The sequence below is a fragment of the Marmota flaviventris genome, chromosome 1, assembly GCF_047511675.1.
Source record: "Marmota flaviventris isolate mMarFla1 chromosome 1, mMarFla1.hap1, whole genome shotgun sequence".
In the NCBI taxonomy this organism is placed as follows: Eukaryota; Metazoa; Chordata; class Mammalia; order Rodentia; family Sciuridae; genus Marmota; species Marmota flaviventris.
The window spans coordinates 175,549,326-175,693,504 of NC_092498.1; the positions used below are offsets into that span (position 1 = coordinate 175,549,326).

The window sequence follows — 144,179 nt, forward strand, 5'->3', positions numbered from 1 at the left end:
ATTAAGGCAGGAAGAGAGGTTGAAGATTCTATCAGTAATTCAAGGTCAATTGACCCTACCATAATGAAAACACCAGATTTATAGGCCTTAAGAAAAGTTTAATATTTGTTTTAAAGTCCTAATCAAATATTTCCATTGTCTTACTTGCCATGCGAACTTGGAACAAATATGTAGCTCTGTGCGTCAGTTTTCTCAACTGTGAAATGTGGTAAATAACTACTTATTCTATGCCTGTCAATAGCATTATGCCATTTAGTCTGCAAGCTATTTTAAAAAATATCTGGTATGTATATTTCAATAAATATTATTTGTAATTTTTAATAACAGGTTTAGTTTGAAACGTGTCTTTTAATTTTCTCAAATTTTTAACAAAGATAGCCAAGTCATTTATTTATGGCAGTGTAGTTAATAACCACCTCCTCCCTTTTATTAACCTTTACACTTTATAACTTATTTTTCTATTCAGGGCTGCCCTAAACAGAAACTAATAGATGGTATGTTCTAGGCCTACACTCTGTACTGAAGGACCTGACCTGATTTCATCTGATCTCCACCAATATAAGTAGACTTAATGTCAGAAGTAAGAGAACAACTCTCTCAAAATAATAGCTTGTGTCTGTCTTTGTTTGAAAATCTTTCCTTCTGGGATGATATGGAATACAAGTAGACATCTGCTAGTGTTTTCATCTGATCAAAGAAATCAAGTTATGTTTAAAAAAATACTCAGATATTTACAATTAAAAAAATAACTTTTGTAGAGATGGCAATTAAAAACAGTTTGATTTCTAGTAGTGTATTCATTTCTACATTGAAGTAAAGACAATTCTGAATTTATTACACAGTTTTGGATTCATATTCTCTTGAAAAATTCACTAAGAACAAATGAGAAGAGAGAAATTGTTTTTTTAAAAAAAATTCTATGTACATTTAGAAAATTATCATATAGTATATCCAGAAAAATCTGCAAAAAAAAAAAAAAAAAACTCATATTTTTTTTTTTTCTTTTAAAGTCCACTAGTACTGAAAAAGAGCATTGTTTTTCATCATGGATGCCAATAAAGATGAGCGACCAAAGTTGAGAAGCCACAATTTTCACCTTTTTCATGCTTTGATGATGCTAAGCATGACTGTGTTATTTCTTCCAGTCATTGGAACTTATAAACAAAATATTCCACTACTCAAGCTAAGCTACAAAGGTAAATATGTAAATATTTTTACATTCTTCATTAATATTTTTGAATGCCCTCTGTAATTATTGTATTTCTTTTATTAAGAAATGCATATTGACTTCTGTTATGGTTCAGATGTGGTGTCCCCCAAAGCTCACTTATTAGACAATGCAAGAAGTTTTGGAGGAGAAATTATTGCATTATAGACTTAACTTAATCAGTGAATTAATCCCTGATGGCATTAACTGAGTGGTAACTGGGTGCAGGTGGGTTGTGGCTAGAGGAAGTGGTTCATTGGAGGTGTGGCTATGGAGTATTTATTTTGTATCTGGAGAGTGGAGTCTCTCTCTCTCTCTCTCTCTCTCTCTCTCTCTCTCTCTCTCTCTCTCTCCCCTTCCTGTTCATCATGTGAGCTGCTTCCTTCCACCACACTCTTCCACCATGTTCAGCTTCACCTCAAACCCTGAAGAATGGAGACTACCTTCAGTGGACTAAGACCTCTGAAACCGTGAGCCTTTAAATAAACTTTTCTTCCCTAAATCACAGCAGTGAAAAAGCTGACTAAAACAACTTCTAAGAAATGTTTATAGTGTTGGCTCAGTTAATAAGAGTATTAATATAAACACAAAGCCCAATTGTTCATTTTGTGAGGAAAAAGGATGCTAAAGTTTTCGCACACTTTTTAGCCCCATTTGTTCTACAAGTTGTAATCAGTTTTGCATTAAAACAACGTCTAAAAATAGAAAATGTTAACCAATTTCATGTAACTATTATACAAAACTTTTAAAATAGATTTCTTCAGGAAATATTTAATACTCTGTGATAAATTTAAGATCTCAAGCATACATACATATTTTGAAATTAAAAAAGCAGTGACATAGGCATAAAATATAAGGATATAAAAAACAAGTGAAATCTCAGCTAATTGTTTTTAAACATTTGACATAAACAAATAATTTATAAGTATGATAGTTAGTCATTGTGTGGATATGTACATTTGTATGTAGCTTTTCTCCAAGAACTACAACTGTAAAAGTTTTTTAAACTATATGTCAGCAAAATTAAGACAAAATTGTGCTTATCAAAGGCAAGCTATAAAATATTCACAAAATATATCTGAGAAAATGTCTTCTATCCAGAATATATGTACACAGAAACAAATCAATAACAAAATAACAAAAACTGAAACAAATGAATAATAACAAAATTATAAAGTCTAAAATAACTAAACAGACACCACTCACAAAGAAGATGCACAAGTGGCCAATAAACATTTGAAAAGTGCTGGACACCATCAGTCTTTAAGTAAATACCAATAAATATTACAACAAAATAGGACCATATGTAAGTTTTTAAAGAAGTATTGACAATATCATATAGCATCAGTATGTGGAAATATTTTTTGAATTTACAAACATTGTTATTAGGAGTATAAAACTGAAAAGTTTTGTTTCAGTGGTTCCCCTTACAACTAAACATAGACTTGCTATTTAGCTGAAGTTTTAGAACTGATAAAACTAATCAATAGCAAAAGAAAAAAAGGAATCGTGTTGGGGGGATAGCAGAAAAGAATGACCAGCAAAGAGGGGAGCATGAGAAAGAGAAATTTCTGTGATTATGAAAATACTCTATCTTGATAGAGATGTGGATCACTGAAGTATACAGATCTGTCACAACTCATCAATTTTTTCATATGAGAACTGCTTATTTGTATACAAATTTACCTTTTAAAAAATAATCAAAACCACATAGGAGATGCCACATGATAAAAAGTGGTACAGAAAATTTTAATATAAAGATATTAAAAGTAAAAAAGTAAACTACCTGTTTTCTGTAATATAGTGAATATTACAAAAACATCCTACCGATAAATGTGGGCAAATAAAAACAATTAGATTTGCAAATAAAATTTCAAGAATAGATAATATTCACTGAGTATTCATAATAAGCAAAGCATTGGTATAATGGCTGTTGGAGAATTATCTCATTTCATTGTCACCACCACCCTGTGAGGTGGACATTGTCATCCCATTCCAATCTGAGGATACCAGATACTGAGAGACTGACAATTTGCCAAAGCACTTTCTTTCCAACAAAGTTATTTCATGGCTAAAGTCCTGGGCCAGCTCCTGTCTGACCCCTAACCTGTCTCTTATACTGTAGAAATAAGTAATTCACCCATTAGGCTCTTACCTAAAAGATTGAGTAAAGTTACAGAAAATATCATGCTCATATTTAACTAAAACCAATTATGTGATTTTCAGTTGTCAAAATTAAACGGAGTTGAAGAAAACCATGTGCATTCTTTAAGATCACTGGGAGGGGTGAATTAAAAGAGCTTTACTGAGTGTCATAGGATTTTAAGCTCTTTGCTATATTTGTTGGGGAAAAAGAAAGTAAATTGTGACTGTGGTAATTTATCTTTATAATCAAAATTTCATAGAAGAGTGGATTCTAACTATTAACTCAAAGGTAACAAATTAGTAATTTCAAAATAATAACTTGTTTTAATGTATGATTTTGGCCTTCTAATCAATCCCATAAATACTAAGAATCTCAGCCAGGCAAGATGCTCATGCCTGTAATCCCAGTGGCTCTGGAGGCTGAGAGAGGAGAATCTCTAGTTCAAAGCCAGCCTCAACAACAGCAAGGTGCTAAGCAATTCAGTGAAACTCTGTCTCTAAATAGAATACAAAAGTAAGGCTGGGAATATGGTTCAGTGTTCGAGGGCCCCTGGGTTCAATCCCCCCACACACCCAAAAAAAGACTAAGAGTCTCATTTTATTCATCTGTCAAAAAATCTTACTTCTTCTAAGCACCTTTTTCTTCTACAGAAGTAGAACTAGTATACTTTTGGTTAGATTAAATGCAATGAAGTCTATGCTTTTATTGCTACTTATATGTAGTACACATGCCAAATTTATCTTTTTTCCAATGTTTTAGGCCATCTACATATCAAAGCCTGGTCACTAATACTAGACATTGGATACAAGGCAAGAATTCTAGTAATTTCCCAACCAGTACACACATACACAGCCATACTAGCTTCCCTAAGCTGCTACAATTCATTCATTTTTTGATTAAATGCTAATAACAACAGTAGTCTCTTTAGCTAGGAGAATTATTAATAATCCCACCAGCTTTGTGCACTTATCTTTCCAACCACTTTAAAGAACACAGTGTTTTACTTTTGAAAATCACCAATTGTTCAGCACTGTGAAACCCATCCATTTGTAAGAATTCCAAGTTTCTCTGTTCACCTTTCCTATATCCAGACTCTTTAGAAGGAAAATAGCTCAATTCGTGGCATATTACCTTTTAAAAGTATACTTTTCCTGACTGAAAAAAAAAGTTAGACCATAAAATTACTGTTAATTTTGTGTTATGATGAGGACAATTGCTTGTGTAATGTCTTCCCACTTCTGAGACAATAATCACAATTTTCCTTTGGCATTTTCTGCTTTTATCCTGATTATGACTAATGAATTGAGATCAGCAGGCACTACCCTTTTCTTGGGTAGCATTGAGAGTCTAGAAGTTCATGCTTGGGTGTGGTGAGCCGTTCCTATAGACCGTGGCCGCCATTAGAAGATGGCGCCGGCTTCCACTGTGGCCTGTGATAAACAACTCCTTTTTTGGAGAGTTGGCACGTAATCCCTTATCACCCTATGAGAAAGCTCCACATGGCAGCTTTGCATTGGGGCTTGAGATGCTTTATTAAGGCTGGGAGGGGCATCCGGGAGAGAGAAGAAGAAATATCAAGGGCCTGAATAAACTGCTGAAAGAAGATTCCTGAGTTGCGTCTTCCTTGCAGGCACTTGGGTATGTAAATGCTAGCGGGATGTGAAGAAACTCAGCCAAAACGAAAAATTAATTTGGGATTTAAAATAATTTTTTTAAGAGAGAGAGAGAGAGAGAGAGAGAAAGAGAGAGAGAATTTCAATGTTTATTTTTTAGTTTTCAGCAGACACAACATCTTTGTTTGTATGTGGTGTTGAGGATCCAACCTTGGCCGCACGCATGCTAGGTGAGCACGCTACCACTTGAGCCACATCCCCAGCCCAATTTAAACTAATTTTTATAGGTCCAGAAATCTGTATTGTTTTCTTTGGTTTCACCCCTTCTCAGGTGCCATCTACAGAGCAGAATGTAAGATATGAGCAGCCATAGGTACTTGGAACAGCTGCAAGATAATACTGAGGGATTTCTTAAAGGTCAACAGAGTTGCAATAAGCATTTTATCCAAAGAATGCTCTTTGATTAAAGACTTATCTTTGAACCTCTGAATCCACAGGAGCTCATTTGGTTCTATTGTTGTACAAAGAGATTTTCCTTCAGTTCATGTTTTGAATTCTTACATATTTATGCATACTGAGTCTCTTTCCTGAATAATAAGTATGGAATCAGAGGTCAGAATAAACTATATTTTAGATTTTTATATTAGATGATTATTACATATATTTTGCCCTACAAACTAGGATTCTCATAGTGACTTCTATAGAGTTACTACAATAGTAAAATAATTTTTGTGAAATGACCTACTTTAGTCTCATAATAATATAAACTTTATGACAATGATTACTAGGGACCTTAAATGTGTTAGGGATATTTATATACCTATATATCATTGCCCATGTAAAGTTGCTTATTTGGCTAAATGAATAAATAAATAAATAATGAATAAGTAAAAGGCAACTGCAAGAAAAGGAAAGTAACTTATTTAATGGTTTTATGCTCAACCATTCTACAAATTATAGGGATTCACCACTATATACCAGGCATTGTTCTAAGTTTGAGAAAAGTCACACTGTCTCCTTTGAACACACATATATATATATATATATATATTTGCTGGTTTGTTCTGTGAAGGAACAGAACAAACCAGCAAATATCATTTTTAACTGTGGTAAGTGCCATGAAGACTGCAAAGGTGAATGGCTGGATCTACTTATTTTACTCAGACTGTATCACATCTGTGGAGTTTCACAACACTGTGAAAACCTGTGTTTTCATACTCTGAGACATGAGAAATATAAGACTCAGATCCTGAATGATTTGCCCAATAGAGAAACTCTCTCAAAGAGCAGAACTATATCTAGTTCAAGGCACATGATCCTGTCACCTCATCATGCCTTTGAGGGAAATGTTATATACTGAGGAACATCAATTTCAAGACAGATACACACACAAAAAAGCCAAGATTCTACTATCTTTGGCAGCATGTTCTTTTCAAATAACTTCCACTAGTAAGTAATGGTGTTTTGTGTTATCACTGGAAGAAAAACTTGAAGACCCCTGTTAAATTTTTATCTGCTACCTTCTAACTAAGCATTAATTCATTTGATAGAATGGTTCTTTATTTTGTCAGAATTTTCCAAGAAATGAAAAGATAAATCTATATTTTTATAGTTAAAAAATTAATTTAACTGTGAAATGCAGCATGTGTCTCAGCTAGAGATTTCCTGTTTAATTCATCAAGTCTTTTTTAGTTCGACTCTCTAATATTGTGTCTGTTATCTCAACTCAATGATATAGCAGTGAAGTTTCTGAAATCCAACCATCTAGGTCTTAACTATCTTTTTATTAGTTGTGATATATTTGGAAGTTTATTTTCTGTGCTAAAGTTTTATTACTTGTAACATAGCAAATTGGCAATATGCTAGTCGCATACATTGATTTATTCAATTCTAATAAGTTTTTTATAGACTGAAGTCTTCCCTACACAAAAAAGTCTGAAAAATAGTATGTAATTCCTTCTTGGGAATTTACAGTACACATTACCATTACACCTGTTTACTCCTAAAGTACTTTCTATCATCATTAGTTTCCCTCAGGCAAGAACTGCTCATAGATTATGAATTTATTGAGGGTATTTCCCCCTATTTTTACTATTGTGATCTTTTAGTAGCCCTTATAATAAGATTATTGTTGTCCTTGATAAAAGTGGTTTTTTGAGTGGTGACAGCCCTCTTTATGGATTAAAATGAATCACTCAGAAATGATGCAATTCAAAGCAGGTATTTTTGTTGTCAAATCAATATGAAATGACAACCTATGCCAAACATGTCTCCATTAGTACTTAGTGAAGACACATTATCAATCTTAGAGTAAGAATTTATATATAGTGCATACAAAGCAATTCATTGATGGTTTGATTGAAGGGGGATATGCTATGGTTGAATGGACTCACATGGTTTCCCAGACATGTTTTCACTAAAGTGAAGTTCTTGAAGCTAGTCTTTCATGGGCATAAATGTTAAATAATAATTTTATTGTGTAGCAATATTCAACTGTCAATAGTTAATAACAATAGTTCATGTACGCCTACTATATTTCTTGTATTATTCTTGTAACTTGTGGATAGGCTAGCAAACAAAGGAGGCAAAAATCCTTGTCACTATGTAGTTTATATTCTGGTGAGGAAAACAGACCATATATAAGTATATTATTTAGTCAGATGGAAGGTGATAGGTACTATGGAGAAAAATAAATCAGGAAGGGGAGTAGTGAAGGTGGAGTAGTCAATATGGTAGTTAGGGAAAGACTCACTGAGAAAGAGGTGCCTTCACAAATACTTAAAAGATATGTCTGTAGCCAATCATGCAAATATCTGAAAAATTTTTAGCAGAAGCAAAACCAAGTGCAAAGGCTCTGAGGTAAGACAGTGTCTGGAAAGTGTAAGGATTTTAAAGAAGACAATATAGAAAATAGGGAAAGAAGATTGATTAAACAAGGATTTGGCACTTGGCTATTGTTAAAACGTTGACATTTAATGCTATGGGAATTCACTGGAGAATTTTCAAAGTCTGACATGATCTGACTGTCATTGCGATAAGATTATTTTGAATTCTGTGTTGATGATGGGAGGACTGAGAAGGAAAGAGCCAAGAAAGGCTTTGAAATAATCTAGGTGAGAAATGATAGTTTTATGTGTCTGAATGGCAACAGTAGAGGTAGAATATTCAGTAGAGCCAATAGAATATGCCAATGGACTGGAAACAAAGAAAAAGAGAGGGAAAGATGTCAAATATGACTCCATGGGTTTTGGTTTTTTTTTTTGTTTGTTTTATTTAGTTTTGTGTGTGTGTATGTGTGTGTGTGTGTGTGTGTGTGTGTGTGTGTGTAGTTTAAAGACAGAGTTACCAGTTAATTGAAATAGGGAAGAATGGGAAAGAAATAGGTTTGGGGATAGACCAAATGAACATATTTTATTTGGTAAGGATTAGATATCTAAGTGAAATACCACAAAGACATTAAATCTGGAATTCATAGAAATGTCAATGGATATATTAATTTGGTAATCATCGTGTAGAAAATTTTAAATCCATGAGACAATCAAAGGATAGATGAGATGAATTTAGAAGATTAAGTTCTGAGATACTATCAAATGAGAAAATTGGAGAAAGAAGGAAGAAGCAGAGAATTGAATTAAAAAATACTATCCAGGTATGTGGTAAAAAGAAAAGAGGAATCATAGGATAGGAGTTAAATGAAGGAAACAAAAGAAAAGAAATGTCATCATTGCCAAAGTCAGCTGAAATGTCAGGAGAGGTGACAATTGAAATTTACATTGACTTTAACAACGAAGGGATCATTGTTATCATACAAATGACATTGCAAGAAACTTTGCTGAAGTTAAGAAGATAGATAAAATATCTCATATCTATATAAGTCATCATTATCTTTTGGGCGGAATAAAGGAGAACTAGGTTATGAGATACTTTGGTTGTGTCTTTGTCCATGCAAAATTCTGGTAGGGACTTCAAAATGGGCAGAGGTTAAGTAAAGATAATTTGTACTAAGATCAAACTCAGTCAACTATTATTTAGTTGAAAAAGTTATTTTCAAATAGATCTTACATACGGTTGATTTACTATTCTATAAATTTATTTTAATAAGGTATAAGTATTTTGTACAATTTGTTTTATAACTTCACTTGGGTCTTATTAAAGAATGTTCACACTGAGACTCTTTCAGAATGTGTGGCTATTGGGGCTGAGGTTATGGCTCAGTTGGTAGAGTGCATGCACAAGTCCCTGGGTTCAATCCCCAGCACCAAAAAAAAAAAAAAAAAAAAAAAAATCAGAAGGTGTGGCTCTAAATTTAAGGGCAGTGTAAAATAGAATGACCTTCAGTCTTCTTTAACAGAAAATTTGACTAATGTCTGTCTGTATTTTAAAATGAGTAATGTGCAGTGCACATTTTTGTATGAGTCCTTTAAACATGCTACTTTAACTGTATTAATTCAAAAGAGGCATAAATTAGGACTAAAATGTGTTTTTACTTCTAAAGAGGCTTATTAAGGCCACAGTGACACATTCCAGAAAATATGGTACATAATGCAGTGATCCCAAAGGAACATGGAAGTAGAGGAAGCAGTAGACGAGAATTTACCTTGATATATTCAGTAATTAGTAGAGTTATTTGGGAAAAGAATATTGTTTATCTAAATATTAAAATATACAATATAGCTATAATAGGTGAAGGACACAGAATTAAGAGACCTGTATAAGTTTTAGCTACTTTTGGACATGTACTATCTATGCATCATTAGAACAATCACTCGCCCTCTCTAAGTCTAAATTTTCTCATCTGGATATTAGGTTTACCTGGAAATTAGATTCTCCTTGAGAATCAAATTAGGTAGCATATGGGCAAACCTGTCAGTTGTTGTAAAGCACAAAATCAGTATAGTGACAGCTAACTCAAGGATAGTTAAATGTAATGTATTATTAAAGAAAGACACATAATAAAAAATCCAAAGTCTTTGAAAATATGATTTTAATTATATCTAGGCTTCTTGGTCAGAAATTTTATTGCCACAGATAACAGGAAAAATACTTGAGATAAAAGCCTAAATTCCTCATCTTAGCATCTTCTTTCCAAGGTAATCCATATTAAATAAATGTACTTTGCTTCTTTGTATTAAAAAATTGAAGGGAAACTGTTTAAATATATTGTTGGTTTAAACTAAGCAGCTTGCTTATCACTTTAGCAATTTAGGAATAACATCTGTAGGGATGTACAGATTTGACCTATTTAGCATTGTACAGGAAAAACATAAATTGCATAAAAGAACACAACAGGAATTAAATGTTTAAAATAATTGTGATGAGGAAGATGGAACAAATCCCACTCTTGAATTCAAGCAAGTGGAGGAGGAACAGCCAGTTTTTTTTTTTTTATCCTTTCTACTCCATGTTTGGTTCAAGAATCAGAAGCATCAGCACAATCTGGGACCTTGTTAGAAATACAGAAGCTCAAGCCTGTCCTGTGACTTCTTAACTGACAATTTGTGTTTTTCAAAGAAGCCCATTTGACTTGAATGTATGTTAAATCCTGACAAGCACGTTTTGTATCCCTCCTTCCCCCAAGTATGGAGATGACAAGAATTCTTGGCAATGCAAAGCCTTAGAGCCACAGTTGAGTTTCCATGTGGTACATTAATGTCTCTAAATTATTAATAATAACTTTATAATAAATTCTGATTTAGATAGGAGGTAGATAAAACAAGCAAACAAAACACTAGCATGAAACAAAACATTTGTTAAATCCATTAGACTTCTTATGTGAAAGCAATAGTGCTGAGGTGCAGCAATGATTTTGATGTCCTTATCTACAAGGGCTTCTGATCTTTTTAAGGGAGAAAATGAGTTCACAAAATCACAGCAAAAAATGATTAGTGTCATAATGTAAATACAAGGAAATGTTTAAAAGATTTAGGAGGGAAATAGGTATGAAACTGACCTTTGCACATTGGAGGAAACAAAATTTTGAATGAAGTACATGTTGGCATGGGAGGATTTCAATTATGAACTTGACCAAATTGAGCTGAGATTATGGGAAAAATTGAATAGGCAGCATCATGTGATAGGAACCGGTGGGGAGAAGAACAGCAAAATAATTTATGAGTCTGTGACAGTAATTTAGAGAAGTAATTTTCATTTTAGCCTACCTAACAATGAGTAAATACTTGAGGAGGGAGAAGATAAATTTATATGATAGGATCTCTAAGGCTTTAAATTTGGTACAGTGGTGTGAAAGAAATGAATAGAATTGGAATTACTTGAGGGAAAGAAGAATAAGGGCACAAGGAAAAGGAACTAGCAATGATTCTGAGATGTTGAACCTAATGACTGGGTTGTATCACTGAAGTCATTAGAATCAGCAGGAGGAGATGGTTGAAGGGAGAACAATATCTAGCAGGCAACTAGAAATTCTGAACTGAGACTTATGAGAAAGAATGGAGTTTTAGGTATCTGTTTTGAAATAAACAATTTATGGAAAATAAAATGTAAGTGGGAATCATCATTTCGTTGCTTGTACTTTATAAATACTGCCTAAGGCAGAGAATGACATCTTAGGATGTTATTTTTAAAATATATCTCTTAGAGGTATATTTGCAAATTTTAGTGCAAATTCTCTGAGCATCTCTATCAGGATTATGCTTCTTGGACCAGTGATTAGAATAAAAATGTTGGAAAAAAACCCAGAGAAAATATGTACAAATGATTAACATCTTATTCTGAATGAAAAGTCAAACTAATATTTTCCTGAATGTGTGGAAATTAAATTTCAGATCATGTCACAATTTTCCCCAACATGATAAATAACATAGATGCCAAATGTTTTGAAATTGCATAATAATAAGAATGAAGACATGATTTGAACAACGTTTAAGAAAAATAGGAAGCATTTTCAAAGGCTTGGGGAAATAGATTACCTGAGACTTCTCAATCGTGACCAGTCTCACATATGCCTTTGATGGTTATTTTTGTATATATACATTTACCTTTGATTGATGTGAATCGATTTTTTAAATTATACTTGTTCCAAAATGTTATCTTTTGATTTAGTACTCATAACCTTTTGCTCTGCACGTTATTTTCCAGTAATCCTACCCTGAGGAATTACCTGTTCTTGTCACATTTGTCTAGCTCTTGCAGTCAATAGTAGATGTTGTGCTAAGCTATGATTTTCTGGGTTTTTAAAATTTTAAATTTGCATACTTGGCTAAAACAAATCCTCATTCACTTGTGGTATGGTGTTTTTATTTTAAAAATTTCTGAAATTTGAAAAGGGACAATTTCTAAATACATTGATGGGAGCCAAGAAACTAATTGTCAAATAAAAATCCATTTTCCTCATGACTATCTCTCAATCATTCCTGAGGATGTTTATTCTATCATGGCATTGCATTTTGGGAAAATTTTCAGTTATTTATAATACTAGTCTTTTTATATAGGTCAAAAGGAAAATTTATCAGTTATACCAAAGCTTTTGAAAAAATCAGAAATGACTTATTCTTTCTGAACATATTCATTTAAAAGAATTATATTATAAATTATTAATCTCACATGTGATAAATTATATAAAGCATCCACTTTGAAAGCTAGCCAAATAAGAATAAACCTGTGATTTAAAAAATGAAAATGTATAATTACAACTTCCCTACTTCACATCCTGTCCTGGCAGGAACATAGATCCAATGACATAATAGGCTTTATTTGGTTCTAATTTATGTTTCCCTATGTGATATCATCTGATTTATTATTGACACAGTAATGTTCTAGGACCTAATGAATAGAATGATCTCCAACATTCATTGTAGAAGAGTAGAGTTAATTTGATTTTGTTTTTGTTTTTGTTTTTCTTTCTGAATTTGAACTTGCATTTACAGGAACAAAACAAAGTTAAAAATTTTGCCTATGAAAGCATAATGATAATATAATATACACTTGTAATATTGAAGTAGTCTTTGTATGTATTGTAGGTTTAACTAATATTATTTTTGTGATTTGCATTGGTTGATTAGTTACATAGACTAAATATACAAACAGACCTTAATAGACATTTTTGTGTAGGTGGAAGTGAACTATCTTGATAACAAAATCTTTTCACATGACCTCAAGCCTCAGAAAACCTACTGAAGAAGCAAGGCCAATTTAAGATGAATTAATTTGCCCAAAGTAAAATTCAAGGAAGAATCCAAGGCCTTTCCTCAGACCAAAAGCTGAAGAATCAAACACATGTTAAGAGCCATAGAGAGAGATATTAGGGGCTAATTTTCAGTGAGAGATATTAGGGGCTAATTTTCATTTTCGAACAAACAAAGTTTATTCTTTACTCAATTCCTGACCCAAAGCCTGAGAGGCTTTTTATTTGAAATGATTTTGTAGCCAAACATTTCTGAAAATTATGAGAAGAAGCTTTGAAGAAACTCAGAAGGACACTAAGTCAGTATGAGAAGTCCCGGAATTCAGAAATAGAGTAGAAAAGCTGAACTCAGGGGGAAAGCAGGAATAGAAAGATTGAAAGAATTAGAGACAATCTACTTGGAAAACTTTGGAGAGAACATACTAAAGAACTAACTGTATTCAAGAGTCCTCAGATAGCCCTACTGATAAAACTGCTATTTCCTTGAGGAAAAAGACAAATGGGTGGGGCAACAATTTCTGTTGAATGTCCTGATATGTCAGAGAAAGGTGACTGAGTTATCATCTGGATCTATTCTATGTTGTGAACTTTCTCTGCTAAGGAATTCTACTCCTCAGTCTGTAGTAGACTAGAATTTGACATTTTCCAAAGCTGATTCTTTTTTTCTTTAACTTTGTGAATTTGTGCCTTCAACAATCTTGGTTTTCTTTTCTCTGTCTTTCTTTATAATCTCTCAAAGTTACATGTTCTTTGAGGATGAGGGAAGCCATTTTTTAGCTGAGAGAAACTGACAGCTCCACCCAGTTCAGGATTTCTGGCAATAAATGCAGGATTTCAAGGGTATGGGATCTTGTTCATTTAGCAATCAAAAACTGAGGAAGTCTGTGTTGCTTAATCCTAAATTTATTAGATTCAATATGACTAACCACTCCCTTACTTTCTGGGGTGAAGAGGAAGAATGCAGACCATCAGGTAAAATGGTTTTTTTCATAATGAATGAACGATTGTATTAAGGAGCACTGAAAAGGAAATACAAAGAATTCTTTTCACAGCAAATGTTTATTTCAAGTATGAACAGGGATTGCCTGGCCCATAGCCAAACCTTCACCTGGAGGAACACCAGGTCATGAGTGAATAAATTCTTGCCACTGGGCTCCACCACTGAGAGAAAATTGATCATGCAAAAGCTTTGGAACAAATTTGAAACTCACTGAATTAATAGCCTATTTGTTAAATAAGATTATAAATAAGATCTCCCTTTAGCTAGAATTTTTTTGTACTATATTTCTTTTCTTCCCCAAAGTACAGATTACCTGATTTTAGAAGTAAGAGTATCAATCAGTATTAGATAAACTATAGTTTGTTATTTGATATGTTGACATTTATTATTTGATATTGCCATAGAACTCATTTGGTTTATTTATCAACACTTAAAAGATCTGAGAAAGCTAAGGTAGCATTAATTAGTTTTGCCCAAGGAAATATAGATAAGAAGTACTATCCATTTTATTACTAAAGATACTTAATAGTCTACTAATTTAAATACTCTTGTTCTTTGTCACAAGAATATTTTCTTTTTTGTTGGGGATGAACATTTCATCTCCACTGAGCTCTAAGTTCCATGAAGGCAGAAATCTGTCAAACTTATTAGGGTCTTTCCCTCAGAGTACTTGGTGTTCTTAGGGGAATTAGTGTCTCAAAAGTCAAATTTTGTGACAGTAGTGACTCACTTTCTTGTGTTAGAAATGAGAAATTATTTAAAATGTTACTGACTGTACTTGAAAAACAGAAAATTTCTGGTCATTTTTGATAAGATATCAAGAGATGATGATGAAGATTATGGACATTCTCTTTAGAAAAAAAAATGCACATATACAATCATGAAAATGTCATGGTGTTTAAAGGCATTTTGATCCTCAGAATTATCCCTGTGCTCTTTAATGGTTATTGATAATGAATCATGGACATTTTCTGTCATTCTTCCACCAAAATTTATCTTAAACAGTGATTTCCAACTTTAAACAAACAAACAAAAAACCATGTGAACAATTGTATCTTTGATCTTTTTATTTTGGAAGTGATCAGATTGTAGATTTTCTAATAGTGTATTGCTAGAGCAAACATGGGAATTTGAGTAGTTGAGTGATGGAGGGAGATTACAAACTGGAACTGAGGTGATAGGAAAATGTACTGCTGGAAAGAGTAGTTAGAAGGAATGGTTATGGTGAATTAAAACAATTTTGGGTAGATTTAACAGAGAAATAACTCAGGACCTTAGGAGACCAGAACACACAGAGGTAAGTGCTGCTCACATCTCAAAAGGATGGGAATGGTTAACCAACCACCTAATAGGCCTTTTCTGAAAACAACACCTGTGAAGCAGTGTACTTATCCTCTACCCAAGGGGAAAGAAAAGAGTCCTTGTCCAAAAGTCTTGAAAACTATGAGCAATCTTCAAAATCACATGCCTAAGAATTTTTAATCTGGGAGAAAAATATAAAGCTCTGACATTGGCATCCAGCAGAGCCAGCCTCCATTTCTGATTCCTGGAATCCTAAAACACTTTAGGTGTTACAATATAGTCTGTAGAGTTAGCAAATTTTTTACTGGGTTTTGGTTGATGATCCTGTGGAAACAAAAATGACTTTGCTTGGCTTGGCAGGAGTGCAAAAGAGATAAGCTGCACGGGGAAGAGAGAACTTGTTCCAATCCCTGTCCCAAGGTCTTTTCATAATGTGTATGTCAGCCTGAGAAATTTTTATATGTAATGCCTAAGACTAATTATTTAATTTGGCTACAAAGAATTGGCGCAGCATGTTGTAATGGTTTTGATGGGAGCATTGTCACAAGGCAGCATTAAATCATTTGGAAATGATAACAGTCCTGGTAAGTCAATGTTTTTGCAGCTGTTTTTCCTTGTCAAGTTTGTTAGAAACTAAGTGAAATAGAATTGGTTATGGTGGAAAAAAATTAATCAAATGTCTATGTCAACTGCGTATTTGTTTTCCTCATGTATATGTAGAGGGGAAAAGTGAGGTACACATCCCTCTTCCCATTGACATTGCTGTAATTCAGGGACCCACTATGTTTTTGAAATTTCTGGGTAGCCTTCCTGACACTGCCATTTCCCCATCCATATCCATTACAAACACTGCAGCCAGACTTATCTTTCCAATAATCAATTATAGTCTTTGTTACTTGCTTACATAAAAAGATATAGTGGCTCCCACTTACACAGAAAATAAACTCCCCAGTTTGATGTCTTAGGCCCTGGTTATCTGCAAGTTGCCTTTATGTCTAGTCTCACTTCTCACCTCCCCCACATATTCTCCATGTTTCAACACACTGAATTTCTTCAGTTCCACAACTATTCATTAAGTGCTTAATTTGTCTGAAATTCTGAGTGAGGTGCTGGGAATTCAAAGATAACAAGACATGGTCTTCGCTTTGTACAAACACTCAAGAGTAGGAGATATGCAATCAACTCCCTTATCCATATGGAATACTTGACAAAAACCCCAAGTCCCTGAAATTGAGGAAAATACTGAATTCTCTATACTGGTATTTCATTCTAGAGATATACACCTATGATAAACTTTAATTCATAAAACAGGAAGAGTAAAAGATTAACAACAAGTAATAATAGAACAATTATAACAATGCATTGTAATAAAAGTTATGTGACTATGATCTCTTCAAATATCTTTGTACTATACTCCCCTTTCTATTGGTAACAGTGTGAGTTGATGGCCTTGCCCATGTGATGAAATACCATGAAGTGAATGACATAGACATGGGTAAAGATTTATGCTTGCTTCCATGTTGCCTTAGAAATAGAATTGCTTAGCTCTGAGGCTTTCAGTCAGCAAAAATTACATAGAAGGGAATTCCAAGTCCTGATGAAGGCGAGTCAGGGAGTTCCTTGGAATAACCCCACTGCCAATCAATAGAATGGGATTAGGCCATCCAGTGTGAGGGCTGGTGAGGACAGCAGCATATTCCTTTCTCCTGAGTCAGGTTCTCCTTGGTAGTTAAAACTGGCCTCGGTTTCCTGTGGGGAGTAGGCACTCTGCTGCCTCACTCCTCTTTAAGCCCCTTTGCACCTGAGCTGCTTCCTTATCCTTTACAAAGCAGTTTGATAAAGACCTGTCTGTAGGCATGTGTTTCTCTTCCTTGTAACTGTGATTTCTCCCTTCAGCACAGGTGGGTGGATTACTGGCAGGCAAGTATCTCTTTATCTTCTTTTTTGTCAGACCATTAAAGTTTGTAATTTGTAGTGATAAAGTTGTTTTGTCTTAAAATAAATAGTGAGTAGAAGATAATTAAGGTGTTCTTGATACTCATGGGCTTAAGACTCATTTTGATGATGAAGTAGATATTCCTAAGTGATCCCTGGCCATAGACATAAGAGTTGATCTGAATATACCATAAAAATCAGCCTACTTTTTGTGCCAGCTTTCAGTAAATCAAGGCAGAACATAAGAAAGCCAGCAACAAACCAAGATACCTGTGGCCTCTGTTCTTATCCTCCTGCTTAATTTTTGTGCAAAATTTTTTATATATATTTATATATATCTCAGGGAAGTTGGGGAGAGGTAAATAGAACTTCTGGAATCTTATAATGGAAGGAAGACCATGGAATAAAGGAAATACAGGAAAAAAAAGCAACTCCTTTAGATAACACCTTACCCAAATCCTTACAACCTTCTGGGTTTGGAATTCATTAAATAAAGAAAGCAACCTAAGTCCAGAGAGTTCTTCCCAGTTTTATTGCCAATAACTTACATCAGTGTTTTGTGTCCCCTGGCTACACAAATTATGATGCTGTCACTTTTTGAATATAATTGTGATGATTTTTGGTAACCTCAGAAGCCCCTCTCCTTTTTCCCTAATAATGACAATGGATTTTTACTGATCCATCCATTTTTACACATCTGGTCCCCATTTGGCTAAGAACATATTGTGAGATACGGGCTAGGGCAGAGATGGAGGGTAGGGCCTTTTCATGGCCAGCCTAAGAGAGTGCCCTGACTGTGCATGCAGGAAAAGGTTGCCAGGCAATTGCTAAAGGGCAGGAAGCATAGGGCAGCTGTCTCTAGGAACATGCCAGCCCTCATGCTACATACCACAGTCATTCATGATTGAGTCTCTAATCCATAAGATAAAAGCCAGGCTGTTGGAAACCTTCCAGAAGACTATTGCTAACTGAGCTCTTCTAAGCTGCATAGAAGGCAAGAGGCTTTCCAATGGACTAGTTCAAGCCCAAATTCAACAATTGTCCAGCATTACTTCACCAACTATCAGGGATGACCTAATGGAACAGTTAATGGAAGTAGACAGGGTGTGAATCTTAACTCAGGAGTTTGCTATCTATATGATTCTCAACAAGGTCTTAACTAGTCTAAACCTCAGTTATCCCACTTTGTAAATAAGCTAATAGTATATACTGGATAGGACTTAGGGTACTGCCCACTACACAACTCCAGGGGGTGCTGTATGCAAAGATGATAATGGAAATAGAAACAGTAAAAGTTGTGTTATACAAAAATGCTTGTTATAATTGATACATGTAAATAATTTAGCACGATATCTATAATAGTTTTACAAAAAGAATCCAATATCAGTCTCTCAAGAAATCGACTGTGATTTGTTATACTTTTTTGAACCTTGATTGTAAGAAGAAAAATGTTTAGAGGAAAGAACATAGTCTGCAAAGGCCAACAGGTAAAAAAGTGCCTTATTTAGGGAATCAAAAGAATTTCTGCATTCAGGAGCACAGAGATTAGATCATTAAGGATCTTGACCTTACTATTGAGGGGTTTGACCACAGGGCATGAGGCAAAAGAGAGCCAACAAAGAGTTTTAAGTAGAGTCATAGTGTCAGATCTGTTCCTTAGCAAGTTTATTTTGGCTGAAATGTGAAAAATAGAATGATGAATTTGGCAGTGAATTGAAGGAGTGATTAATTATATCAGGCTTGGAGACAGACACAGGTTTGAATCTTTCTTCAGGGTTTACTCTCTCTGTTCACTACTGTTATTTGTTGCAAATATTTAACCTTTTTTCATCCTTATCTGTCTCCAAGCCATTTTAAGTTGCAAGTCTACTAAAAGGATAACTACTCCTTTTTAAATGTTAGCTGTCTGCTCTTTCATTTTTGAATACCTGCTAAGCATTGGGATTGTTTAGAAATCAGATCTCAATATAGTAGGCATGAGCTGGTCTCCTTGTTTCCTCCCATCCCCTACAATCTCTCCACTGAACCAGGAGAGCGCCTGTTCTAAAAGGAAAACCAGATATTACTTTATGATCAGAACCCCCTGGGATTCCTGTCTCTCTCTCCTCATCAAAGCCAGTACCTCAGTGGACTCGGTGGCCCCATGATCCATTCCCTTTGCATTTCCACTCCTGCACAGCCCTTCCTCCACACTGGTTTCTCTGTCGTTCTGTGATGTGCCAAGCACCATTACCATCACCATTACCTTTGTCCTTTGTTGTAATACTCTTCCTGCAGTATCCACAAGGTTTGACCATTTGCTTCCTTCAGGACTTTGCTCCAATGTTTTCTTTATCAGAGAGGCCTTCCTTAACCATCTACTGTAAAATCATGCTGCTGTATGTGTGTATGCATTCACACAAACACACACACACACACACACACAGTCTGTCTTCCTTAGATTGATTCTGCCCTGCCCACACTGTAGCACTTTTTACCACCTGATATTTCATTTATTCCTTTGTTTTCTCCCCATTAGAATGTAAGCTCTAAGAAGACTGAGACTTTGTTTTATTCACTGGTGAATTCTTAGGTCTAGAAGAGAGCCTAGTGAGTCATTCTAAATTTCATATTAAGCACACATAAATTATGGAATAAATGGATGCAAAAGGGAGTTGGAACTGAATGTCCTCTATTTTTCTTGTAGGCCAGTTGAAGGTCATCTTGTTTTAAGCAGGGATCTCACAACCCATCCAAGCCCTGTAATGGCTGAACAAGCAGACACACATTGACCATGAACTCTTGCATGCTTTGTAAATGTGTTTCTTTCATTTGTCAGCCTTTTACCCTCTCCCGGTCTTCTTCAGTATGGGAGAAATACAAAAGAAGGTTATCTTCCAATAGTGATGAGCTACAAGGGGCTTGAGGCCATGGTGGGATCTCTGAGAATCTTCCAGAATGTGCTGACCATGGTGATTCTCCTGGGACCTTGGAGCAGTTTTCAGTGCAAGCCATCAGCAACAAACATAGACAAATGTGGGTGGCTCTCAGGCAGCATGGAGCTATGGGAGCGTCTCACCCAGCTCCTCTTTTACTTTTTCCAGGCCACAGGGCTATATTCTGACTCAGGATGCTTTTCCTATCCATGTGCTATGGATGTCATAACTGGCCTCCCATGAAGCCAGTTACCACCTGATATTTCATTTATTTCTTTGTTTCCTCCCCATAGAATATAAGCTCTGAGAAGACCAAGACTTTCTTTTATTCACTGGTGAATTCTTAGGTCTAGAAGAAAAGGTCCAGATGAGAGTTGTGGACCTTCCTGGACTTTAGCATCCATTCCCTACCCCTTTTACCCCAGTTGCCAAACCTCAGGTCCTGGAAGCTGAGGTGATATGAGATCGGAGCTGAGTTTTGCATGAGCTGGTGGTTGAATTTAGGGCTGTGGTCATTCTGTCCACTACTTTGCTTGCCATTCTCTGTATTCCTCAGTGAGTCTGTTGCCATATCCCTAATTGCCTATAGCCCTTCATATTATATATATATATATATATATATATATATATATATATATATATATATATATATATATATATATACACACACACACACACACACACACACACATATACACTTTGTGGTCACTGTTTCTTTGCCAAATAAGCTGGTTTAGATGGAATCATTGTTCTTGAGCCCACTATAGAACTAATGTATGTTTTGTATGACCATGGAAAGTGTGACACTGGCACACTTTATGGCTGGTAATACAGTTTTCAAAGCCTGCAAGGGTCTTACAGACAACTAGGCCTGGACCTGGTTATCTGTCCTTTCTGTTGGAGACAGCCTGCAGGTTGTAAAGCAGGCTATGTATACAAATAGAAAGGAGTGTTCTTGAAATACCAGGTGCCCAGTTGCTAATATATCTGGAGTTCTGGGTTGCTGAAAATTAGGAGAAAATGTGCTCTCATCAAAACATGCTTTTAAAACCTGTACTTAATGTGTGAAAATATTGCATTACAGTGGAATTTTTTTTTCCTCTTGAGAACAAATACCATTGAGCTTTGATTGCAGGAAAAATGTAGAGATTTCTCTGTTTCTAAGTTTAGAGCCGTAGGGTGTGATTTCTTGAAATACAGTGTAAGTGTACTTCAAAATTTAAGATCATCATCATAATGCCTGGTGTTGGTAGGAGTTTTTCAGAGTCTCAGTTTCAATGCATGAATCTTAATAAAGTGGTTTTCTCAATGAAAAATGTCCTTGAAGACAATGTACTAACCAAAATTTAAAAGAAAAATCTGCTTTAGCAATAAGGAGGTGATCTTTTAATGCTTCAAAAGTTTTGTTTTTCTTTCTTGTTGTCCATTAGTATGCATAAATGTGTGCTTAATAAGGCCAGGCTTAAAATTGAACTTTTCATTTCCAGGAAGTCAGTCATGGGTCTTGATCAGTGAATGGAACTACAAGTAGAAAATTCACAAAAAGAGAGACCAAACTGTAAATTTCACAAAAGATTGCCTAATCACTGATGGAGTCAGATTAATGATGATTCACCAGATATATTGTGATGGTCAAACATACAGAAATTTATTTAAAGGTATTAATCATGCTTTGGATTTGGGTCTAATGGTGTGATTTTTTTTCTACCTTCCCTGCTGCCATCTTCTTTTTACCAATAGGTCAGGACAGTTGGTCGTCTCCCTGTACAACATGCCTTGGTGAAGCCTCTCACCCATGATTCCAATGAGATTTCATCTGTTAGCTCTGATGTCTTTCTTATTTTCCCATATGGACCATATAACTGCTGAGACCAAAATGGAAGGAGGAGAAAATGATACCAGCAAGTGTACTGTCTCATATTACTGCAAGAAAAGGGTGATTTTTGCCTATTTGGGAGCCCCAAGATTATTCTTTCAGCGACAAGATTGCTAGAGCTACTGGGTATTTCGGGGCTATTGTCAGCATGTTTCTGGGAGTCTCTATCATTGTCGACCAGTTGGTGTCCTTTATGGAAGTCATCACATCCCAAGAAAAATAAATAACCATAAAGAAAAACAACAGAAAGACCACCAAGATGACTGTGAGGATCTGGAATGAGACTATGTTCAACCTGACTTTGGCCTTGGGATTTTCTGCTCCCAAGTTTCTGCTTTCAGTTATTGAATTATGTGGCCATAACTTCACTGCAGGAGACCTGGGGCCCAGCACCATCGTGGGAAGTGCTGCCTTCAGCATGTTCATCATCATTGCACTTTGTGTTTATGTGATCCCTGATGGAGAGACAAGGAAGATTCAGCATCTGCATGTGTTCTTTGTGATGGCAGCCTGGAGCATCTTCACCTACACTTGTCATTTCTCCTGGTATTGTGGAGGTCTGGGACGTTTTGCTAACTTTCTTCTTCTTTCCCTTCTCTGTTGTGTTTGCCTGGGTAGCAGATAGGAGGCTTTTGTTTTACAAGTATGTCTACAAGCTATATCAGGCTGGCAAGCAGAGGGAAATGATCACTGAACACCACCAGGGGGACCAGCTATCTTCCAAATTGAAAATTGAAATGGATAGGAAAGTAGTCAACTTTCAGGTTGACAATTTCTTAGATGGCGCTCTGGTTCTGGAGGTCAATGAGAGAGGGACCAAGATGATGAATAGGCTAAGGGAGAAATGGCGAGGATTCTGAAGGAACTGAAGCAGAAACATCCAGAGAACAAAATAGAGCAGTTAATAGAATTAGCCAAATACCAAATCCTAAGTCAGCAGCAAAAAAAGCCAAGCATTTTACCATATTCAAGCTACTTGCCTGATGACCGAACTGGCAACATTTTAAAGAGGCATGCAGTTGACCAAGCGAGGAAGACTGTCAGCATGCATGAGGTCAATATGGAAGTGGCCAAAAGTGACCCATTTAGCAAGGTCTTCTTTGAGCAAGGGACATATCAGTGTCTGGACAACTGTGGTACTGTGGTCCTGACCATTATTTGCAGAAGTGGGGATTTGACCAACTCTGTGTTCATTGACTTCAGAAACAGAGGAGACATGGCCAATGCTGGATCTGATTATGAATTCACTGAAGGAACTGTGGTCCCTGGCGAGACCCAGAAGGAAATCAGAGTTAGCATCATCGATGATGACAGCTTTGAGGATGGTAAAATTTTCCTTGCACACCTCAGCAATGTCAAAGTATCTTCTGAAGCTTCCAAAGATGGCATCGGCATCCTGGAAACCAATCAGTCTCCACTCTTGCTTGCCTTAGATCACCCTCCATGGCCATTGTAACCAGTTTTGATGACAACCATGCTGGCGTCTTTACTTTTGAGGAACCTGTGACTCGTGAATGAGGGCATTGGCATCATGGAGGTGAAGGTATTGAGAACATCTGGAGCTCAAGGAAATGTTGTTATTCCTTATAAAACCATCGAAGAGAGGGCCAGAGGTGGAGGGGAGCCTTTGAGGACACTTGTGGAGAGCTCGAATTCCAGAACAATGAAATCGTGTAAGTTCTTTTTATGTGTTTGTGTGTATGGTTGAGTGAGTGAGTGCATGACTGTGAGAGTATGTGCATAGTTTTAAACCAAATGGCATTAAAGGAACAGAATAATTATTATGGAAGACAACTGTCAAAAGTCCCAGTCTTGCTTGTGTGTCACCTATCAATATGTACTAGACACAGATCTTAATTTGACATTGAGATCTTTTTTACTTTTGTCCTTTTACATATTTGATACACTGTAGACCATGATAAAATGAAGCATATGATGTAAGTTATCAGATCATTTAAGATGGGTTGAAAATTCTGTATTCTATTTAGGATCATACAGTATATATACAGAAAACGAATATTTAACACATCACAAAAGGTTTCTAATTTCATTGCTGAGTACAAATTGGGAAAGCCCAAAAAAGAAACACCTTTAAAAAGAATTTCCTGGATGCTATGACTGAGTGGAACTATTTCTGTGGTTTTCATCTGACATTGTGGTTTTATGACAGTATAATATTTCTGCTTGTATGCTAGTGTTTAATTATGACTTAATGACCAACCCTGCTTCTTCAGTGTTATGCTATTATGAGAGGAACATATATCCATTATTTATTTCCAATTTAATTTTACTTTATGTGATTACATAAACCCTTTTACCCTACTCATATAGTGATGGGGAGAGAAATCAGATTCTGTCCAAGCATCCAAGTTCATGGGGAAGAGGTCAGAGAAAGAAGTAGGGAACAACTTCTCTTCCTATTGGCACTTTACAGTGGTAACTCTGGTATGAAGTGATTTTTCCACTGAGAGATGCCTTTGAGAGATCTATTCCTCCTTCCTTGCCTTAGAGAGGGCTTTGCACTTAATTCACCAGAAGAAGCCAGAGAATTTGACTCAATGACCAGTGTCCAAGAAGGGGTAGGCCTTAAATACAACTAAAATCATCTAGATCAATAATGGTTACTTGTTCTATAAAAATATCTGACTTTTTTATTCACTAAAATTAAATGCAAAAATTTTTAAATGGCAAAGAATTTTATTTATAACTGAGATAGAGTTGTAGCCCTTTTTCTTTCTGGAATTGTAATTTTTAAGATGTATCTTGACTTTAAATAGAATTTTATTATTGGTAAGCATTGTTAATGCTTAACAGGTCCATTGATTACATTCATGTCTTTGTGTGGCTTTAAGATAAGTACAATGTTTCTGTCAAAAGAAATTATCAAAGACATGTTGTTGTGCTGGCTTCTTAGCAGTTTAACCATTACTCTCATTTTTAATGGATCCTTTTTCCTTTGGTGATCATGTCCAGTGCCAGGTTAATATTGTCAGATCCAAGCAAAAAGGAGTTTTTCATGCTGCAATAAAGTTGGCTCTGTAGACTCAAACCAACTTATCTTCAAGGATGATTTTATATTTCTGCCACAGCACAGTTCATCTTAGGGTAGCTTTATTCAAAACCTATCATACATATAGATAAGGGCTCTTCACACAACTGAGCTATATTAACTACTTTGAACAATCTTCTTGTTTGATTGTTTAATACTGTACACACAATCAGAATTTGTGATTCTTTTCATGGTGCCATAAAAATATTTGTACAAAAGCATTGGATTTAAAATTTATCTAATTTTAAGAATCTATTAATCAAAGTAGACAGAAAGTCTAATCTGATCAAAGAGGGAGAGTAAGTGGCAGACCACCTTTATTGATTTCTTTGATTATAAGAATGAGAAAAATTCTCATTTAAAAAATTTCTTTTCAACATAGATCAATTTTTCTAACAAAAAATTAAATTCAAAATAACATTTTAAGTTAAGTGGAACCACAATCTTTATAAATGTATGACAAAACTAAAATAATAACTCTTTGTCTAAGTTAAATTATGTTGCTGTCCCAGCATCTAATAGCTTTTGTCTAAAGTGTATCAACATTTTAGTTTGTAGGTAAAGGTGTTAAGGATTCCTAAACATTTATCTTAATTTTAGGGTAGAAGATATCATTTAAATTTATTAGGATGTCTGTTTCCATTTATTCATATTCTTACATAAATTATTTGAATTATTTCGACCTGACCCTTTTATAATGAAAATATGTATTTCAGAAAGAACACTGATAAAACATATTCTCAGCAAAATATTTTAAAATTATAATGCAAAAGCCCATTTAAATATATAAAATTAACAGCTATCACAAGCTTTTGTGAAAGCACAATCAATGACAAATCCTAAATCCGTGCCAACTAATCTTAACTTTTCAACAACATTCAATTAGGGAATTCAACAAGGAATTCTGTATAAAGTTAACAGCTAATAAAAAACAAATCAGGAATATGTTAATTTGATTTGTGGTTTGGTAGGTGATATCTATAAATTTGAAATGCTGCTAATGATTGTTCTTTAATGGTACTATTTCAGTGGTACTAATTATTACAAAATATTGTTTGTTCTTCCAAACTCTAATATTAACTGTTCTGGAAAATGTTAAGGCCAATTAATTAATGCAGCTACAAATCAAATTTAATTGCTGCCCCCGCGCTGGCACGTGGGTCCCTGGGAGGGGCGCAACGACCTCAGCATCTCAGGCTGCTGGGCCAATGTCCTTGGCTGTGGTGCCTAGCCAGCAGGAGGGGCGCTGGGGGCAGACAAAGCAGCTAAAGAATGGGGGCCTAGCCATTAGAGGTCCCCAGCACACAGACCCGCACTGCCCAGATCCTTGGCTGGCCTAGAGTTTGCAGAGTGAGAACTGGGACATGGACCTCTGGTAGGTGTAGATGAATGTCTGCTTCTTCCTTCCTGTCCTGCCTGCCTTTGTCCCTTCTACTCACAGCTCTGAGCTCTGGAGGCAGTGTGACGCTAACCCAGGATGTGCTGACCAGGGGCCAGTGCGCCTGGTGGGAGGCCCCTTCCTGGCCCTGGAGGCTGCTGGCTGTGGCTGGCTGTGCCTGGCTGTGCCTTAGCAGGCTCACCTGCTTCTCCTGCTTCTCATTTGGCAGTGGTTCCTCTGTCCTGTGTTGAGCACCAAGACGTGCTTCTCAAAGGACACAGGAGGCGATGGGCCTGGATTGCTTCTGCTTTGCAGGGTGTCCCACTGCTGTGAGGTATCCTGTGTGCATCTGGGACATGCAGGAGGTGCTGTCGAGGTGGTGGGGACCCTGTCTTCAAGACCTGCAGCCAGTCTCCCCTATTCGTCCCCACGGCCAGGCACATGGCAGCAGAGCCCCAGGTGGAGCACTCACAGGAGCAGCCCGAGAGATGGAATGGCTGTGAAAAGGTGATGGTGATGCACGCTCACAGGGGCACTCAGACCAGCTCTCCATTGACCTGAGACACTAGCATGAGGAATGAGCTGGGGTAGTTATGGTCGGTGGTGGAAGACAACTAGGACACTAGTCCCAGAGGAGAAGGTGATTGTGTTTCTGATGACATAAGTTTCAAAATACAGGAGGAAGAAGATGATCCAGTTCCAAGCCACTGTTTGGAAGCGGTGGACTTTCAGAGTGAGCAGGAGGATGTGAGGAGCAGGTGGAGGGCCAGGCTGGTGGCGCCTCAGGGAGGATGGCTATGGGGCTCTGTTCCCCCAGTACAGCAGCAGGCAGCACAGCGTGGCCATGGAATCCCTAACCCAGAGCCTCCTCTCCAGTTGCCACATCAGCTCCAGGAAGATATCTCCAGCATGGAAGCATTTCTTCATCTCCCTCTGGGACAGGCTAAGGCAATATGTAGGCACTGCATGCAAGACTTCAGCAGGGACAAGAATGAGAAGGACCTGAGCACCAGCTGCCTCATGAGGCACATGAGGCCTGCGCACCCCACCAAGCTAGTGCAGGAGAACTGAAGTGTGTCCCTGGGCTCCTCCTTGCTGTCACCCTTGCTCCTGCTTCAACCACAGCCTGCAGAGATCGGGGACGTGGGCTCCACGCTCTCGCCCATCAGACTTGCCCAGAAGATGGCAGCTACAATCCCATTCCCTGACCACATGCAGGAAGAGCCCATGTCTGTGGTCTCTTCTGAGGTCTCTGATGTATTGGTCACTGGAAGTACAGCAGAGACGAGGCCCAGGCAGGGTCTTCCCCCACCTTGCCATGCTCCACTACTAGGGGACAACAGAGGGCATGGGGGAAAGAAGCCTTTGCCTTCCCAGGAGCACGGGGGCCAGAAGGAGGTTGGCCATCTGGAAACACTTCTACCTGTCCCCACTTGGTAGCTCCAAGGCCTTCTGCATGCACTGCATGAGTTCAGCAGGGGTAAGAATGGAAAGACCTGGGCACCAAGTGCTCATCCAGCACATGTGGAGAGCGCAAGTCTCCATCATGCTGCAGGAAAACGGGGGATGGCTTGGGTATCCCCCTTCGGTACCCCACACCTCCCCACCCTGCTGCCCACCCTGTTGCCTACAGAGGGGGAACCTGGATCGTCCTCTCCAGGAAAGCTGGTCCAACAGTGCCCCTCGACCTCCTCGTCCGCAGACAGTCTGGCTGAGGACCTGCCTAGGGATGCACTCTCAGGGATGTGTCTGTTCTGTCATCCTCCGAGGATGTGGGCGAGTCCTCTATTGGCGTCTCTCCTAAGAAGCAGCAGACCAGCAGGTAGAGCCCAAGGAGATGTGAGCCTGGTGCTGTCTTCCAGCAGAATAAAAAGGTCATGAAGAGGCTGAAGTCGGAGGTCTGGTACCACTTCTCATTGGCCCCCATGGACAGTCTGAAGGCCCTGTGCCTGTACTGTGACTGCATCATCAGTGGGGGGAAGAAGAGGGATATGGGCACCAGCTGTTTGATGCAACATCTGTACAGATGCCACCCTGAGGTGGTCGGGGCCAAGAAGAGCTTCCTGGGTGCCAGTTTGGCGAACTCTCTAGCTGCCACTTTGGCTTCTGCAGAAAGCTCCTCTAAGATGCCTGGCTTGCTAGCAGTGGTCAGGAGGAACCACCAAGCGGTGTTTCCCATCAGCAGCAAGAAGACCTCAAGCTGTGGAACCACTTCTCCATTTGCTCTGTGGACTCCACCAAGGTGGTGTGTCTGCACTGCAGCTGGACCATCAGCAGGGGCAAGAAGCCCACCAACCTGGGCTCCAGCTGCCTCCTGAGGTACCTGCAGAGGTTCCAGTATGTACTCAAGGCAGAGGTCCACCCCAAAACCACCCTATCCAGCTCTCCAGGTGTCCAGGGGCCACTAAACACAGAGTTGTTGGGCAGGGCCTCCTTCGATGACCCCAGTGAGAAGTTTTATGACTCTCACCCAATTGCCAAAAAAAAAATCACCAGTCTGATAGCAGACATGATCGCACTTGACCTCCAGCCATACTCCTTCGTGGGTAACAGTTGGTTTGTTCAGGCTGCTCAAATACTAGAAACCTCAGTAATCTTTGTACTCCCCTTCCTACTTCTTCAGGACAGCTATCCCGGGCATGTATGACAATGTGAAGCAGATGATTCTGACAGCAGCTCAAGGAGGCCGACAGCAGTGTGGTCCACTTCACATTGATGAGTACCCAGACCCGTGAGTACCTGACAGTCACTGCCCACGCGTTCTTGGCCTGCCCATACTGAGAGGACCACCACTGATCAGCACTTTTGGACGCATTGCAGATTGACTGTGTCTATGGCGGTGGCAGCATCCAGAAGCAGCTAGAGTGCTGGTGAGAAGCCTGGGTGTAGGTCCATCGGCCTGCAAACGGGCATCATGGTCACCGACAACCGGAGCATTGCAAGATTCTGACCGAGGCAGAGCACTCGAGCGTGCCCTGCTTCAGCCACACGGTGGACCTGATCATAAGTGAGGCCATCAAGAGCCAGAGGATGGTGCAGAGCCTGCTGAGCAACTCCCAGAAGCTGTGTGAGCGGCTCCAGCACTCCCCAAGCGCCAGGGAGAAGCTGGCCACACTGCAGCGGGAGTAAGAGCTGCAGCAGCACTGCCTCGTCCAGAATGTGCAGTCCAGGTGGAGCAAGTCCCTGCACATGCTGGAGTGGCTGCTGGAGCAGAAGAGGGCCATTAAGAAGATGTCCATCGAGTGCAACTTCAGAGAGCTGATCAGCTGCTACCAGTGGGAAGTCATGCAGTCCATGTGTCATGTGCTGAGGCCCTTAGAAGCCACCAGCCTGGAGATGAGTACCTACATGTCCACTCTAAGCCAGATCATCCCCATGATCCACATCCTCAGCAAGAAGGTTAAGATGCTCTTTGGGGAGAAGATAGGCATTGACATTATGATGATGTCGCTGAAGGAAGTCATGGTGAGCCACCTGTCCGCCACCCTCCATGACCCGCTGCTGGAACTGCGATACAAAGCCTCCCTGTTCACAGAGGAGGAGGTGGAGCAGTACAGGCAGGATCTAATCAGGGAGCTAGAAATATTGAATTCTACCTCAGAGGGCACAGCCGCCTCCAATGGCTGTGACTCAGGGCTGGGTCTAGAGACTGGTGGAGAAGAAAGCCTGTGGTCACTGGTGGCCAAGGTGGAGAGGAGAGACAGGTAGGAGAGGCTGCCCAAAGACATGGTGCTCCCCTACCTGGAGGAGGAGGTATTGGAGCACAGCTGCGACCTGCTTGCCTACTGGAACCTCAAGTGGTCGTCCTGGCCTGGACTGCCCACTTGGGCCACCAGATTTTGGGGTGGTCCCCCAAGTACCATCCCTTTGGAAAAGCTGTTCAGCACACTGAAGGAGAATGGCAGCTTTGGCCAGCCCCAGCTCACGATGAAGCATTTTGAAAATCTTATATTTTTGAAAGTGAATCTTCCCTTGATATACTTTCATTATTGAACTCACGACAGAGTTGCCAGACCAGAGATGCTCTCTGCAGTGCTGGCTGGCTGTTGTACCAGGGCTGTGACCCTCCCAATGGGGACATGTGAGACATCAGGCCAGATCTGGGGCCACTTGCCGGCCCACACTGCAAGGTAACCTCACAGATGTCTTACTCCTGTCGAGCCAGGTAGCAGGGGTTGAGGAGTCCACTGGAAGCAGCCTGTCTCCTCAGTTATGAAGTGGGTGATCAGGTTTTAATTTATAACTGCAACATCTTTTTAAAGTTAGGGGTCAGAAATTTGTTTTATTAGAATGGAGACAAGATGTAAACAACTCTATCCTGTTTATTCAGTTGTGTTAAAACCATGAATCAGGTATTGTATTTTAGTTAAATATTGCTTTAATTGCAACAAAACCACTTTTGTGGCTGTGAAATGAAACTTGTAAATAGGAGGTGGAGCTAAAGCCATCCTGACTAAGCAGTTTTAACTGCAGGTTCTAAAGTGTGTCTAGGAATGGAGAGAATATCCTGGAAGCAGACTGTTTATCACAGAGACGAAGTGTTTGAAAACAAAACTGTACTTGTCACAGAGCTTGCAGTTGTGGTTCACGGTTGCAGGCATGTTCCATTTCAAGTCTTTGCATTCAGGGTTGCACAGTCCATTCATTCACTCAGAGGTTCCAGACTGTCCTGAGTCCTTGAGATGGGAGTCCCTTGTGTCCCTGCTGAGGATTCAGCTGGTGCAGAGCAGGGCATTGCAACAGGGGGCCCATTGCCTGCATCTGGCGCCTCTGACCCAGTATTCTGAGCAGTGGAGCTCTGTGTGCACTGACCCAGGTTCTGGGACCACGGCCCTGGGCCCTGGGCCCTGGGCCCTGGAGGCAGTAGTGACCGATGGGGGTGTCTGGAAGGCTACAGTGGTAAGACTAGCCTTAGGCATTTAGAATTTTTTTTTTTTAAACAATAGGAAAGATTCAGCCATCACCTGGGTATTTTAGAATCCCAAGAACATCCCAATGAAATTCTCAGTTGTCAGATTCTTTTAACAATATCTTCAAAGTTTTTTCTTTAACATCTGAAAAAGGTTCATGTTTTAATTTCAGATCATTAAGTGTTGTGGGTGAGACAACTTGCCCATCTGCCATGTCCTCTTAGGAAGTTGTTGTTCTGTTCAAATACTGTACCTATGTTTACTCTAAATTCGAGTAGACTGTGCTTTAGTGAATTTATAAATGATGGATTCAGTTTCTGAAATTAAACTTTTTATTTGCAATCTCCAAAAAAATTAAATTACTTAGAGGTCAATAATGATATCATTTAGGAAGATAATTGGAAAAAAAATGAGCATTTACTATGATATATTTAAAACAGAGAGTTGAGAAAACTATGTAAGTTGGAAAATTTATATGACATATTGCTTAGCAAATCAGTTTACTACAGGCTTCCTGTAACAGAATAATGTATTAAACAACATGTCTGCCCAAAATTAATTTTAACAAGTGTTACATTTTCAGGTATGGTTTTTACTTCATTAACTCTAAGAGATGTAATATGCAAGGCATCTATCTCAACAAATAGAGCTTTCTTACACTGAATATTTATATACTTTTTTGAACAAAAGACTAAAAAGAAATAAAATTTCAGTGTAAATCCTATAAAATTATTATTATATTATTGCCATTATTATTATTATTACATTCCATGGGAAAGAAATACTGGTTTTGGCTGTTTATAACCAGGGTTCATCTCTTGCTGCACAGAATTCTAAGGAACAAATACCTAGCTATATGATATGGCATGTAGCTTTATAATATGGTACAATAAGACCACCAGATACAAATAAAGTAAAATTTGAAGTGATTAGAACAGAAGAACAATTGTGCATTGCGAAAAATCAGGAATAATGAAAAATACTATGGAAATTATCATTAGAAAAGAAAAGCTATTAGTACATAGTGTCTTGAATCTAGCATATTCAGGATTTATTCTATAGTAATAGAGTTTCTTTTAGACTATTAAAATGATTTATACTGGCATAGAACTTTCCTAAGTAATGTGCTAATGTAGGAAATTTGTTTGGAATAATTTTAGCATTTCAATGGATTTCTGCTTTAGTGAGTTATCTTTCAGACAAGAATATTTATCTCTTTTTGAGCCAAAACACATGTAGTATCATCTGAAAACCTAAATTATAACTACATGATGTTTTTGTAAATTCCTATGCTTTCTGAATGCATAACTATTATAAAAATAAGACAGGGTAGGAGCTAAAAACATTTATGAGTTATATAAAAATGTTATAATTTAGTATTGCCTGGAGACCAAGTTGATTATGTACAGAAAGGTTCTTTACCATGTCAACCAGATTTCCATTTATGCTGTTGTAATCTCACTTTTCTAGTGCTAATTACAGTTTGAGGTTATAATATAGTTACATAAAGGAATTCATCTTAGCCAATGAAGAAATTTCTTAGTGTAGGCACATTGAAGTGTTTAAATCCTGGTCTACTTTCTGAGTCATCATCCAAGGCCATCACACAGGGTTGATTGCTTCCCTTGTTCAGGACTTGAATTTAAAAATCAATATCAGTTCCTATTTAATCAGCTACTGATGAGTGACTAACACTGGGCTAATATTATGAGGGAAATCAAAAGAAATATGTTCCTCATACTTAAAGTGGGAGATATATTTTGTAAGTATAAACATCATTATGAAGACATTGTGCAGGGGATATAGGAAGCCTTAATATTGGACAAAACATTTGCATTTATTTTTGGAGGACAGACAGCATAACTGGAAAGAAAGATGGGATGTGCATTTTAAGAAGGTGTCCTATCTTGGAAAACATAGGAGCATGGACAATTTCAATAAAGAGGATCATTATAAAAATCAATGACTTAGCCACAATTCATTTCCTTTTGTGCAGTTTTAAATCATTATGAATGAGTTTAAATCAATCTGACATGTCCCTTAAAGGGTCTTTGTTTGTGGAACCCTTTGGGGGTATAATATGTAGAAACAAAATTTAGAACCACTACTATTAGATGACCAAGAACTTTCTCAAGTGCTCTCTTTTTAAATTTTTTTGGTGCTGGGGATTTAACCCCCAGCGTTTTTTAATATTTTATTTAGAGACAAGGTCTCACTAAGTTGCTTAGGGCCTTGTTAAAATGCTGAGGCTAGCTTTGAACTCACCATGCTCTTGCCTTAGCCTCCAGAGCCCCTGGTGAATGCCACCATACCTGCTGTCAAGTGCTCTTTTATACATTTAATATGGTGATAACCCAAGGAAGTAAGTAGCATTGAAGATGAAAAAAGTGATCTCAGAGATCTAAGAAGTTATGAATCCAGAATTTGAACACCTATTTGACTTCAAAGATGTGCATGTGCTTCTCTGTGCCACATTACTTCTTGAAGCTTCTAAAAAAATTGACAATTTTTCTAGTAAACTGCTGTCAGTATTTTGTTTTTTGTGTATTAGTCCTTGGCCTCTAGGAATGGTTTTTATTTACTTTAATCTAGTAGCCTCATGAATAGTCCTTCCATTCTGCCACCCACTCACCCTCTATTCTCAGAGTTACCAGTGTACTGCCACTGTCTTAAAAAAAACCTGAACAGATTTTACACTAAATTTTGATGTGGGAAGAGATTCTCTTTGCATTTTTTTTCCTGAGAACACCAGTAACCCAGGGCAGGTGATTTAAAGATACTGTATTTACTTCTTTTGAATGGAGCTACCTTAAGGATATAATACCTATGAGAGAGTTATTTAGTGTCATTTTGCTGCTGTGTCTTTATTAGCTGAGGTATGAAAAATTGCCTGTGGACAACATTGTAATATTGTAATCATGGGTACCTCCTATAAAATATTCATGTGACTTTCTGTTATGGCTACTGAAGTCCCATCATTTGAGATTCATTCTTTGAGGTAGGAAAGCTGTTTGTCCCTTAATAAAAGGTAAATGCCATGAGAATCTTAAGTTTCCTTGCAACAGTGGAGTAGAAGTTGTTCTGGGGCAGGAGCCAGGAAAGGATGAAAATTCAACCAATGTAAGGTGGGTCAGCTGCATAGGAGATAATCTTACAACTGCTTTGGGTAAACCAGGTAGGAGGCTGAAGTGACCTTCAGTGCAAGGTGCTAAGTAGGCAGAACTTTTGTTTTCTTTTTCCATACTTTTTATTAGTGCATTATAGTTGTACATAATAATAAAATTTGTTGTTGCATATCTGCACATGCACACAATATAACAATAAGTTGGGCAAATATCATTCCCCAGTATTTCCCCTTTCCCTCCCTCTGGTCCTTTTCGTCTACTGATCTCCCTTTGATTTTCATTAGAGTCTACCACTTTACCTTTTTCCACTCTAGCTTCCACATATAAGAGAAAATATACGACCCTTGACCTTCTGAGTTTGACTTATTTCACTTAACATTATGTTCCATCCATTTTCCCGCAAAAGATATCATTTCATTTTTCTTTATGGCTGAATAAAACTCCATTGTGGATATACATTCTGTTTTCTTTACTCACTCGTCCATTGATGGACACCTAAGCTGGTTTCATAGTTTGGCTGCTGTGAATTGTGCATGGGTAAGATAGGACTTTTTCTACTGACTTTTCATAGGGCCTCACAGATTCTGCCTTATAGTCAGGAAGTCCAGAAGGACCTGGGAGGAAAAGAAAGCAGTCAACAATATGGACAGGAGTACATGAAAGTTCCTTTCCTTTCTCTCCTGGTTCTACCTGCTGTCTGCATAATACCCATCTATTTGCCAAAGGTTGAGCCAGCCAGGCCTCTTTCTTCCCATGGGCCTATACAGGTGTCTTACTATAGAGCCAAGCAGAATAAACAATTCATTTTCATTTCCTCAGGGATCTAGATGACATTTTCTTTCCTTCTTACAGTCTCCACAGGGTTAGTTAAGGCAGTAGGCATTGGACTCTTTAGTGGCAGCTAAAGATATGGAGGCAAGTGGCAATAAACAGCCAAAAGCAGAATTTTGGTTCCTTGCTTATTAATATTGATAGAGTTTGCTGCTTTTTTTTTTTAGGTTTAAGAATGAGAGTTTGGAGGATTCTGGGTACCCTGAAACTAAGGTTGACACTCAAAAATCAGGCCACCCCATTTTCCAATCTTAGACTACCTGAAAATAGAGACTCTGCACCCAAGTTTGAACTCTGTCTCTGTGCTCTCCTGTCATTAAGTTACTTCATCTTGGAATCAGTTTTCTTATCTGCAAAATGAGGACAATATTGGTGATGGTGGAGGTGATGGTAGTGGAAGAGAAGATGGTGGTAGTGTTGATGATGAAGATGAAAGTGGTGGTGGTAATGATGATGGTAGTGATGGTTTGGGATATGTTGGTTGTAGTAGAAATGGTAGTAATGGTTATGAGATGGAGGTGGTATTGGTGATGGTGAAGTGAAGGTGGTGGTCATGGATTTTGATATGATTGTGGTGGGGGGAGTGAGGGAGTAATAGTGAGTGCTAGATAATGGTGAGGCAAAGATAATGGTGATCGTAGTTTTGGACATGATGATGTGAGTGAGTTCAAAGGGTGAGAAGATATGTATTATATTGTCATACATCGACAGTGATATGTGAGTGAGTTCAAAGGGTGAGAAGACATGTATTAAAATGCCATGTGGAATTATGATGATGACAATATTTGTATAGTAGGAAGATCTCACATTATTTTCTCATATCTGTATTTGGAAGTAAACATCTGCCAAATTTTCTTCCTTTCTGTAATGCATACATTAACTCTAGGTTGACTATATGGGCCTCTTGATAGTTCCAATGTAGAAAGTTTTTAATATAAAACAAGTCAGATTACTTTCAGTGTGATTATAGTACTGGATGTTGGCTTCAATCTATCTTGACCAATAACAATTCAAATTGAAATGTTTTGCTGGTATTTTCTAAGTCAAGATAATTTAATATTCTGATGGTCTGAATTTTTCATTATATCATGCATCTCATAGGAATACTATAAAAACATAACAAGTCATCTCTAATATTTTTTATTTGCATAAAGCTTTAGTGAGAAGAAGCACCTGTTCTACCCTTTGCCCCATGATTATTGGGAAGTTAAATTAGAAAGTTTTTATATATTAGGCATTCTCTGATATTTGCTTCCAGAGGTTACCTCCTTCTTTTTTCTCTGTTCTTTCTTTCCTTTGCCCTCCCCTTTCCTCCTCCCACTCTAAGTTAATGGTTGCTTTAATTAACCACACTATTTTTAAAATTTTATAATTATGTTATTATTATTTACCAGTGATTTAATCCAGGGTGCTTAACCACTGGACAACATCCCTGGCCCCTTTTATGTTTTATTTTGAGACAGGGTCTTGCTAAGTTGCTTAGGGCCTCTCTAAGTTGCTGAGGCTGTCTTTGTACTTGTGATCCTCCTGCCTCAGCCTCTCAAGCCATTGGATTACAGGCTTGTGCCTTTGCACCCAGCACACTATTTTTTAAGTAGTTCATGAAACTCCATTTTCAGTGGCATGGTCATGGGCCATATGGAATAACACCATTAATAAATAGGCAGTTATGAGATTGAAAGCAAAGCAGAAGCAAGATGACCATATACACATGAGTATACCCTCACTACTTCTTCCACCTTTTAGACTGATAATAGTGTATCCTTTAGTACTGGAATGCATAATTTTCACTGTATTTTGAACAATAAGACTTCTATAGTAATTATTTCCCCAAACTTGAGTATCCTATTTCTCTTATTCCTTTTACTCTCTAGCCTCATGATATGCCAGCATCTGCAACTTTTTTCTCTTCAGCAGACTGAAGAGTAGGTGGGATTTATGTGGTAAGAGTTTGGGTGACTATATACACTCTCTTGATAAACGGAAGCACAGGTGTGATGTTTTGTGTGCATGTTTCTAAAGATTTGTAAATTCAGAAACCTTTGGGGTTCAAATTTATTTCTGACCAGCAGCTTTATTTCAACAATTTTCAAGCATGAAATTTTTTTCTGGACAAAGGGCCTAAAATTCCATTATTTTTTTTACTATAAAGCAGGGCAGAAACTCTCCCAGTGTGTGTTTCTGAAACCCAAATCTGCATGTATTTTTCTTGTTTGAAAAAAATTCAAAATATATCCCTTTAGCAAAATATGTTGGGGTGGTATTTGAGACAACAAATAGACTTTCAACTAAATATAAGAAATGTAACAGAAATATGAGAAATTATATCCCATCTGATTCAAATGTATGATATGTCAAGGTCATTGTACTGTCATATGTAACTAATTAAAACAAATAAAAAAAATTTAAAAAAGTTCCAACACCAAAAAAAAAAAAAGAAGAAGAAGAAATGTACCAATACGACCATTGCAGGAAAATCTTTTCCCTCTGAGGAAAGTAACTTATATTCTCTTTTTTTTTTCCCCCCTGGGGATTGAACCCAGGGATGGTTAATCACTGAGCCCATCCAAGCCCTTTTCATTTTTTTATTTTGAGACACGGTCTCACTAAGTTGCTTAGGGCCTCATTAATTTGCTGAGGCTGGCCTTGAATTTGCTATTCTTCTGCCTCAGCCTCCCTAGTTGCTAGGTATGCATCACTGCACCCAGCAAGTACTTGTATTCTTGACTCAGGGTCTCAAAGATATAAATGACTATGAAAAAGCATAATTTTACAGGCCTTTCTTAAATTGATGTATTCATGATAATATCAAAATGATGCTTAAATGTAATCATTAACTCTGATTTCAAGCATATAATGTTTTCTTTCATTCTTGGGTAGTTGTAGATTAGTCATCAAGAAAATGTTTTCCTTTATGATTCTAAGACTATGAATTATTCCTTATATTAATATCTTTTAATTTAATGCTGCTGTTAAAATTTGCTCCAATATCAAATCTTTCAGCATAGCAGAATAAGTTGGTCATGTCCAAGAAATAATTTGTATGCTAAAACTTGTTCAAGCTCATGAATTTTAAATATCTACATTAGTGCCACTTCAAAATATAGGCCTTGGGTAGTAGCTCACACTTTTATGAGTGTGGAGGCATGCTTCAATGTGCAGTGGCTTGTTAAGTAAAAGCTGTCATTGTAGTTTTAGTTCCTTCAGCTGGGCCATGTAACTTCTTACTCCACTTCTTCCCAAAGTCATCCTGTTTTACCCAGATTCAGGCTATTGGACTGTTTTATTGTGTTCCTTGTGTCAGAACGTGTTCAGAGAAGGCTTTCATCCACTAATGATTGACAAGTGAGAAAGCTGTAGAGAAGCAGGTTAAAATTCATGAATTTACTTTATCTTCATAGTCTAAGGTTAATATTCCCTATTAAATGTCAGTGAATCTGCAAATATAGGATCATCTTAAACTTATGAAAAGTTATATTTTAAAATATATTTTAGAGTCCCCAGCCAGTGATGTTGCATTGAACCGAGCTCAGAGGAGACGAGGGGCACCCGCGCTGCTGTCCCCACCTCATGCACCCTGCACCTCCCTTCCAGGGCAGCCACTAGGAAACAGCCCTCCTGCCTCTCCCAGTGCTGTCCCAGGCTAGCTGGGAAGCGAGCCCACAAGTTTGGGCGCTCGCAGGCGGCAGGCTCCTGGCACTCTGCGTCCCTGGAGGGGCGGCCGCTCCAGGCTTGGCATCCTGGGCGCACTTGGCCATGGATTCTCAGGTGCAGCGGCGGCTGCGTGTTGGCCCCTGCCTCCTCCTGCTACTGTCTCTGGACTACTGCTGCCTCTGCAGTGCCTTCAACCTAGATGTGAACAGTTCTGCAGAGTACTCTGGCACAGAAGGAAGTTACTTGGCTTAAGTGGTGGATTTCTTCATGCCCAGCGCCTTCTTCCAGGATGTTTTTTTCTGGTGGAATCTCCCTAAGCAAATACTACCCAGCTCGTGGTTGTAGAAGGAAGGCAAGTCCTCAAATGTGACTGGTCTTCTAGCCACCAGTGCCAACCAACTGAATTTGATGCAACAGACAATAGAGATTATGCCAAGGATGATCCATAAGAGTTTAAATCCCACCAGTGGTTTGGAGCATCTGTGAGGTCAAAACAGGATAAATTTTTGGCCTGTTCTCCCTTGTACCACTGGAGGACTGAGCTGAAACAGGAGAGAGAGCCTGGGTTGGAATTTGCTTTCTTCAAGATGGAAGTAAGACTGTTGAGTATGCTCCATGCAAGTTAAAAAATATTGATGCTGATGGACAGGGATTTTTTTCAAGGAGGATTCAGCATTGATTTTATTAAAGCTGACAGAGTACATCTTGGTGGCCCTGGTAGTTTTTATTAACAATGTCAGCTCATCTTGGATCAAGTGGCAGAAATCTTATCTAAATATGACCCCAATGTTCATAGCATCAAGTATAATAATCAGCCACTCAGACTCCACAAGCAATTTTGATGACAGTTAGTTGGGTTACTCAGTGGTTGTCAGAGGTTTCAATGGTGATGGCATAAATGACTTTGTTTCAGGAGTTCCAAAAGCAGCAAGGACTCTGGGAGTGGTTTATTTTTATGATGGGAAAAACATGTCTTCCTTGCACAATTTTACTGGTGAGCAGATGGCTGCATATTTCAGATTTTCTGTAGCTGCCACTGACATTAATAGGGATGATTATGCAGATGTTTTTTGAGGCTCTGATGGCACACTCCAAATGGTGGGGTAGGTCTCTGTGTCTCTGAAGAAAGCATCAGGAAAATTCCATACTACAAAGCTGAATGGGTTTGAGGTCTTGGTACAGTTTGGTAGTGCCATAGCTCCTTTGGGAGATCTGGACCAGGATGGCGTCAATGATATTGCAATCGCTGCTCCAAATGGGGGTGAAGATAAAAAAGGAATTGTTTATATCTTCAATAGAAGATCAACAGGCTTGAACACGGTGCCATCTCATCCTTGAAGGGCAGTGGGCTGCACAGAGGATGCCGCCAAGCTTTGGCTATTCCATGAAGGAAGCCACAGACAGAGACAAGAATGCATATCCAGACTTCATTGTAAGAGCATTTTGTGTAGATGGAGCTGTCTTATACAGGACCAGACCTGTTATCACCACAAATGCTGGCCTTCAAGTATACCCTAGCATTTAAAAGCAAGACAATAAAACCTGCCCATTGCCTGGGACAACTCTCAAAGTTTCCTGTTTTAATGTCAGGTTCTGCTTAAAGGAAGATGGCAAAGGAGCATTTCCAAGAAAACTTAACTTCCAGATGGAGCTTCTTTTGTATATACTCAAGCAAAAAGGATTAATTCAGCAAGAACTGTTTCTCCATAACAGGCTTTTTAACTGGATAATTGACCTGAATACTCAACCAGTTGCATTTAATTCTGTGGTAATGATCCTGGAATCATGTTATACATGAAAGTTTAACAAGGATGTTTTAGTATTGGATTCCATGTTGAAAATAAAGCATATAAAATCCTTTAAAAGCTGAGCATGGTGATGCACACCTATAATCCCAGTGGCTTAGGAGGCTGAGGCAGGTGGATCATGAGTTTGATGCCAGTCTCAGCAAAAGCAAGGCACTAAGAAACTCAGTAAGACCCTGACTCTAAATAAAATACAAAATAGGGCTGGGGATATTGCTTAGTGGTTGAGTACCCCTGATTTCAATCCCCAGTACCCCTAAAAAGTAAATTTTCAAAATCCTTTAAAAACTATCCAATGAAGATATTCCTTTAAAAACAAGGTGTCCTTTGCTAAATGTATACATAACAAGTAAGTCTGTTAGAAAAATCTCTTGTGTTGCAGACTCTGCAGTCTTTAAATTCCCTAGTGTGATTGAAAATGAAAACAAAAAAAAAAATCAATAGAAAAGGAAATGCTGGCAATATTTTGAGTCATTTCTGTCTTGAATTCATCCTAGGTAAAGATACTGGTATATGAGTTTATGCTGGTCTATAACTTCCTTAGACTTTCTGTATTTTGTTTGTTTGCTGTGTCTTATCATTGTTAATTAACTGATTGAGCATTCATTCTATCTCTAAATTTCTTTGAAATATCAAGTATGCCTTGTATCCACCATGTTGCAAACACAGCCTCAATTAATTTACCAAAACAGAACCTTTGGTGATAGCTGCCCAAGGCAGAGCACTCTCCACGGAAGACTTATTGGTCTGGAATTACCTTTCTCTCTTACACTGATGAAACTAGGTTTGGTAGATAAGAAAGATGAAAATGTAAGGGGCTGCTTTTTAGAGGGTAATGATGGGCTTTTTTGAAAAGGGCTAGCCTATATGTTTGGTGGCTCAACTCTTTAAAAAATACCTCCTTAAACGTATATCATCTCTGATCCTTCACAAAGCAGTTGATATGATTATCACTACATGAATGATTGGTTTCTACAAGGATCCTCCGTGTGAATCAGGCTAGGCAGGGGAGGATTATTGTCCTTATTGTCTCTGCTACCACTTTGGTTCACCCTGAATGCTGAATTTGGATTATAACTTTCTAAATGATTTATTTACCCACTTTTTTCTTTTATAAACCTATTCATAGCCCGATTAGTATCCCTTGCTGTATTCAGTCTCCCTTGTGCAAAATTTACACTATAAATTAAAAATTATTCACACATACACATAAGCAAACATACACCCCAGCATACCCTTAGGCCTTCTCCATATCCAAATTATATTAATTCATTCCATACTTTCTTTAAAGTTTGCCTATTCAGCTGAGCTGGAAGTAACTTCTCTCATTTTCTGTATGACTTTTATGAACTCTATCTATAATTTAACATTTTTATTCTGAAGGTTTATTTTGTTTGTTTTTTGTTTTTTTTTTTTAATTTTTTATTGTGGGTTGTTCAAAACATTACAAATTTCTTGACATATCATATTCCACACTTTGATTCAAGTGGGTTATGAACTCCCACTGAAGGTTTATTTTGAATCTTCAACAAATTTTGGGGGCCCCCAAGGTTATTCTGTGTTTCACATTGGGTCAGGCAAGGACTCTGTGCATAAACAGACAAATACCTCTCTCTGGGATATCTTGGGAAGAGTCCATGAATGTATTAGCTATATCAAGTTGCCTCTCAATTCATTTGATGCACACTCATTTGGAGATATGTGAAAGAGAATGCTTAACCCTAATTTTTTAGGAGATCTGGGGCTCAGATAACGAAGGATGGAATGTACAGATACATACTAAGGACCCCATGCCACTGGTCATTGATCCTTACCCTAATGTTTTATCTACATTATTTTTTGTGTGTGTGGGTAGGGAAAAATGGGAATTCCAGGTTCCAGATCTTTTATTTTTTTTTAGGTTTTTCAATATTTTATTATGGCACACAAGAGAGAGATGGACAATGGACTTACTTCAACCAAGTGTTCCTCAAACCAACCAGCAGTTTCCATTTGGCTAATTGTTTAACATGTATTTTGCATCTGTCTGAGAATTACCACATGCATCATCCCATCAGCATCAATAGGAAGAGCTTGGTTTCTGAGGAGACTCCTAATCTTTATCCAGGCTGAAATGCCGAGAGCCTTCTTGGTACCATCCATATCATGATAGAAAAAGAAATATTTTACCTATTTGCTTAGTCACATATGTTTGACTAGATACAGTGCAAAGAAATCAAATAACTTTAAATGTAGACCACTTTGGTTTCAAGTGAAATCCATAACATTTAAAGGCCTAAAAAACAGATATTGAGCAAAATTGGCTAACAAAGCAATTGCTCAGAAGCAGAGCAGAAAATAGTCAATAAATTTCATCTCTATTCCACATCAAATGGAAGTGCAAGAGTCTTCATAAACTTAAGGTGCATGTTGACAGATGGGATGTACATTCAATGAAACTTCCAACCAGATACTCTTATCACTGGAATCTAAGAATTTCCCAATTAAGACATGCAGAACAATGCCAATGTAACATACAAATACATTATCTCCCCTCTAAGTGACTGATAACAATTTCATTATTGGTATCTGTAGTTTGTAAAGGGTTTAAAACTGTGTGGCATTAAATATTGTCTATTTGAGGCAATAGAAGGAAGCTAACACCACACTGAATCATGAGCTCAGGATTTCAGGCAACATATTTCCAGTGGCAAATGACCTTTGGTATTCTTTCTTCTCCCTAAATTACATGCCAATTTAAAAAATTATTCCTCTTGACTATATCACATGCTCAGATTTCAACTTCTGACCATGATAATCAGATGAAAAATGTTAATAATGACAAACATGTAGAATTCCTATTCTACCCATATTGTGTTATTACATACTAGTTTACAATGAAAGATCTACTTGTCACATATTTTCAGAATTGTCTCCTAGGAACCATTCTTCACATAATATGGTACACATATGGGGCAAAGTATATTGTTACTTATGGACTCTTACTTACTCATGTTTAGTACCAATAAAATTTTTGAGAGAAAAGATTTTATTATAGCACTAAGAATTTCCAATTAAAGAAGAAAAAATATTTTAGTTGTTTAAATTTTGATTTTACACAAAAGATATTATAGATCAATAGTCCACTTGTTTGTTAGGGTCTGTAAACAAGTCTGGATGGTGCCTGGCAAAATGCCAGAGGGATTGGTTTGTGAAGGAACACCAGCGAGTCATTAAGTGTGGAGATTCCTTATTGGTTGACTGATGTATCTAGTTTATGCTAATTAGATAAGCTGTGTGGAATGTATAAATACTGCTCCTGTCCTGCAATAAACGGCTCCCACTCCTGCTGTATCAAGGTACACAAGTTGCTCGTCACCCCCCCTGGTTATTTTGCTGCAGCCGGACTGCGGCAGATGGTGGCCCATTATGGGGAGCCCCGGGACACTCGGGGGTAAGTGATGAAAAAAAAAGCTGCCGGTCCATAGATAGGACGGGAGCAATCTGCTGGTCCCTAGGCAGATAGGGCGAGAGGAAAAATGGCCATTTCGAGAAAATGGAGAAGATTGATACAGTATGTTTGTGTCTTGTTTTGTCTCAGTGTATTGTATTGTCTTTATGATGAAAATATGGAAGGGGTGAGAAGTAAATTACTAAGGGAAGGAGGCACTCCAGTGGAACCAAGAATAGTTAGGGCATGTGTTGATGGAAGCCCAGGAACTCTAGTCAGAAAGAAAAAGAAAGTTCAGAAGAAGAAAGATTATCAGGAAAAAAGTTGCAGTGAAAGGCTATTACTAAATACTTTTCATTACTGGAGGGTGCATTAATCGGTGCGGTGGCGGCTGCCACGTGCGCGAGCTGGTCATGGCGCAGCAAGGGCTTTCCAAGCAGCGGCAACCGGCTCTTCCCTGCCCCCAGCCCGGGGAGCGGGATGCCACTGCGGAGAGCCCAAATCCAAACCTGTGCCCGGAAGCAGTTTGAGACCAGAACTCTCCCCAGGGCCATCTGGGGCTGCCCAGGACGCTACAACCAGCAAAAGACGCTACCAGCATCCCTGATGTTTGATCATTTCCAAGGCCAGTAACTACAATGGTTCTCCCACACCTGGAAGCTAATGAGTAATGAGCACTATTAAGGCTTATTTCAAATGTAAAAAACCTTGAGATAATGTACTAAATTGTTCAGAAAGTTGTTTTCTTAGCGCCTGCTGGAATACTACAGGATTTTCTTTAGCCATCCGGAGTTCCTGCCTTCATCCCAGTGCCGGCGAAGACCAAGGTGGAAGAATGTCCAGTGTTGCTGAAAACCGGACGAGACTTCGGCTGAGGAACGGAGGAGACTTCTAATCAAGCTAGCTGCCTGCAGAACTTACCTGGACTATGATTTAAGCTAGCTGCCTGCAGAACTTACCTGGACTGTGATTTACCTGGACTGTGAGTTAATCTATTGAGACACTGCTTTACCTGGACTGAGACAACAAACTGTAATCTACAACAAATTGTAACTCGGTATCTTTGCTAATGGTGTCATTGCTGGTATAATTTTTCCAAGGGCTTCTTGCATGGAGCCATCAATTTGCTTGGTATTGTGACATTGTGTATCCTCCCCTTCTGCTTGTAGCAGATTATTTATGGTGTTTGTGTAAAAACCACTATGGTCGTTATTTAAATCAAACAAAAGGGGGAAATGTTAGGGTCTGTAAACAAGTCTGGATGGTGCCTGGCAAAATGCCAGAGGGAGTGGTTTGTGAAGGAACACCAGGGAGCCATTAAGTGTGGAGATTCCTTATTGGTTGACTGATGTATCTAGTTTATGCTAATTAGATAAGCTGTGTGGAATGTATAAATACTGCTCCTGTCCTGCAATAAACGGCTCTCACTCCTGCTGTATCAACATACAGAAGTTATTCGTCACCCCCCGGTTATTTTGCTGCAGCCAGACTGAGGCACTTGTTTATGGTTTATATCATGCCATCATTGAGATATCTTAATTATGTCAACAACCACAACAAGAAATGTGTCATTCAATGTAACTTTATTTACTATTTGTTGCACATAAAGGTCTTTAATTTCTAACTACCATAGGTTCAAACGACTATTTTTCCATGAAGTCTGACCTTGACATTAGTGAATTCATTTATTCATGTTGTGTTTTTATGGTAAACCTCTGAATGATTCACATTGCCATAGATCCTGAACTCATAAGCGTGGACCATGCACAGGCTAGCAGCAAGCCAGAAAGCCACTTGGCAAGCCAAAGGATACTCTGCATAAGGAGAAAATTCATAGCACAACATTAAATGTCCAATCGAAGTCATCTTAGAATTATACATATATTGATTTCTTAATTTATATAAGGTCTGGAACTCCACTGGTTTGTTTGTGATGAGGTTGACCTGATTTCAGGAGAATTTTTCCTGGAATAATTAAGGAAAGGGTGCTCGATGGATCTTTCTTCTTAGTTGCTTGTTCCTCCCCAGCACTTTCATCTTTCTTCTCATCCTCTTCGGCTCCTTTGGTTTCTTCTTCTTCACCTTCACCTCCTCCTTCTTCTTCCTCTTTTGCTTCTTCAATTCTTTCTTGGCAGTTTCTTCCTCTCAGGCTCCCTCCTCTTCCTCTGCCTCTCCTTCTCCTCCTCTTCAGCTTCCCCTTCAGAGAGTGGCTTGTCCTTGGCTTCCTAGGCTTTGGCAGCCTCCATGGTCTCCTCCAGCTCTATCTGTTCTTCCTGGACGTGGCTGGTGTAGCTAAGAGGGGGAAGAAGCGGGCAGACATCAAGTAGGAGCCGGTCTGCAGACTTCCTTTTCCATAGGTAGATCAGCTAAAGAGCTGGGAGCTTTGGGAGTAGCTACTGGTTAGTTGCCCACGCAGGTGAAACTGAGCCGGGTCTCTGCCTTCCAAGAGATTACTCTAAACTGCAATCTTGATATCCAAAGCCATCTTCACGTGGAGGAGTCTGGGTATTCTTTTAGGTAAGGTGCCATTTCTCTCTTTGTGGTTCTCAGTTCATTTTCTACTTTGTTGATTGTGTCCTGCATAGCACTGATGTCGGCGTTCTGCTTGTCCTCTAGCTCCTGCAGCTGCTTCAAACGGGATTTGTCCATAGCCCAGCACGCTTCAATCTCCAGGGTCTTGGCCTTGAGCAAGCGACAGCTCTCGTCGCCTCTTGTCACCTCTTTCTTAGTGGCGTGCACTGCGTGGGTGCTCTTGGCTGTGCTCTCAGGCAGCATGGTGAACTGGCTCTTGCACTCTTGGGCACTTTGCATGTTCTTGGAGGCCAGCTTCTCATATTGCCTGCGAATGTCCTTGAGCACTGTGGAGAGGTCGGGCTTGGAGGACACGTCCATCTCCAGCGAGATCTGTGCTTACTGAATCTGCATCTGCAACTCTGCGATCTCCTCTTCTTGCACTTTTTTTCAGAAAAGCAATTTCGTCCATCAGGCTGGTGATAGGCTTTTCGAGATCAGCTCAGCGAGGGCCATCGCCGCCTCATCTGCGCCTTTGCGCGCCCGCATCAGCCAGCCTTTGGTCCCAGCACCTCCTTTTCATAGTGCTCTTGCAAGGTTGCGCAGTCTTCCCCAGCCTTTCGCGTTTTCCCTGGTGAGCCTGCTTCTCCGTGGTAGCAGTCTTCCGCTGCCAGGCGCAAGTTGTGAATCTCCTGCTCCTACAGCGCCTGGAAGCGGGACGGCTTAGAGTGCTTCTGGCGCAGCACCAGCAGCTCCGCTTTCAGCACCTTGTTCTGCTGCTCCAGCTCTTGCACGCGCTCGAGGAAGCTGGCAAAGTGGTCGTTGAGGTCCTAGAGCTGCGCCTTCTCCTGAGTGCGGATGGACTTGAGGTCATTGCTAATGGCGGTTACCTGGCTCAGGTCTAGGTTTTTCAGACTGTGCATCAAAGAGCCAGAACTGCAGGAGCAGCTGTGGCGCACGGGGAGCTAGGAGACAGGCGCCAAATAGCTGGCTTACGCGGAGCACTCGGTGCTGTAGCCGCTGCTCTCGATAGAGTTGTGAGCCCAGGGCATCTCCACAAAGCGCCGCTTGCAGGAGGTAAGTAGTAAGGCTCTTCTCTAAGGAACTCAGGGTGGCGGTTGGTACCCCCCTGGCCCGAGGCGGAGATGGGGGCCTGGAGAGGAGGAAAGGCAGGGGAGGAAAGGGAAAGATGAATTGCTGTGTGCCTGGGTTCCAGATCATACTATGCACTTTTGGTTAAGACTCAAATTCTCCGAGCCTTCTTTTTCTTATGCATAAGTTGGATAAATTAACACCTATTTCATTTTTTTGGGTTGTCAAATCTAGATTTGACATTGTGATTTTGGAAAAAGTATTTTCTCTGTAAGCCTTAATTTCTTAATTTATAAAAATAGGAACAATTATAGTATCTCATAAAATTGTAGTAAGGATAAGGAAGGTCTTGGCACATAGGACATATCCAGTCTTAGCTCTTATCTATTATGATGTCACAAGATGTTTGAATGTAGGTAATGTAAGTTGTGTTAAATAATATTGCATTTAATCATATCATAGCTATTTACATTTCAGAATGTAAGTAGCTAAAAGATGAGTTAATAACATTGTGATCTTTTTACAATTGAACATTCAGTTTTTTACTTTAACCACTTTCTTGTGGTGATTCATGTGTGTCATGGCCTATGTTAAATTTCAGTGATATTTTTATTTGGATAAATTGTATTTGGCTTCCTATTTCTGTCAGATGATAGGAAAATAATGAAATAATAGTGTGAGAATTTGACCAAAGTAAACCTGAAAGCCATCAACTGGATATTTTGTTAGAAATGTAATAATGAGATAAAAATGTGAATTATCTTGAAATTCAGAGTGACTTCATTCTTTGGTTGAATAATACTGATATCTGCAGTTTTCCTTTTGATGATAAAAGTGTATGAGAGGTAAGCATTTTTCTTTACATGAACAATATTTGGGTTTTACATAATAATAGCTCTTTTAGTTTAAAATTGTTCCCCAATATATTTATTGCTGTTTTACTATTCTTAAACTTTATTAATAGGGTATCTTGTTATCATAAATTATTTCTTCTCTATTAACATTATTTTAAATCCTGTACTCTCTTTTATCTGATTTTTATTTGAAAATATATGTTAGTTATAAATGTTAATAGTTATATATTAGTTATAAATGTAAATAGCTATGATATTATTAAATGCAATATTATTTAACACAAAATATATTTAGCATATTTTTATGAATCTTTATGGATAGAAACCTATGGACCTGTACAGTATTTCTGGGAATTAATTGTATTCCTATGAGGTGATAAAAGTATCATTAGTTTATTATTAAGAACAGAAATATGAAGGTTGAACAGCTATTTAGTGCAAAATTATTATGGAGGAATGTGTCCTAAGAAGTTCAAACACTGATGTGCATTTTATATTTTACAAGCTTGTAGACAAGCTATTTAAACCCATACAAAATTTTTGTTAAATAAGGAAAAGTGACTTAGGTGTGGTTTGGGTAAAGCCCATCTTCTTAGATTAATTTTTTTTTTTTTATCATTGTGGCTGTCATTGCCCACAATAGGGATTCAAGTACAGCATCAGCAACTCATGTTAACAGTGTGTTCCCTATCCTTCTATACCAAGCTAGAGAAAGGTATTAGAAAGGTTTCAGATAACATTGATTAAATTAGTGTGCACCTATGATTTCACTAATACTTTTCTAGGAGGCTAATAATCCAATCTTTGCTCTTGTACTTAAGAGCAAAAAAAAAAACTAATTCAGCAGAAAATATTTTGCCATATCAAGTGTATTTATTAATGAAATCTAATTGGCCTGTCACTGATTGATCTTTGAGACAAAATCCAAAGGCCATCTGTCAGTGTAATTGCTGTATTATTAAGTGCATCTGTACATGTTTATATTGTAAAATTACATATTCTTATATACTCTTAAGATTTGAAAAATTAACAATCTGAATTTTCTCTAATATCTTTATATTCTTAATTTTCTTATTCTAGTACCTGACCTCCTAAAGCTAGAATAATGCAGAACATCTGTATTTATTCATCAGTGATAGAAGGCTGAAGGAAGATGGTAATGAAAGAAAAAACAAATTTCCTCAGCATAAGCTTTTCCAGTTACTGCTAAATGTGTAGCTGCCTTACATTTTTAAAGCATGACTAAAGCAGATACTACATTTTTCACAATTGTACAAATTAACAATGTACGCTATCTTTACCATATGATTTGACTTTGAATATGTCTTGACATGTTGCTGTTCCTTTAACATTCCTTAGATGGCACAAAATGGAAAATATTTTTTTCTGAACAAAAACATGAACAAAGTATTCTTTGTAAAGTATGCAAGTCAAATATGTAGTTGTGAAGCAAGCCATCATATGCAACCATTATCTGGTCATAATTTTCGTTTTGGAAAATATACATTTTTAACAGATGCTGTCACTGAATATAAAGCAAAAGGGAAAATCAGGAAAAAAAAGATTTATTTTTTCCCTTCCACAACAGTTATACAAAAATGCTTTACTATTTATTGCAGGTAGATCATATGCATTTGAATTAATTATCAATGTACTATTGCCAGGCTTATGATGAAAAACTGTGATTATATTTTACTATTTACTACATATTATTTTATCATTGCCAACTAATGTTAGAACTATTTAAACATTTAAACATTCACTGGCATGATATTTAGAATTTTTTATATACTGGGTTGGTGGTGATTGACTTATCCCCATCACACTGAAACTTCCACTCTTCTTCCACTTTGTCCTCTCTTGGAAAAAATTAGGTTAGAAGCCCATGACTATAATTCTTTCCAGCAGTACCATCTGGTTCCTTGGCACTAGAAGTTATATTGGTTCTTTGTGGTTGCTATTGAATTTGTCATATTGTTAGACAACATATAGGGTGTTCTTGCTATATTATCCTAATTTTCTTTCAAGTAATTATTATTATTTAGAGAATCTTATTTTGCTATTTCTGAGAGCATAGCAGGATTTTATTGTGACAAGTTTTCATATCCAAACAAGTTGTATGTCAGTCTGGAGATTCTTTACCCTGTATTATTTTTTTTCTCCGTTTGAAGAGAGACTAAAGTTAACCATGAAGGTTTACTATTTCATTTAAAGCCTGTGTGTCCTTTTAAGAATCATTAAAATGTATATTTAAAATCCTATTATTACTACCATCATGTCCAAATTGTGAATATTTAGAAATCTCTATCAGTGGCTCAGATAACCTTCTAAAATCCAGCAATACTTTATCTGTGTTTAAAGATAACTACCTGCGTGAATATTGTTTTATTTTGTAGATGAGGTGGTTCTACTGTCACGTCTAATAACACTTAGAAACAATTTAAAAGTAGAATTGTGGAAAGTTCATTGGAATTTCAATAATCAAAAAGAAATTCCCAAGCACATATTTCTACAAACTTCAGCAGTTTTTTTTTTTTATCTTACATTGTCAAATTGATACTTTTGATGAAAGCAAAATTATTTGGCCCACTTTTTTCTAAAGTAAAGATCATAAACAAAAATAATTTCTTAAGCTCTTAAAAAATCTGCATAGAAAGCAGATAACTTTCACAAATATTTATTTTATCATATTTTATTTGATTTATTTTTTATTTATATATGATAACAGAATGCATTACAATTCTTATTAAATATATAGAGCACAATTTTTCATATCTCTAATTGTATACATAGTATATTCATACCAATTCATGTCTTCATACCTGTACTTTGGATAATAATGAACATCACATTCCACCATCATTTATAACCCCATGCCCCCTCCCTTCCCTTCCAACTGCTGGCCCCTATCTAGAGTTCGTCTATTCCTCCCATGTTCCCTCTCTTTATCCTACTATGAATCAGCCTCCTTATATCAGAGAAAATATTCGGCATTTGGTTTGAGGGATTGACTAACGCCAGTTAGCATTATTTTCTCTAACGCCATGCATTTTCCTGCAGATGCCATGATTTTGTTCTCTTTTATTGTTGAGTAATATTCCATTGTGTATATATGCCACATTTTTTTTTATCCATTCAGCTACTGAAGGGCATTTATGTTGGCTCCACAATTTAGCTATTGTGAATTGCGCTGCTATAAACATTGATGTGGCTGTGTAGTATGCTCTTTTTAAGTCCTTTGGGTATAGACCGAGGAGAGGGATAGCTAGGTCAAATGGTGGTTCCACTCCCAATTTTCCAAGAAATCTCCATACTGCTTTCCATATTGGCTGCACCAATTTGCAGTCCCACCAGCAGTGTATGAGTGTACCTTTTTCCCCACATCCTCACCAACACTTATTGTTGTTTGTGTGAATAATAGCTGCTATTCTGACTGGAGTGAGATGAAATCTTAGAGTGGTTTTGATTTGCACTTCTCTAATTGCTAGTGATGATTAACATTTTTTTTAGATATTTGTTGACTGATTGTATATCATCTTCTGAGAAGTTTCTTTTCAGTCCTTGGCCCATTTGTTGATTGGGTTATTTGTTTTTTTAGTGCTTACCTTTTTGAGTTCTTTATACACCCTAGTTTGTGTCCATCCCATTTATTGATTCTTGATTTTAATTCTTGCACCACAGGAGTCTTGTTAAGGAAGTTGGGTTCTAATCCCACATGATGGAGATTAGGGCCTACTTTCTCTTCTTGTAGACACAGAGTCTCTGGTTGTATTGCTAAATCCTTGATCCATTTTCAATTGAGTTTTGTGCATGGTGAGAGATAGGGGTTTGATTTCATTTTGTTGTATATGGATTTCCATTTTTCCAGCACCATTTATTGAAGAGGCTATCTTTTCACCAGTGCATGTTTTCAGCACCTTTGTCTAATATAAGATAATTGTAGTTTTGTGGGTTAGTCCCTGTGTCCTCTATTCTGTACATTGGTCTACCAGTCTGTTTTGCTGCAAATACCATGCTGTTTTTGTTACTATTGCTCTGTAGTATTGTTTAAAGTCTGGTATACTGATGCCATGTGCTTCACTCTTCCTGCTTAGGGTTGCTTTAGCTATTCTGGGTCTCTTATTTTTCCAGATGAATTTCAAGACTTCATGGTGTTTTTAACTCCTTTGGGTATAGACCGAGGAGAGGGATAGCTAGGTCAAATGGTGCTTTTTCTATTTCTATGAGGAATGCCATTTGGATTTTGATCAGAATTGCATTAAATCTGTATAGTGCTTTTGGTAGTATGGTCATTTTGATAATATTAATTCTGTCTATCCAAGAGAAGGTAGATCTTTCTATCTTCTAAGGTCTTCTTTGATTTCTTTGTTGAGGATTCTGCATTTTTCATTGTATAGATCTTTCACCTCTTTCATTAAGTTGATTCTCAAGTATGTTTTTGTTTTTTGAGGTTATTGTAAATAAGGTAGTTTTCCTCAGTTCCTTCTCAGAGGATTTGTCACTGATATACAGAAATGCCTTTGATTTATGGGTGTTGATTTTATATCCTGCTACTTTGCTGAATTCTTTTACTAGTCCTAGATGTTTTCTGGTGGAGTTTTGGGGTCTTCTAGGTATAGAGTCATATTGTCAGAAAATAGTGCTAATTTAAATTCTTCTTTTCCTATACATATCCCTTTGATTTCTTTCGTCTGTCTAATCACTCTGGCCAGTGATTCAAGATCTATGTTGAATAGAAGTGGTGAAAGAGGGCATCCCTGTCTTGTTCCAGTTTTTAGAGGGAATGTCTTTAATTATTCTCTATTTAGAATGATGTTGGCCTGAGGCTTAGCATAGATAGTCTTTATGATGATGAGATATGCTCCTGCTTTCCCTAGTTTTTCTAGTGTTTTGAACATAAAGGGTTCTGTATTTTGTCAAATGCTTTTTTCTGCATCTATTTAGATGATCATATGATTCTTATCTTTGAGTCTATTGATGTGATGAATTACATTTATTGATTTCCTTATGTTGAACCAACCTTGCATCCCTGGGATAAATCCCACTTGATCAGGTGTACAATCCTGTTGATATGTTTTTGTATTCAATTTGCCAGAATTTTATTGAGAATTTTTGCATCTATGTTCATTAGAGATATTGGTCTGAAGTTTTCTTTCCTTGATGTGTCTTTGTCTGGTTTTGGGATCAGGGTGATATTGGCCTCATAGAATGAGTTTGGAAGTGCTACTCTTTTTCTATTTCCTAAAATAAATTGTAGAGTATTGGTATTAGTTCTTCTTTAAAGATCTTGTAGAACTCAGCTGTGTATCTATCCTTTCCTGGATTTTTCTTGGTTGGTAAGCTTCTGATGGTGTCTTCTATTTCATCTCCTGGTCTGTTTAAATTGTGTATCACTTGGTCTGTTTAAATTGTGTATATCTTCCTGATTCAATCTGGGCAAATTGCATGAGTTAAGAAATTCGTCAATGCCTTTAATGTCTTCTATTTTATTGGAGTATAAGTTTTCAAAATAATTTCTAACTATCCTTGGTATTTCTGTAGTATCTTCTGTGATATTACCTTTTTCATCATGTATGCTGGATATTTGAGTTTTCTCTCTCCTTCTCTTCATTAGTGTAGCTACTAAAAAGTTTCTTATCAGCAAAAGAAACAATCTGTAAGGTGAACAGAGAGCCTACATCCTTGGAACAAATTTTTACCCCTTATACATCAGATAGAGCACTAATCTCTTGGGTATATAAAGAACTCAAAAAGCTAAACACCAAAAAAAAAAAAAAAACAAAAAAACAAATAACCCAATCAACAAATGGGCCAAGAACCTGAACAAACACTTCTCAGAAGAGAATACACAATAAATTAAAAAAATATATGAAAAAATGTTCATCATCTCTAGCAATTAGAGAAATACAAATCAAAACTACTCTAAGATATCATCTCACTCCAGTCAGAATGGCAGCTATTATGAAGACAAACAACAATAAGTGTTGGCAAGGATGTAGGGGAAAAGGTACACTCATACATTGCTGGTGGGACTGTAAATCAGTGCAGCAATATTGTATGCAGTATGGAGATTCCTTGGAAATCTGGGAATAGAACTACCATTTTACCCACCTATGCCTCTCCTTGGTCTATACCCAAAAGACTTAAAAACAGCATGCTACAGGACACAGCCACATCTATGTTTATAGCAGCACAATTCACAATAGCTAAACTGTGGAGCCAACCTAGATGCCCTTAAGTGGAGGAATGGATAAAAAATGTGGCATGTATACACAATGGAATATTACTCAGCAATAAAAGTGAATAAAATCATGGCATTTGCAGGTAAATGGATGACATTGGAGAAGATAATGCTAAGTGAAGTTAGCCAATCCCCAAAAAAACAAATGCTGAATGTTTTCTCTGATATAAGGAGGCTGACTCTTAGTGGGGTAGGGAGGGGGAGCATGGGAGGAATAGATGAATTCTAGTTAGGGCAGAGGGGTGAGAGGGAAAGGGAGGGGGAAGGAGATTAGCAAGGATGGTGGAATGTGATAGATGTCATTAACTAAAGTGCATGTATGAAGACACAAATTGATGTCAACATACTTTATATAAAACCAGAGATATGAAAAGCTCTGCTCTGTATATGTAATAAGAATGCATTCCACTGTCATTTATTCTTTAAAAAAAACAATAAAAACATTAAAACATAAATATTTAAAATTTTAAAAAAGAATTGTAATGCATTCCAGTTTCATTGATTTCTTTTAAAAAATCAATAAAAAAATAAATGAGCACTCTTTGCTATTGCTCCTTTGACTTTTTCTACATGAGTCTGTGTGTGAAGTCTGTATTCTTTTCTATTTATTGTTGCACTATCCTTTCCTTATGCTCATTCTCTGAATTCTTGGGGCTTTATAATAAGTACTGGAATGAGAAGGTATTATTTCTTTAAATATGTTATTCAGGATTGTGTAGGCTATTCTAGGTGTTGAATATTTGGTGAAAATCTATAAAAAGAGGTTAATGAAAGTCTGATTTGGAATGTTGTATTGACCAAGTTGAGATGAATTGGCATCTTAAAAATATTCAGTTTATAAATAATGAAAAAGGTAATCTGTTCTTTTATTTAGATTTTATTTCCTTCCCACAATATTTCACAGCTTTCTGTGGATATACTTTTGTACATAGTTTGCTGTATTTATACCTGTTCCATTTCTTAGTAATTTTGTAAATGGGTTTTTTTAAAGATTTAAAGTGAGTTGTTTATTGCAGATATAAGGAAATTCAGTGACCTTTATGTCTTGACGTGGTAGGTCATTTCCTGTTAGCTCCATCTACTGTCACTAAAACACGGGATACTTGCTTTGATGCATTTCCCCTTGCACTTTACAAAATTGTGACATTAAATACCTGTGTATCAATGTCCAACCATTTAGTGGAGATCCAACAGGGGGCAGCCTGGAACAACTCAACAGTGATCTCTGAGCATTCTGTGCTGTGCCCTGGCTGCCAGCAGGGAGAACATGAACACACCTTGGCAGTTTCAAGGACAGAGAGCCTGTTTCCCTCAGGAAGGGCGCCATCCATTGCAGCTGGGGAATGAATTGCGGGGAGCTCACTGGAGGAAAAATCTCCTATATGCAGCATTGATGGCAGAGAAAGGAAGTTGGTGGATGAGGGGGTTTTCTTGGCTTTTCCCTGATACTTGTTGACAGCCTGCAGAGAAGATCTCATTTCTGGAATGTTCCATATTAAGTTACGCTTTTCTTCCTGACATAAAATTTTATGAATACTTATTTTACAGAAATATCAATCATTGCAGGGGTTAAAAGGCAGAAATCAACATGCTGTGTTTTTTTGTTTGTTTGTTTGTTTTTTACAAATTCAATATGGATAGATCTTCCAAACAAAAGTTGAATAAAGAAACTAGAGCTCAATAACACAATCAATAACTTAGACTTAACTGACATATATATATATATATATATATATATATATATATATATATATATATAATATTTCAACCTATATCAAGAGGATACACTTTCTTCTCAGCAGCACATGGATCCTTTTCTAAAATAGACCACATATAATGCCACAGGGAAACTCTTAGCAAATACAAAGGTGTAGAGATACTACCATGCATTTTTATCAGATGATAATGGAATGAAATTGGAAATCAATGACAAAATAAAAAAATTAAAATTTCTCCATCACCTGGAGACTAAACAATATGCTACTGAATGAACTATATGTTACAGAAAACATCAAGGGAGAGATTTAAAAATTTTAGAGGTAAATAAGAACATAGACACAACATATCAAAATCTCTGGGTCTTTAGGAGAACTCTTGACACAGATTCAGAAAGGCACAAACATATGCAGAAATTACAAAATTACAGGACTTGTGGTCAGTGAGTTGGGATGATATCAAAAGCTTGGTCTTTATCTCCATTGCCAATCTAATAACAAGGACAAGGTTTTGAGAAAAAGAAAAAAAGTTTTTCTTGACTTGCTAGCACAGGAGGAACTTGGGACTCCCGCCCTAGAGGCTGTGATTTTTCTCTGCCTGGAGTAACACGGGACTTTTAGAAGAGGAACACAAGGGTGGAGAATCCAGATATTATCAGTAGATGTAAATCATTAGTGTCCATCAGGTGTCCTTGAGTGACCCATTGCGCTGGACCTCAGGTATAGGGTTCCTCCCTCCCTCCCTTCCTTCCTTCCTTCCTTCTGAACAGTGAAGGACATCATAGCTTAGTCCAGGACAGGAACAATTTTGGTCTGTTTATCCTGCTGATATGGAGTGTGAGAGGCAAAATAAGAAGAAAAGGAAAAAAGAAAAAGTTTTACAATAAGCTGCTTGTGGTCAAGCAGCAAATACTCAAAGCATGAAGTGGACCCCCATTACAAGGACAGGCCAGATCCAGCAGAATCTTGTTGGAGCCCATATTAAAAGGTAAAATGTGTGCTCATGTGTCCACCTGTCATTAACTTATATCATTTCTTTTTCCTACAGTGTTAAAGTAGTTGCAAATATCTTTAAAAACAAGAGCATTAAAACTCATGGTATTTCAAGTTTAAGTATGTTATTCATAGAAAACCACTTTAGTTTTACTTTCCTGGATTTTATGGAAGCAACCTTTCAATAATGTGTTTAAGATAACTTCTTTGTGTATCTGACTTTGAGAGCCACATTTAGTCTATCTTTTTGGTCAAAGAGGAAACAGCCTTATTTTTACTCAGTAGAGGAAAAGTATTATGTGGGGAAATGAAGCTCAAAAAGTCAAGCTGATTCCAAAGTATCTCAAAATAATTCACAGCAACAAAGACACCATAGCTGTCAACATATTATTCATACAGAGTCTCCTCTGTGGGAGCATTTATACATAGGTTGATTAGTTTCATACCTCTGTCTGAATGGGATTTGGGTAGAACTTTATAACAATATTGGATGATGTTCTTACTTTACTGGTATTATATATTGATATGATCTTTTGTCTGTTCTGACCTTTTTTAATTGCAATACTTTATATAAAATTATACAAAATTAATCAATTGTTTTTTTCTACGTGACTTTGAAAAATAAAGTCTACTGGTTCCAGTAAAGAATCAATTTTTAACATGATTAAAGTCATTTGTATAGACTTATGTAAAATATCAGTTGAGACTTTTTGCACTTACGTCTAATCCATTATAAACTAATGGGAATCTTTAAAAAAAAAAAAAAAAACTGTTCCAGAATAAGTTCAAATACACCAGGTAACACATATGTAAGTACAAGGAGCTCACTAACTATGCTATTCCAAATAGATTAAAAGCAATATTTATTTTATACTATGGTTCTATGGAAATAAATTAAAACCTGTTCTTTCTTCCTATGCTTGGATTCATAGGCAGATAACAAAATTCTCCATTTCATTCACCTCTTGAATAGCTAGCTGGTTATAACTTCTCAAAATCCCACTCCTCCATAGTATTGTCTCTCCTTTTTTCAAGACCAGAATTTTCACCTTTTTTATTTTTTTAACAGAGGTTTCAGATCAATCACTGATGCCTTCACCTGGGTTTTGAGTACTTTTAGAGATTCTTTTTCATTCTTCAGTTTATCCTCTCTGAAACATTTATTTCCTTTTGAATGTTGTGGTCTCTCTACTCTGAATAAATTTTATGTAATTCTTGAAATTTATTCCACATATTTAAGGGAACTCCAGAAGGACACTCTGCACATGCATTTACATTTGGCTCTGTTTCAGTTTTATTGTCAATCTTTTGGGAAATCTGAGAGTTTAGAAGTAATAGCCAAAGGGAAACTGGCCTGTGGTTGTGGAATTGACTTATCTGTAATTAATCTAATAGGGGTGTACAGGAAATAAAGAAAAGAGGAAATAAATAAATACACAGTGAGAAAATAAATAGAGGAATAGAATGAAGTGTCCAATAAAGACAAGGAGTTCAAAGAAAGAATCACTGAGGAATTAATATTTTATCTGAAACTCAAATATAGTGAATTTGGTTTGAAAAGATGTACATAGATATCAGAGTGGAAATGAATTATTACACTAGTGATGGTAGTACTCAAAGTGGAAATATCAATTATTTTTTAATTAGTTCTTTTTAGTTATACATAATAGTAGGATTCATTTTGACATAATTATAAAAGCATCCCTTATCTTTGGCTTCTTTCAGAGCTGTGACCAAGGCCCAAATTGAACTCATTTATTGCCCTTACATTTCCATAGGACTCATTTAAACCCATCAGGGCAGGAATAAAAAAAATATTATAGGGATGTTCTTGTGCTAATATCCCCAAGGCATGTATTTCCTCTATGTTGCAAGCCATCCATGGGCTATGTATGGAATTTGTCTGCATTACAGTCCAGTGGATAGTAACATCTGGTGTCTGGGAACTTCCTGTGAACATTTCCTTTGTGTAAGAGTGCCCAGAGACATTGTGAATTTCTATCCTGCTCTTCCATGTCCCACATGGCACCTGAGATGGGTGTTACCGGCCAAGATGCCAATCAACCTGATGGACTGCAAGACAACATAAAGCAAGACTCTGCCCTTGAAACCTTATTCCTGCCTTTGACATACCCCCCATTGGAGCCATTTTCTTTGTGTAGCTCTGTGTGGACTAAACCTATCAGGGGCTCCACTTTTAAAAACATTTCTGATTCTTTGTCTTTTGTACTTCACTAACTATTCTACACTTTAATTTCTCAGGTGGCTTACACCCTCCTCAGCAGGAAGAACAACTCCACAACAAGATGCTAGCCATTCCCTATGCCTCTACAATGATTTTTGTTTAGAAAAGCACTTGAGATGTTCCAATTCCCAGTCCCATAAGGCCAAGCTTTTATTAAGCCACACAGTGTCTTTAAGATTAATCCTAATTATGGAGTAGAGTGATGTCAGCTTCTCAATATCCAGGAAGGTCTGTTTTTGAATTTAGTAAATTTATGTACAACAGCAGGACACAACTAAATAACCCCTGAACACCAGAGAGAGACCCCAAGCCTTTCCAACTTGGAGGAGTTTATACGCCATCCTCTGTCTTGGAGGTGTGCCAACACTCTTTGAGCTGGTGGTGTAATGACACAGAAATTAAAGCCACATGATCAACATAATAAAACTTCAGTACTCATTCAGTTTATGTCCAAGTCACAGCTGCCACCACAATCACATTAAATAGGATCAGATTATGTAAATACACTTGTGGAAAAACAAAGACCATTGTTGTACTCCTCATGTGGAAGTATATTGACCTTCTTTTCCTCATTGGATCTCTTGTATTTCCTTTGCCTTCTAGTGTGGCTTGAGAAATACGAAGTGCCAGTAAAAGGCTCAGGAATGACTATAGACATCTATGACACTGCCTCATAGATTCTTGACGAGTGGTTCTTCAGTTCTGCTCTGAATGGTACATTATCAGGACCAGTGCAGATTGCTGCATGAAGGGCCCGCTTCATCCCTAACTGCCCTAGGTCTTGGAGTTCTTCCATGGGTTTCCATCACAGGATGCCATGGGTCACTCTGCCACATTGTCCCAAGCATAGTTTCAGGAAGCTATCACCAAGAAAAATAAAGAGATGGCAGTGTCCTCATTTACAGCTTAATGTATACAGCTTAATGTAGGGCAGGTGGTGACTGATATGCTCTTACTCTGTTTACTCTAGTAAGAGTATATCTTCAGAACAAGTGTCCCAGATCCAAAAGAGCCATTCTATTGTACTTTCCACAGATTTTTGCCTAAACTGTTTCCGCAGTTCTACCAGCAGAGTATCATCTCTCATGAAAATATGCATGTGCTGGTGGGGAGGGGGCAGATCCTCACCCTTCTTGGCCTTTTCAATTATGACTATAAACTCATCTGTCACTTGGCACTGACACCTAAATTGGCTCATCCAATCTTCTTCAGAGATACTAGATGGAAAAGGATCCCATCTATGGAAGTCCAGTTCTGAACAGGTATTCCAAATTGTAAAATCTATGATAACCAGTCACCTCCCTTTCCTTTGAGTAATGAAAAGGGAGAGGAGAGGGCCCAAGTGCAGCCAGAGGAATCATGGTGGGTGAGGAGCAGGAGGAGGGTCACAGAGAGACAGATGGGCTGGGCAAAGAGTAAAGAGTATCACCCTTTAAGCCTCTGGAGATGCAGGAAGACTTAATTGCTATGAAGCCAATTCCTAAGACAAAGGAGTGAAGACCTTGCAAGAGAAGACCTGGGTCTTCATTGCCTGAAACTCTATCTAGTGTGTTGGTGATACTCTCCATTGAATTTTTAATTTGGCTTATTAATTCCTTCCTTTTGAGGATTTCTGACTCATCCTTCTTCAGGATCTCTATCTCCTTATTGAAATAGTCTATTTATTACTTCTTGAATTTTCTCTCTGATTTAATTTCTTATGCCATCTTTTTATTACCTGGTAGATTAGCTTAACCATGAATTTTATGAAGTCCATCTCTGACATTTCTTCCACTGTGGTGTCAGTGGAGTCTATTGTCCATAGTTTCTGTGTTATTTGGGATCATTTGTTCCCTTGCTTTTTTTATATTGTTGGCTTATTAATTCCTTCCTTTTGAGGATTTCTGACTCATTCTTCTTCAAGATCTCTGTCTCCTTATTGAAATAGTCTACCCATCTATCTGGATGGGTCTGATGCTGTAGAGTATTTACCTTATGAGTTTATAGTGTTCCTCTATGTCATTAGTTTGTACCTCACAGATTGGAGTGGGGGGAGATCCCAATCATAATAGTAATGTATGTAAACATTATATAGCAGTAGACTAAGTCCTTAGATCCTATTTGGTTAGCTAATGTTAATTGGGACAATATGTAGATAGTGGGATGAGTAATTTCCATTAGTAAAAACAGTAAATAATTATGCATTATATGTGGCTTAAAATCAAATAATAGGTGTTGTCTATGGTTTCCACCATATTAATTATTGCTATGACATTGATTGTAGGTGTAGATGTTATGTATCTCAATTAGTTTTAATAAATATTAAGGATAGAGTTGAGTATGAGGAAAGAAGGAGAGAAAAGAGAGTTGAAAACTTTTTGCAATTTCAAAGGGTGAATAGGGCAGATGCAGTCATACTTAGGATATGTTGTTAATGGGAAAATGAAGAGAAAACAGAAGAATCTAAAGGAGGAAAGAGAGATTGAAATTTTGGTTTCAGAAATAGGATAAAGAGAACAGGAGATATGGGAGACAGAATAGTGGCAAAGTCGATACATAAAACAAAATCTGAAAATACAGAACGGGAAAATTACATCTTCGGGGGCGGGGAAAGAAAAATGAAAAGAAAAAAGGCTAGAAATGAGGAAAGAGAAACAAATATGAATGTGTGTAGGAGTCCTGGGATCATTCAGTACACAAACAAAACAAAAGCCCTTCACAGATGTAGAAATACAAATGGCCAACAACTATATGAAGGATATATAAAGTAATGTTCAATAACTCTATTAGTCAGAGAAATTAAAACTAAACTGAGATTTAATCTCACTCTAGTCAGAATGGCAATTATCAAGAACATAAGCAACACTAAATGTTGGCGAAAATCTGGGGAATAAGGTTCACTCACATTGCTGTGGGAGTGCAAATTGGTGTAACCACTCTGGAAAACAATAAGGAGATTCCTCAGAAAACTTGGAGTGGAACCATCATTTGACCCAGTTATCCCACTACTTGGGTTATACCCAAAGGAGTTGAAATCAGCATACTGCAGTGATACAGCCACATCAATGTTTATAGCTGCTCAATTCACAATTACTAAGCTAACAAACCAAACCTGGTAACCTTCATCAGATGAATGGATAAAGAAAATATGGTATATATACACAATAGAATATACTTTGCCATAAAGAAGAATGAAATTGTGGCATTTGCCAGTAAATGGATGGAACTGGAAAATATCATGCTAGGTGAAATAAGCCAATTCCAAAAAACAAAAAAACAAAACAAAAGCCAAATGTTTTCTCTCAGATATGTGGATGCTAACCCATGACAAGAGAGGGTAGGAAAGGAGGGAAGTAGGGAAGTATAGGGGTTGATTGGATTAAGCAAAAAGAAATGAAGGGAAGGGAGAGGGTTGGGTATAGGAAAGACTGTAGAATGAATTGGATATATTTGCCTATGCTTATATGTGGATACATGACCACTGTAATTTCACATCATGTACCACCAAAAGAATCGTATCCAAATTGGAATGGGTTGCACTCCATGTATGTATAATACATCAAAATATACACTACTGTCATGGGTATCTAAAATTATCAAATAAAAAAGAAAATAGAAGGGAGATCAGTGGAGTAGAAGAAGGAAATAGAGGATGAGGGAGAAAAGACAAGAAAAGAAACAACTGTCAAATGAAATTGACTGAATTATGCCATGTTCATATATGAATATACCATGATGAATTTCACCTTTGTGTATGCCTACAAAGCACCATTTAATATAATAAATATGTTGAATACAAGTAGAGAAGGGGAAGCGGAACAGAGGGAGGGAGGAGGGACAGATAGAGTAAGCACTGAGGACTAAAATGGAGCAAATTATTCTGCATGCATGTATGATTTTTGTCAAAATGAGCCCCACTATTATTAATTATTGTGAATAACTGTAGTGCACTAATAAAACATTTTTAGGATTGAAAAAATTAAATGCTATGCTATGCAAGAAAAAGTAAAGTGGGGGCCCAGGTTTCTCCCATGATCTACTTACTCCTTGGATGGCCATGCTGTCCCCAGTTGGCACAGTCCTGCTGCTGGTTGGTCGACTCTTTCTCAGGCTGATACAGAGGCAGCAGTATTCCCTGAGCCAACCCCAGGCTGTTCCAAGCTGCCATAAAAGTGGGGAAAGAAATGCCTGAAAGAAGAAAATCTGTCCCACCCTCAAGGCTCCTAGGAGCAGGAAAGTAGTTCTGCTGAAAATCTTTCATCAGGCTGATTGGGGAGTTGTTTTCCAGGTGTAGCTGCTAGAGGGAGGCCACAAAAAGGAATAGACCCATGTCAATGGCACCAAGGCTGCTGTGGTACAGAGAATAAGGCCACCACCTCCTCAGCATTATTGTGTTTCTATGGAAGAAAACCCAGGCACCCTGCAGAAGAAGGTTCTGGATCTGAAGAAGAGCTGGATCTCAGAGGATGCCATGGAGGCCTTGCAGGGTAATAATATGGCTGTGGAAGCCTGAACCATCATTCAGACTGCCCCTTCTCCCCCACACCTGTGCATCTCCTAAGCCTGCCACAGATGATGCTGTAGGTACCCACTCACTGTACAAGGCAGTCGTCTTCCAGTCTCTTACTGCCTCCCAGAGCAACTTTGGCCCATGTTCTGATGTGCATCATGAGTCTAGGGATTTGCCATCCAGTGGCATGATTGACATAGGCCCCTTGACTTTCATGTTATGGGCACAGTGGGTGCAGGAACCAAGAGCTCCTCTCTAACATTCCAGCAGCAGAGCAATTACCCACCATCCCAAACTAGCCTTACAGGTATAAATTTTCATTAATAAAATATTTTTCTAATTTAGTAATCAAGGTGGCTTTTGGAAATATTTTGCCTTGACAAATTTGACCTCAACATGATCACTTCTACAAGTATCAGAAGAATCACCTATCATGAGCTGAACATTACTTTGCCTCTAAAAGACAAGTGGAGAATATTACAGATGACAGAAAGTATTCTGAATCCAAGGCCTGGCTGGGCCACTATCGTGGTCTGACTGACCTCAGAGAGCATGTGGGGCTTCCTATACTCTTAACAAAATCCAAGGAAGTGAATGGAATCTGAAGGAAGTGGTGGGGCTGGTGGCAGCATGCTGTTAAATGAGGGAACGGCTCCCTCTCCTCAGAATCCCAGGGGCAGCGGGTCAGGCTCTAGCCTTGTGGGAAGATGCCCCTAGATGTAAGGTAGAATCAAGAACTGGAGGTGTCGCTGGAGGGGTGTGGCAGGATCTGAGTTGCCGGAGGTTGGGCTTTCAGCATCACCCACACCACTCTTCCATGTCCCAGTAACCCTACACCTCTTTCTTGTCCCTCTCGATGGCCTTGAGGAGAGGGCTGACGACACACATGCACTGGGTGCCCAAAACACTGCCCTGGCCTGGCATCAGGAGCTTTTGGAACTGGTACCCAAGATGGAAGATTACTGTGGGATCAGGCTGCAGTCCCATAGTCTACAAATAGTGGCCCCCGTGGCACCACACAACAGTGAGGAAGTGGAGAGTCCCCAGCAACTAAGAAGTGGAGCCCAGCACTGGATAGTAGGCCTAGCATTTTGCCCTGGGAATTTTCTCTTCACCAACCATTCTTCCCCCACCAGATCCCTGCAGGCCCTTTCCTGTCCCCTGTTCCAGCCATACGTCAGAAGAACTGGACTCAATGTGCATTTGGGCAACAGAAGTTGGCGGTGTCCTAGCCCAGCTGCCTCCATCTCTTCACTCCTCTCTAGAATAGCACCCCCACCAAGTGCTCTGAAAGGGCAGTCTCCTCAGCAAGTGCTGTCGTGGACCAACAGGCCCTCTCAGCTATTGACCACCCATTGGCCTGACCTGCCAGCCTCTAGCTCCTAGGCAGGATCACCCTGCTGCCCCAGCATCTACCACTTCCAACAAGAAACCTATCATTTTGTGCATTACTCAGCTGGCTGCTACAGAGGCCCTCTCCTGCAAGCGATGCACTTTTCTATGTGGATCCTCCCGCCTCCCTCCTATTGGGGACCACAGAGAAAAGCACACACTGTCCAATGGTAACAAGGGAAGGTTCTGACCCCCCAGAACCTCAGGAACCTCCTCCCAAGCCTATACATTTTGTCCTGCCTTCACCACTGAAGCAGGTCCATCATGCTGTGCAGCTCAGGACACTGGGTCACATACCTCCATTTTCCTTGGGAAAGCAAAGAAGTGAGGGCCCAAAAGAAGCCAGAGGAACTGATGGCAGCAGCAGTGGAAGTGGCTGTGGTGGCACAGGGCAGAAAATTGCAAGAGGAGGAGGAGAATGGAGGAATAGGAAGAAAACAACAAATAGAAATGCAGGACAATTTGGAAATGGTGTCCCTAGCAATGGAGGAGTAGCACCCTCCAAGCCTCTAGAGACCCAGGAAGACCTTGCTGTGTCCAGCCTACTGCTAGGTCTGAAGAATGAAACAAATTACAAGAGAGGGACCAGGTGCCTCCAGTGAACTTCTCTGACAGCCATGCTGCCCCAGGTGGCACAGCCCTGTTGCAGGTGTGCTGACTTTGGTGCAGCCTGATGCAGAGGCAGCAGTTCTCCCTGAGCAGCCCCAGACTCCATGCCTCCAGAGAAGTGGGTAATGCAAGGGTTAGATGAAGACCTTCTGCCCAGTTCTCTAGGCTCCCAGGAATCAGGAATTTGGGGAAAGTCTTCAACCAATCCATTAGTGAGATATCTTCCACTCATTGCTGCTAGCAGGAATCCTCCCAATAGAAACAGGCCCCCACAAATGACTCTGTAGCTACCACTGCCAGTGGCATTGAGGTGAGCTGCCACACCTCCTAAGTGTCCTATTGTTCCTATGGAGGAAGACTTAGGACCCTGCAGAAGAAGTTCCTCCAGTATCATGGAGGATGACATGGAGGTCTTGGTGGGTAAGACAGACTGCAATGGCCTGCACCACCACTCTGAATTCTTTCTCCCCACTTGTGGCCCCTGCAGGGATGTTAGATCCATGGCTCCACCCACTGATGCCTCCCAGATCCCAGCTATTCTTGCCACCACCAATGGGCAAACCAGGCTTCTTCCCCTGATCCTGTCTGTCTGCCTATATTCCTTCACACCAATTATTGATGAGGAGGTTTTCTTTGTCTTCTCCTGCTACCCTCTTGATCCCTTGAGGCCCAGTCCCAGTGTGGGTGTCCTTGCTGGTGAGTATCAACACTCTACTCACTTGGCAAGAGCTGCCACACACCGCATTTCTCTCCTCCCCATACCTCATATCCTGGAGACTTTCCCTTCAACCTGCCTCCTGATAATGAAATTCCCAACCATCAAGTGTGTGTTTTCCTCCTTCTCTTTTTCATTCCCAGCTCTCCTTTAATCCCTTCCACTAGCAAACCTGTTAGCATTGTCCAGCCCCCTAACTCTGGCAAGGAAATCTGTCACCTCTAGAGCCAAAGCATCTGTACACCTGATGCAGCAGTCAACTGTCCATCTGGGATCCCTGCCATGGACACTATACCCTCTTCTCTGGCAGTGATTGTCATAATTGTCCCAGGCTTAAATAAGCAGCTCTTGCCATGCCCCCAGGTTCATAATCCTATGCATCATTGGCAAGTGGAAAATGGACCATTCTCTACCAGACCACCTACTTTTAGGGTCTCCTTTCCCAATTCCTATGGGGAGTATAAAGTATACTCCTTTGTTCCACACACCACTCTTAAACCCACATCTGAAAACCCTCATGAGGAACTAAGGAGAGCCTCTCTACAACACCCCTCTGCTCATGTTATTCCAAGTTATGGATCATGCAGTGGATGGGTTCCTAGATAACAGAGACTCTATATGATCAACATTTAAGTCTGTCATCGATGGTGCTATGGATACCGCCCATCTATCCAAGGCTGTCATCTTCCAGTCCCCTCTTGTCTCCCAGAACAACTACAGCCCATTCGACAGGTTGCTCGCTGGTTATGGAACCTCCCACCCAGTGGCAGCATTGCTTCTCTCCCTTCATCTACAAGTTGACGTGTACAGCTGGTGCAGGGACCCAGCTCTACTCTCCAGCATCCTAGTAGTGCTGAAACCACCCATCAGCACCCCCCCCCACACACACACACATTATACATACTATGGATTACAACTAGGGCTGCTGGTGGCAGTGACTGACTGCACAACTCTTTCTCTTTGGGCAACACAGAAGCCCAGCCCCTGCTGTGGGCAAAAGCTTTCTTGCAGGTAACAGCTGAGTGGCAGCACAATGCAGCCAGGACCTGTGGGTATCACATCACTGTGGATGCCATTTTGCATACTAGCCCACAACCTGACAACTCAGGTGTTATGCACATGGGCATAGCCAAAGGTCGGACTTGGGACATGCCAGCAGGATGACAAGCTCCAGAGAAAGCACTTCAATCTTCACTAGCACAATTCCTGGCCCAGTGGGGTTCATGGGAACTGGAGCTCCTAAAGGTGGAGGGAACTATGGGTTTAGCATAACCACAGCAGGATCTAGGTCCGATTCTGGACCCCACTTGCAACCAGGCTGGATCTAAGGCAGACCAGTGTGAAGCACAGAGGAGAACTTTGTGGACACTCAGCTTGACCCACCTGGCTTGTCAGCTACCTTGGCTGATGGAAGCTCTGGTCCATTTCCCCTGGCCTTGGACCTGGTTAGGGTGTCCTCTGCTAGTGACAGGGGCTTCCTTTTCCTCACCTGTTTGCCTCAGTAGCCATCCTCTTTCCCCAATGATGTGCATACAATCCTCTTTTTCTTGTTCATCTGTCTCTGTTCATGCATCTTTCTAGTTCTTTGACTAAATGGTGGAGAAAAAAAGTGGCATGTGTGGGTGGCAATGTGTGGACCTCAAAATTGCACAAGAATATGGTCCCAGGGAAAAGTATAGATAGCAGTCACCTTTCTGGATGTCTGTGGGAAGACACTAGAGGTATGCCAACTAACAAACACAATATCTGTATTCTTAAGTGATATCCTTTGGTCCAAACACTACTGTCCCTAATTTTTTAAAGACACAGTAAACAGATATATAATTTTTTGATGGGTTTGCTAATTAGTGCATCTTTTCTGGAAGGCGGTATAGAGCTTCCTAAAAATACTAGGAAGGAACAACCATATCAACCAGCTCTCCCACTCTTTGATGTATAACCAAAGGAACTAAAATCAGCATACTGCAGGGTTCAAGCACAACATATTTATAGAAGGACTACTCCCATTAGTGAGCTATGGAACCAACCTTGGTGCCCATGAACAAATCAATTGATAAGGAAAATGTGATATTTATACATGCTATGGATTATTACTCAGCCATAATAAGAATGAAACTATGGCATTTGGCAGTAAATGGTTGGAACTGGAGATCATTTTGCTAAGTGAAAAAAGCTGAACCAAAAGTTGGTTCACAAGCTGAACCAAAGTAAGGAGAAAAGAAAAATTGTTTGTTGGAGAGTGTTCCATGAAAATAGAAGAGACATCAGTGGAACAGAGGATGAGGATTGAGGGGAGGGAAGAGGAATGAGAGAAGAACAGTGGAATGATTCTGACCAAACTTGCTATGTACATATATTAATACTCCACGATGAATATCACTTTCATTCAAATCCACAAGGTACTAAAAATGATAAATAAACCAAAGAAACATCAATAAAGTACAGGAAAGGGATCATTGGAGAGAAGGAGTATAAGAAAAACAAAATACTGTGAACTGAATTGGCTCAAGTTATATTCCATGGTTGTGCAGTTATATCAAGTGAACAATTCCTCATGCTCCTTCCTGTGGCCTGCCTTCCACCTTTGTCCATGCTATACCTCCACTTCCCCAGGGAGGTGTAGATCTGATCTCCATGACTACAGATGTGTCAATACTTTTTAAAAATGTATAAAAATGAGTATAAACAAAGTGGCCTGTTTGTCTTCCTTCAACAACCATGATTTTGAGAGGAAGACATGTTTTTTGTTTGTTTGTTTGTTTTTTTGCGTCAGTGATCCATGCATGTGTTTTTCTGTATAGTATTCCATTGTAGGAGTGTACCGAGGCAAGTTGGTCATGGAACTATTCGTGGATATCTATGTTGTGGTTTTAAGTTAGTAAATGTAAAGCAAGTGTGAATGTCTCTTGAAAGATATTATAAGAATATACAAAGGAATAGAAGCCTATGTCATAAGCTACAAGTAGGTTTTAATTTTAAGTGGCTAGATTTTCTGCTCTCAGAGGGATTGTACCAAGTCACTAATGGTGCAGAAGTGTTTTATTTCCTACACTTTCTCACCAACATTTTGTATAGTCAGACATTTAAGTTTTAGCCCTTCAACTGCTATGCTGTTGTATCCTCTTGTGGTCTCAAATTTTATTATGATAATAATTTGGTTATGATAAGTAAATTTTCATGTGACTATTTGATGTGTATATGACTTTCTCAATGATATCTCTTTTCAAAGCATTTTGCCGTTGTTTTCTATTTTATTTTAATTTTCTAACATTTGGGCTTGGATTGTTTCATATGGCATAGAATAAATGTTTTTATATGATTTGCAAACATTTCTATCAATCTCTGTCCTGCTCTTTCATTCTTATAGAGATATCTTCCAAATATCTCTTCTTCATCTCAGATGTCATTTTTGCTCCTTTCTTGTTCTTGGGAGGATACTGTCTGTAGGTAATCTCCATCTCACCCAAGAGCAAAAGGACTTTGACCCACATTTAGACCCACAGAAATTTCATAGATGTATGTTTTGAATTTGGGCTCAATCAAGTAGGAGACAAATTCCTATATTTTGAGAAGGGTTCTCTACATACTATCCCCATATACTACCTGTGTACAGAAACACTTCTCAAAAACTCTCCCCTTCCTCCACTGAACATTCCTTTGTACCATTCTTCAAAACCAGTTGTCCCTCTATGTTTGTCTCTGTATCTGTACTTTTCCACTGACCTATTATGAATGATTCTTAATTATAACAAATTATCTCCCTGACTGCAGTTGATTACTCATGGACACTGGCTTATAGCATTATGACATAAAATTTTACCATACATACCTAGATATATCTGAAATGATTTTATAAAACCATGCAGCATGGGTCTAACTGGGATTAGTTCCAAAAGACATTTTAAATATTAAAATATAAAACTTGCATATTATGCAGCCTAATAAGCTCCAAAACTTTCATGTTAATATATCCTACAAAAAAGAAATTGTTTGGAATAAATGACATGTGCAATATTGATCACAACTCACACACACAAATGCATTAGAAATCCCCAACAAAAGAGTACATCAAGCAAAACAAAACAAAATGAACAAACAAAACAATCAGACCTTGAAGGCAGTTTTCTTGAGATAAAGAAGAGAAACAACATAGAAAACATGAGGGAACACTTGAGCTCTTCATACACCATTAAATGCACAAATGTCCACATTTTCAGAACACCTGAATATGAGGAGAGTCGAGGTAAGGACATAGAAAACCCATTCATTGAAGTCATAGCAAAAAAAAAAAAAAAAACTCTCCTCATCTTGGGAAAGATGTGGACATCCGTGTATAGGAAGCATATGAGACCCCATATAGGCACTGCCTGAAGAGATATTCGCCATGCTATATGATCCCCAAAAGTATAAGCCAGAGAAAGAAATCCAACATCTACATGACAAAGGCACTAAGTTGAGTTCAAGCCCTTGTCCTGGAGCAGTGGAGCAGTGGTCTTGGGGGTCTTCACAATTCCTGAGATTCACAAGCCATATTTCCTATTGTCTCAGAGTAAATTGTTTAGCATCTCTGTAGTGTCTGTAATGCTTTAACAACCACATCTTTCTGAGACCCAGTTTTACTCTGACTTTTCTTTCCAACTTCATTTACCCTCTCATTTCTACTCCTCATGATCACAGTAAACCTGGAAAAAGTTTGGTGGCCATATCCATACAATGGGCTGAATGCTGGGCTGCCTTGAAATTTCCTCCAGCAGAGTAATGAGTGCATCACCTCTAAATTCAGCCACACAAACAGTGACAGAACATGTGCAAAATGTATATAATTTCTATGCCAGAATGTAACATGAATGGCCTCCTTTTGCATTTGCAATGCTGTCCTCCTCTGCTGCAATCTCAGGAGCATAGCCTTTCCCACGGACAATACTATCACCATTCTGGTCTTCTGTGCCTCCACCAGAGTTACACAATAAATTCCACTTGCAATGTTCAATTCTTTCCCACCTCGCATCTCTAAAAGTTTCAAAATTCCTACACCAAATACCCCAAATCACCAGAAGTTCCTGAACAATGTGGTCAGAAGCATAAAAATAAGGAACTTCCCTTGTGGTACCAATTTCTGTTCTAGTCAGCTTTATTTATTCTTTTTTTATTATCACCAAAAGATCTGAAAAGATTCGAGGAGGAAGTTTATTTGGCTCACAGTTTTAGAGGTCAGTCTATAGATAACTGACTCCACATCTCTGGTCCCAAAATGAGGCAAAACATAATAGCGGACAGAAGAGTATGGGGGAAGTTTCCAATTCAATACTTGGCCACCAGAAAGTAGACAGCAAACTCACAAATTACAAAATTTAAACCCCAAAGCCACCCCCTAGTCACCTACTTCTTCTAACCTACTCTTTTCTGTTTACAGTTACCTGCCCTGTTAATCCATATCAGTGGATTAAGGAACAGATTAGCTTAAGGCTCTCATATCCCAATCCACTTACATCAAAACTTTCTTGCATTGTCTCACACATCAGCTTCTGATGGACACCTTATTTTGAAACTATAACACCTGATATTGGACATTTTCACCTGTGATGACAAGATTCCATGGAACCCAGACTGAGAGCAATGAGAATGGTCCCTGGAGTGACACTATAGGAACACAATTTAATGGAATGTGACTGGGTAAACTGTGTTTCAGTATTCAACGGATAGTTTGATGATTCATTTTTGCTGGATTCCTTGGTTACTCTGTATCCAAACACAAAGACAGTTCAGCCTGAATGTATTTGATAATGAAGAACTGGTAAAAAACACAATTCTGACTTTGTAACAAACACATTGGCTACTTACACTGTGGACTAGTAGAGGGACATGCTCTCCTAGGGGCCACACAGGGGGTCATAGTCTGGTATCCCTGCTGCCTGATGCATCACTGCCACTACCACCTGGCTATGACCTTTGCAGGACTCTGTGCTGCAGTGACCTATCTGCTCCCCCTTGAGAGGACAAAAGTGAGGAGGCAGCCTGAGGATGAGAGGTGAAGCCACAGGGCCTGAAATACAGGGACCAAGCCCCAGCCCTTCAGGAATGATGGGAAAGGGAGGGACGGATGTCTGTTTAGGTCATTGCCAAATATTTGGGCTTAGATTTTTTTCATATGGCATAGACCAAATTTTTGTACATGTTTTGCAAACTTTTTATCAATATTTGTTCAACAGTCAGTTACAGTGATCCATAGACTTGACTGACAGTTGCCAATAACCCTATCAATCACATAGACAGGTAGTCAAGCTGCTGCTGTCACCCCTTTGGATCCCTGGTATGAAAGGATTGTGGCAGTTGCTGCCACTCCTGCATTCCTGATAGGACACTTGCCCACAGCTTTGGGACTATGTTATCTATGATGTCTGTGAAAAGCATGCCCTACCACACCTACTGCTGCTTCTACTAGGCCATGATTAAGTCCTTTCAGGTGTCTTGCTTTCCCAGAGGACTCTGCTTGGCCATTTCAATAGTCATGGGCACTGAGGACATTTGCTAGACCACAAGTATTCTATATGTCCCCACCCAAGTACTTCTGATGTCCACATTATTTTCTTTGAGGAACTCCTCTCCCATACATGACAGCCAAGATGGGGGAGCACAACAAGCCTGTGCAGACTGCCATGAGAGTGCAAATGGGGTTCAGCAGGCTGGTGCCTGGCTACCTTCCTGCACCCACCCTTTTGTCCATAAATGAACAATGACTTTTATGCTTATTATGCTAGTCCGACACCTCTGTCCATTGCAGTGCTCACTTTTGCTGCAGCATAGGCCCCAAGAAAGCCTCTTGCAGATGGTTTGATTATCTATTCATTACTTCTCTCTTGAAGAGAGAGAGAGCTGAGCTGCTTCCACCATGAACTGGTGAAAACAAGGGACGCTGGCCCAGAGAACATCTCATTGTCAACTCCAGACCCACTATTTAAGCTCCTGCCCCTAATGGAAGGCTCCCTCAGCTTCACTGGAGGTTTTCAGCTGGTGCAGAAGAGCAGAGCAGGGGACCCAATCCTGTGAATACCCTGTTTCAGCAATGGTTGATCCTATTTTTACTCCATCACTGAGGCCAAAACACACAGAAAACCCACATTTCAGTTTGATCACCCAATCCCACTACAGCAAGGTTGTCTCCAGGGTACATCACCTAATAAATGGTTCATTAATAAAAAGAGTCCATGAGATGAGCCAACTGGCCTATTTCATATTTACATCACAGGAATATTATGTATGTTCTGTTGCACGTGGAATACAAAGCAAGAATGAGAAACACACAGCAGTTCTCCCTTTCCCACAACTTTGCTTTCCATGGCTTCAGTTACCTGTGATCAGTAGAGCTACACAAATATTACTTGTCTTATTCTCAGAGAGAAGGACTACATTCAGATTATGTTTATCATAGTGTATTGTTGTTATTATGTGATTTTACTATTAGTTATTGCTTCTAATCTCTTCCTGTGCCTGCTTTAGAAGTTGAGCTTTATGCCGGACATCGTGGTAGATACCTATAATTCCAGCAATTCAGGAGGCTGAGGCAGGAACATTGTGAGTTCAAATCCAGTCTCAGCAAAAATGAGGTGCTAAGCAACTCAGTGATACCTTGTCTTTAAATAAAATAAAAAGAGGGCTGGGGATGTGTCTCAGTGGTTGAGTGCCCCTGAGTTCAATTCCTGGTACCAAAAAAATAAAATAAAAATAAAGAAAGAAATTGAGCATTATCATATGTGTATTTGTCAACAAGGTCATTGTCACTATGAAAAGGAAATAGAGAGTTCAGCCCACAGTGGATATAAAGCCCTATTCTGAACTTTCACTGCAAAGTCCCAAATCAAATGATCTATACAGGAAGAAAATTCCTTGCCACACTGGTGTGTTCTGTAGGTACTGAGAGATTTTCATGGCAGACTTTGGATGTCTCATTCACAAAGAAGTTCAGATTTAGTGTCTCTGTGTTTGATTCTCTAAGTGTGGTTCACAGCCTGCAGTATCTTGGATGACTTACCCAGTTTAGACTCTTCTCCCTGCCAGTGACCTCAGGCAATCACAGCACACTAAGTGTAGAGAATCCCCTGTCTAAACCAATACCAAGATATCAGCATTTATGTTCAAGATCACAAGGTAATACTATGTGTTATCAGGACTGAGAACCATCAATGGCACCGTGACATCAAAATTTCAGGAGCCAAGCTACACCTAATCCCCATAAGGAATGCACAGTCAAATGCACAGGTGGTTTTTCATGGTCCTGTAGGGGCAAGGTGACAGGGTACACAATGCTTGATATCCTTCCTTCCTAGTGCCTCAGTGTCCCTAGACTGAATAACTGCTGCTTCTTGAGAAGAGCTTCATTTCATGCCTCCTCATGCCCACCTTCATAACTAATCCCTGAGGATATCAAGTGGAACTTCTGCAATGTTGGGTTCACCTGCAGAGCAACTTGTACCTGAGCCTCCCTTTCCTCCATCTTGGAAAGCAGCCCTTCCAACAGCAGACTGGCAATGACATCCTTATTCCTAGAGATCACAGGTCAGAGGAGACACCAGAATACCTCCCCACCAAAATCCTTCTGCAGGGAATGAGGCAGTAGATGCATCCACACTTCAGGCACATGGGTATTTAAAGATATTCAAGGCAGACAGAACATCTGCATACTTTTTGGAAGAGTTTCGCCTGTCCTTTTGGGGGTCAAATGCACATGAAAAGGAATTCCTTGACCATTAATTTTAAAAATCCAGGACTTTTTTGTATGCAGAGCTATTGTGTTGCAAGTTTGTCTTTACCAGAAAGGCACCAACAGAGCAACTCCCTGTTTTCAGAGATTTAATGTTGTATTTGGAAAAAAGCCATAGATGGTTAGTATGCTTTGAGCTGAGTGGGAGGAATGGCCTCTGCTCCTGGAGTCTCTCAATCTGTGCTAATGCAATAATAATATGTGTCCAGATATGACCTGGTAAAATCTTTGTCAGAAGCAGTGAAGGTATTGTCATCTCACGATGCACAAGGGACCCCAAGCAACAATCATAGATGCAAATAAGAGATCTGGTTGTAGCCCCTGAGCTGCATGCCACATTCTCTTCCTACCACCCTTAGAGTGTGTGATTCAGGATAATAATTAGTGAGTAGCCTGACAGCACTTGTTGATTTAACCATTTACCAATTTCCTAATAGACACATATACTGCCCTTTTCTTATTTGAGACAATTCCTTGCTGAATTGCTAAATTCCAAAGCCTGGCTTCAAATTTGCAATCCTTCTTCTTGTTTGTTTCCCCAGTAGCTGGGATTACATGCATGTACCAACCTGCTCAAAATTACTTTTTACTTTTTCAAAACTGAGGATAGAACATAGGGACACTTTACCAGTGTCCTTTATCCCTGGCCCTCTTTATTGTTTATTTTGAGACACGTTCTTGCTAAATCGCCTGCATTTGACCTCAAATTTATTCTCCTCCTCCCTCAGCCTCACAAATAGCTGGGATTATAGAAGTGCACACCACCCCGCCTGGCTCATGTAACTTATAACTGACAAAAACTGCTAAAATCATAATTTTGGACTTGGCATGCATGTTGGTTCCTTGACTGGGGGCCTTCTCTGGAAAGCACTTTCCAAGGTCTGCTTACTGTATGAGAATCTAGCATCCCACTGTGGCCTCCATCACCGCTGCCACCACCCAGTAATAACACAGTCACCCCTGCCTTGCAGCCAACAACACCAATGCCACCTGTGTGGAACCACTTCATGATGACATCACAGTCTTCAAGGGGCAAACCTCTTCCTCAGTTACCTACACATTTACAGAGGAAGTGAAGAAGTGTGGTGTTACCCTAAGAGTAAGCATATGTGAAGCCACTGAGGACACTCCTCTTGTGGAGAAAGAAAGCATTCATGTGCTTGATTGAATTTTTGAGGATGTTGCACGACCCTCCAGCCAGATCAGTTTTGATGTTAAGTTTGAACAATTTTCAAACACAACATGGCTGTTGTGTTTGAAAATTTTTCAAACTTAACTCATTACTGCTTATTGCAGTTGAGCCTTAGAGAGCTCCAGTGCTGGATGCTGTAGCGTTAATTGATGGTGGAGTGAAGTATGAAGGTACAGCACCATCCCTAAGACAAAGGCAGTGTGGGACTTTAAACAGCAAGCAACTTTCATATGTGGAGAAACATGAAGTAAAAATGCAGCTGTGCTTCAAAAACTTCAGTTGCACAGAAGCAACTGCTACATTCACTAAGTTATGGTACCTGATGCTACTGCCTTGGAAGTGTAACTTGAGGTGGGGCCTAATTGGTTGTTAATATTATCTGAAGTGTTGCTGTCCTGGATGTATCTGAGGGAGCTTCCATAGTATTGGAAAGAAGTTTCACCAGGCCAAAGATGGGCAGAATTTCTCCCTGTATGTTTTGGTGATGATCAACCAACTTAGACACAGGCAAAATATTCTTACTATTCAGCAATTAAAATGTGTTGTGCTTTGGGTATGAGTTGTCCCCAGAGCTCATGTGAGACAATGCAGCAAAGCTCACACAGTGAATTGATTAGATCAATAATACCAATGACTTAATCTTTGAGAGGACTAAGGTACTAGGTGGTAACTGCCAGCAGGTGATATGACTCAGGAGGATGGAGGTCACTGAAGGAATGCCCTTAGGAGTTATATTTTCTCCCTATAAGTTTGCTCTCTCTCTCTCTCTGCTTTCCTGCTGTCATGAATGGGGGAGCTTTCTTCTGACATGTCCTTCAACCATGATCTTGTACCTCTGCTCAGGCTCAAAGCAATGGCACCAACTGACCATGGACTGAATCCTCTGTAACTATGAAAATGACTTTTCTTCCTCTAAATTGTTTTTGTCAGTTATTTGGGTCACAGTAACAAAAAAAAAATGATTACCACAAAAATTGATTTTCTTTTATTTTTTTTTTATTTTTCAGATGACAAAATGATCTCATTTTATTTTTAAAACTCTGGTGAAATTGTTTTCCATATGACATCCCATTTTAAAAATTTAATGTAAACCAAACTATGGGTTACTCACACTATGCAGAATTGAGCAGCATGTTTACAGATGTCTATAAGATTTACAAATGCTATTCATTAGGTAGTAATTTTTGTTGCAATTTTTCTAGCACATATTCCACAGTAAAAGAAAGGGCACATATTGGTGTTCTTCTATAAAAATTCTTAATAAATGGAAAATGGCAATTTTCCTTAGAAGATTTTTTCTTGAAATGGTTTTCTTAAACAATTGGGATTATAGAAAAGGGCTGTAGATGTAAAAGAACTATAACAATGTCTATTTTCATTTTTCTTTTACATGATTGAAAGAACCATTAATGTAAAAAAGGTTTTCATTCATTATAAAACCACTCTTAAATCTTATGCAAATAATGTAACACAGATTTCTGCAATGCAAATTGCACTTTTTAATTTTGTATACATGGAAGAAAAATATCTTATTTGCCACCCTGTGTTCAAATTCTAGCTGATCTCAGATCAGTCAGGCAAGATGAACTTGGAGAAACTTCAGTCACAGTGTATGTTAGAGTATCTATGCAATCTTGAAAACTGAGAAATATTTTCACAAGAGATCCAGGAACTAACTCAGTTTCCAAGATGTGTCCCAAGTGGCCTTCAATGGTCTTTTCCATGAATGCTTGTGAAATCTGCATATAGAAGAAGTATGTAGAAATTCTGGAATAACCAAAATCAATCAGAAGAACCACAAGATTTGAGGTTATACACATGAAACCTTGTTTTAAAGAATCTCTCTCCATCTTCCTTAGCAGGCAAGGCCCTGGTCCCATTCCCAGTTTCTGCAAGCAGTGCAGGAGCCAACCCAGAGGCAGGCTGGCTGGGGGTGGCCCTGGCTAGATGGAGCTGGCCACATTCCTGTTGTACTGGCCCTCCTCTGGAGAAGGCCCATCTTTTCTTACTCTTCAGCAAGCCTCCTGGGGAAACACATCTCTTTTAGAGTCAAAGGCAAGGAAATCACCTTGGAGCAATGTTCTGTTGGCATTTGCTACTGTCAGGGCTACTGGACAAAATCAGACATAAGAGGTGCAAGGCCTTCTTCAGTGGTGTTCTCCCTTCCTCCTGGCAGCAGGGGCTCAGGCCAGGGCCATAGCATACCTGAAATCCTGTTGCTCTGAGGATGCGATACCAGCAAGCAAGGCCAGACTATGTAGAGCCCGCCCATCTTGACTGGAATACCTGAGCTTGCTGTTCTGGGGTTGGTGCCCCTCCTGCACCACCCATCACTGGGGCACCTGCACCTGAGGCTGTTGGATGCATTGGAGAAGAAATATTTTTGCTGCAATCCTCTTAGTTAGAAGAGGTAGAAGTTGGAGTCATAGGAATACAATTGTTATTAGCAGAGCAAGTCTTTGACTTATTTAGGTCTTCAGGTTTTTGTTTCCTGGTTTGAACTCCTTTTATCATAGCATGTGGTCAAGGCACCCCATGAGTTTCAAGTAGATTCCAAAAGTGGCACACTTAGTTTCACCCTCAGGGTTTCTTTTGGTCTTGGTGTGCCAGATGGCACAGGACAGTGGAAGCCTCCATGACGAAGGTATGTGCTTCTGGCTGATGAGGGACCAGCTGAGGCCATTCAGCTTGATGTAAAAGCCACAGGCTTTGCACAGGTTAGGACAGTGTCCTCCAGTTGCCACAGCAGCATCTGGATGAAGCCACAATTCACACACTAGGGGCTCTCTGCCAGGTTCTCCAGCAGGTCTGTGCTGGGCACCCCAGGTGCCAGGAGTAGGGCTCCAGGTGGCTAGGAAGATATCAGTGGTGCAGCCATGTAGGGCAAGTATGGACTCAGTGTTGGTGATGTTGATGGTGGTATGTCTGGTTCAGGGGCCCACCACAGACACTGAGCTGTACTTGTGCTCCTGGCTGCTCATGGGCACCAGAATGCACCTGCCACTGCCTCCTATACTACGCCATGTGGTAGCCCCCAGGATCCCATGCTGTGCCATTGGCCAAGGCAATGGCTCCACCAGTAGGGGAAGCACCAAGGTGTGCACCTCAGCCTAGCCGGGGAAGTCAGGCTCTGTGGCCCAACCACTGGATACACTGCTTCTTCTGCCTTATGGGGGACTGTGCACTGAGGCTTGAGGCCAATCAGGGTCCCCATTGAAGATAGGCTAGACAGCATGGAACTCACACGGATGCTAGGCACGCAGACCAGAAACTGGCCATCTCCATAGCACCAGCTACTGTGGCTGCAGAATGTAGTAAGTGACAGGTGCGCCCTGGAAAGCTGCAAATGCCTACCTGGAGAGAGCAGCGTACTTGTGGGTGTATACCCACTCACATGCTCAACCGCCACCACTACCCAGCTCGGGGCACCTCCGGCAGCAGGCCAGTTGGGGTGGACTGCGGCATTCAGTCCCCATCAACCGGCACCACTGGGACCAATGGTCAGAAGGACGCAGGTCGCCATGAGACGTCCCTGCCTGCTGTGGCTACTAGCAGCACCTCCTGCAGGCCACCCACCTGCCACCCTTGGAATGGCCTGGAGCTCTTGCCCTGCAGCCAGCTTCCCAGTGGGCAGAAGGCACCCAAAGTTCTGGGGGCGGCCACCAACTTTGCGCAGCAGCCACCAGTGCCTTTGCACACCTCCTGGCTCCGGGCTGAACGCGCAGCCAGAGCCGCGCCCTCCATGCCACAAGCAGCCCAGACAGGGGTAGAGGGCGGCCCCAGCAGCGCAGCTATCCTGCTGGGGACCAGCCTCCACGGATACCTCAGTGGGATCTGGCAAGGCAGAAGACCATAGTAGACAGTGCGTGCCTGGCCAGCGGGGTCTGTACCAGTGTCTAGGGCCTCAGGTCAGTAGGCAACACAGCCAGCAGTGCACCGGCCATCCCACCAAGGAGAGCACTGGACATTGCACCTCTTTCAAGAATTTTAAAGTTCTCCTAGAAGAGATGATTGACATAATAGAAGCAGATGGAGATACAAGGAAGCCAAATGATCATGAATCATTGAAAGAGAACAGTGGGGAGTTGACAAGACTCCACAATGGGCAGGAGGAGTGGTAAGATGCTGTCATTGAATTGTACAGTGCATTTATTATGTATTGACTCATTAGTAAATTCACTATCCCACATTGATTAGCAGGACTTCAGCTGGAGAAGCCAAGGGTCTGCTTCTCATGCACTACTGATCCATGCCTTTACCTTTCTTTGTCCACCATAGATCATTTCCCAAGCAACTCTATCTCTGGGTGTTTTTCAATCACCTCCAACCACTCCAGCCCTGTGTCCATACACTGCTGCCTGAGAAATCTGCAACCAGACCCATGTACTGACACTTACTCTATGTTCTTGTAGAACATCCTGTGGATCTCCCTGAAGAACTTCCAAATCATAGGCGTAGATTCCCAAAACTACCTTCTGATTGCACAGAACCCAGGGAAGGCCTGACAACATGGAAGTCAGGGCAAGAAGATGTTGTTCACTCAGCATGGACTCAGAGGTAGGAGCAATGGCAAAGGCACCCAGTAGCCACACAGTGTTTATGTTTCTGCTTTGTATGGTTGGATCCTAGAGAGCATCTTTGTCTTCAGAAATTAATGGGATGACCACTAGACAGTCACACACTGAAGGTAGAACACTAAGGGATCAGGTCTCTATAACAGCTGGAGGACACTGCTGCTTTTGAACCTGGGGAAGGAGTTTTGAATTCAAAAATATGTCTGAATGCAGGTCTCTTTATATTTTTCATATCTTAATGACCTTGTGTCATGAGATCTGATTCCATGGCCTTTGAGTGTGCTGTGTTTGTAACCACCTTTTCTAGCCCTACATGAAAAGTTGACCTTTTGCAGGAGATGAGCTCATTCTCCCCTTGTCACCCAAACATCTAGTCTTGGGCTCTGATTGGTGATGACCTCTTGGTCAACAAGCCCAGAATATCTTATTTGGAATTATATTTACTTCTGCCTAGACTCTTTCTGCTCTGCAACAAATTACCTGGGGATGGTCATCTAAGAGGAAGAGAAATTCCTTTTTCACAGCCCTGGAGACCATGGAGTCCCAGATCCAGGTGCTGGGCATTGGACTGCTGAGGGCATTCTTGCTGTGTCTGCACATGGCAGAAGGCAGGAGGACAGGCCACGGGTTGGAGGGTGGAATTCTCACAGGCACAACCTGCAGCCAGGAGACAAAGTTCTTCTGTCATCTGCCAGGTGGAGGGAGAGCAGTGCACCCACTCTCTGCAGGTTCAGGATGTGCAGCAGCATCACCTTCTCTTCCTCACTGTCAACATCAGGGCATAGTGAGGACTGGATAGTTCAGGAGTGTTTTGTCTGGGATGAGTATGTGCCCCACCATTGTGGGGAGATGAGGGGAGAATAAAAACCTCCTGCACCAGAATCCAGTTTTACAGGAAGAAGGAGATGAAAGGATACTAAGAGGAAGAGGGGAAGTGTGGGATTCAGGGGGTGGATGCAGAGTAAGACAAATAGGTGCCCATGTTCTAAAGTGCTTGGCTCATTTTTTTGGGAGTTGACATAAGAAGAAACCGGACACACTGAGGGGAGCTCTGCAGAGGCTGCTACTGTGTGAGCTCACAAGTGGAGACAAGAGGATGGGACAATCCACGTATTTCATTTAAGCAGCCCCAGAATACTCTCCCACGAAATCCATCACCACTCCATAGCTGCTCCTCCTGCTGCCAGGCTGAGGCTCCATGTCTCCTTTATCCAGATGCAGAGGCTGCAGGTGCTGCTGGCACCAGGGTGTGTGACTCAGGGCGGGGGGGGGCTGCCCACTGTGTCCCTGATGGAGATGCCACTGGAGAGGTTCAGTCTCTTACTCTGCAGGGACTGACAACCACTCCTCCTGTCCAACTCCCAACTCATCAGGGCCATGGTCAGTGACTGGGAAAAGCTGGCCTTCAGAGTCTCCCAGGCTGCTGATGCAGGCAGGACCGCCCACTGCACCCAGATTTGCAGTGCTGTGGGCAAGCAGTCCTGGCCTCAAGCAGGGGCACTGTGGCTTCAAGGATGGATGGGGCACATCCCAGTCCTGGAACCCCACAGCTGCTGAGAATTCCCTTATGACCTGGGTGACACCCTGTCACCATTTCTCAATCTGAGGACTGATGGAGTTGCTGTTTATAGATATGTAATATATCACTATTTGCACATATGCCACATTCAATCAAATCCAATACCTATTCAGTTAAATGCAGTGCTCACATGGAAAGGTTAAAGGAACAGGATTGTATGTTACTTACCTTCCTTTTTCCCCCTTTTGTGACTGAAAATCAAATAATATATAGTCAGGGTTTTTTTGTTTTTGTTTTTCTAATTTGTTCTAATTAGTTATACTTGAGAATAGAATGCATTTTGACACATCATACATAAATGAAGTATAACTCCTCATTCTTCTGGTTGTATATGAAGCAGAATCACACTGGTCATGTAATCATATATGCCCATGGGGTAAAAATGTCTGATTCATTCTATTATACTTCCTATGCCCATACCCCCTTCCCTCCATTCACTCTCCTCTCTCTAATCCAAAGTTGTGAATTAACATCTGCATATCAGAGAAGACACTGGGCCTTTTAGTTTTTGGGGATTGTCTTATGTTGCTTAGCATCATATTCTCTAGCTCCTTCCATTTTCCAGAAAAAGCCATAATTTCCCTCATCTTTAAGGTTGAGTAATATTCCATCGTGTATATATACCACTTATATTTATCCATTCATCTGTTGAAGGGCACCTAGGTTCATTCCACAGTTTAGTTATTGTGAATTGATAAACTTCAATGTGGCTGCATTACTGTATTATACTGATTTTAAGTGCTTTGAGTATAAACCTAGGAGTAGGATAACTGGGTCAAATGGTGGCTCCATTCCAAGTTTTCTGAGGAATATCCATACTGTTTTCCAATGTGGTTGCACTGATTTGCAGTCCCACCAGCAATGTATGAGTGTACATTTTTCCCACATCCTCACCAATATTTACTATTGCTTGTATTCTTGCTAATTGCCATTCTGACTGGAGTGAGATGATATCTTAGAGTAGTTGTGATTTGCATTTCTCTAATTGCTAGAGATGTTAATCATTTTTTCCTATGTTTGTTGATTGATTGTATTTCTTCTTAGTGAAGTTTCTGTACTGTTCCTTAGCCCATTTATTAATTGAGTTATTTGTTTGTTTTTGGTGTTAGGTTTTTTGAGTTCTTTATATATTCTGGAATTTAATGCTCTATCTGAGGTGCATGTGGTAAAGGTTTCTCCTATTCTGTAGGCTCTCTCTTCATGTTATTGTTTCTTTTACTAAGGAAAAGGTTTAGTTTGAATCCATCCCATTTATTGACTCTTTATTGTACTTCTTGCACTTTAGGGTCTTGTTAATGAAGTCATTTCCTCAGCCAATATGAGACTACTTCTTTTTCTATTGGGCTCAGGGTCTCTGTTCTGGTGCTTAAATCTTCATCCACTTTGAGTTGAGTTTCAAGCAGGGTGAGAGATAAGGGTTTAATTTCATTTTTTACTTATGGATTTTCAGTATGCCCAGCACCATTTGTTGAAGAGGCTATCTTTTTTCCAATGAATGTCATGTGTATGAAGTAAGATTCCTTCCTATACAAGATCTAGCCAATGCAAATGCAGGTCAATTTGCAGAAGAATTTAAGAGGTTTGGGGTTACACTAAGAGTAAGAGTATGTGAATCCACTCTAGACACTCCTCTTGTGGAGAAAGAAGGCATAACATATGCTTAATTGGCATTTTTTATGATTTTGCACCACCTTCTAAACAGATTGTTTTGACCTGTTAAGTCTTTGAAAAATTAACTTTCATGCAGCACCTGGATATTTCATTGCTGTCTGTGGCTCTGGGGGACTTTGGAGGCTCTAGTGCTGGTTGTTCTAGCATTAATTGAAGGGGCACTGCAGTGTGAAGATGCAGCCCAAAGCAGTGTGGGGCTTTTAACAGCGAACAACTCTTGTATTTAGAGAAGCATCATTCAAAAATGCAGCTGCATGTCAAAGACTCCAGTGGGCACAGGAACAACTGCTACATTCAGTAAGTCGTGGTACCTGATGCTACTGCCTTGGAAGTTGTACTTGAGATGGGACCTAATTGGGTATATTTATTAGCCAACATGTTGCTGTGGTGATTCAGTCTGAAGGAGCTTTAGTACAAGTATTAAAAAGCAGTTTCACCAGGCCACAGGATGGACAGAATTACAGCATCTATATTTTGGTGATGATAAAACTACTTAGACACTGAGCAAAAACTACTTGCTCTTTGTCAATTAAAATGTGTTATGCTTTGGTGTGAGTTGTCCCCCAAAGCTCATGGGAGACAATGCAGGAATGCTCACAGTGAAGTGATTAGATTATGGGTGCTGTGACCTAACAGTGTGCTAATCCTGATGGCTTTGAGAGGATGATTTTAGAGGACTAAGGTACTTAGTGGTAACTGCCAGCAGGTGATGTGAGTCAGCAGGAAGGAGGTCCCTGGGAGCATGCCCTTATGGGTTATAGTTTTTCTCCGGGAGCTTGCTCTGTCTCTCTGCACTCCTGCTGTCATGGGACAGGGTAGCTTTCCTCTGTCGTGCGTGTTGTTCATGACATTCTGCCTCTAATCTGGCCCAGAACAATGGTGCCAACTGACCATGGACAGAAACCTCTGATATTGTGAAAATATGTTTTCCTCCTCTAAGATGTTCTTGTTAGGTATTTTGGTAACAGTGACAAAAATGTGACTACCACAGAAAAAATTCCATATCATTTTTTACAGAAGACAAAACAATACCCTTTTATTTTTAAAATTCTAGTTAAATAGTTTTCCATATGACATTATATTTCTCAAAAATTAATGTAAGCCAACCTGTGGGGTAGTCCAGTATACAGACTTCATCAGAGAGTTTACAGATGCTTAGAATATCTACAAATTGCTCTTCATTATGTAGTAAAGTTCTGTTATTATTTTTCCAGCACTTATTCCACAGTAAAGGAAAGAACATATATGGTGTTCTTGTCTAAAACTTCATAACAAATGGGAAAAGGCAATTTATTCTGAAAGAAGATTTTCTTGAAATAGCTTCCTTAAACAATTGGGAATACAGAAAGGAGATGTAAACGTAAAAGAAGCATAAGAAGGTCTAAGTTCACATTTTTCTTTTAAATTATTTTAAGTACCATTATGTTGAAATATTTACATTCATCATAAAAATGCTTTTCAATCTTATGTAAATGACTTAACTCTGATTGTTGCTATGCAAATTGAACTTTCTTTTAAAAAGTATTGTATACATGGAAGAATAATATCTTGTTTACTAACCTGTGTACAAATTCCAATTGACCTCAGATCAGTCAGGCAAGATGAACTTTTTTAATTTTTTTATTTATATATGACAGTGGAATGTGGTACAGCACAATTTTTCAAATCTCTGGTTGTATACAAAGTACATTCACACCAATTTGTGTCTTCATACCTGCAATTTGGATAATAATGATCATCACATTCCAGCATCATTAATTACCCCCATACCCCCTCCCTTCCTCTCCCACCCCTCTGCCCTATCTAGAGTTCGTCTATTCCTCCCATGCTCCCCCACTCCCATCCCACTATGAATCAGCCTCCTTATATCAAAGAAAACATTCCGCATTTTGCTTCTTGCAAAATACTCTTCTTCCATGATAGTCTGTCTCACCTCATGACCAGAGCCATGGAGCTGGCTTCCCATAGACTGAGACCTCTGAAACACAAAATTTCTGCATTACCTTGGGTCAGAGCAGAGCAGACAGCCTAACATAGACAAGGAGATCTCTGAGAAATGTGGTCCTCGGCAACAGCAAGAATACTGCATTCCATCATTTCAGAAATAGATGTGTGTGTGTGTGTATACACACACACATATACATATGTTAGAATAAATTATATATATGTTAGAATTATATATGTTAGAAATATATATATGAAATAGAAGAGGACCAGGAGGAGGAGCAAAGTGAGGACCAGTGGAAGGTGGAACAGATGGATGAGGAGGAAGAAGGGGAGGAGAGTCAAGGCACCTGGAGGCTGAGGATCCATTCTGCAGGGGGTAGGCTTGGAGGGGAGGGGGACCTGGATATGGGGTGTGGGAAAGTGAAAAATGGGAGGTGCCACAGTGATTCTCAGGTGAGGAGGGATATGAAACTATGTAGGGTAACTCCCTCATTGGGACTGGGCCTCATGGGAGATCAGGGTTAGTGGGATGAAGCAGGAGAAGAGAAGAAGGGATTCCCCACTCATCATTACTTAGCGAGAGGGAAGGAGGATGGACAGAGAGGTTTAGGTGTCCAGCAGGCTTAGTTGCCACTTATTGCTGTCTGGATATCTGGGATGTGGGAGGTGTCTGGTTTGGGGTCCATTAGTCATCTCACCATGGTCCCCAGGTGGGGCACATGAATAGACAGGCAGTGTGGTGGTAGAGGCATCCACAGTTTCTATCCTCACTTCCAAGGCCTCCATCTTATTCTTCAACAACTTCTTTGCACCTAGAACCTCTGTGAGCAGGGTTCCTGTGTTTTCTCCAGACACTGGAGGGGCCTCTTAGCAGGTGGCAGCAGACCATCTTAATGGCAGGGCTGCTACAGTGGCAGGGCCATAGACATTGTCTTCTTTCTTATTTTGGGGCCTGCAGGTAGAAGCTCTGGCTTGAAGACGGCTCTCTGATGGACCACAGAAATTGTTTTTTCCATGCACCACATTGGTTGCACCCTGGGAGCCTGGAGAGCTGGGCAGATGGTGTTTCTCCAGCCTTTCTTTGGCCCACTTCTCTGGAAGTGAGGAGCATCTGGGGTCTGGCTCTGGCAGCACTGCTGCCTCTGCATCAGCCTGAGCCATGGGCAGCCCTCTTGCAGCAGGTCTGTGGGAGCTGCAGATAACAGGTCCCCCACAGAGAAGATTTTGGGAATGTCCTGGGCCTTCTCTTGAAATGTGTTTCCTTCTCCAGACTCAGGAGCGGATTTCATAGAACTGAGGTCTCCTTGGGTCTTCAGAGGCTCTACTGATGATTCTTCCTCTGTTCTCAAGGCATGCAGTTCCAGAACCTCATGACTGTTTCTTTGGGAATCTCCTCCTCTTCCTGGTGGACCACTAATTCTTCATGCTGCTCTTTGATTGTCAGCTCCATTTTCTCTGAATGAGGAATACGGTGTTGAGTAGGTGTCATGTTCTGCACAGCCCAGTGGACTTGCTCTACTATTGAAAGCAGGAATACTGGTCTGCAGTGAGGAGGAGGGACCCTTACTGTTCTGGATGGTCTGAACATCTATAAGTTGGTGTAAGACAGCACTGTTTTTATCAGGGAGGCACCAGGAGACCAGGGGCAGGATCTCCTGAGAGGAGGGCAGCACCTGTAGGAGAAGGCCTCTGAGGCAGCTGATCCAGGCCTGGGAGGATGGAGATCCTGGCAGAAGTGCCTGGAGGCTGTTTTGATGGCAACTGCTGGAGCAGCTCGGTGATCCTGGTACGGAATGGAAGCCTTATGGGTCAGGCATGCCTGATGGTCCAAAAGGGACAGGTGGCTTGGCCTGCAACCACACTTGCTCAGAAATTGACCATTCAGATCAGCTGGGGAGGGCCAACTTGACACCAGTGAGAAGACCAAAGGAGCTTGGTTGGGACACCTGTTCCTCTGGAGACCAAAGGAGCACTGTTGAGTTCACCTATTGTGACTTCTGGATGGAATGCATGACAGAGAAAGGGCTTGGGACTAATCCCTGTTGGTCAGAGGAAGGCCCCCAGACAGGGAGTAAGGCCCAATGTCCACTGCTAGTCTGAGTGTAGAGCTCCTCGTGACTCTGCAATGCTTCTTCTCCCACCAAGTGATTCTCATCTCTTCAGAGTGCTATTCTGGGGCTGCTTTCCTATTGGTTATTTGACATTCATACCACGTGACTCCAAATGATACCTGTTTGGATTCTGCTTGACATGAGGAGGTCATCTAGATTTATCAATTACCCAATCAAAACTGCCACCAGTTACCCCTGAACAGCTCTACTCATGTTTACTCAATCATTTCCAGCAGAGTACACTTTTAGAAAATGATTAGAATGGTTTGTGAAAGGAACTCAGGAGCCAGTAATGGTGCCTGCCTCTTTGATGTTAGCCTCTGAGGACCATGGAGGGGGCAAGTTTTGTGTGGCCGAGTGAGCATGGACAGTTTGATTGGAAAAAAGTACAAATATATATATATAGTTGGACACACACACACTCACACATACACACATATCTATTTCTGAAATGATGGGATGCTTTATTCTTGCTGTTTACTAGGACCACATTTCTCAGAGATCTCCTTGTCTATGTTAGGCTGCTCTGCTCTGACCCAAGGTAATGTAGAAATTTTGTGTTTCAGAGGTCTCAGTCTATGGGAAGAGACAGACACTCATGGAAGAAGGGTATTTGTAGGAAGCCTCTAAACTCATGGCTTGTATGAGGCAGAAAGAAAGGAGGACCAAGTGACAAAATATAATCTCCAAGGATATGCCCGCAGTGACCTCCTTCTTCCAGACATGCACCTTCTCCATTTACCACCCAATGCAGCACTTCTACCAAATTATGAATCCACCCAATGGATTTATTCATAGATTATGGCACCCATATCATAATGTACTAATTTCAACCTCTGATCATTCCCATATTATCTCACTTCAGCTTTTGAGGTACACTGAACTCCAAAATTTTATATGCCACCCATGATCCCCCAAAGCTATTAACATCTCACCCTGGAAAATGTTTGCAGTATATTTCCAGTAGATGCCCAAATATAAATAGTTTCAGCATTGCCCCAAACTTCAAGTTCAGAGTCTCTTCTGGGACTCAAATTAAACTCTTGGTTTTCAGAACTTGTAGGAATAAAAATCAACTCATATATAACTAATGAACAGTGGCACAGAGTATGTATTTCCATTCCAAAGGGAGAAATAAGCACACAGAAAGTAAAGCTGGCTATGATCAAAACCGAAATGCAGCTGCCTAACAACTCCTCTTTCCCCATGCTCAGCATCTGGGTACATGTTGTGGACAGTGGGCTCCAAAGGACTTGGGCAGCCTTGACCAATGTCCTCTCACATAGGCAAACTGTATCCTTAGCCAGCAATCTCCTGACATATAGTCCACATTGCCAGCATCTCTTAGTCCCAGGGGTCACTACTGAAGCTTCAACTTCTTCTCCAACAGCACACACGTCCCTCTTAGGGCCTACTTACATGAATTCTCACTTTGTTACACTTTTACCTTCCAGGCCAACCTTTGCAATCTTGTAGAAGCCTTTATGACCATCTAACTCCAGGATCCGCATGCTTGTAGCCAGTGTCTGCCAACATCTCAAGCAGTAGCCAAGCCTCTGAGGACCATGGAGGGGGCAAGTTTTGTGTGGCCGAGTGAGCATGGACAACAAACTTCCTAGCAGTTTCTCTTCTCCATGGAATTTGTATTTTCATATCTTATGAACATGATTTGTGAATCTGGCCAATTCCTGAAATGACCTTAAGCTACTTCTCTACTGTGTCTGTGTAATTTCTTTAGAATCTCTTTGGTGACTGTAATGCGTTAACAACCACAATTCCTGAGTCCCAGAATTACTCCCCCTTTTCTGACCAAAATGCAAGCTTACACTCTTCCTTGTGCTCCACATTCTCCCAGTAAACATGAATAAAAGCTGCTAGCAAAAATCCACATCACTGCTTGAATTCTGTGCTTCCTTGACATTTCCTCCATCAGATTTGAGAATATCACCTCTAAGTTTAGCCACAGGAATGTGAAAGGACATATGCATAAAGTAGACAATATCTTTGCCAGAATGTAACATAAATGTCTCCTAGTCCCTTTTCCAGCAGAGTCCTTCTTCTGTGCAAACTCATGAGCACAGTGTTTCCTAGCAACAATCCTATCAGCATTTTGTTCTTTAGAGCTTCCACCAGAATTACTTGATAAGATTCACTTACAATGTTCAAAGATTTTATAGCTTACATCTCTAAACTATTCAAAGTATCTATCCCAATTACCAAAGTCTCCACAAGTTCCTGAACCAAATATTCAGGCAAGTCACTGCAAACAACTCACATGTTGATACCTATTTCTATTCTAGTTGGCTTTTTTTGTCTGTATGAAAGAGATGCCTAGAATAATTAGAGGAGGAAAAATTTATCTTTCTTAGATTCAGAGGTGGACCATTAGTCAGCTGTGTTCCTAACTCTGGGCCCAAGATGAGGCCGAACATCATGTCAGAAGAGTGTTGTTTAAGAAAGCAGCTCAGGCATGGCCACTTGGAAGCACAGAGACAGCAACTCACCGGGCACAAAATGGAAACCTCCAGGCATGTTCACATGGAACTACTTCTTCCAGCCAATACCTACCTGCTTACGCTTATCTCTTGTTTAATCCTATGCATGCATTAAAGCTCCTATAACTCTGTATTTTCACCTCAAAGCTTTCTTGCATTGTCTCACACAGGAGCTTCTGGGGGACACCTCATATTGAAAACTGTAACACTTTATAGTGTCCTGTTCAAATATGATTTGTCCTGTGATGCAGAAAGTCCATTGAAACCATGCTGAGAGCAATGAGAATGGTCCCTTGAGTGAAACTATAGGAGGCCAGACTAATGGAAAGATTTTGAATAAAATGTGTCCTTTCACAAGTGATGGTTTGTTTTGGCTTTTTGCTGGAATCTTGTGTCACTCTATATCCAAAAGCAAAGAGAGTTCAGCACCCCTGTGTTTGCCAACTAAGATAAATGGAAAAGACAAAGTTCTGACCTTGGCACTCATATGGGTTATTTCCACTATGGACCAGTACAGGGACATGCTCCATGGGGCCCTACTGCATGGTGTCTGTTGTCCCTGCTGCATGCTGCATCACTGATACCCTCCTACAGCTCTGATCTCTACTGGGACTGCACTGCAGTGACCTACATATTCTGCCCTCAGGGAGTATAAATGAGAGAAGGCAGGATGAGGACCTTAAACTATACTACAGAGCAATAGTGACCCAAACAGCATGGCATTGGCATCAAAATTGCCTCATAGACCAATGGTACAGAATAGAGGACACAGGGAGTAACCCACATAATTACAGTTATCTTATATGAGACAAAGGCACTAAAAACGTACATTGGAGACAAGATAGCCTCTTTAACAAATGATGCTGTGAAAATTGGAATTCCATATGCCACAAAAAGAAGTTGAACCCCTATCTTTCACCATGCAGCAAACTCAATGCAAAGTGGATCAAAATTAAACGTGTCATGCATCTACTAGAAGAAAAAGTAGGCAGAAATCTCCATCATGTCGGATTAAGCCCAAGCTTCCCTCATAAGACACTTACAGTGGAACAATTAAAATCAAATAAAAGGGATGGATTGAACTAAAAATCTTCTCAGCAAAAGAAACAATCAGCAAGGTGAATAGAGAGCCTCCATCTTGGGATCAAATTTTTACCAGTCACACATCAGATAAGAGCCCTAACCTCTAGGGTATATAGAGAACCCAAAAAACTAAACACCACAAAACCAAATAGCCCAATCAACAAATGGGCTAAGGAACTGAGGAGACAGCTCTCAGAAGATGATATACAATCAATCAACACATGTATTTTAAAAAGTTCTACATCTTTACCAATTAGAGAAATGCAAATAAAACTACTCTAAGATTTCATCTCACTCCAGTCAGAATGGCAGCTATTAAGAATACAAACAACAATAGGTGTTGGCAAGGATGTGGGAAAAAGGCACATTCATACATTGTTCACGGGACTCCCAATTGGTGTAGCCAATATGGAAAGCAGTATGGAGAATCATTGGGAATATGGGAATGAAATCACCATTGGATCCAGGTCTCCCACTCCTTGGTCTATGCCCAAAGGACTTAAAAGCATCATACTACAGGGACAGAGCCAGATCAATGTTTCTAGCAGTAGAATTCACAGTAGCTAAACTGTGGAACCAACTCAAATGCCCATCAGTAGATGAATGGATAAAGAAAATATGGTATATGTACACAATGGAATACTACTCAACAACAAAAGAGAACAAAATCATGGCATTTTCAGGTGAATGGGTGGAGTTGGAGAATATAATGGTAAGTGCAGTTAGAAAATCCCCAAAAAACCAAATGCAAAATATATTCTCTGATATAAGGAGGCTGATTCATAATGGGATTTGGAGGGGGAGCATGGGAGGATTAGATGAACTCAAGATTGGGCAGAGGGGTGGGAGGGGAAGAGAGGGAGCCTAAGAGTAAAAAAGATGGTATAACGAGATGGATATCATTACCCTAAGTACATGTATGAAGACACGAATGGTGTGGATATACTTTGTATACAACCAGAGATATGAAAAAAATGTGCTCTCTATATATGTGTGATATGAGCTGTAATGCATTCTGCTGTCATGTATAAAAAATTAGAATAAAAATAAAATAAAACCTGAAAAGTAATCAAACAAAAAATACCTTCAATTGACCCCAAGTTTATTCAGAACAAGGTCAATGGCATTATGGCAAGCATTTACAGAGTGGCCTCTTTCTACTCCTTGATTATGTTTCTACCTCTAGTTTTGCATTTTCTCCTCCTTTAACATGTTATCAAATAGTATTTTGTTATCTTTTAAGCAACCTGAAATATTAGGGGGATGAGATGATAGATAAATACCATTCATTCATATGTTCATAAAACTAGGTTATCATTTAGGATTTTATTTTTACTAAGAGCACTGACTTTCCAATTAGATTTCCACCTGAAGAAATATGAGCATTTTTAACTTAGAATGTTGGCTGCCGAGAGGGCAGAGAGGATGCTTTATAGTACCTGGCAAGTAGCAAACCACACAATCATCACTAGTCAGTAACTTAATGACAAATTTGGTGCACTGCAAAAAAAAGTAGGGCGGCTGTGGCGGCCCCCAGGCCCAGCTCCGAGCCCCTTTGGCAGAGGTGCTGCTGCGGTGCCAGGCGGAGGATAGTGCGCGGCGCGCCAGGGGTCCCCCGCCGCCAGAGCCGCAGCGCTGCAGCCCAGCTGGACGAGGTGGGCAGCCGACCCCCGCAGCGGGCGCGGGGGGGGGGGGGGCGGCGGCGGCCGCGGTGAGGCGCAGAGGGCTGAGGGGCGCCAGGGCCGGCGGGGCGCTGCAGCGGCCATGGGGGCCCTGACGAGCTGGCAGCATGAGGGCGTGGAGGAGGTGGACATCCCGTCCAATTCCGTGTACCGCTATTCGCCCAATTCCGGTGAGGGCCGTGGGAGCGGGAGCGGGGCGGGCAGCGCGTCGGGGTGCCCGGTGAGGCCGCGACCCGGTGGCCGAGGCGGCTCCCAAACCGTCTTCCGCGCGGAAGGGCGTCCAGGAGGCCGAGGTCGCTTCCCATCCCGGCGAGGGGCTGCGCTGGCGCCTGCGGGGTCGCCGAGGTCACCCTCCACGGAGGACGTGAGCAGCCTCCATGGTAATCTGCCCTGCGACAGGGACGCACGCCTGCAGGGATGCGGCGATGCAGGAGGTCCGCGCGCAGGGCTGCGGGCTCCACTTTGGTGCTTGGCACCTGTACCCGGTGCTGCCACTGGGCTGCCGCTTCCGTGCCTCCGGGAAGCTTCGAGCTGCTTTTCCTCGAGAAGCTTCCTCTGCCTGCTGGAGGAGGAGGCCAATCCGGCCTGCGCAGTGCTGGTGCAGCCCCAGACGCTGTCAGAAAGAAAAGGCACAAGTGTCTCAACAGGAATGTTTGCAGTCTGAGTGTCAGAGGCGCTCGGATGGTCCCTCTGCCGCACTGAGACTGCTCAGAGGCTTTTGAAATGGATGGAGTTACTGTGTTTGTTTTCAGAAGCGTACCTTTGCGCAAAGAGGGATCTGCCTCCAGCCGCTGGGTTGCAGCTTCAGCGCTGGAGGTGCAGGAGGATTTTACTCACGAGGAGAGAGCATCACTAGATGTCCTGCTGAGTGACAGTCGGATCTGCTGGCTCCTGACCCAGCTCGACAATCTGCTCTTTACCTTTGGTTGTTACTCTCCAGACTTGTGGGGACCATGGCTCCCACCTTGTCTCTAGCCTAGGACCTGATAGAAATTCTGGTGATCTGGGATTGAGGTATCAGAACTGGAGCTGATCCAACAGTTTCTTTTTGGTAGAATAAAGACATGTTAATGAGATAAGCTGGTTTCCCAGCAGTAAGTCCAGTTCCTGCCAGGTGAAAGCAGCAGCAGTGGCCAGACAATGAACCTGTCTCCTTGCAGAGTGTCTGCCAGAGCTCTTTTTCTCACTGCTTTTGTGCCAAAGAATGAATCCTTGCAGAGATGGGTATGTTTTAAGAGCTGTGTTAGACAGGTCCAGGACAGTGCTATGGATCCTTAGTATCTTAACAAAATTCTGGCTAATTATGATTTTGTGAAACCAGTGCTAAAGAAGGCACACATCTTGTTTTTTTAGTGGATAAAAATATGCAGTAGGATTTTTGCATTTTTTTCTTACATCACTTGGCTTTTATTGATCAGGATATTGAGCAAGTTTTGCTGAGCTTGGAGTTTTCAATAGTTTGCTGCTTTACCCTCCTTTAGACTTGGTATTTCACAAAGGCTGTTCTCAGAGGGCATCAACTACAACTCTGAACCTCAGATAATGATAGTAAAAGGATAATGGACCAAACCAAAACTTCTTTAATACTTATCCACTCTGCCAGTCTTTAAAAGTTTTACCTAAGTATAACTCATATTGTTTTTTTTTTTTTTTTTTTTTTTTTGGGGGGGGGTGATGCTGAGGATTGCACCCAAGGCCTTGTGCAAGTGAGGCAAGCACTCTTCCAACTGAGCTATATCCCCAGCCCCTGTAACTATTTTTAATCAGAAGTTATGTATGAGAGAAACAGTATAACAGAAAATAAAAATCAGAACATCCAAAAAAAAAAAAGTAGAGTCTTCACAATGCATAAAACAATGCAGCATTGTGACCATTCTTCCTGTTTAGTCTGTCAGAAATTATTCACATCTTTCGGTTTCAAATGCTTCATTAATAACCAGTCATTTTTCTTTCTTTTAGATAAATGTTTTACTTAATCCTATTTAAATTTTCCAATTTGTTTGTTGCCGCAGTCTGGCTGGGCACAAAATCACGAGCCACCACACAGCTTGTAGATTCAAACAGGAACTCTTTATTCCCGAACTCACACCAGCCGTCTACAATCACATTCTGGGGAAATCCACGTTCTCTGCCCAAATCCACCCCCACTGGGCTTCTGTCTCCCAAAAAATACTGTCTGAATCCCGTGAGAACTTAAGGGGAACTCAGGCAGCAGGATACGCCCTATTCCCAGCAGGAATAACCTTAAACCTGGAACCTAAACCGGGAACGCCCTAAACCCGGATCATCCTAAACCGGGAACACCCTAAACCCGGATCCGCCTTGGTCCTTGAGCAAGGTCACCTACATACAATGTCACTGCAAAATGTCCTATTTCCACGAGTCCTTCCACTAAGCAACATGGGGTACGCTGGCAAGGAAATTGTCATACCTACTTGGCTAATGGCTCCCAGCATCTCTCCCCTTCTGATTAATTAAACAACAAGCAATGTGGCTTAAGGACCGTGCCTGGTAGGTTGTCCAATTCAACATATGGTTCTTACCCGTCATCAGAAAACTGACCTTTAGGCGTCAGCCTCCTGTCTTAGGTTGATACCACTGCAATTGGATCATACCTGTCACTGACTACCGGTCCAGCATATAGCCATTGGCCCCCAAATTTTAGACCATCACTATCAGAAGGGAGGAGGATACAGAAATGCCACGACACCAAGCCAATTGATGGCTCCTTGGGAAAAATTGCATCGCTGGTGACACCATCAGCAAAGATATGCCAGCATTACCACAATTCGCTGCACCAAAGGATAGTTACATAGTCCAGGCAAGTTCTGCAAGCAGTTCAAAGCAGAGGAATCTATCAATATGTCCATTTCCTCCCAAAATCCGTTTCCTCCCAAAGTAAGTTGACTCCTTGATTGAGCATTACTTGTTGAGTTATATTCATTGATGCATCAGTTTATACAGTTTACTGTGATAGCTATCATAGAAGCTGTAGTTTGGTTTTATCTTTGTCTTCACCGGCACTGGGATGAAGATAGAAATTCTGGCAATGATGCTAAAGAGACATTATCCTGAAAAGAATTATTAAATATAATGAAAAGGAAAGGTGAAAGTAAACAAACAGATCTGTTAACCTACTTTAAAAACAATCCTTAACAGCTGTTTACCTAATTTAAATTAAACCATTTAAATCACGTGAATAAAAAAAATATAAGAAATATGGACATACGCACATACAGACATACAACATAAAACACAAGAGTGCACACAAACATACAACACATAAGAAAATAGTAAAGGCCTTGTAGCTTTACCTAGGTGAAATCTCCATTGAAATATTTAAAAACTCCACAGTCAAAAAATAAAAGTGATCAGAAAAACATTAACCTAGGTTTGTATGAGCTCAAAAAATAAAAATAGAACCTTATGATGTGGAAAAATGTAATAATAAAATAGCTATTGAAAAAAGCATCCTGGTTAATCACTGTCGCAGATGTAAGAATGGCCAAGCTGGAGTTCTGGATATCAGCTGTTATGGATTTGAGTCAAATCATCTTCTTTTCGATCTGTAGAAATTGTTTTAGTTAATCTCTCTGGAATCCAAATCGGCTGCTGTTCTCCCTGTGGAAAAACACAAACAGACCCCCGACTCCAGACAATCACTGGGTCAGGACCTTTCCATTGTCCTGTTAGAATATCTTTCCAAAGTACTTTAGGCTTATGTACATTTTTTGGATACATATGCCTTTCCGCAGCACTAAGTCCTGATGAATCCAAATTTAAAAAGTTTAGAGTAAAAAGCATTATTTTAAGTTTATCTTTGGGGGATATATACCCCCTTCCAATTCCCTCTTTTTGCTTTAATAAGTACGTTTTAATAGTTTGATGAGCTCTTTCAACTATGCCTTGTCCCTGTGGATTGTATGGGATTTCTGTTATATGAGTAATACCAAATGATGAGCAAAATTGTTTAAAAGAGGTAGAGGTATAGCCAGGACCATTATCGGTTTTTAACTGTTTAGGAACGCCCACAGTGGCAAAATTTTGTAAGCAATGAGCTATAACATCTTTAGTTTTTTCTCCGGCATGAAGGGAGCCCATCAAAAATCCAGAGGTATCAACTGTAACGTGTAAATATTTTAATTTTCCAAATTCTGGCAAGTGTGTGACGTCCATCTGCCAAATATGGTTAGGTATCAGTCCTCTAGGATTGACTCCAAGATTACTTGTGGTAAAAATGTCACACAATTTTGACATTGTTTTATTATATGTCTGGCTTGTTCCTTAGTTATTTTAAAACGCTTTTGTAAAGTATTAGCATTAACATGAAACCTTTTATGAAAATTTGTAGCTTCTTCAAATGTAGAGAAAATATGTATGTCATGTGTAGTTTTATCTGCTAAATCATTGCCTAAACTAAGGGCTCCAGGCAATCCTGTATGTGCCCTAATATGTCCTATAAAGAATGGATCTTTTCTGTCCCAGATTAGACTTTGTATAGTGGAAAACAAAGAGAAAACAGTAGAAGAAGGGGAAATCCTACCAGCATCTTCAAGAGATACTATAGCATTAACTACATACTATCAGAAAATAAATTAAATACAGAATCTTTAAACATCACAAAAGCTTGTAAAACTGCATTAAGCTCTACCTTTTGAGCTGATTGTTTGGGTACTAAAAATGCAAAAGTTTGATCAGGGGTAACTACTGCTGCTGTACCATTATTTGACCCATCAGTGAATATATTTGGAGCATTCATGATAGGTGTTTTTCTTGTCATTTTAGGAAAAACTACAGGATGCTTAGACCAAAAAGACAACAAAGGATTAGATGGTAAATGATTATCAAATGAAGCATTAGATTTACACATGATTATTGCCCAAGTATTTAACTCATTAGCTAACTCATCAATTTGATCCATAGTATATGGAGTAATAATTTTATTGGGAGAAATTCCAAACACTCCCTTTGCTGCTTTTTATTCCTTTGAGTATTAATTGTCTTACAGCCTCAGGATACCTAGTAAGAATAGTGTTAGGAGAATAAGATAAATGTATCCACAATAATGGATCTTCTTGCCAAAATACTCCTGTAGGAATATTTTTTGTTGGTAGTACAATAAATAATAAAGGCAAACTTATATCAATTCTATCCAAATGCATATTTTCCATATATGTTTCAATAATTTTTAATGCCTTTCTTGCTTTAGGAGTTAACATGCGGGGTGAATTTGGATCTGATGGACCTTTTAGAATATCAGATAAAGGTCCCAACTCTCCTGTTGGTATACCTAGATAAGGCCTTATCCAAATTATGTCTCCCAATAACTTTTGAAAGTCGTTAAGTGATTTGAGTTGATCTACTCGTATTTGAATTTTTGGTGGACGGACCATGGTTGAGGATAATAGAACTCCTAAATAATTAATTGGAAAATTTAATTGTACTTTATCTATTGCTATCTCTAGATTACAATTTTTTAATAAGTTTGTAAGTGTGGCATAACATTCCAGCAATATGTTTTTATCTTTATGTGCCAATAATACATCATCCATATAGTGAAATATTTGTAGTTCAGGATTTTGATTTCTAAGTGGCTGGATTGCTTTGTTAACATATATTTGACACATAGTTGGACTGTTAGCCATCCTTTGAGGGAGTACTTTCCATTCATATCTTTGATCAGGACCTTCATGATTTAATGCAGGGATAGTAAATGCAAAACGTGGACTATCCTCGGGATGAATTGGAATCGAAAAAAAAAAAAAAAAACAATCTTTAATATCTATAGCTAAAACATGCCAGGTTTTTGGCAAAGCAGACAATTGAGGAATCCCTGATTGAGCAGGTCCCATAATAACCATCTCATTATTAATGGCTCTTAAATCTTGCAATAATCTCCATTTACCAGATTTCTTTTTGATGACAAAAATGGGAGTATTATGGGGAGATATGGAAGGTTGTATATGTCCTTCCGCTAATTGTTGTTTGACCAGATCATGGGCTACTTGTATCTTTTCTTTAGTCAGGGGCCACTGAGGAACCCTCACTGGTCTTTCTGATTTCCAAGTAATTTTGATTGTCTCAGTGGCCCTTTCTGAAAATCCAACCCATGTCTGTCTGTTCCTTGATCTATTTGTATTGGTGCTGCTATACCTTGCCCTTGTTTTCCTAATCTTTTTTCTTTCCTAAACCCTTGTCTAGCCCTAGTAGTGGGCGCATTAGGATTGATGTTATTTGTTAACGTCAAACCTAATTGATCTAGGACATCTCGTCCCCATAAATTTATAGGAAGATGATCCAATACATACGGCTGTATAGTTCCTTCACATCCTTCAGGATCCTTCCAATCTAATATCACAGAACTTCTATGGGGATTAGTCGCCACTCCTAGGCCTCGAAGCATTTGAGTGGCTTGTTGTAATGGCCAATGTTTTGGCCATTCTTGACGAGATATGATGCTAAGGTCAGCACCTGTGTCCAGTAGCCCATTAAACTCATGTCTTTGAATATTTAGTTTTAGCATTGGGCGAGAATCTAAATTTAAAGACAACATAGCCCAATCTACACCTGTGGAGCCTAATCCCCTGGAACCTCTTTCTACACTACGACTAGGAAATTTATTATGTAGGCTGGGTATTATTAACAACTGTGCTATTCTATCTCCAGGTGAAATTACTGATATACCTCTTGGAGAACTAGCTATAATTTTTATTTCACCTACATAATCGGGATCAATTACCCCAGGACTTATCATAAGTCATTTTAATGTAGATGAACTACGTCCCAATAATAAGCCTACTGTTACTTGGGGAAGAGGTCCTTTTACTTCTGTGGGAATGATTTGAACTCCCATCTCTGGAGTTAATACTGCTCGGGCAGAGGCACAGATGTCCAACCCTGCGCTCCCTCGGGTTTGTCTGATGAGGGATTTAATGGACAATGTGTCCTGGGCACTACCCTGATGGTGTTGTTGGGTTCCTCCACTGCCCCGTAGATTTGTGGTTGTGGGCCCCGGAGCATTTGGCCCCCCTGTCCGTTTTTTGGCAATGGAGCCTGATGTCTTTCTCCACGATATCCGTTTTTTGATAAGGGAGTACCCTCTATGGTGGTTTGAGAATGGCATTCATTAGCCCAATGTCTCCCTCTACGTCATCGTGGGCAAATACCCGGTATTTTATTCCTTTGATACCTACTTTTGTTAAACCCTCCTCCTATGGGGCAATTCCTTTTAAAATGTCCTATTTGTTCACAATTGTAGCATGTTTTTGGCCTGGCATCTAAAGCCTGTTGTACTGCAGCTGCCAAGACTTGCCCTTGTTCATTAATATCTCTACATAATTTAATATATGTGTTTAAATCTTCATGTCTCCATGGTCTAATAACCTCTCTGCAGCAACGATTTGCTTGGTCATAAGCCAGTTGTTTTATTAATGGCATTGCTTGTTCTGTATCCCCCAAAATTTTGGCAGCCATTTGAATTAGACTATCTACAAAGTCAGCATAAGGTTCATTAGCTCTCTGTATTACCTTAGATAGCTGACCTTGTAAATCTCCATGTCCTTGTAAAGTCTTCCATGCCCTAACTGCGTCTGCAGCAATTTGTGCATATATAGCAGGATCATATTCAATTTGTTGCTGTTGACCCTCATAAGGTCCTTTTCCTAACAACATATCTAGATTTCTTTGAGGGTAACCAGCTGCTGCATTTCGCCTAGCTGTCTCCACGCAAAATTCCTCATTGGCAACCTTCCATAACAAATATTGTCCTCAATTTAGTACAGATTTACACATGCTAGCCCAATCTGCTGGCGTCATGTTCAAGTTAGTAATGGACTCGACCATGCTTACCATGAAGGGAGCTTGGGGACCATAGGTTGTTACAGCCTCCTTTAACTGCTTCACTGTTTTAAAATCTAAAGCACGGTGAATTTGCTGCCCTCCTACCTGTTCAAGTACAGGGCATGCTAATCTTTGAGGTCCTGTCTCAGGATCCCATTTATCAACTACGGGGTTTGAGGGCCACTCAGCTGTCTCCATCAGTGGAGCTGTTGGTTGAATTACGCCCTCTTGTGATAAAACGGAGTTAGTAACAGCCTCCTGTTGTGGCCTTTTTCCTAACAACCCCTTTTTCTTTAAATTTTCTTCCTCTGTCTGACTAGCTCAAGAGACCTTCTCTTTTGCTTGATCTAAAATGTCTTTCTCCATGGTCTGAACCTCTAACAATTTGTTTAACATCTTTTTGGTTTGTTTTTTACTAATTTCTAATCTACTATAAAGATAATGCAACCCAATAAGATAACACAAAACAAAACCGAAACTGAATGAAACAAAAACGGAATAAAAATCGTTGTATCAATTTTCTCTTCCTCAGGGCCGACAAACTTCAAACCTTTAGTCAACCATTTTTTCCAGTTTGCCTGAGAAATTTCTAGGGATAGGCAGCTTGAAACAAAAACAAAATAAATCAAAACAAGAACGCACTGTTTTTTGAATTGATCACCCATTCTCTCGCCTTCCCTCAGGGGCGAGCAATTTCACTTACCTCCAAGCTTCAGACGTTCCCCGTACGGGCCACCAAATGCCGCAATCTGGCTGGGCACAAATGCTGCAGTCTGGCTGGGCACAAAATGACGAGCCACCACACAGCTTGTAGATTCAAACAGGAACTCTTTATTCTCGAACTCACACCAGCCGTCTACAATCACGTTCTGGGGAAATCCGCATTCTCTGCCCAAATCCACCCCCACTGGGCTTCTGTCTCCCAAAAAATACTGTCTGAATCCCGTGAGAACTCAAGGGGAACTCAGGCAACAGGATACGCCCTATTCCCAGCAGGAATAACCTTAAACCTGGAACCTAAACCGGGAACGCCCTAAACCCGGATCATCCTAAACCGGGAACACCCTAAACCTGGATCCGCCTTTGTCCTTGAGCAAGGTCACCTACATGCAATGTCACTGCAAAATGTCCTATTTCCACGAGTCCTTCCACTAAGCAACATGGGGTACGCTGGCAAGGAAATTGTCATACCTACTTGGCTAATGGCTCCCAGCAGTTTGTGGATACTTTTTTCTAAAACTCATATGAGGTCTAGGCTCAGTGTGTAAACTAATAGTAATTGTCCCTACTCCTGAGTAGAACATGATGAGGTCAGTTAAATTCACTAAAGAAAGTCCATGTGAATTATTCAATTATTTCTTTAGTGGATAATGAAGGCTTGACCTGTGTGCAAGTCCCCAGAACTCTAAGTACAGTTGAATACCACCTCCTGCGAGAAGCAACATGTCACAGGAAGAAAATAGAGTAGCAATAAAAAGTCATGAGTGTTGGGTGGTGGTGATGTTTGCACAGTGGGAATGTGCCTGAGGAACTTTGATACCAGACAATTGAGCTAAATAGAGTCATAAACTTATAACGAAGGTTCATGCCAATAAAAAGCAGGTAGGGTACAACTTTATCTGAACATCATCCCTAACACATTGAAAAGCTGTCCGAAAGTGAAAAATGGAATTGCAGATGTTGACTAGTAGTAATGCAAAATAAAACCATTCCATGAGCACCTTCAACTCTTGTCATTGTCTAAAGATCCCTGTGATTGTCTCCTCTGTTTGTTAGTTCCTCACATATGACACATTAAGAGTGAAAGATGGTCGACCACCTCTGTGCAGAAACACTGAGGCCCATGAAATTGTGCTGCTCAGCCTGATGATCCGTGCTGTTCTGCCTGCAACATACAATAGCACTGAACTCTGGCTGTCTTGTACAGAGTTTGCCCAGCATCGTAGGTGCTAGAAACCTTGACTCCTCCATTGCGGAGTTGACAGGGTGTGTAGCATGAATCTGCAGTGCAGAACAGCTCTTAATCTCAAATGAGCAGTGACTGTCAGTTGACCTCTCTGAGGACGTTTGGGTTCAGTACCTGCGGTTTTCATGTCCTAAGTCTACTTTGTGCATCTGCAACTTGAAGGTGTAGCCCATTCATCTACAGGATGATCTGGTCTAAAAGCAATGATGGCACTGTCACTGAGTTGACAGAAGCACTTGTTGTAGAAATTTAAAATAATTATGAGGGAGAAACCAGAAGAATTCCTATGACTAGTTAACAATTGAAATATTTTTGTCTGCTTAAAAAAGTTAAGCAAAGGAGAAATATTTTCTTATGAGGGTACTCAATTTTAGGAGTTGGGATAGAGATTCTAAGCGGTGTATTCCATCAAGTAAGAGAACATCTGGCCTACCAATGGCATTGTAGGAAAGCCTTGCCCAACTGACATGTTTTGTCTTTCAAAATTAATGCTTAGTGGTACATGTCATCCAACTTTGTGACATGGAACTAACTCGTGCATCAGTGCTTGATAGAACAAAAGTCAGAACAAGGTTGTGTGGAAATCCAGTCTGGCTGTAGAATGTTCAGTCACCTTCTTGGCTGTGGAAATGGAGACTGTCCCAAGGGTTGGATCAGAGTGAAAACTCCAAACCCACCCTCCATTCCCTGAGCAGGGATGGTCTTTATTTATTGGACAAGAAGGAAGCAGCTGAGATAGAGAGATTGCCTGGCCTTACTAACAGCAGTCTAGTGCCACAGTATGGCTGGGCACAAAATAATGGAGCCCCCACACAGCCTTGTAGGTTCAAACAGCAACCTTTATTCCCAAACTCTCACCAGCACTCTACCCACACTTCCCAGGAACACACTGCCTCCACCGGGCTCCACGTGCCAATTCTCCCAGAACCCAGCGAGAACTCAATGGGAACTCCAAAGTAGCAGGCACATGAGGCAGCAGGATCAGCCCTAATCCCAGAGCCTCCCTAATCCTGGAGCAGGGTCACCTTTCAACCATTCCCTCTGGCAAAAATGCCAGGCATCATTCTGACTAAACTGTGGCTCTCAACAGTCTAGTAGGTGACTAACACCACCATGAGAGGAAAATGCAGCCATGTTGCGTCCTCATGTTCCCATTCACAGAAGCCACACAGGGCGGCACATATATCTGGCTTGTTTAGTTCTTGATCTCAGACGTAGAGAGATTCTCTTTCACAGCAGTCAGCCACTGCAGGACTTGGGTGGTCTCCATATGGAGCATGTCTCCACCTTGAATCCTTTGTTACTTTGGGGAAGTTTGAGTTCCCTGATGGGCCAGTCCAGGTGGTGAGTTCATTCCTGTGGCAAAGGAGGTGGAGCCTGCAAATGAGAAGGAGTAGAAAAATCAGAGTAAGAAAGACACTTCCAGGGAAAATAACATTTTGTTCATAATATTCTCTACTGGGTGCTTCCATCTTGCCCTCTGTCAGAGCTAGCTGCTCAGGTATATTTATTCATAGTTCAAAGCTAGTTGAGGGCAAGTATCAACAAATATTCAACAAGCCTTAGCCTAATTCAACAATGGTTACCTGAGTCAAGAACCTCATTCCCTTGGTGCTGCAGTGCTCTGCTTTCAAGCTGTGATGGGCTGAGTTCTCTGCTGCTTGGTACTGATCCTCGCCAAGGACAAGTGCTATATTTGATGACAAACACCCCACCTGAGGATCACAAGGCCAGACCCAATGTGACTCCTCATGTCTCACATGTTAGAAAGGTCTTCCTCCAATTGAGATTAAATGTAATGTTTTTGAGAAATAGAAAGCTGCTCTACTCCAGCTTCTTCAATATAGAGAATGTGAAGCAAAGCAAAGCATAGAGTACAGAGTCATGGAAACAGGCACCTCAGGGTTCTCATGAGGGCACACATCATGGAACAGTTTCATGGTCAAAGTCATGGTGCTATCAAACTGTTGACAACTTACATAACTTCATTGCTGCCCTGTTTCTGGCCTGGTCACATTTCCTCCTGTAAAGCCCAATTCTGCTTTCTATGTAAACACAACATGCATTCATTGTTACATCAGTTCCAATCCACTGTGATTTACGCTTTATAGTCATTTTAGATGTTTTCTTTTCATTCTGCAGGATTTTCAAACTTTAGAATTCCATAAGACTGTTAAGAGAATTTTTATAAGGCCTTTCCTAATTGATCTAACCAATCTTATTGAACCAATCTTGTTGAGCAACATCTTTTAAAGATTTTAATATATCATTAATGAGGGAGACAGGTCTATATTATAATAGTTGGAAGATTCATCTATACATGTGAATTATTGAAGTCAGTGTATTTGAAAATGAATGCCAAACTTTTCTTCCTAGTGGGGGAGGGAAGACCACTGAAACTTCCTGGACGAACTTTATTTTCTGTGAGAACTTTATTTTCCATGAGAGTTATTTGGAATGTCTAGGAGGAGTCACAGACTTTTCATATTTTGCCACATGTACTTTATCTTGCCTCTTTCCCTAATTACACTTTTCCCAACAGTTTGAGAAGAGTATTTGTGTCTCATACCCTTATACACTTAATGCCTTTACTCTGCTGTGAATTGTCCAGGACAGCACATTCTCTCCCATAACCTTGGAAAAATCCTACATTCAGGAAACTATAATTGACACAATACTTTCCTCCAGTCTATAGCCCAATTTGTTAGTCATCCTGTTGTCATCCTCCATGCTTGATTTAAGTCCAGGCTCCCACAGTTCATACACTTATCACATCTCTTTAGTCTCCTTTACAGTTGTAGAAAATTTTCAAGTTTGCCTACTTCTGAAATTTAGAAGCAAAGACTGTGGCATTTCTCTCTCTCTGTGTGTGTGTGTGTGTGTGTGTGTGTGTGCGCGCGCACACATGTACACACATGCGCTGCTTCATTGGTGATTATGTCTTCAGCTATTATGTCAAAAGCCAACATTTGCAAAGCACATTTTACCTCAAAAGTAACATTGGGAAAAAAATAGAAAGAAGAAATCAAATCCCAAATATGTGGCACCAGGCCTACAATATAGAAATAGCTGTCAAAGTATCTGCCATGCTTACCAAATTGAGTCAGTCTAAGAACTTGGCAGGCAGGAGGTGACTAGAACATGACAGCCTTCGAAGGAGGGGTCGTATCCATGGGCTCTTCACTGGCAGCCTGGGAGGTTGGTGGTGCAGAGGCCTTGTGTGCCAGGATGGAGGCCAGTGAGTGGACCTTCACTGGCAGCATGGTAACCATGGGGGCATTGGGAAGAGAGGCTCTTTGCTGTCCAGCAGGGTTCCCAGATGCAGGCTGAGGGGTGGGTGGTGGTACAATGAAATGGGACAGATTGAGGTTGGGTTGGGTGAACTAAAGGGTTGGGGGGCCTGGGAAGACTTGTCCCTTTGCTAGCTGCCTGTGCTGCCTATGGCCATGGACACTGCGGTGTGGGCCAGAGCTGTCACTGGACGCAGAAGATGGGAAAATGACCGCCATGGAAGGGGCGGTAGTGTCCATGGCCCTGTCCTCAGGCAGCACAGCGGGATTCTGGGAAAGGTGAGCCGATGACATGGCAATGAGGGTTGGAGGGACACTCCTAGTGGAGTGTTGGCCCTGGGTATTGGGGTTGTGGGTGGAAGGGACAGGAGTGGGTCTTAGGAAGGAATGAGGAGGAGGAGGAAGAGGAGCAGCAGGAGGAGCAGCCAAAGGACAGGGAACATTAGGAGGAGGAAGAGGAGGAGGAGGAGGAAGAGGGCGAGGATGAGAAGAAGAAAGAGGAGGAGGAAAAGGAGGAGGAGGAGGGGGAGGAGGAGGAATAGAAAGAGGGGAGGAAGAGAAGAAGTAAGAGTAGCAGGAAAAGGAGAAGGAGGGGAGGGGGAGGAGGAGGAAGGGGAGAAGGGGAAGGGGGAGGAGGGCAAGGGGTAGGAGGAGGAAATTGAGGAGGAGGAGGAGGATAAAAAGGAAGAGGAGGAGGAGGAGGAGGGGGAGGAGGAGGAGAAGGATAAAAAGGAGGAGGAGTAGAATCAGTACACATGGGGGTTGGGGAATCAAGCCTCTGCTGCCTAAATTGTCACATAGAATTAGTGACAACCTAAATCCTTGTGATTGTTTCATTTCAACTCTTCAGTTAAAACCCCAGATTATATTGGGATGGCATATTGAGTCCCACAAGCTTTATTTCTCACCACTTTTCGATATGAATGAAGAATTTTAAACATTTCAAACTTCTTGCACAGGAAAACACTGTTTTTCAGGAATTTTTTTAAAAGAAATTAAATATGCTGTGCTTGTGGGACTCAATTAAATTAAATTAAATTAAATATGCTGTGCTTAGGAAACATCACTCTTCCCTCATGGTAAGTATCCTAGGGAAAGCCACCAGCACATCTTTCCCCACTGGGCTACCTGCTTCCAGGCAACATCCCCATTGTACTAGGAATGAGCCCCTTTGAATAAGACTCTCCTACTGACCATCTCCCAATAGCTTTGTGCACTCTTGTAATGCAGGGTGATAACCTATCATGGTCTTCTCATGATACATTATCAGCTGTCCTGGAACTATTAGCACCCCCCTGTTCTTAATCTTGACCATTCATTTGGCTCCAGCCAAACTTTGTCCTGCTGTTTCCTCAACTGCAAATAAGTCAAGTTACTTCTGTCCTCAGAGAATTAACATTTTCTATGGCTTCCATTCAGACTGCTCTTACTTCAGAAATGAACTTCTCCCTCAATCTTTTTAGGTCTTGTGTCAAATGTCCACCTGAGTTCTCAGCAATGGCACTGAACACCTTATCCAAATGCCCTGTCTCTCCCTTTGTCCATACCTTGCTTAACTATTTTTATAGGACTTATTAGTATCTAACATTAGATTATATCTTTGTTCATTTTCAGTCTTCTTCAGCACAGGCAGCTGATTCATAAGAGGAAAGACTGTTTCTCTGTCCCCAAATGAATGATTTTGCTCCTTCCGGAAGAATGCAGCCTCTGTGCAAAGACAGTCAAGCAAAGGAGTCTTGCCAACAGTGCAAGGTGTTTCTGGGAAACAGCACATAGCTCTAGCCCTTAGGTCCAGGTTTTATAGAATCTTCTTTGAGGAAACAATTGAATATAGGTTGTTACAGATTGCCTAATGTGAGGAATATACAAATGGGGAAAAGCCAGTTCCTGAAAGAGACCCTTGTTATTTCACAATAAAAAAATCCAGGGGTTTCACCACAAACCTCAAAATGCTTTGATTGACTCATGAATAATACTTTCAATTTGTCATTACTTATTTCTATGCTTTTTACAATCATAAAATGCTTTTAAATAGAAAATGAATTTGTGAGTATGTGAAAGTTATTGATTATCTCTTGAATAGGAATGGACTTAATGCACTTAAATCCCTTAAAATTTTTGAAGCATCCTACTATGTTTCCTGAGGGGACAGGGTTGGATAACTGAAAATAGGACAACCCAGGGTTTCTGTAATGATCTAAAGGAATCCCTCAGGTCTGTGCTTCTCCTAGCCCATCATTCTAACATAATATTTCTCAAAAGGGTGATCTTTGACCACTGAGCATCCTGAAACTTTTCAGGGAGTCCATAAGATTGCCATGGTAATTTCATGATATCACCAAAGTCTTTTTTACTTTTTTTCATTATTTTTGTCACAAGCTTACACTGGCATTCACCACAGGCTACCTGGTGTGTGGTAGTGCAACACGTTAAATGTAGAAGCAGATATGAAAATGTAAGTATTTTCTACTTAGCCAAACATTAGAGATATTTGCAAATATGAAAAATAATATCACTCTTCTCACTGCATAATTTTGCTTGGAAAATGTAGTTTGGGTGGAGTTTGTGTAGTGTGCACTCTAGTAATTGAACACAGAGCCTCCCCCATGCTCAGTGTGTGCTCTACCACTGGATTTTATCTTTAGCCCCAGAAAATGTACTTGTATTTAAAAAAACATTAGTTGATAGACATATAATGAATATATTATTGTCATTTTTATATGAAATAACATTAACAAATTATTTTCATATTTAATGACTTCTGAATTCTAATTTCTAATAAAATAAATGTCTATAGATAGACTTCACATAAGCAAACATTTGAGTGCTGAATAACTTTTAAAAGCATTACCCTTATATCTAATTTAGTAACATTAGCTATCATTATATTCATCACTGAGAATAGTATCAAAATAAGACTGGGAATTCTGGAGGGAAAGGGATATTAAAAACTTAGGAAGTATTGATGAATCAAAGGAATTAGTGGATGGTAAATAAATCTTCAAATGAGTCAGTTTCCTTTTCTGAGAAATCCTTTATGTTTTCATTCAAGAGTGAAGTTCTCCTTCTGGTACACTAACTAGTAAGTATATAATAAGGCTTCATTATGCAGTCTAAATATATGCCCCAACAAAGAAAACAAAGACTGCATGTTATGAAGACTAGTAATTATAGAAAAGGCAATCTGTTAGCTCCCAACTATATCATCTCCTAATGACATTGTTTCCCAAGCTGGGACACCATCTTTAAAATGATATTGCTAGAGGATAAAAGTCCTGACATAGCATCCTGAGAATCAATGAAAACCAGCCTTATAAAAGACAGTCTGTTGAGACCTGCTCTCATTGTTTGTACTACAGAAAGGACAACAGTAGGAATCATTTTAAATAGACAACAGTAGGAATCATTTTAAATAGAATACCCTAGATCTCATAAAATATTCTTATATCTGCACTGTGACTATGATGACCTGTGAAATGATAGTTTTTGTAATTTCTTTTTTTCATCATGGAAAACTGAACCCAGGGCCTCATGCATACTAGGCCAGCACTCTACCACTGAGCTATATCCCCAGCCCAGGTGATTTTTAATCCTAATCAGTATATGCAGATGTTTATATTGAATATCTCTTCACATTAAAATTAGAGTCACTAAATATATTTTTCAGAGTATCAGAATTTGGTCCAATATAAGAGTACACTTTCAAATATCTGGTTTGCCCATGAGGTGGTGAGTGCCCCACAATTGGCTGCATAAAACAAAAGTCTACATATCTTCATTAGAAAGAAATTTTAAATCCCACAGATCCATTTAATTTTGCTCTTTACTCTTTGCAGTAATGTGCAGCAAACAAGCCCACTGCCCTTCTTTTGCCCGTGACAGAAATAAACCATTCTGCACAGCTACCCCTTTCATATCCTAGACAACTCTCATTCAATTATCCAACAAGTATTTATGGACCAGAAATTCTTCCAGGAACTTAAATTATGGCAAGGAACAAAACATTTAAAATGTATGCCTTCACATAACATATTATTTTGGGTGAATGTAAATTAAAAATAATAAATGAATATATAGATTGACAGAAAGCTGTATGTGCTCTGGAGAAAAGCAGGACAGAGGGAGAAAGAATTTGGGGATGGAGGCAAGATGTTAGTGAGAGGGGAGGATATTCTCAGAGGAAATAGAAGAGACAGGAGTGAGGGTTTTAGAAAGATTTATATTTGTCTATTGATTGAAATTTGCCACCTGCAACCACACCAAATAAATTTATTTATAATCAGGCATATTTAAAGTCTTTCATCCAAATATCTTCCATTCTTTTACCATTTATCATGTGCTCAAATTTCTACTTCTTCTATGCCTTGGGTTTCTTTTCCTTTTACAGACCCATCCAGAAATGGGATAGTCTGAAATACAAAGTAGACTGAGAAAATGTCGCACCACCCTCATTCTGTGTTCCCTTTTCTGATGTGAGCAGCACTTCCTTCAGACTTTTTTTTTCTGACATCCACATCTGAATTACAAGTCTCCTCCTCACAATTATCTTAGCTTTATCATGTTACAATGCACCTTAAATTTGCCGAGCTCTAGGCTGCCTTCTAACAAGCTCCATGGCAGCAGGCATTCTGAATATTTCATTTCATCATTGTTCTTGACATATATTAAGTGCTCCTAGTAGGTTGAGTTAGATGAATTAATATTAAAAACTAAGGAAGCAAGTTTTCAATGTTAATTATTTTACTATTATTGTACTTTCCACTGATTCTATATGTAAACTCCAAGAGGCCAGAAAATTTTACAATGCTAATTGTTACATTGAAAGTTTCAAGAACAGGCATTGTCTGTATTAAGCATTAAAAGAACACTTGTTGAAGGATTGTACTTTATGAAACGGTCAAGTTTCATGTACAAATAGAAAATATATAATAGGCAAAAAAATTTTGAAATTCAATCTTGTGTTAATATGTTACTTTATATTTCATGAAAGGTGTTCTAGCATAGTCTCTGCAATTCTATGGGGTTCATAGGATAGAATGCTTTATTTCCATTTTATTAAAAGAGCAATTTTATGAAATTCTCAGAGATTAAAGAGTTTGAGGCATGGATGTCATCAGGCTTGAATCCACATCTTCCATTCAAGCTCTTACTTTCTTTATTCCACAGTGACTGCAGGGTTCTCAGGTGAAATGGACATTTCCTTGCCAAATCTGAAGTCAGAAGTTCCCCTTTGTCAGCTCTGGATCTTTCCTTCCCCTTCAATGGGCTTCCATTGCCCATGTTTACAATCACCCCTGGTCCAGACACAGGTCAAGTCTGTTGACAGTGAATCACGATCATTCCTTTCTCCAGGAGGAAGAGTTCTGTATACTAATCAGCCTGATGCTCTGCCTTTTTCATTGATTTGCTAATGTATTCCAGCTAGTTTAAAATTGTTTAAATATTTTATTTTATAAAATTTTCTAGCATGATACAGAAACATATGTACTGAAGTATTATCTTCAGAAGTTTTGATTAAAAAATATACCTCGCCCTATCTTGCCAGAGTTATCTGATGTATTTTTATTTGTAATTTCAAAACAGAAATCATTTCTATTCATTGCAATTGTGATAATCATTTCAGATTTCAACTTTATTGCCTTGGGTGTATGAATAGAGTATTTCCAGATGGATGCCTGAAGTCAGTAACTTCTTATTTTAATGAAGGGAGTGCTTCCCCTATATGACTGATGGAGAGACGTTATTTTTAGGCAGCAACAGCAATTCAGTGTGTTTACCTTACATGGTATTACTTTCTCTGTATACAGGGCAGGCAGGAGTTGCATCTCCCTGATTCAGAGGGGCTGAAATTGTGCTAATGTCATGAGAGTTCAGACATTGATGAATAAGGTAATCTATTCCAACAGAAATTTGGTGACAGAGAATTAAGTAAGAGTGTTTCTGTGTGGTTGAGGCTTGTCAGATTGGACTTCCAAGGTGGAAAAGATGTGAATAAGACATGTGGAATACAGTGGTCAAGCAGGCAAAGAATGGACACTGGGAATACAAAACTCTGGGTATAAGTCCCTGAATAGGAGCTTTTCCATGGTTTCTAAATGTCTTCTAGATATGGGCTTTTCCATCTTCTGTAAAGTAAAGTTATTCATACTTATGTCATAGGGTAATTCTAAAGATTAAATAGCATAATGTGTATAGAATCTCTGTGCACAAGAGAACATTAGCAGTGACAGACGCTTCTGGTTGGGAAGCTAAGGCTTTAGTGTAGAGTGTCCAGCAGCCTATCACAGCATAAAATCAGAAAATTTACAGGTGATAAGCACTGAGTCTGCACATTCCATTTAAAGAGAGTTGTTAGAACTCATAGTAGAAGCAAAAGACTGATCCTTTTTTTATAATTTGCAGCATGATATTTAAGAGAAGAATAAACAGCAATATGCATTAGACATGATTGGCAAAGTCCATACTAACATGGTTAACTGATATTTGGCAAGGATGCCAAGAATATACAATGGGGAAAGGTCAGCATATTCACATAATGGTGTTGGGAAAACTGTATCCATATGCACTTGTGTCACACATGAGAAACCAACTCAAAATTGATTAAAAATGCAAAACTAAGACTCAAGACTAAGTCAAGAAGAAAATATAAGGTCCTTGACACTGATCTTGGCAATACTTCTTGGAAGTAACACCAAAGACACGCGCAAGAAAACCAAAAGAGAGAAATGTGGCTATTTCAATTTAATTTGTTTCTATACAACAAAGGAAACAACCAAATAAAAAGGCAATCCAGAAAATGGAACGAAATATTTACAAACTATGTATCTTATAAAGGGTTAATATCTGAACTATATAAATAACTACTACAATTCAATAGCAAAAAACAAATTTCTCTATTACAAAAATGAGTAGAAAATTTGAATAGACCCTTCTTCAGTGAAGACATACAAATGGCCAACAGGTATATGAAAAGTACTCAATGTCACCACCCATCAGGGAAATGTAGATCAAAAACAAAATGTTTTCGTACACCTATAGGTATGATCATTATATATACAATAAATAACTAGTATTAACATGGATGTGGGAAAAAAGGACCACACTTAGAATTTAAACTGGTGCTGCCACTATGGAAAACAGTATGCCATTCTCTCCAAAAAATTAAAACTAGAGCTACCATAGGATCTAGCAATCCTACTTGGGTAGGTATCAAAGAAACTGAAATCAAAATATGTTAATTTCAGGTTGTTCACAATGACCAAGACATAGAAGAAAATTAAATGTTCTCAGAGGATTAATGTATAAAGATAATGTGATACATACACACAATGCAGTACCATTCAGTGTGAGGACAGAAGGAACTCTGACTACTTGTGACAACATGGGGGAACGTGGAGAACAACCTAGTGAAGTAAGCCAGGTACAGATAATAAAAGCGGTTATATTATGAAACTAACACAGTCATCAGAAGAGGTGAGTGCAGTGGTGGTTGCAGGGGATGGGAAGAGGGCAAATGTGGAGAATGAAGCAAAGGACTCAAAATTCTGGTTCTACCAGATAAATAAGTCCTAGAACACAACTGCAGAACACAGTGCCTATAGTTAAAACTGAGGTATACTTAAAGTTATACTAAGATAGTAGATGTTAAGTGTTCTCATCATACAAAATAATAGTAATAATGAATAAAAAGTTAAAAGGAAATTTTTATAGGTTCTGGTCAGGTTTATGACAGATCATAGTGATGGATTCATGAATATATAGATATTGCCAAACTCATCAAGTTGTATATATTAAATATGTACAGATTTTGAACATCAAAATATCCCCAAAAAGGGTGTTTTTAATGAGAAAAGAAAGATATATATTCGATTCAACCCTATCTTTTTTCAGTTAAATTTGCAGAAACACAGATACGGAATCTAAAAGGGTAGAAGAAAAGATGTTCTCCCCAACAATGCCTTTGGCTACAAGAAACAGAAAAGTCATTAAATAAAAACTGAGTTCAGCAAGGACATTTTCTATGGCATATAGGAGTTTGGAGCTGTGGCAAAATAGGAATAATTAATTGATTAATTAAATTAAATAATTAAGATTTCTTCAGTCCCTCTTGAATAACTTTGGTTCTTTCCATCTTCCATACTACAATCATCAGAATGGAAACATATGTCTTCAGGCTGGTCCTAATTATTGACAGCAAGATGGCTGCAGCATCTTTATCACATCCTTCCACAACAACATCCAAAAGCCAGAATGGAGAGAGGGCATATTCATCTCCTTCTATCCCTAAATAAGAATGGGTAGAAATATCCCAGAAGTTTCCCACCTGATTTCCCTTCATGTCCTTCTTGAAAAAATTCTGTCAATGCCCATGCCAGCATGAATCAGTTGGCAGAGAGGTAGAATTACCATAATTGCTTGGACAAGTCAAGCTTCACCCCTGGAGTTGGGTAGGAAGCCAAATTCTCCTGATGCTTAAAATCCCTAGGCAAAGCATGGACAAAATCAGTGAATGCTTGTAGGCCACCAAACAACACTATCTTCATTGGTAAAGCTATCCCATGTTGGTCTCATCCATTTTATTCTCTCCTATTTTCATTATAGTGTATTAAAAGTACAGACATTTTTTTTTAATCTTTCACAACTTCAGGTTTGCAGCACCAGTTCCCACTAGACTACTTGGTAGCATGTCTTATAAACAGCCTAACGTTCAGTTCACAAAAGAAGCACTTATAAGCACATTAAGAAATGTAATTGTCCATTAAACTTCCAACTCTCTGAAGATCAGCAATGTAATCCCTCACTGTACCTGCGAGGTAGGAAACAGCCACAATATGTCCAGCTGATTCTATTGCTTTTAGTTCCTCACAATCAGAGACTGTGAGCTTTGTGGTACCTTATAAACTCTTTAGGGGCAAGACTCATCTCCTTCAGTGGTACATTATGGGCAGCTAATATTTATTGGATGAATTAATCCATTTGTGTTATGCTGTTTGTGGCTCTACAGTCTGAATAGATGAGTATTACCTTTGGGAAGCTCATTAAGCCCGTATCTATTTATGGTCTGACTCTCCTTTACCCCAGGGAATCTAGATTAATCCTGCAAAAATGACCACTGTTTTGTGTTAGACTGAACCATCCTATTTCACAATACTTCACAGATTTGTGTTATTACTGAACATAGTGTGCTTGAGGAGTATAATGACAGCATTATTTCTTCTGACATTTCAGGGTTGGACAGGTTCCACTGTGGGACATTCTAACATGGCCTAGTGTGCAAGGCTCTCCATGAGCTGCTCGTGGCCACACTTCAGGATCCTGTCTTTTGATGACTGCACTAGCAGCCCTTCCTTCATTTTGCAATTTGCTTAATAGTCTCTCCTTTAAGCCCCTTTGGTGCATTTATTTGTCTAGACGTTGCCTCTGCCTGAAATGCCCTTTGTGACCTGATCTACCTTCTGAAATTATCTTCAGATTCATTCTTTTGCTAGACCCAAGGAGAAAAAGATACCTTGATTCTTTTTTTTTTTTAGAGAGAGAGAGAGAGAGAATTTTTTTTTAATATTTATTTTTCAGTTTTCAGCGGATACAACATCTTTGTTTGAATGTGGTGCTGAGGATAGAACCCAGGCCACATGTATGCCAGGCAAGTGTGCTACCGCTAGAGCCACATTCCCAGCCCCAACACCTTGATTCTTTTAACCATGTTTTACTCTAGCTTTGGTTTGGTTTGGATTTTACCATGTTTATTTCCCTGTTGAGATGGTAAATTTCTTGGAGATGGATTCTGTTTATTCTCTTAAAACTTTGTCCCCATTGCCTTTTATAGTAACTTTAATGTAGATAATACTCCATAAATATTCATCCATTAAAATTTTTAATTCCACATAAACACAACAAGCAAGGAAAGATTTAAATATTAGAGAACTAGTGTCTGTATAAATTGTAATATTTTACTTGTAATCCATTTTCAGGATTAAATCCTTTGATGGATAGTAATTTTAGAGAAAAGCACATTCTCAGAGTTAAACTCACATTGAAAACTTCAATATGTTGAAGTATTTTGTTTTATATAATGTTTACATAAACAATTCAATGTGCTATCTGGCTGTCCAAAGCACTTTCATTTTTTTTTCCATTTCTTTTTCTACCTCCTGTATCATTTTTTTTCTTTTCTGTTTCTATCACCTCATTATAGAGCATTCAAATTGATGAAGTGTAAAATGATTCTGAAATAATTTTAAGTATAAATACTCTTGAGATGCTTTACTCATTAGTTCAAATGGGATATTAATGACAAATAATATCTAACTCCAACAAGCAAATTTCTAGCCTACAGTTTTGCTGCAAAAATTTAGAAATAGCTCCACCACTTCATAATAATTTCCCCTGTCACAATCAGCACTTGTGCTGCCACAGTTGTCCCATTCACAAAGAATACCTGTGGCATCCTCTAGGAGGCAAACATCTTGGGAGTCATAGCTTTGCTTTGTTCATTGATATATTTCAGGCATCTAGAAGTGTAGTTGGCTCACAGTAAAGACAATAATTGGAGTGAATGAGGGAATTCATATCTTCTGTAATTATACCTGTTTAATTGTAGTTGAAAGCTTCAATCTTATCATTTCCTCTAATCCTTCTTTCTCCTTTTTCTTCCAGCAAATGAAATGTTCCATGTACTTCATATGTGCTGGGTAAAAATGAAAATAATAGTAAATAACATCAACTTCATCTCTCTCCATTTCCCAATCTCATTCACACACCAAAATTTCAACTTTCAAAAACAGTTAAAGATCTTGTTACACTGATAAAGCCTTAATTGGAATCCAAAGTGTGCTGCAACTTGGCCCACCTGGCAGCTCTAATTCAACTTGGCAGTTACTCAACATTTTCTTAAAAAATTACTTACTACTTTGCTGTGTTCTATCATCCATTCACATTGTCATCCTTTCATAGAATGCTCTGCCTTTTCTCTGTATGTCTCCACTATAGCACCTTTTTTTTCCCACACAAAATTTTGTTGCCAGGCTTATCTTATTTCTCAAAGAGACCATCTTTGATTACTCCAAAAACTCCCTAAACAATGAGAGCAAATGTGGCTCCAGAAATTGGAGAGACATTAATGAATCATGAGATCCTTTCTCCAAGAACTATGTGCATGCACATCTTCCCAATATCCTCCCAAGGACTCAAAAATGTCTTTATTCTCCTGACCCACAGTGAAATTTGTGCCACTCAAAAATAAACTTATATCCTCATGGTATCTACTTCTTTTCTCTTGAACTGAATTACCAATCCCTTGAGAATCAGGACCACGCCATGTACATACATACAATCCCTGGGAAAGTCATAATGCCTTAATCACTGCTTAAAATTTTTAAAAACTTCAAAATCTGTACATTACTGAAGTCCATCATATGAACAATTCTTATCAAGATTAATGACAGTTAAACTTATATATATTTTCTGTGCATACTACCTTTTGTATAATTACTTAGGCTTGTGTTCATAGCTACATTTAAAAAACATCTCCAAATGATGTTTGCAGTCATTCCAATTTAGTAAATTTTAAAAATTTAACTATGATTTTTGATAATACTTTGACATATAAAAAGACCAAAAATCAATAGAAATAAGAGTGGGTAATTTTGTGACCTGTATCTGCACTTTCCCTTACTCTTTCTTCTCTAAAATCAAGTATTTATATACACATAATGTTAAATAAATTGTTATCTATTACTGTACAGAAACAAACCAGGGATACCAGTAGAGTAGAGGAAGGGAATCAAGCAAAGGGAGGAGAGGAGGCCAAGGGAAAGTACTGGGGGAATGAAATGGTGCTAATTATATTATGTACACATACGAATATACCACAAGGAACCCCATGATGGTGTATAATACTAAGGCACTAAAAACATTAAAAAGAAACAAACATACATTTTTAAGTCAAGTTTACAGCCAAATGTTTAAGAGCCAAAGTACAATAATAGAGAAAGAAGATAGCAGAGAATGCGATGGGGGAGAGAAAGAATCTCAGAGAGAAATCACTTTGCCTTCAAAAGTTTCCCAGTAACATGTAGAGGAAGTAGTTTTAAATTGCTAAATCAATTTATTTTATGTTAGGAAACACTCTTCTCTTGAAGAGGCCAAATCCCTTATCTATTTTAACTTATTTCTACAATTTTGTCTCTGCTATTAAAATATAAAATATCTTGGCTTTTTAATATACAGCATTGAATGTATAGAAAATTCTCAGAATCAAAGATAAAGCCAATTTTAAAGAAACAGGTAATCATATTAGGATTCTTCTGCAAGAATTTACTTGTGTCACTGAGATTCTCAAAAGAGGATATAAACACATTTAGAATATACAAAGAACCATTCATCATTTGGTTAAAAGTATAAATCATCCAATGGGGGGAAATGTGGGGAGAAAAACTCAAGAGCAAAATGTGACTCTGGAATGCAAATAGTTTGGACAAATCATTAAAAAAACATACTGTATAAAAATAATTCTTTGCTACTCCCCACAGACTGAACAAAGAGAGAAATTCAGATTTCTGTCATCAAAAAAATATTCAATCTAGAAAAACGGAGAATAGAAATCAACTTCTTAACAACTAACCATTTCTTAACCTGCACTATTCTTCAATTTCTACAAAATATTGTCACATTTCTAGGATTATCTATATGGATACACCATGGATCGAATGAGACGTTCAAATGCCCAAGTCCTTACTTAGAAAAACTGCACAAATTTCAAGGGCTGGAAGATCATTAATGTGCCCAACACATGCAACACCTCTAAGTCCTTTCACCTGTTGTGCTTGGATTAATGTCTAGAGTTTATGATTTAGTATGGTGTTGCTTATAGAAGTCCCAAGGATTCCTGCTCTGAATATTCTTGAGACCCCTGCAAATAAAATTTAGTCTGATTTTACTGTATGAGTTCTCGACAAGCTTTGCCACTTCAAGTAGGTACCTGAAATCTTATCTGACTGCATTAATGTTACCTCTAGGCTAATCTGACATGTTTGGACAAGAACTAAATTGGCCTTGTAAAACTGGAAAATAAATTCTACATCCACTCCATCCTTTACATACCACAATCCACATTTCCAATTCAACTCTACCTACATCACACTGGATTTTTTTCACCTGAAGTAGTAATCTTTACCATTTCTCTCATGAGGTAACCATTCATACATACTTTAATTATTTTTTATATATTTAATAACCATTTGCTATTGTCTAAGTACTATTTTAAATACTTTAAATATATTATTTTAATTAATTCTTACAACAATCCTTTGATATGTATATCATTATTTTTCCCATTTGAAAGATAATAACACTGAGGTACAAAGAGGTAAAACAATTTGCCCAAATCATACAGCTTGTAAACGGTGAAGATAGAAGTTTTAATTCTGCACCTTCTTAAGTACTATGGCTCTCTGAAATTACCCTCTCTAGATACCATTTTCATTCTATGATATTCTTCTACTCAAAAAAGCAGAAAGACGTCACTGACCCATTAAGTTAATATTTTTGACAAGGGTCCACCCTGTTTGATCAGGCCACTATGTCCACGGTTGAAGTTGAAGTGACTTGGTTGTTTTGTATCATGAGTTCACCTGCTTTGTTAGTTGAAACCACAGATCATGCCTCCCTCTTCTTTTCCCCTCCTATGTTTCTTTTCTGCACCATGTATTCTTTTTACTCCTACTCTGCTCGCTGGATATGACCTCTTGCATATAAGACTCTCTTAACCTAACTAGATATTTGGACTTGATCCTAAATAGCTGGTTTTGCCTTGATATCGTCATTGTACAGCAATGTATCTGTCACCATGTAAGCCCATTAAGAATGGAGGATGGATGAAGAGACAGAGAACAAGAGAAGAATGACCAAAAAAGGTACTTATCCTATGTTGAAAACACAGCAAATTACAAGTGCTTATTATTTAAATGAAGTTTTGACTTCCAAAAGATGATATAACTGTTAAATTTTCAATTATATCCATGGCCTAATAGACATACTGTTACATAAACTATGATACTTCTAGCACTATCCCCTACAAAACATTTATATAATAACCTTAAATTCCATTTTGAAAACTCAATCTTTTAAGTAATGATTTATGTTTTGTAATTTCTACAAATGTTGCTACAGGGGGAAATGAGACACAAAAAGATAAATGTAGAAATTAAACTAGAATTATCTCTCTTATGTTTGATGATGCATTTATAAAGCCACATAAAAAATATGAATCATCTTTATGACAATCATTACAAAAATTACTAGTACTAGTCTTGCTTTAAGTCAGGAAATAGATTGCTTTGCTCAAAATTTAATCCAACTATTTCTTTACATATTCACTAAAGTGAACAGCATATTAAATGCTAGAGGGCAGCCAAGGACCCTACACTCTTTGCAGGGAACAATTGACATGTTTTTATCATTACAAAATCTCTAAATTTTGACAGTATAATTAGACTAAATTGCTACAGAGGCTTGTTTGTTTTGATTTACCTGACCTATCAAATTAAGTCAAAACCATCAAATAATATTTGGCAGGGATAAATAATCCCATGCCTAAGAATACCCTATTTCATAACTCATTAGAGTAGGGATTTTTAGGTAGCAATAAATAATAAAGACATTGTATATGTCAGTAATAATACTTATCATAACAGGAGTTTCTATTTTCCAAGGCCCATGACATTTTATCTTTTGCTTTCCAATTTCATAAGAATTAAATTATCTTCTGTTGTTTTCTTGTTTATGTACCATCTTTTTCTTTATTCAGAGAACTGTCTTTTGGATATTGTTCTAGTAATTTACAGTTTGTGGGATTTAGAGGAAGATTCAGGGAAAGGAAACAAAACACACGCAAAAATTGCCTTTGCTTTTGGATATTCGTAAAATGTTGTTAGAGGAGACATAATTATTTTTAAAATTAAATTTTGGGATTATAAAGTTCATTCACCAATGTTTCAGAATTATCTCAGTAACATATATAATGGTAACTTGGACTCAAAAAACCATAAGGCTTAAAAAAGTATGAAGATGCACTAAAATTATCAGAGGTTGATAAGTTTTTTAACTGTTAAATTTTTGAAATTTAGATATAAGCAGTATTTTTAAGTCTTTAAATATCATCTAAAAGTAAAACTAATGCTAGTAAGTAACATATGTAAGAGAGGTCTTCAAAGTCATTCAAGCAAAACCTACGGTTTCATTTTCTACTGGAAAAAAAATCTTAGACCAGTACCATTTGTGCATAATTGGCTCTGCTATCAGTCTTTTCCTATTTGACACAAACTCCGTAGTATCACTTTATAATCTATTATTAAAACCCATTAACTTGTGGCAATCCTTTGCTTTAAAATAGGCCAGCTCTTTATGCTTACAGAACACATTTTTATAATAGCAATAATCACCTTCTTATCCTGACCTTAACTAAGCTTCAAGCCCCTTGGTTACTTTCCCAATCCTATGGACTTCAACTTGTAGGCCTTTTCTTAATTGACAATACTCTTTCATACTGTTTTTTCTGTTGGAATGCTCTTTATTTCTAATGAGCATGATATATTTCTATACCTATGACTTGCTGTATTTATATGTTCAAAGTCAATCTCTATAAAGATTCCATATTCCATGAGCTGGGGTTGTAGCTCAGTGGTAGAGTGGTTGCCTAGCACATGTGCAGCACTGGGTTTGATCCTCAGCATCACATAAAAATACATAAATAAAAAAAAAGGTTTTATGTCAATATACAATTTATAATTGTATATTTTAAAAGGTTCCATATATTTTCAATATTTCTGCAGAAATTAAAACTATATCCCTAATGACTTTAAAATGGCTTCTTTTATAAGTGGTAAGAATGAAAGTGGTAAGAATGAGTCTTTTGTTGACAATTCTAAATCTTTGATAAAAAAATATTTTTGTTCATTTTTACATTTTACCTTTTTTATTTTGTGTCCAGTCTTTTTCAAAACCTACAATTTTGAATAAAAGGCAAGGATAAGCTATAAACTAATAAAATCTGTTTCTAGCTGGAGGAGTACTGGTAATTTTCATAGAAACCCCCACAGGTGGCATGTTAAAATGAACCATAGAAGAGGTATAAAAAGAGGAGTAAAACAGAGGAGATGAAAACCAACCCATACATTCCCTACCACTCGTAATGAATAAGTCATCAAATCCAAAATAAGCAAGAGAAAAGAAAAACTAAAATGTGCCATGTCCTTAAACTAACCAGATTGAAGGATTACAGGCAGAAATTATTGCTGATTTAGATACTCAAGATGATTTCTTTCACAGATCCAGATTGTCATATACTCTTGATGCAAATTATTTTGAGTGTATCCGTCCTAAACCGTATAGAAAACTACTACTCTGATGAGGATTGCTAACTTGCATAGGCAGCATCAACATATTTTTTGCACAAATTATTTATGTATTAGAGGCATATTTTAAAGCAATTTTACTCAAAATAAATATCAGAAATCAGATTTTGGTTTATGCAATAATTTTATGCTAACTGAAAAACTAAAGAGATTGGCTCATAATCACTGAGTAGTCCTGGTTAGGGCAGCTGGATTCATTATCTAAACACACAGGTCTAGACCAGTGAATCTCAAATATATTTCTGGCTGTGGTGGTTGAGATGCTGTGTTAAGTAGGTAAATTTTCAGTTTATTTAATTTATAATAAAATGTCCTCACAAACAGTATTGCTAACAGGGCCAAAATGAATGTGCGCTTACATGTGTGTCCTCTCCACGTATGCAGCATTTCAAATTGATGACATGTAAACTATTTAGAGACACTTACAATCCCAGATGGCTACTTAATTTTATCATGAAATTATTTAAAATCCTCAAACATTAACCAATGATAAGCTATATTGACAAAGATATATGTGATTGATTAAAATTGATGTTTATAGTAGGTGGCCAAATTATATAAACCTGCTTTGTTGTGAAACTGTATTGAAAACACCAATCATAAACATAACCTGCCATTTTAAGATAACAGTTGTATCCAATCTACTAGCTGTTGCATTTTAATTTTTTTTACTATTTATCTGACTACTCCCTAACAAAATGCTAATATATATCTGAGACATAATCCATAAAAATAATTCAAATCTACCAAATGGAATGATTATCCAACTCTCACACACTCCCTCAAAATAGTAGGCTGAAAACACTCCTAAAGTCGTATTTGTCCCCTTTTTGTGTGTTTAATTTTATATTTCAGGAACTTGTGAGGAAAATGTCATGATGGCCATAAGAAACATCCAAGTTGTCTTGATACTCTACTTGGATCTATTATGCACTTGGTAAGATGGTGAATAATTAGCTTAAAAGGGAGAAAGCTCATATAGGTCTGGCAACAAACAGGTCCTTATCTCATCAGACAGGTAGAATATGGGACTTTGGGGGAGAATTTGAACTGACACCAAAATTCAAAGGTTTTATAACCAACATTGCTAGCTAAACTGACTTTGGACCTCAGGAGGTGTCCATCATCAAGTGACAGAGGTAAAAGAAGTCAATGCTGGTTTACAGATATATCCACCAATAAACTTGCACTACCTTCTGCTATTTCAGTTCCACAATGTAACAGCCCTTACAAAGGGCAAGAAAGGAAATCTTCCTAATAGTCAGACCACATTCATTTTCCTTAAAAGGCCTACACAGTGGACAGTGGATAATGATTTTCCCATTTCTCAGAATTTTGAAAGCAACAAAAACTGAGGCATTGATAACAAGTTCTGAATAAGAAGCAATAAACTTCTGGAAATGGCAAAAGTACAAAAGAATTTGTGTTCTAAGTTAGTGCCCAACTGCAAAGCATTTTCTCAGTAGCAAAGTGGAGATGATAACACTTTCTGTGAACATCAGCCAACCTTTCTCCAGTCACTTCAGCTTGAACAATGGGCTCATACACAAGACAGTCAAGGCATCAGGTATAGAAGCAAGACATGTGGTCATAAAGGATAGTTTTCCCTTCAACAAGACTATTCCAACTGCCACTTTCGTTAAACATATCACATGCCATCAATGGTACTTGATACTGACTCCTTGTGGCTCCATTCCCACTGGGATCTGCTCGCCAAGTTGACTATTTCCATGATGGAAGAAGGAACATCCTTCACCAGAACAAACACAGTAGATATAAATTGCCTTCCCTGAGTGCTCTACTTTTTCAATAAATATTAACCATAGGCTAATAGTTATTATGGTTCTCTATAATGATACCTACTCAACTTAGGTTCTGGCCAAAGAACACATTACCAGTAAAGAATTAGGGAGAGCTTCACATCTGTGGAACCTCTTATCCTATACCACATCACCTCAGGTTGGCTTGCTTGAGACAGCAGTGAAATATCCTATTGAAGAGTTATAGTGCTGGCTAAGTATTAATAATACCTCATTAGGGATGTCCTACAAGATTTTGTGTATTTTCTGAACCTGCTAAAAGTATGATACTACCTTTTCCCATAGCCAGATACATACATCAGGGAACCAAGAGGTGGGAATGGACATAGTTCTTCTCTCCTGCAATCCTTAAGGGCCAGTCACAAAGCTTTGCATCCTGTTTTCCCCTTTTGGCTCTTCAGGTTTAGAGGACTGAATTTCTGAAAACTAAATACTTCCACTAGAAGACCTAACAATGAGTCCATGGAACTTGCCTAGTCACGTTGAATTATTTATACCATCAAGGAAATAGACAAAGGATTTGCATACTAACTTGAGAGCATAATACTAATTACCAAAGAGAAAAAAGAGTTGTGGCTGCATGATAAATGCAAGAAGGATTCAAGGAATTCACTGAGTTGCCTCCTAGTACTCATATAGCTAATGTAAAAGGTTAACAGAGGAGAAAGCAGTCCAATGAAGGGAAAACTCTAATAACTCCAGACCTTTAAAAAGAAGGAAAGATTTGCGTTACATTTTTAGATAAAGAATGATGATGATACAAGGTATTTACTGAAGACAAAAGGAATGGGTAGTGGAAAGCGAATTAAAAATACAATTATGGGGCTGGGGTTGTGGCTCAGCAGTAGAGTGCTTGCCTAGCACATTCAAGGCCCTAGGTTCGACCCCCAGCACCACGTGAAAATAAATTTAAAAAAAAATAAAGTGTTTGTGTCCAACTACAACTAAAAATATAAATATTTTTTTAAAAAATACTAATATGCCTCTTTATTTATTTGTAGAATTGAGGCATGTAGAAGTTAGGCCTATTTCTTTCCATTTTTTACCAATCATTCTCTTCTAATGATGCATATTAGTAACATTGGCCTTATAATTCAGCCTAAAAGTTACACAAAATTAATGGAGAATTGGAACCAAGTCCAGAAAAAAATGAACATCACTCAGAGATAGATGCAGTGGTTCACAAAACTTTGTATCCACCCCTCTGTGGAGAGGGTAAACTGGATGGCTATATAAGGCAGAGTTATCATATCCTGTGGAAGATGAAGTCAGGTGGTGGTTTTTGAAGCTCAAATATGCACAGAAGAGAGTCTAAGGATTCTGAATTGACAAAATTTGGGCCAGTTCAGATTTCAGTTCAAATTGACATCATTATTTTCCCTCTCATATATTTTTGTGTGCTTCAAAGGAGAGAAACCTGAAAGTCAATTTTCCAGAGCTCTTTTAACTGGATGGTTACCGAATTAGTCTGCAAATGACAAACAGGCATTATGATGCAGAAGGAAGCAAAAAATAAAACAAAACAAAACATTGATTTCTGGCAGAAATTTAAAGAAATGCACAGGGAGACAGGAGCTTCAGTGTGAAAGGGCTTCCAAATCAGTCACTTTGGGTGCTTAAGGCAGCTTGAACATTAGAAGCCACTTCCAGGAGATTTCTGAGATTCACAGTAGCATCCAGGTGAACTTGAGGATCCTCTTTGGGACTACTGGCCTCTGATATCAGCAGATAGGTTTCCCTGGACTTCACCCCCACACTTACAATGGCTACACCTATAATTTATTTATTGTAACCCCTGCTATTTGAATATTCAGAGTGGCTTCTGACATATGGACTAAAATCCACTCTTTTCATCAGCTTTTTTACTGTTCTGGCCAAAAGATCTGACAGGAACAATTAGAAAAAGAAAAGTTTAATCGGTGCTCAAGGTTTCAGAGCTCTCAGTACATAGATAGTTGGCTTCATTCCTCAGGGCCTTAGATGAGGCAGAACAACATGGCAGAAGAGGATGAAAGTTTCCACTATATTGCATCAGGAATCAGAGAGTGAGGGAGAGAAAGAGAGAGAGAGAGAGGGAGAGAGGGAGAGGGAGAGAGAGAGAGAGAGAGAGAGAGAGAGAGAGAGAGAGAGAGAGAGAGAGAGAGAGAGATCTACTCTTCAGGTACAAAACATATACCCCAAAAGTATATCCCCAATTACACTTCTTCTCCCACCACAACCTACCCACTACTACTCAGTTAATTCTGTATTATAAGATTAATTTAGTGATTGGTTAAGGCTTTCATAACCCAATCATTTCACCTCTAAACCTTACACACATGAGCTTTTGGTGGACACCTCATATTTAAACCATACACCTACCAACAGGGAAAAATGCTATAAATTTGAAATGGCCCAAGTCTTCTTTTAGAGTGTTTTAAATGGAAAACAAACAACATCAAAAACTACATCAATGTTGGTCCTGGTGAAGTCCTAGATCAGGACTTCATGCTATGCAAATTGTCTTCTTCAAGCCTGTGTGTATGGTATAGAAAGGCTATTGAATTTATTCAAAATAACCACTTTTCTCTTGTTACACTTTTTAATAGAAAATGAAGGGAAAACAGTTCACCACATAAGCATGAACTCAAAATCTTTAGTCCAATGTCTGAACCCCTTCACAGTCCCTAATCACAAGGCAGGATAATCCTTGATAGATATCTCTACAGACTCCACTGTTAATCTCAGAAAATTCATTATTAGATGATATTAGTACATTTAGTCTAACAACATATTTAATCTAACAACAATTGAAATATTTTATGAATTACCCATCATCTGAGTTTATTAAAAATATGGCATTTAATATGAGGTGATATTAAATCATGACTGGGACTGTGGGAAAGGAGAAAAAAATTCCAGTCTCCTGGGCCCCAAAACATTTCATGCCAATGACCCTAATTAAGGTTTTTATTTTAAAATTAGTCCTAAAATTAATGCTGATTTAGAACAGATTCTTATGCTTCCATAATTAGGGACAATACTCCATGGGAAATCTGAAGGCAGGCTGAATTCTAAGTATTAAAAATTCAATACAAAAGTCCCTTATGTTTGTGATTTTACATTTAGTTTTAAAGAGATTACCCCGGCTTAAAAGAAAATACTTGTGAGTGTCAAAATGATATTGTGGATAAATGCTCCTAGTTAAAGCATTCAGATATTTAATTGTTGTAGAGAATCCATCATTCAAATCACTGATTATTTATTCCCTTTTCATGTCTTAAAAACAAGACTAAGTTAAAGAAGTTATTCATTAAAGATCTATTTAGCCTATAAGCAGTAAATGAAGGTCTGGGGTTATGGCTCAGCAGTAGATTGCTAGCCACACATACAAGGTCTTGGGTTTGTTCCTTAGCACCACATAATAAATAAATAAATTAAAGGTATTGTGTCCAACTACAACCACAAAAATAAATATTTTTTTTTAAAAATTAAGAAGTAAATGAAGCTTTTCAAAATAAAAATAATCCTGGCCTCTTGGTATGTTTTCAGCAAAATGGCAAATGACAGGCAATATGGGAAGAGCTAAACAGCCAGAATGAATTCACTGTCTTTCAGCACAGAGTCAAAAATCTATCAAAAATTCTATCAAGCTTCACGACTGTCTACTATACAATGTGACACCTACACCTATCAGTTACATCATCTTTAGCTTCCAGATAAGTTTCACTGTTGACATGTTCTTCTTAGCATCAAGTGACAAGAGAAAGTGTCCAGTAAAAGTTCTGAACTGCAAGCACTCCAGAGGCAGGACAACCTAATCTACACCCAAGGAAGCATTTGGGTCAACTGATAAAAATGTAGCCAGTGGCAACCAATTGTGAAGGAAGTTGATTCTGAGGCAGTTTCACAGAGGGCAGAGTGCCTGAAATGATTCCATAACTCAGCACAATTCATCCTGAAACATGCAGGGACAAGGAGAAGAGCCAGAATAACAGCAGAGCAGCCATCACTGTCAGAGAGAGTGCAGGGGAGAAAATGTGAGTTTGAGAAAGAACAAATAAAACTGCAATCAGCAAATATCTCTGAGAAGTAGGATTTTCTAAAGGAGAGAAAGCAGAGTGGAGAAGAGAAATGCTGAATATTTTTAGGCAATACCCTTAAGTCCTTTAAAAATATAGTATATGATGATTGGCACTGTGGGAAAGGAGAAAAAAATTCCAGTCTCCTGGAATTATTTTTATGAGAAAATAATGATAACTGCCATTTGTTGACACTTAACGATATGCCAGACATTGTATCAGGCCCATTATTTCATTATCTTTTTCCATCCTTGGAACAGACAACACCTGAAGACACATGTTATTATCATTTTGTACATGAAGACACTATGGTCTGGAAGCTAAGTGACTTGTCCAAATCACAACCAGCAAGAGTCAATATTTGATTCCAAATCCACCTGGCTTGTGGTCCAAACTCTCTTCTCATTGAAAACTGTGTGAACCCTATACTTCACAGGGTATATGTACATATGTAGACACATTTAAACATAGACCAGTCATATGTACATATTCTCACAGTATCATTCATACACATATCTCAGGGCATTGTGACCACTGTGCTCAGCACTGTGAGGATAAAAATTAGACCATATCTGCACTTGGCTCACTTACTACTTTGAAAATCTGAGAAGGCATAAAAATCATGAAGAAAGGGACACATGTTTAAGAGATAAATTGCAATAGGTTAGGTTAGAATATGCAAAACATTCATAACCCTTTTCAGGGACTTTCATTGTATTGCAGCCTTTTCCCTAGAGAGGGCAAATACTACATAAAATTGTAAAGTGTAGAAATCAAGAAAGGACATTGTAAATTTCTTTTACAGGAAAAAGTATCAGTATTCAGTAAAATTCTGGTATCTCAAAGGGAATTTTAAAGTTCATTGATATTATTTATCACATAAATAAGTAGCCTTTGGGGGTATTGCAGGGGAGAGATGGGAAAGCACATAGAAACTATCCAAATGATTCATGAACTGAAGGTTGAGTTCCCAGATAAAGAGCTAAAACATAAATATACATGTTTCCAATAAAGAAATGTCCAGAGATTGGTAAATACTGTTATTGTGTTTTTACCTGCAATTTGAAACTAAAAATGGAGGCTTCTACAATGTATTCAAGATGATAATGAAATCATAAACTACCACTTTGTTTGTCCACCTTATTCAGCTCTCCTTTTTAAAATCTCTTCCATGCTCAATTTTAGTTCATGAAATCTAGGATAACTTTCCCTGGTAATATAAAGAGGAAAAAACATGTGGATAAATAGTTTCTGTGCCTATAGGTGACATGAGAGCAAACCAGGATCTTCTCAGTACCTGCCAAGCTTCAGCAACTCCATAGCCTTCTTTGTATCTCATTGTTCTCTAAACTAAGGGAATTGGATTAGGGGATGTGTACAAATTTTCCAGGCCTTTTTTTTATGATTCTATGTGTTCAGCTGCTAACCAAGGCTGACTCCAGGGAGTAGCTTTCCATGGGAATGTCACCATCCATATCATGTACCTTAATTTCAGCTCTGGTTTATTTTGTTTTGGTATGAACTGCTTCACTTTTTTAACAGAAACATCAGTATCTATTTGTTTAAACTGATATTGTTATAACTGACATGATGGAATTTTGTTACTTTGAAACCTCTCATGGAAACTTCCCCCTAGGTGTGTTCTAGAAATAATGCCCTTTCCACACATTTTAAACACCTGGCAGTGTCCTCTTTTCCTCCTTTAACAGAGGGGATCAGTTTCATTGGTCCTTTTCAATGAGGTCAATGAATACCTCATTCTTTCCAATCTCTCCTTTTCTTTCCCAACTTTATTTTATATATTCTAACAAGTGACTTTGCTGAGCCTCTTACACACTATGTGACCAAACTCAGTGTGACTTGAATGTCAGAAAAGAAAGCCCTTGCATTTCCATTTTGATCATTTGAAGAGTACGCCAATCACTTTCTTATTCTAGCAAGAATAAGTCTGGTCACCACTGCCAAGTGATTATCAAATTTCTCTTGCTTTTGTAATAAGCGTTTGGGATTTCAGCTAACTGAGGAAAGGCTCCCTGAGACTCTCGCTGCAGCTGGATTCCCTGAATTATCTTCATCTGGCCCACATCTCAGTACCTCACTTGAGCTAAGGCCTGACAGCTAGATTATAATGTTGCCTTTGTGTAACATGAAAAATTGTCATATTTGTCCATCATATGTAAATTTATCAAGTCTGGCATCCACCAGATAGTTTTGAGAAAAGAATGCTTTTGGAAGTGGTCTCTTTTGAGTTTTGAAGCAGCAGAGGTTTTTTGTTAGTTTTGTTGTTTTATTTCCAAACCAGTAATTTAATCCATTCATTTAAAAAGAACTGTTGTTCAGGTCGAGAAAACTTAGTCTAGAAACTTCCTTTATAATGGTCTCCATGTTGATAAACTACACCATAAATCCTGTTTACCAAAATCCATATGATTTTGAAGAGTAATGCAGAATTTTGAGAAATAACAAATGGACTATGGCCCCATTTCCCACCTAGGACAGTAACCAGAAAACCATCTCATCTGGGTGGTTCAGTGGAATATGTCAACTGAAAGAGAGACAGGCACCTAGGGAGGAACCCCTGCCCTCACCTGCTCCCCCATCACTCTCCTCCCCTGTGGCCTTATGATAGCAAGTGCTCTTACCACTGTTCTGCTGACCTACCACCTCTGCAGACCTGCTCTTCAAAACTGATTTTACCTCTCATAGAATTACCAGCACATATTTAGAAGGACTTCATCATAGCCAATCACACTGAGGATGTTCTCCAATGTAAGGGTTATTTTTTTTTATTGGTTGTTCAAAACATTACAAAGCTCATGACATATCATCTTCCATACATTTGATTCAAGTGGGTTATGAACTCCCATTTTTTACCCCAAATACAAGTTGCAGAAGGGTTATTTTAATCACTGTATTCACTTGCCAGTGCTGCCCTAAAACAAACTACCACAAACTTCTTTGCCTAAAAGCACAGGAATTTTTTTCCTTATGGTTCTGAAAACCAGAAGTCAAAAATCAACATGGCACAGAACTGCAGTCCCTCAAGTCGCTGGTGTCTTGCCTCGCTTCTTCCACCCCTGGTGACTCCAAGCATATCTTGGCTTGTGGAGTCATCACTCCAATCTTTACCTCTATCATCAGATCACTGCCTCCACTTCTGTTTGGCTTCTGTTGGTATTTCTGCATGGAATCTCCCTCTGCCTCTATTTTATAAGGACCCTTGGGACAGTATTCAGAGTCCACCAAGGTAATCCAAGGTAATCTTTTCATTTCAAAATTTAGTCCAACTGCAAATGACCCCTTTTTCCAAATAAGGTTAAAATATAAAAATTCCATAGCTTAGGACTTGATACTTTGTGCAGCCAGTATTCAACCTACTATGGTCAGACAGAAGTTCAGGGCCATAAAAATTTAAGTCCTTAGGATCCTTAGGAAAAAAACAATTTACTATTTCCTCTGTTAAAGACTTACTACCAAGTACCTCCGTGTTCACATATATCACACTATAAACTGTCCTCTTAATATTCCTTATTAACAATGAATATTTGTCCGAAGATGGGGCATTTATCCTATGAAATCCTCTATATCAAAGTGTTCTCTGTACTGTATTTTATGTCGTACCCACATCCTACTTATTCTCTGAAACACTTTTTAATATTTTGTTTAATAAAAATATTTGCTATATTAAAAACTATATTTATTTTCAGACAGGCAGGGTATCTAACTGGCAATACTAGAGTTATCATTTTTTTCTTCATCAACTATTTCTTGAGTTCCCTACACTGTACCAAGGTCTCTGAGAGAAACTGCCTTTAATGCCCAAACCCCTTACTTTTAATTTACCAAGGTGTCCTAGGGATTCTTAGGAGAACATTCTGGTAGCCTATTTTACCAGCAAACTCCTCAGTGGAGACAGGCATATGTGTAGTGAGGTGGAGCCAAGTTTCTGAGAAATGAGGCCCACTTGATGTACCCACTTGACATCCCCAAGTTTTAAGTAACATTTGGGGCATTCAGTATATTACTAGAAAGTCCTTATAAAATTCCTTCAGGAAAGCATGAATTCAGCCAGGGTGTCAGTGAGCAAATGAAGGTAGAATGGAATGATTTACATCTCCATCCCAGAATGTATTCAGATAAGGAAGTTCCATAATCAATAGTTGACTATGGTGGGGGCTAAATTCCTAAGAAGAATAAACTAAAATCTTCTAAGTCTACAAAAAAAAATCACTATACTCTGAAGATTCAAAAATTAGCCAAAGATTTTATTTTCAGACAGGCAGGGTGTCTGACTGACAAGGTAGTTGGGCAGGGAGCCATGTGAAGGAAATCTTCCTGAAGAGAAGCCAGGAATCACACTGAGCCAGAAAAAATTAAGCTTATTATTGGAATAATAAATTGAATGTATATTTATTGTAGATTACTTGTAAATGCATTCTAAAAGACTAAAATCATTCAAAATTCCTATCACCCAGATACAATTACAATTAACATTCTGCTCTATTTCCTCTCCTTCTGTAACAGTATCTGTTTATTGTTCAGTAATTTGAAGCTGTTTTACATATACTCTTTTGCATTTCACTTTTTCACTTAACATTGCAATCAGAATACTTTTCCACTTTATTAGGTATTTTTTGCAAACATGATTTCAAGAGTGTATAATATCCTATTATGTAACTGTACTTAAGCAGTCTTCATTGTTAGACATTTGTTTCAAATTTCATGCCATATAAATCATGCTGAAGCAAATACCTTAGTACATAATTCTTTATATGGATATTGATTATTACATAGTATATGGTCCTAAATATAGAAATACTAGATAAGGAAAATTAACACTTCTAAGACTCGTGAAACATCACAAATAATTGTTATTAAATTATATGTATAAACAGCATAGTTCCTGTCATATAAAAAGTACTAAACCATATGTAATTTTTATTAATTGGTTGCAATTCAAAAACATTAGACCAATTTATATTCCCATTTCCGTATCCTTTAACTATCATTTTATCAGAAATACTTCTCTGGATCCCATTTGAAGTTTGTGATGAATCCCAAGTTCTATCCATCCATCAACACCAACTACCTACTTCTAGTTTCTGTGCTGGAGTCAGATGTGGCACTAGCTGTAGTTCAGTCCCTCTAACTGATCAATCAGAAATGTTCCAATGTTCCAACAAGCTCTCTCTAAATCTAATCCATTAGGGACATTCAGTACACAGTTAATACTTTCTAAAATGTGGTGTTAAGATAAGAAAGATTTGACACAGAAACAGACAGACAGCATATATGTCCACATCAAAATGAGGATTGTTCTGCATGGTTTGGTATTTCTACAAAAAATCTTTCTTTTACATAAACCCTGTCCAACACAAAAGTACAAAGTTAACTTTCTATTTCATAAAGCACTTAAAACACTGTTACTATAAACATTTGCTTCTCCATCCCATATTGTAAAAGACACTCTTGATTTAATACATAGACTTGTGTTGCAGTTGCCTTGCACTTGAACATAAGGATGATTTATAACAGCTTCTTACAAATGTGTTCTGCACACAATCCAAAAGGACTGACCTTTGGTCACTATTAAAATTGGGAAGAAATTAGCTTGCTAAAAGGCAATATCATATCCCTTATTCAGCTATTATGAACTTCCACTTGAAATATAACATATTTTAAACCTATGTTCCTATTCTTTCCATGTCTGGATTTGATATCATACTCCATACTATTACATCAGTGGGTCAGTGTGTTTTGTAAAATTGTAAAATTTCACCCCAGTGTTTCTTATAATAAGAAGAACTCATTTATCTTGTAAGAAAAATGATCTCTTCCTTGAAGTTTCATCATGAATTTCTCTTGTTTATCACCAAGTCAACATGGGGCCATTATCAAAGGCTTTGTGCACCACTGTTACAAGTGAACTCTACTTTACAAGATCAGTAACTGTAGACATTACATTGCATAGAATGTTCATTTCAGTTTGAAGGTCAAGGGTAGAGTTTCTGCCCCAAAGCCCATAACTTTCCACAGCACAGGCCATGTGTTCAGCATTACATTCATATTTTAGATTGTGAACAACAAAAACTCTGCAGATGAGCATTCAAGATAAATTAAACAAAGACAAATATTAACCTATGGTCTCAACACACATAGTCTGAGAACACTGTGAGGACAGGGAACACACATATTCATCATTATAATAGACACTTTAAACAGTGCATTTGGAGAGATGATTGTTGGAAAAGGAAGAAAATGGGAGAAGGAAGTTGAAGGAAGAGAAAGGAGGAAGGGATGGAGAGAAGCAGGGAAGGAAGAGAATCAGAGTCAACATCCACATGCAACAACTCACTTAGCTTTACCACTCATTTCCTACTGGTCCACCTGTCCTTAAACTCTGATGCTATTTGTTTTGATTTATAACCTTTGTCATACCTGACTTTGACCTGGGTTCCTGGCTTTATTTTCTTTTATTGCTGATTTTGGCATTTGTAATACAATCTTACCTGTTGGTGATTGTGTCTCTGATTTCTAATTACTATCCTTAGTCTGCTTTTCAAGTGGATTACTTTATTTTTTCCAGGTTCTTCTGTGTGCATCATTGATTTAACTTGGAACTCTCTAAACTGGACTTTAGCTAAATTTGCCTTTAAACAGAAACAGCCAAATCTCCTAATGCTGAATATGAACCTCACCATAAGTTCAACTAGCCCAGCTATTTCAAGAGAATCTATAGTCAGATTTCCCTAGAACTCTAAATTTTTAATTGCTCTGAAGGTTATTCCAAATGTTTTTATGAATCTTCAATAACAACCAATAGAATTCAAAAAGAAAGGATTGTTACATGCAATTTAGGAAGGATTTCCCCATCTGCCCAAAAGTAATTATCATGAAGGTTGTCTACACAGAGAACAGCTATAGGTAAATAGAGGATCTCTGACAGATGTGCTTGTGTGCTTCCCACCCTCCCCTCTCTTTCCCCGTCCCTCCCTCCCTCTCTTTCACTCACAGACACCCAAACACCAACAAAAGTATTTGAAAGCTTTTCTTAGACTTAGGTAGTCAATCTTTGATAATAGTAAAAAGAATATAACCTTATGTTTCAAATCTGAGTTCTTATGTTTACAATTATGTGTATATGTATCTATGATTCTAAAACAATATATTGTTTTTTTCATTTCTTCTTTCCTTCTTTCCTTTTGCAGTACTGGGGGTGGAACCCAGGGCTTCACAAATGCTAGGCAAGTGTTCTACTACTGAGCAACATTCCCAGCAAAAATATATTGTTGTTGTTAAATAAAACTGAGACTAGAGACTTGGGAAGCCAAAGCAGGAGGATTACAAGTTTAGGCTAGTCTCAGCAATTTAGCAAGACACTGTATCCTGTCTTAAAACAAAACAAAACAAAACAAAAAATCGGGAAAAGGACTGGGGATGTAACAGGATTCAATCCCTAGTACTGGTGGGGATTGGGAGGGTGGGTTGAAAGAAAAGAAAACACCTTGTGAAATACTCATAGTCAGAAATTTAGAGTAAATAAAAGAATGAAAATAACCTGTAATCTATTACCCTGAAATTAATGCTAAAGCAAATTTTAACAGATTTTTCTATTTTTATGTGATTCGCTGTTTTTATGTGATTCTGTGAGTCTGTCTTATGTTTTTAACTTACTTTTTAAAAAGGTGTACACACATAAAAAAAAACCATGTATGCATCTTTTATATATTTTTAATTGCCAATATCTACTATGTATTTTATGTCATCAAATAATAATAACTTACTACATTTTCTTTGCTTATTTTGTGTTGTGATAAAGAGACTATGAGCTTATTTAAATAATTGACTTTTGACTTTTTTAGAATGTTTACACCTTAGTTACTTAACTTCTTGGTATTTTTTTTCTTCAAACCCTATAAAATGCGAAAGAAAAAAATGAAGAAAGAAAAAAAAAAGAAAGACAGGAAAAACTCAGAACCTCAAAAACCTCAAAAGGCAATTGTGAGATTACTTATACAGTGCACATAATAAGCATTAAATAAGCATAGATTCTTATCTTTTATTTTTCCTAAAGTGAAGACATATTATTACCTCCTACACTCCTCCAAAAAAAAAATTATCAACAGTAAAAACAGATCATAAGTAAATATTGCATGCATTTTCAAACTGTACAGATAATCTGGATAAACAAGAAGTTGACTTTTCCTATTATTACCAGGAATTGCAAACAAATTTTAGATGGCATACTAAATTCAATCAATTTGAATTGGAAATTGTGAGATTATTTTTAGAGTACATTTAGAGAAAACAAAATTCAGATTATTTCTATAAAATGAAACTTACTTTAGAGAATATAATTAATTGTAGAAATTAATTTCAAAATTATAAGATTAGAACTATTTCAAAATTAAATTAATTTACTTACTCAAATTCTAAAATAAATTAATGTTATGCACATCCTTTCTATTGCACACATTTAATGGTATTTAAATGTGTAATTTATTCCTCCTAATGTATTTTGAATCTTTTAATTCAATTCATATTTTTTATTTTTTTTGAAAGCTATGATATAGACTATCTCAGAATATCCAAAGTTTATTTTAGGACCACAATATTACCTTCTAGAATATCATGTCTTTTAATCTTGATATTCCATGGAAATAAATTTACATTTGAAATTAATCACTTAAAGACTTTTAACTAAGTCTGTGAAGTTTTACTTATGCATATTGGAATTTGGAGAGAATGAGTAATTGAAGAAAATAAAATCTTATGTTTGAATGTTCTATATTGCACTTGATTTAAGGGATAATTATAGAAACAGAACTGTCCCTAACAAAGACTTCAGAACCACTTAGCACAGAAATGGCCATCAGACAAACTAAAGGGGAAGAGCTAGATGAAAAAAAAAAAATCCCTGGAATATACTGATATACTGAATAGCAATACTGAAAAACATTGCTATTATACTGAAAATATATGTATTTTTTTCAGTATATTGTTAATATACTTAAAAGCAATCACAAATACTGTATTCTATACCATGCCCTGGCTCTTCTTTCCATTTAATCCAATAAAAAAATGCTTAAATTTATCTTACAAAAGAGCATGCCAGGGTTGTAAGAGACGAAGTGAGGAGAGCCAAGAAGAATTCTAAACTCAAAACTCAGAGCTGACATTTCTAAAATGGGATCCAAAGTTAGAAGTAAAATTATGTTCATGAGTTGGAAGTACACAAAAGTCAAATATCCGGATGAATTAAATGGTTGAATAAAAGTGCAGAGATAAGATGACCTTGTAATTGTACCACTTTTGACTTCCACAAAGAAACATTTCATGCTCTAGCCAACTGGCACATGACCATTGTGAAAATCAACTGTAGGAAGCAAGTGAGTAAGACAAAAATATAATAAACAAGCCATGGTGATAAGAGTGAAAAGCAAAAAACATGTGTGGACAAAAGAGAATTCGTCTGTCCATAGACTAGCAGGATGCCTTCTATTTTAGGTCCATTTGCACACTTCTGATAAAGAACATTTTGGCCAAAGTGTCTTCTGTCTGTCCTTTAAAATGCTTTTATACCTGCCTACTCTTCCTCTCTGTAATTTAATTGAATTAAAAATGAAATATTTGAGCATCAGATGTCTATCTGTTTATCCATCTATCTGATATTGGTCTAAGGAGACAAAGAATACATATCTCAACAAGAAACTGTGTTCCTTCCAGGAAGTTGAAAAAGAGTGTGGGAAATGAACAAGTAATACAAGTGGATGTCACAAGGTGAGGAGTGAGATTCTTTACAAGGGCAGCAGAAGGAGAGATTACATTCAGTTGAAGAGATTTAGAAAAGGCTTTAAAGCAGGTGACATTTCAGAAACAACCTGAAAACATGTAAGATTTTTGTCAGGTGGAGCAAGGGAAGGGTTATTTTCTAGATAGCATACAACCTATGAATCTAGTTGAATAAAAGAGATAGGAGCTGGGTGTCAGAAAGGAGTCACCCATATGTGGCCAGGGGTTCACAAGCAGGAGCTAAGAAACTGCCTCAACATCTCTAGTGTCAATTTTATTCATTCCAAATAGAGATTTTGATGCACTTTCTAATGCTTTTTAATTGTTCCCAACAGCCCTCACATTTGGAAAACTGGAAATCAATCTTATGAAATAATGTTTTATTATATCTAATAATAACTAGGATCTTTCTTAGGATCACAGAAATTGAAATACTTTTTCTTTGTGGGCAACTTTTGGCTATCATTGGTTTAATAAACTTTCTAGAGCTATATGCCTCTTTTACAAAGTATCTTTGTGCAGTTCTTTTAAAAATTATTTATGCCCATCGAGCAAGACATGAAGCCTTTTCTAAATCTCTTCAACTGCATGTAATTTCATGAAGACTTGAAAATTTTTTGTCAGAGTTTAATCTTACATTTCCTTAGGTTATATCCTAAATGAAATATACAACACATGTGTGTATCCATGTGCTTATATTGACAGGTGCTGTGTTTTTCCAAGTCTTAAAGTCATGCATTGTGCTAGATTATTGAAATATTTAGATAAACATTCTAATTCATTTCCCAACTGAGAATATTTTAAGTCAATTAGAAAGTAAATTACATTTACCAGTTATAGCTTCATAGGAGATTTTGGAAGTTCTGTGGTTATAATTTTCTGAAGTATCTAGAGTGCCTTTCTGATTCTAAGAGACAACAGTCTTCTGTCCCTCCTGATATGAATTAGATAATTCTATTGCTCTGTAGATGTTCTGAAGGCTAAAGACTCCAAATAGCAATGATAAATTTATTGAGAGAATAGAAATCCCATTTTAGCCTTCTTGTCTCTGCCCTTTGGGTGAACAACAGACCAAAGAAATAAGAAGACATGTATTTATTCACAAAGGATACCCTCACTTAGGAAATAATATGTATTCTTGAAATCATCTTTAGTTAATTGAAGAGATTATTTATTGAGAAATAATTTATTGAAACCTGGGATTAAATACATAATTGATTCAACATCTCCAGAATTACTAGCCATCCGTGTTGTAAATGCTACATATCTAGGAAGCATAACTCACACAATCCTGTTTCAGAATGTGGGCAAATCCTTGGAAGCATCTCTTTCCTTCTTAATCCCAAAATGTTACTCTGGCTGGCAGTTTTTTCACCTGTACCCTCTCTTCTGATTTTCTCCTTGGCATACAGTTGAGTGCTTTCTCTGCTCTCCTGTATTGCCCAAGGCTATTTTGAGCTTTGTGTTCACATTACTTTGAAATACTTGTTGACCTGTTGTTTACAAGATATTGTTAGGGAATAGAGGGGAAACTTTATATTTTCTTCCTCTTCCCTGTCTTCATTGACACCAGATTTGAACTTTGTATATGTTGTCTCCCAAACTTAGAAGTTAAACTGGAAGATCTGAATCAAAGAGCAGAATCTCACTCTGGGAATAAATTTTCCTTGATGCTTTTAATTTGCTGATTAATTTGGTGAATCACATGGACCCCTTCATAAGAGATGCTACAAGGTTTTGTTGCTGTTTCTTTAAAATGAATTAATAGTTTGATGTAAAATTTCAAACTATAACCCCTGTAGCATGAATCTAGAATTGTTAATAATATGTCAGAAAATAACATTCTGAGTTATTCCTTAACATAATAAAGAAAATACAGCTAATGTCCTGAAAAAAAAAGAGATTTGAGAAAGCAGTTTGTCATTTTTAGTAATATGGATTTACTAAAATCAACAATTGACTGAAATAATGATATTGAAACAGCAAATAAAATAGCCCTTTTCTCTTCCTTTTCCTAAAAATGATCAAATGGTCCTGGAACATTTAGAAAAATAAGTAAATGTTTTTGTGATATCAGAATACTTTTTATTTCATTCAGTTTTCTCTCTCTAAATGAAATCACTTTACTAAAATTAAAAAAAAAAAAAACACAAAATGCCACCTCATGATGGCCATTATGAATTTTTTACACCAAAATTAAATGGACAATTGTAGAGGTTTATCCCCCTGGACTTCTTAGTCACTTTTGACATTGACTCCTTCTTCTTGAATAATCTTAAAATTATTTTCTCTATCATCTCCCAAGATTCTGATAATTTTCCTTAATTCCTACTAGTAATGATGTTCTCTGTTAGTATCCTTCAGTTTTTATCTTCTCCTCCTCCCTGTAAATATGGGATTTTCTTCAATTTTTCTCTTATGATCCCAGTTAACTTTGTCCTGGAACATTTTAGTCAATCCTATAACTTCAACTACTGTCTGTTCAGCATTGAGTTTCAAATCGATGTTTGCCTATCAGATCTCTCTCTTGAGCTATAGTCAATATGTCCATATACTTTATACATCATCTATCTCTGAATCATTAGATTCCCAGGTACACTCAGAATTTTTCCTATCTTATTTCTGGACCTAACCCTTCAGCACACTGTAATATGGTCACCTTCTACCCAAAAAGCTGAGTCAGAACCTGGGCAGTCAAGTTGAATATTTCTATCTTTTCCAACCACATTCAAACTTTGACCCAGTCCTATTGATCCAACCTCTTTAAGTATCTCCCATACCAATCCTGTTCTCTCCACTCTTACCACTACTACTGCAATTCAGGCATTCATCATTTTTATGTGAAGTACACAATAACTTCCTAACATATCCCCTAAGTTCATTCTGAAATTATCTATCCACATTCCACACTGAACCTAAATCTTATATTTTCTATGCAGTGACTGCAAAGAAATCATATAACAATTTCATCCAAGTGTTGGGGGAGGAGTAGGGTAATATGAGGGTGACATCTTTAATTAAATAAATCATAATCACCATAGAGTAACTGGGAAGATGTTATTGATGAGATTATAATTGTTTTATAATGTTTATTTAGAATTGTCAAAATCTTTTAAAGGAGGCCATATTCTTTTTGTGAATGTTGAATGAGAGTATGTGGTGTAAAGAAAGAAAGAGGAAAGGAAAAGAAAAGCTAAGAAACAATTCTGAATAAAATCCAGTGGGTCCACATTATCCTTAGAATAAAGAGTCATTATGGCCCTGATTTGTCTGCCACAGCTTCTCATCAATGGTTACATAAATAGTATATAGAACTAAAAGTGAAAAACTGCTATTTGAAGCCTTAATGACTTTTCACATGCTTTGCACATACTTGAAATACCCCAATTATACACCCCCATGAAGACTCTGCAAACACACAGCACACACACACACACACACACACACACACACTCACACACACAAAAAACACCCTCTGGTTCCTATTTTCTTTTCCTTCAAACAAACAAACAAAAAAGCTCTTATAGTTGCCTTACAAAATCTTCTTTGACAATAAAGAAAATTTTGCAGTTAAATAACATGCCTCTAGTCTTTGTTTGCAATTTTATATGTTGTGTGAATACCTCTATTATATTACTTATAACAGTGTAAAGAAACACATGGTTTCTGCATCTCTATTTCTAATGTACAATGAACTTCTGAGGATAAAAATCAAGTTTTTATCTTAGTAACCCCAACATCAAGCGTGGCATGTGAATAAATGTTTTCTAAAAACTTGAGGACGATTAAAAATAGTTTAGTAAATAAGAGGCCAAAACAAATTCCTTAATGCAGTTTTAAAAAATGTTAACACTTCCCTCATATTCACAAATTACTGACCCCTTTTGCAGGATTATGTAATGGGGGTACTAAAGTTTAAGGTACTACAATGAAAGTCATTAAAGGCCAAAGAAGACCAAAGAAGACATAAAATTCCATATATTTTTTTTTTTTATTCTGTAAAAGTAGCTAGTTAAATAAATTAGGCTGAGTTCATTTGGTGATTTTTTTCTTTAATTGAATTTAAAACTCAAATTTATAAGCCTATTAAGAAAAGAAGAAAAATTTCTTCTTGTAGACAGTATGTAAAAAATTTTGTGAACATAAAATAGCCTGCATAAATTATATTGCAAATTGTTTAAAAAATAGCCCTATAAGAAAGATAACTTGCTATATTAGCTAAGATTATCTTTTATTATTTTATTATGTGTATTAATTATTATGTACCAACTGGTTAGACAGGTAAGCTTAAATTTGTTCCTGTTGAATATACAATTAAAAGATACCAAGAACTTTGAAGAATTACAATAATGATATATTGATGACCACTCTGAAAATCTGCTTAAAAAATGTCTGTTTGTCTGCTTTCCTTATCTATCTTCTGTTATGCTAAAGAACTGCACGGGGAACTGAAGAAATGAAAACAGCTTTTATTTAATGCTCACATGCTTTGCACATACTGAAAACCATCCAGTCTGAAAACCAGTCTTTGCACACATAGTAATTGTGTGAGAGGTGGTCTCTCTCTTGTCACACAATTACTGTATACACAGTATGAAACTAGAATCCAAAGTAAGATGACAGCTTGCAGTCACCTACACAATCAAGGAAAGAGTCCCCTTCAGGTCTTGTGATAGATGCTTCCTATGCTATATCAGCACCTGGGCACTGTGGGGTACTAGGACCCAACAGGCTG

At 38.7% G+C, this 144,179-nt stretch overlaps 4 pseudogenes; 3 read left to right on the forward strand and 1 right to left on the reverse strand.

The window, feature by feature from the left end:
- The first annotated feature begins 1,143 nt into the window (after window positions 1-1,143).
- Window positions 1,144-23,931, forward strand: LOC114082632 (sodium/calcium exchanger 1 pseudogene; annotated as a pseudogene).
- A 5,139-nt stretch (window positions 23,932-29,070) lies between these two features.
- Window positions 29,071-30,554, forward strand: LOC114082631 (zinc finger BED domain-containing protein 4-like; annotated as a pseudogene).
- An 8,629-nt stretch (window positions 30,555-39,183) lies between these two features.
- Window positions 39,184-40,944, forward strand: LOC114082633 (integrin alpha-V pseudogene; annotated as a pseudogene).
- A 3,715-nt stretch (window positions 40,945-44,659) lies between these two features.
- LOC139706517 (neurofilament light polypeptide-like) lies at window positions 44,660-64,005 on the reverse strand (annotated as a pseudogene).
- Window positions 64,006-144,179: the final 80,174 nt, after the last annotated feature.